General features: G+C 39.9%; 1 protein-coding gene across 1 annotated transcript; it reads right to left on the minus strand.

Moving 5' to 3' along the window:
* Positions 1–22,648: 22,648 nt before the first annotated feature.
* LOC126203212 (protein downstream neighbor of son homolog) lies at positions 22,649–117,729 on the minus strand. Its single transcript, XM_049937456.1, has 10 exons — positions 117,649–117,729; positions 93,831–94,044; positions 90,662–90,848; positions 71,317–71,462; positions 53,208–53,457; positions 47,800–47,950; positions 43,411–43,664; positions 33,412–33,615; positions 29,220–29,430; positions 22,649–26,817 (listed from the first exon to the last, which is right to left on the minus strand). The coding sequence occupies exons 2-10, from the start codon at positions 94,037–94,039 to the stop codon at positions 26,600–26,602; spliced, it is 1,830 nt and encodes a 609-aa protein (XP_049793413.1). The 5' UTR covers positions 94,040–94,044; positions 117,649–117,729; the 3' UTR covers positions 22,649–26,599.
* Positions 117,730–144,179: the final 26,450 nt, after the last annotated feature.

Consider the following 144,179-nt stretch of genomic DNA (forward strand, 5'->3'; position numbering starts at 1 on the left):
TTATCTTTATTTTCACCTTCATCTTGATCTTGGCCAAGAATTAGTTCTACGACAACTTCTCCATAGTTACGTAGCTTTCCCCTGTTTAACCCTCGCACTTTTAATAGTGGCAGTTTCAATTTATCTCGTTTATCTATGCCACATCAGATTAATGAGGTCTGTGCTCCTGTGTCAGTAAGTAGTTTGATGTTTCTCCCACAATATACAGCACCTATCACGAAGTCATTTTCGGTCTGATTTTCACTGGAACTAACAGGAATCACTGCCTCTGGCAAGGGGCAGACGGAGTGGTGGCCCGTACATCCCCGTACTCGTTTAAAGATCTGGCAGATTGTCTGTTATTCGCATTACCTTTCTTCTTGTTGCGACAATCTCTTGAAACATGAGCCTGCATCCCGCATTGATAGCAAATTTGGTTCTCTTTACAGTCCTTACGCTTGTGACCCAGCTTATTGCATCTGTAACATTGTACTGTTGTGTTGAAAACTCTGCGTTCTTGTTTCTGAATCTCATTCAATCGTCTTAGTGCTTCAACGAAACCAACAGCTGATTCTACTGCTTCCTGCAATGTTTTACATCGTGCCAATCTCTGTGCAACCCACGAATGAATGTGTCCGAGGCTCTCTGGTAGGCTTCGAACAACTGAAGGTGATTTTCATTTTCATCTTCTACTAAATCGTATGTTTGAGTGTTGATCTTTCGAATTCTGTCAGCAAACTGCTCAACAGATTTGTCTCATCGAATTCGCTAACTGTAAAGCTGCTCTCTGTAAAATCTGATTGCGGTTTTACTTTTAAATCTCTGAACGACAATCGTTCTAAACTCCTTGTAATCTTCTGTTCACGCAAGCAGGCTCTGCGCTAATGAAATCTTGTGCTGCTCCCTGAATTCTTAATTTGGCAACCACCAGCTTATCGGAATCTGTCCAGGATCCTAACAGGGCGGCACCTTCAAGTTTATGAAGAAACGCTTTCACATCATCTTCAGGTTTCCCGCTAAACACTGGTAGTGATGGCAGTAATGAAAAATTCTTTATTGTAGTTGTACCTGTACCGCATGAACTATCATCTGACAAGTCTTTCGGAATGATACGCTCACTTCTTTCTGCTTTTAACTGTCGAATCCCTATTGCAGATCATTAATAACAGTTTGTAGATCGACAACGTTACTCTGACTGGATTGCGACATTTCGTCTAATTTAATGCCAATGAGTCACTCAAATGCAAAATAAAAATCCATCACCGCCTTTCGTGTTCTAACCAAACTGAAGTAGACCAACCTGATTTCCAGTGTTGGATGTCCCCACGTAGTCGGAAGATGTTCATGCTGCTGCTGCTGCTGCTGCTGCTCAAAGTTAACATTGTGCTGCACATCTTCTGTAGATTTTCCATAATTACCCCATGCTGAGACCACTTCTTTAAGGGGGTTGTTTGTGTTGTTACCCCCGGATGATAATTACATGAAATATTTGTCAGGATTTGTAAGTGGTGGGTCCTTGAGGTACAGCAATACGCGCACACTGAGAAGTAAGTTTAAACAGTTTTACTAAGAAAAGGCTTGTTATGAAACACACAGGCTACGTGCACCCATCATCACTGTGCCTGACATCCTAACAGCGGCTAATTACGGTTGTATCGAAAGGCTCCATGGTGAGCTAAGAAAAAGACATATTCGCGCCCGAGGCCGTGCTAGTTAAAATGGCGCGATGCGGACGGTGGCCAGTCCCTTACTCCCTGCGTCTCACTGCGGCCGGACGAACATGTACTGACCAAGCAAATTGTCAGCATTCCAGATAGGTCGGCTGACAATCGCGTATTATGTGCCGTATAGCTGCGTCAACCCGTAGACCCTTACAATTACAACATTTGTAGCTAGTGATTATGTTTTTGTTTTAAAATTTTGTGGATTAACATGTCTTGATCAAGTGATTCAAATGAGACCAAAATGTAAAGACAGTAAATTAAATAAACAGGAACATTTAAAGGGAGGTGAAAAAGATGGTTCAAATGGCTCTGAGCACTATGGGACTTAACTTCTGAGGTCATCAGTCCCCTAGAACTTAGAAGTACTTAAACCTAACTAACCTAAGGACATCACACACATTCCTGCACGGGGCAGGATTCAAACCTGCAACCGTAGCAGTCACGCGGTTCCAGACTGTAGCGCCTAGAACCACTCGGCCACTCTGGCCAGCAAAGGGAGGTGAAAAAAGTGTTAGATATGGACGTTAGAAATGTATTTCCGCAAAAGATCTACTTCATTATGAAATACAACAGAACCAGACAATAAATATAAGGAAAAATGTGAGGCGGCATGAGGAAAGCAATACATTTTAATAAGTATATATGTTGGAAAACTTGAAACTACAAACATACCTATTACACTGCAGCTATTAGAAGATTTGATGTGTTGTCTTCAGTCCAAACACTGGTTCGATGCAGCTCTCCATGCTACTCTATCCTGTGCAAGCCTCACCATCTCCAAGTAACTACTGCAAACTACATCCTCCTGTATCTGCTTACTGTACTCGTTTCTCCGTCTGCCTCTATGATTTTTACGCTCCACGCTTCCCTCCAGTACTAAGTTGGTGATCCCTTGGTGACTGAGAATGTGTCCTACCAACCAATCCCTACTTCCAGTCAGGTTGTGCCACAAATTTCTCTTCTTCCTAATTCTATTCAGTACATCCTTATTACTTATGTGCTCTACCCATCTAATCTTCAGCATTCTTCTGCAGCACCACATTTCAAAAGCTTCTATTCTCTTCTTGTCCAAACTGTTTATCGTCCATGTTTCACTACCATTAAAATACTTTCAAAGGACATGCTGACACTTAAATCTATCCTCTATGTTAATAAATTTCCCTTCCTCAGAAACGATTTTATTGCATTACCAGTCTACATTTTATATTCTCCCTACTTCGACTATCATCGGTTATTTTGCTTAACAAATAGCAAAACTCATTTGCTACTTTAAGTGACTCATTTCCTAATCTAATTCCCTAAGAATCACCTGATTTAGTTCAACTAACTTTGCTTTTGTTGATGTTCATCTTATATCCTTCTTTCAAGACACTGTCCACTTTCTTCAACTGCTCTTCCAAGTCCTTTGCTGTCTCTGACGGAATTACAATATCAGCAACAAATCTCAAATTTTTATTTCTTCTCCCTGGATTTTAATTCCTACTCCAAATTTTTCTTTTGTTTTCTTTACTGCTTGCTCAATATGCAAATTGAACGACAGTGGGGATAGGTTACAACCTTGTCTCGCTCCTTTCTCAACCATTGCTTCCTTTCGTGCCCCTCAACTGTTATAACCACTGTCTAGTTTCTATACAAACTGTTAATAGCCTTTTGTTCCCTGTATTTTACCCCTGCCACCTTTAGAATTTCAAAGAGAGTGTTCTAATCAACATTGCCAAAAACTTTTTCTAAGTCTACAAATGCTATAAACGTAGGTTTGTCTTTCCTTAACCTATCTTCTATGTGAAGTCATAGGGTTAGTGTTGCCTTGATTGTTCCTATATTTCTCCAGAATTCAAATTGATCTTCCCCGAGTTCAGCTTCTAGCAGTTTTTTCAGTCTTCTGTAAAGGATTCGTGTTAGCATTTTGCAGCTGTGACTTATTAAACTGGTAGTTCAGTAATTTACACACCTGTCAGCACCTGCTTTCTTTGGAATCAGGATTATTACATTCTTCTTGAAGTCTGAGGGTAACTCGCCCATCTCATACGTCTTGTTCACCAGATGGAACAGTTTTGTCATGGCCGACTCTCCCAAAGCTATCAGTGGCTCTTACGGAATGTTGTCTACTCCCGGGACCTTGTTTCGGCTTACGTCTTTCAGTGCTTTGTCACATTATTCATGCAGTATCACATCTCCCTTCTCATCTTCCTCTACATCCTCTTCCATTTCCATAACATTGCCTTCAAGTACATCTTCCTTGTTTAGACTCTCCATATACTCCTTCCACCTTTCCACTTTTCCTTCTTTGCTTAGGACCGGTTTTCCATCTGAGCTCTTGATATTCGTACAGGTGGTTCTCTTTTCTCCAAATGTCTCTTTAATTTTCCTGTAGGCAATATCTATCTTACCCCTAGTCATATATGCTTCTACATCCTCACATTTCTCCTCCAGCCATTCCTGCTTGGCCATTTACACTTTGCTGTCAATCTCAGTTTTTAGACATTTTTATTCCCTTCATTTATTGCATTTTTATATTTTATCCTTTAATCCATTAAATTCAATATCTGTTTTGTTATCCAAGGATTTCTACAAGCCCTCATCTTTTTACCTACATGATCCTCTGCTGCCTTCACTATTTCACCTCTTAAAGCTATCCATTCTTCTTCTATTGAATTCCTTTCACCTGTTCTTCTCAACCGTTCCCTAATGTTCCCTCTGAGACCCCCCACAATTCTGGTCCTTTCTTTGGTGACGGCTCCCAAACCCAAGGTCCTCGGGGGTACTTTTGGGGCAGCCACCACAAATCGTATAAACATGGGTAGTGACCAGGATGTAGCTATGTCTGTTGGCCGAAAAACAGTTAATGACAAGAATTGCGCCAGCTAGAATGAAGAGATAACTTATCTTTATTTCTGACGAAACGTGCACCAGCAATACAAGTCCAAGTAATATCCAAGAGTAATCCATATACTGGGCCTAGTCGAATACAAGAGCAAATATCACACTGCAATGGCTCCACTGTAAACTCCACGAAAGGCTAGCAATAGACAATCGACAATAGACTGTCCATCTCGGGGCCAGTGCTCCTCCTCATATGCAAAAGGCAGAGGGCATTGCGGATCCGAGCTCAGCCATGGCGCGACCTCTTCCGTCGGCGGTAATGCCCTGAGACGCCGACGTCCACGACAGGAACTGTGCCCAGTGATGTCACGGTCAGGGCGCGCGTGCGTGAGTTGGTTGGTTGGTTGGGTCCGTGGATACAACACATTCAGTTGATCCAGGTTACGTCTCCTTAAATTCCTGCCTATTTGCAATTTCTTCAGTTTTAATCTGCAGTTCATAATCAATAAATTGTGGTCAGAGTCCACATCTTCTCCTGGAAATCTCTTAAAATTTAAAACCTGGTTCCTAAATCTCTGTCTATTATTATTATTATTATTATTATTATTATTATACAAATTTGGCCGTTAAAGACCGTGAAAACAGTTATTTCTTACGCTTCTGGGAAGTCTTCTTTCTCTCAGTCCACACTTCTTTCATTCTTGCGCTGAGGGCGGCTTTTCTCTCTTCAGACCATTTAGTTCCACAAGTCTTCTTAATTTTCACACCGAAACCCGTGAATGAATTCAGTTTTTTTCTAAAAAGGTTCCTGTTAAATATTGTTTCCTGATCTATGTCCATTTCTTTTAGATCTCTTTCTGTGTTGATAAACCATAAATTTTTATTTTTTAGATTTGCGATGTACGAAAATATTTGTTTTGTAAGCCTATTCGGGTTCATCCTCATGATGTGAGCATAAAAGGAGCATCTTCTTTTTCTAATTTCGTCTGTAATTTTGCTGCACTTCGTATACACTTCTTTGTTGCTTTTTAGTCTGTATACAGACTTGCCTTGATCATCTGTTATTTTCCTGTGTCCAAGAATTGTCCTCACAATTCTTCTTTCACGATTTTCTATGTTCTGCGTATGTAAAATTTACCAGTGTTTCTGATGCATATAGTATCTGCGGTCTAATGACAGTCTGGTAGTGTCTGAGTTTAATGTTTTTGGATATACATTTTTTTGAATACATTTGTCTGCAGTAGTGAGTTGCTGTCTCTAGTTTTTGTATTCTAGCCCTGCAGGCGGGATGACCTTTTGCCTCAGGCTGAATTAGTTCACCAATATGTTTAAAATGTTTAGATACCTGTATTTTCCCGTATTTCGTAGTTATTTTCTTTGGTGGATTTTTGATATTTGTAATGATTTCTGTCTTTTCAAATGAAATTTGCAAGCCTGCTTTTTCAGCAGTTTCTTTAAGTAATTCTATTTGTTTTATTGTGTCTTTTTGTGTGTAAGCTAAACAGGCGAGATCGTCAGCGAAGGCAAAACAGTTGGTTTCAATGGCTTTGTAGCTCTTCCCTCCAATTTGGACTTTCTCAACTCCATGTTTTTGCGTGAGTTTTCTCCAGTCTGCTATGACTTTATCCATGACACAGTTGAAGAGTACCGGGGATAGCGCATCTCCTTGTCTGACGCCGGTTTTGACCTCGAAATGCCGTGAAATTTCTCCTTGGAATTTTACTTTTGATGTTGTATTTGTTAATGTTTCTTTGATTATGGTGATTGTTGTTTCATCTATTTCATATTCTCGAAGTGTTTTGATGAGTGTGTCCCTATCGATTGAGTCGTAAGCTTTTTTGAAATCAATGAATGTTATGAAATATTTCTTGCTCCTTGTAGATAAATAGTTCATTGTTGTTTTGAGGTTAAAAATTTGTTCGGCGCAGGATCGTCCTGGTCTGAAGCCAGCTTGATATTCTCCAAGTTTTCCCTCTATAATTGGTGATACACGATTGAGCAGGGCCTTTGATAGAATTTTGTATGGGACTGGGAGAAGCGATATTCCACGATAGTTGTTAACATCCCTTTTGTCACCTTTTTTAAACAAAGGGTGAATTAGGGCATTTTTCCAGTGACTTGGGATTTTCTTGGTTTCCCATACTTGTTCAAGTTCTTTGTGTAGTGCTTCTACTGATGTTTCTCCCCCAAGCTTGAGCATTTCTGCTGTAATTGTGTCTTCTCCACATGCTTTCCTGTTTTTGAGATTTTTGATTATGTTTGTGATTTCCTCTCGTGTCGGAGGTGTTGAATGTGTTGGTAATGTTTCTGGTTGCGTAAAACTGAGAGTCTGGATGGGTGTTTGGCAGTTTAGGAGTGTCTCAAAATATTCAGCCAGGATTTCACAGTTTTCAGTATTGTTGGTGGCGAGAGTCTTATTATTTCTCATAAGGTTTAGGCAAGGGGACTGGTATCCTCGGAGTTTCTGGTTGAATGTTTTGTACCAAGCTGCCGTATTGCATTTCTTGAAATTCTCTTCGATTGAGTCCAGTTGTTGTTTTTCATATTGTCTCTTGGTGTTGCGAATAGTTTTCGAGGCATTCTTTCTGGCTTGCTTAAATTCATCAAAGTTGTTTTCAGTTTTATGTGAGTTCCACTTTTTCCAGGCTTTAAGTCTTTCATGCAGAACTTCATTACAGTTGCTGTCCCACCACGGGTGTCTCGGTTTGCTCTTTTTTGGAAAGGTTGTTTCTGTTGCCTTAATCAAGTTGTTCTGAAATTCTTGGAGGTTTTGTGAAGGGGAGAATGTCTTTAGTTTTTTCTGAAAATCCTTGAGGTTAGAGTTGGACTTAAGGTTGTAATTTCTCAGGGTTGTAAGATCAAAATTTATTTTATTTCTGTTTTTATATTCACCGTTTCTGCTTTTCTGTTTGTTTTGTGGGATCAGTTTAGTTTTTATTTTCGTGAGATAGTGATCGGAGTCGAGGTTTAGAGATTTTCGGACACGTGTGTTCAATATTTCTTTTTCACATTTGGAGGAGATGGCAACGTGATCTATTTTAAATTCTCCGATACTCTTTATCGGAGATACCCAGGTTTTTTGTTTTCTGGGAAGATGTTTAAAACGTGTTGACATTAGCTTTAGTTTAAACTGCTTACAGAGCATAATTAACCTTTCTCCATTTTTGTTGGTTCGTTTGTGTGCGGGAAAGTTGCCGACAATATCGCGGAATTTCTTTTCTTTTCCAATCTGAGCGTTAAAATCTCCTAGAAGTATTTTTGCATTGTTTTCTGGGATTTCTGATATACGAGGGCAGTTCAATAAGTAATGCAACATATTTTTTTTCTCGGCCAATTTTGGTTGAAAAAACCGGAAATTTCTTGTGGAATATTTTCAAACATTCCCACTTCGTCTCGTATAGTTTCATTGACTTCCGACACGTGGCAGCCCTGTACGGAGCTGTTAAAATGGCATCTGTAACGGATGTGCGTTGCAAACAACGGGCAGTGATCGAGTTTCTTTTGGCGGAAAGCCAGGGCATCTCAGATATTCATAGGCGCTTGCAGAATGTCTACGGTGATCTGGCAGTGGAAAAAAGCACGGTGAGTCGTTGGGCAAAGCGTGTGTCATCATCGCCGCAAAGTCAAGCAAGGCTGTCTGATCTCCCGCGTGCGGGCCGGCCGTGCACAGCTGTGACTCCTGCAATGGCGGAGAGTGCGAACACACTCGTTCGAGATGATCGACGGATCACCATCAAACAACTCAGTGCTCAACTTGACATCTCTGTTGGTAGTGCTGTCACAATTGTTCACCAGTTGGGATATTCAAAGGTTTGTTCCCGCTGGGTCCCTCGTTGTCTAACCAAACACCATAAAGACCAAAGGAGAACCATCTGTGCGGAATTGCTTGCTCGTCATGTGGCTGAGGGTGACAATTTCTTGTCAAAGATTGTTACAGGTGATGAAACATGGGTTCATCACTTCGAACCTGAAACAAAACGGCAATCAATGGAGTGGCGCCACACCCACTCCCCTACCAAGAAAAAGTTTAAAGCCATACCCTCAGCCGGTAAAGTCATGGTTACAGTCTTCTGGGACGCTGAAGGGGTTATTCTGTTCGATGTCCTTCCCCATGGTCAAACGATCAACTCTGAAGTGTATTGTGCTCCTTTTCAGAAATTGAAGAAACGACTTCAGCGTGTTCGTAGGCACAAAAATCAGAACGAACTTCTCCTTCTTCATGACAACGCAAGACCTCACACAAGTCTTCACACCCGAGAGGAGCTCACAAAACTTCAGTGGACTGTTCTTCCTCATGCACCCTACAGCCCCGATCTCGCACCGTCGGATTTCCATATGTTTGGCCCAATGAAGGACGCAATCCGTGGGACGCACTACGCGGATGATGAAGAAGTTATTGATGCAGTACGACGTTGGCTCCGACATCGACCAGTGGAATGGTACCGTGCAGGCATACAGGCCCTCATTTCAAGGTGGCGTAAGGCCGTAGCATTGAATGGAGATTACGTTGAAAAATAGTGTTGTGTAGCTAAAAGATTGGGGAATAACCTGGTGTATTTCAATGCTGAATAAAACAACCCCTGTTTCAGAAAAAAAATGTGTTGCATTACTTATTGAACTGCCCTCGTATGAACCTTGAGGTTTTCCCAGAATTCATCTGTTTCTTCCCTATTTTTAGCATTATTTTTGTCATTTGTGGGAGCGTGAACATTGATTAATGTGTATTTTTTATTTGCACATCGAAAAGTGAGGAAAGATGTTCTCGATGATGTTGACCAAAAATGTTCGACAGAGTTCAGAATTTTTGTGTTTACAGCAAAAGCTGTGCCAAGCTGAGGGCATTTTTTCATTACAAGTTTTCCAGGTTTTCCTTTAAATATTCTGAATTTGTTTGATTCAAATGTGTTTTCATCAGTGAAGCGAGTTTCTTGTAGCACCACAATTTGTATGTCTTCCGTGTGTAACTGGTCTGTAAGGTGCTTAAGTTTTCCCACTTTGAGAAGGGAGTTTATGTTGAGAGTTGCTATGTTGAAGATTTTTCTGGGTTTAATCTTGTTGGATTTGCATGGTGTTGCAAACTCCCCAGAATCCATGGGTCTGCTTGCGTCGTTGCCGACGGTGGATTGGCCACCTGGGGTAGTTTCGTTATTGAAAGACATTTCCATCTCTGTCTATTATATAATCAATCCAAAACCTTTCGGTATCTCAAGGTCTCTTCCACATATACAATCTTCCCTCATGATTCTTAAGTCAAGTGTTAACTCTGTCTGAACAGGCCTTGGAAGGCCAAACAGCACCAACAGGCTGCCTTGTCATTCTCAGCCCAGAGGTGTCATTGGATGTGGGTATGGAGGGCACGTGGTCAGCACACCGCTCTCCCAAGCCAAGCCTTAGCTATGATTAAATTATGCTTCGTACAAAATTCTACCAAGCGGCTTCCTCTTTCATTTCTATCCCCCAGTCCATATTCGCCTACTGCTATTATTCCTTCTACCCCCCCCCCCCCCCACACACACACTATCTAATTCGTCCCCTATAACTATTAAATTTTTGGCTCCCTTAACTATCTGAATAATTTCTTTTATCTCATAATACATTTCCTCTCATCTGCAGAGCTAGTTGACTTACAGACTTGTACTACTGTGGTGGGTGTTGGCTTCATTTCTATCATGGCTACAATAATGTGTTGATTATGCTGTTCATAGTAGCTTAACTGCGTTCGGATTTTTCTTTTTTTAACAATGTTAAAATCCATCCTGGATTTTACTATTCTTTACTCATTATTAAACCTACTCCTGCATTACTCCTATTTGATGTTGTATTTATAGTCTTGTATTCTCCTGACCATAAGTCCTGTTTCTCCTGCCACCGAAATTCATAATTCCCACTATATCTAACTTTAACCTATTCATTTCCAGTTTTATATTTTCTAGCCTACTTTCCCAATAAAAGGATCTGACATTCCACGCTGCAATCCGTAGAATGGGTTCACATAATGAGGTAGTATTAAGTAAACAAAAATTTTAATTAATGCCAAGTCACCAATGATACTGGACGAAAACATCAAAATTGTGGAAATAGGAGTGATGTCACCACAGTAACTGAAGTCACTCATGATGCTCAGAAGACACTGAAAAACAACATGCTGCTTCAGGACTTCACTTCTTTTATAAAACTGGTAGCCAGCACCATGGCCAACTATTCATGAAATGTGCTAACGAGAAACTACATTCACTATCACTTTACTGCACTGTCATTTCATCACCTACATGTTCCAAACATTGCAGTCCCACTGACTGTATGTTGGTTTTGAAAGCCACGTTCATCAGGATGTTCACAGAGCAAGTGCAAGGGCAAGGGAAGATCACTCCTTCAGGAGTGGATCAGACTGCGCAGCTGCAGTCTCCATTGCAATCACACCTTAACAACATTTTTCTTCAATAACCTGCATTGCAGCACAGCTGATTCCATTTCTACATGTTGTTAACTATTCACTGTAGAAAAAATGATATACAGATGTGAGTGAATAATTCCTATCCACCACCTTTTACACATTACAATACCAGAAATTCTTCTACAGAATAGAAGGAGTTGTCAATGAGAAAATTTTTGGTGTGGGTGGTTCATGGTGTGGGTTCCTGTAGTCATGTCCTAGTTCATGAACCACGGGCAATGTATGAGTGGCCAAGTAAGTGGTCCCAACAGTCGGGATACCAGTTACTTTGGAATAAGGCTGGGCATCTCGGACATATTCTGAGTCGTGGTCACCTTTGTGCTCATACGGCAAAGACTACCAAATCCACCGGTTAGTCCCTCAACCGTTAGGGGTAAAACCCAATGGGACTCGGGGCAAGTAAGGCTAGCATCCTGCTTCCCTGGTACTTTAAATATGATGCTGGCAACAATCAGAGCAAAATGCCTCGGACCTTTGGAGGTGACGGAGTCCCACCTCTAACTGACAAACCAGGGACTCCTAAGATACGACTTGGCAAACAGATCAGGAAGGCTGTGAGGGACACACGTGTATTCAGGGGATTCTTTGATGACATTGATCATTACTTAATCTGCAGTGAAATTGGGATTGTGAGGCCGAAAGTGCAGGAGGTCAGGTCCATACGTAGGAGGATAAGAGTGGAGAAACTTCAGGATAAGGAAATCAGGCACAAGTACATAACAGCGATCTCAGAAAGGTACCAGTTAGTTGAATGTAGTCAATTACAGTCATTGGAAAAGGAATGGACAAGGTACAGGGACACAGTACTAGAAGTGGCTAAAGAATGTCTTTGAACAGTAGTGTGTAAAAGTAGGATGAAGCAGACAGCTTGGTGGAATGACACAGTCAAGGCAGCCTGTAAAAGGAAAAAGAAGGCCTATCAAAAATGGCTACATACTAGAACTCAGGTAGACAGAGAAAGTTATGTTGAAGAAAGAAACAAAGCCAAACAGATAATTGCAGCATCCAAGAAGAAATCTTGGGAAGACTTTGGAAACAGGTTGGAGACTATGGGTCAAGCTGCTGGAAAACCATTCTGGAGGGTAATTAGCAGTCTTCGAAAGGGAGGTAAGAAGGAAATGACAAGTATTTTGGACGGGTCAGGAAAACTGTTTGTGAATCCTGTGGATTCCTTGGGCAGATGGAGGAAATATTTTGAAGAGTTGCTCAATGTAGGTGAAAATACGATCAGTAATGTTTCAGATTTCAAGGTTGAATGGGATAGGAATGATGATGGAAGTAGGATCACATTTGAGGAAGTGGAGAAAATGGTCAATAGATTGCAGCGCAATAAAGCAGCTGGGGTGGATGAAATTAAGCCGGAACTCATCAAATACAGTGGAATGTCAGGTCTTAAATGGCTACACAGGATAATTGAAATGGCCTGGGAGTCGGGACAGGTTCCATCAGACTGGACAAAAGCAGTAATCACACCAATCTTTAAATATGGAAACAGAAAAGATTGTAACAACTACAGAGGTATCTCTTTAATCAGCGTTGTGGGTAAAATCTTCTCAGGTATTGTTGAAAGGAAAGTGCGAGTATTAGTTGAGGACCAATTGGATGAAAATCAGTGTGGGTTTAGGCCTCTTAGAGGTTGTCAGGACCAGATCTTTAGCTTACGGCAAATAATGGAGAAGTGTTATGAGTGGAACAGGGAATTGTATCTATGCTTTATAGATCTAGAAAAGGCATATGACCGGGTTCCTAGGAGGAAGTTATTGTCTGTTCTACGAGATTATGGAATAGGAGGCAAACTTTTGCAAGCAATTAAAGGTCTTTACATGGATAGTCAGGCAGCAGTTAGAGTTGACGGTAAATTGAGTTCATGGTTCAGAGTAGTTTCAGGAGTAAGACAAGGCTGCAACCTGTCTCCACTGTTGTTCATATTATTTATGGATCATATGTTGAAAACAATAGACCGGCTGGGTGATATTAAGATATGTGAACACAAAATAAGCAGTCTTGCATATGTGGATGACTTAGTTGTGATGGCAGATTCGATTGAAAGTTTGCAAAGTAATATTTCAGAGCTAGATCAGAAATGTAAGGACTATGGTATGAAGGTTAGCATCTCCAAAACGAAAGTAATGTCAGTGGGAAAGAAATATAAACAGATTGAGAGCCAAATAGGAGGAACAAAGTTAGAACAGGTGGACGGTTTCAAGTACTTAGGATGCATATTCTCACAGGATGGCAAGATAGTGAAAGAACTGGAAGCGAGGTGTAGCAAAGCTAATGCAGTGAGCACTCAGCTATGATCTACTCTCTTCTGCAAGAAGGAAGTCAGTACCAAGACTAAGTTGTCTGTGCACCATTCAATCTTTCGACCAACTATGCTGTATGGGAGCGAAAGCTGGGTGGATTCAGGTTACCTTATCAACAAGGTTGAGGTTACGGATATGAAAGTAGCTAGGATTATTGCAGGTACTAGTAGATGGGAACAATGGCAGGAGGGTGTCCACAATGAGGAAATCAAAGAAAAACTGGGAATGAACTCTATAGATGTAGCAGTCAGGGCGAACAGGCTTAGATGGTGGGGTCATGTTACATGCATGGGAGAAGCAAGGTTACCCAAGAGACTCATGGGTTCAGCAGTAGAGGGTAGGAGGAGTCGGGGCAGACCAAGGAGAAGGTACCTGGATACGGTTAAGAATGATTTTGAAGTAATAGGTTTTAACATCAGAAGAGGCACCAATGTTAGCACTGAATAGGGGATCATGGAGGAATTTTATAAGTGGGCTATGCTCCAGACTGAACGCTGAAAGGCATAATCAGTCTTAAATGATGATGATGATGATGTTACCAAATTTTACTTTGCTGTCTGTCAAACATTTATATCACTGAGTAAATGATAAAAACTTTTTGTTGCGGCACTGCGGAGCCCTTTTTGTGCTAAAGACAACCTTAATGTGGAGTAATAAATGTCACTTTTCCTTCCAGCACTGTAATTCTGTACCTCATGATTCCTCTTGAACTGCTGTGGATTATTTACAACAAAACTCATGATGGAATAAATACACTATGAAGCAGTAGTCAGAATGCCCAACTCCTTAAACAGATGTCTACAAGATGATCGCGCGTGTGTAACACACATTATTCTCACTGTACATTTTTGCAGAATTTAGACTTCATTCTTAAAGATTAGTTACACAGATTTGTGTCTCCCCAAGATCTGTAATGATTCTAAGCTCAAATGTGGCTGAACTAAGTTGTTTTAGGAGTTCCGAAATGTGTTTCCTCTCTCTTCCCCCCCCCCTCCCTCCCCCAGTTTGAATTCTCATCAATATCGACACCTAAGAAGTTTCCAGCCTCTTTATTATTTCCTCACCATGTGTTACACTTATCACTGGTGTTGTACTTCTACGTAGGCAGAACTGAATTTGTCGGGTCTTTTTAAAACTAACATTGAGACCATGTGCAGAAAACCAATCAATAATACTTTTAAGAACTTTGTTTGCCGTTTCTTCTGTGTCTGTAAGTATGCTTGGATTGATTGCAGTAATAGTGTCATCTGCAAAAAGAACTAATTCTGCTTGTTGTATACTAGATGGAAGATTGTTTACATATATGAGTAACACTAAGATTGAACCTCGGGGAACCCCATACGTGATTTCTCACGTCAGAAGTATGTCCCTGGACTATATTGCTCGAATTACTAAGTACAACTTTCCCCATTCTTTTGATTCACACAGTGATTCACAGCCTTATTTGAGTGGTCACAAAGAATACCAACAGGTGCTATTTTATTATTTAATGCTTGCAAAATCTGGTGAGTGGACATGTATATGGCACTCTCGGTACAGCAACCCTTCTGAAACCAAAATTGTTATTTGCTAAGAATACTGTTGTTGCTAATGTGAGATACTATTCTAGAATATATCATCATCTTCTCAAAAGTTCCGGAGAATGATTTCAGCAGTGAAGCGTGTCAGTAATCATCATTTTATAGTGTGCAACTACTGCAGGACCCCTACTTGTTCTTGCCAAAAGATACATTTCCCTTTTCCTTTCACAGGATACTTTAATCTACCTAATGACACATAGTTCTGACTAGCTTATCTCTCTTGTCACCATTCTTAGAAGGATTTAATAACAGTATATTTCAGCCTCTCTGGAAAAATGCCTTGAGTTAGTGATGCATTATGTATATTAGATAAGACTGAGCTTATTACATGGGAACAAATTTTTAGTTCTCTATTGGAAACACCATCAAAACCACATGAGCTTTTATTTTTGAGAGAAAATATAATTTTCTTAATTTCAGAAAGAGAAGTTGGTGATACATTCATATGAACGAATTTTATGAGAGTTACATTTTAACATACTGCTGTGATTTTGCTCTTGAACTGTTTGTCCCTATGCTTTCTACTGTATTTAAGAAATGATCATTAAATGCATTTGCTACCTGTGACTCATCATTTATAGCCCTTCCACTCAGTTCCGTAGTGCTGTTGTGTTGTTCTGTTGTTCTGTGGCTGATTGTCCTGTCTCTCACTTCACTATAGTCCATATTGCCTTAAGTTTGTTGTTGAAAGAACTGATTTCTCATACTATGTACATGTTTTGATTTTTTTAGTAACCTGTCTTAGTAATTCTGAGTATTTTTGTAGTGTGCAACTACTGCAGGACCCCTACTTGTTCTTGCCAAAAGATACATTTCCCTTTTCCTTTCACAAGATACTTTAATCCTCCTAATGATCCATGGTTTTTTACCTGGCTGTTTAGTGCCCTTTCTGACTAGCTTATGCAGAAAGTTATTTTCAAATAATGATATGAACTTATTATGGAATAGATTAAATTTTCGTTAGCATTTGGTTCATTATAAATTATAATCCATGTCATCTCCTGTAAACTACTCTTAAAAACATTTGTCCTGGATCCATGAATTATTCTAATTGATTTCCACTGAGGAGTTTCCTTACTGTATGGTGCTATGCTATTTATCCTAACCAACTGTGCATCATGATCAGAGAGAGCATTTGTTATTGGGCAGTTATTTTCTTACTTTGAACTTCATCAAAGAAAACATTATCAATTAAGGCCCTACAGTCTTTATTCACTCATGTTGAAAAGTTAAATACTGATGCCAAATTGTAGGATCCAAATAAGGTTTCCAGATCATTTTTCCATCAGAATCCTTCAGAACTACACTGAAGTCTCCAAAGACTGCTTGCTGCTGTCTGACAGATTGCACAGTAAGGAATCCAGATTCCTCATAAATAGTTCAAAATTTGCCAGTGGGGATCTATATACAGTTACAATTAAAAGTGATTATTTTCGATCATTAATTCACCTGCACACACTTCTAAGTGCTCATCACTACAAAATCTACTTGTCTCAGTGTTTTTGAACTTGTGTTCTGCCTTAATCTACGTAACAACTCTGCTTTATACTATGTTATTTCTACATGAGTAATAGTGTAATCTTTTATATGTAACTTATCTAACCCTATGGATATGTGTATTCAGACAGGCACAGGATGTCTATCTTTTCAGAGCTCTCCAAATTTTCCAAACAGACAAGAAGCTCATCTACCTTACTAATCAAACCACAACTATTTTGATGAAATAAGCTAACCTTACTTTTCTGTGCATTACTACGCATTTTGTGGGGCTCTTCTGTTATTTTCACTTCCTTCAAAACAGGGTGCATGAATCCAGATTCTAACCTAAAAAAAAAAAGCCCCTCTGATATCCGTAACCACAGGGATCTTGCTATGTGTAATGGTGACCCCCACATATTATCTGCAAGAAGCTCAGTCAACCTATCTTCCTCTCTCCTATTCACGTGTAGGCCACGTCTAGTATAGAAGTGGGTTACGTATTATTACGTATTGTTGAGTATATATCGGCGGGATAAAATTGTATAGTGGATTTACCGTAATCCACGTCTAGTATATACGCATCTCCCAATTGTAATAACAAGCTCTGCATTCACATGAGATTTCATTTCAGCCAGCAGCAGCCTGTTTAACTCAGTGTTCACACAGCTCACAGGGTATTTACCCAGGGCTGCTCATGGTGCTGCATGACCTCCACAAAACTCACATTTGTGTGTGTAGTTGCTACTATTTCATCCAGGTCACCCCTAATGGGAAAAAAAGAAAGAAATTAATTTAGAAATCTTTAGAATGTAAACATATTTGCAAATTAATTTGTGATGTGAATGTATAATGACTCTTTCCGCAAAATGATCCATAGAACATGTTACTACTTAATTGACTGACTGCTTTGTAACCTTATGATAATAAAACACCAAAAATCCAAGTCATTTTGTTACAGCATACACACACAGATATTTCACAGCTTTTGAAATATTTTTTTTCTTTTATACATTCAGGAAATCAAGTAGCACCAATATTATACCTATACTATACACTTACATAGACTAAAGGTGTTTGTCACTGGTTAATCATTGAGCATATGTTTGCATTCACCATAGTCTTCTCCCTCACCCCAACCCCCTCTGCTTGATAATGTTCTCATAGCTTTCAATTCAAATTTTCTTCCTTTTTCGCAATTCCCACTTTAGTCTGTAATTAGCCTTTCATATTAGTTCAAATAAAGATGCTGCACAAGCAAAACACGAGTCCTTCCAATTACCACCAAATTACAATATTTACACAAAATTTAGATCTAATTCGATAATGTGAGTCATGCAAACAAGTATGGCAGGGATTCCAGACAGCCTCTGTTCTGACAGTAGCCTTGTCCTCTCATACAGAACTTCCGTGAGAATTATTTTCTCATTTTTTTCATATTTTAAGTTTTTTTTTTTTTTTTTAACATAGTTCTATATTAGCCATCTTTTTCTTACAGTCATCTTTCTCATTTCTCAGGCCCTCTGAATGTGTCTTGCTTTTTCTTCCATCTCTTGAACGATCTTTTTAACTGTAAAAGCTTCAAATTGGCTGTCTTCCTTGAGTATCTCATTATTCTATGGGATATGCACCCTATGAACCCAAACCCACCTACGGACAAGAAAAATATTTTATGTCGAAGGCAGCATACAATCCTAGATTTTCTTGTATGGTTTTTCAGTTATACATGGATCACAAGGTGATAAATGAAAACTCCCCCCTATAAAATTCATATGACATTTCTTGTTCTGAACAGCTGCACATATGTACAAGGAGTCTTGAATCATGGACAAAAACAATGAGAAAAAAATGTCCAGCATTATTTTTCATTGTGGCTGTCCACAGCTCAACGACTCAACATAATGAGTACTAATCTACCCTAAGTTGTTATTCCATCCTGAATTCTGAATTTCTTATTGTTGTTGTTGTGGTTTTCAGTCCTGAGACTGGTTTGATGCAGCTCTCCATGCTACCCTATCCTGTGCAAGTTTCTTCATCTCCCAGTACCTACTGCAACCTACATCCTTCTGAATCTGCTTAGTGTATTCATCTCTTGGTCTCCCTCTACAATTTTTACCCTCCAATGCTAAATGTGTGATCCCTTGATGCCTCAGAACATTTCCTACTAACCGGTCCCTTCTTCTCGTCAAGTTGTGCCACAAACTCCTCTTCTCCCCAATTCTATTCAATACCTCCTCATTAGTTATGTGGTCAACCCATCTAATCTTCAGCATTCTTCTGTAGCATCACATTTCGAAAGCTTCTATTCTGTTCCTGTCCAAACTATTTATCGTCCATTTTTTCTTCCATACATGGCTACACTCCATACAAACACTTTCAGAAACGACTTCCTGACATTTAAATTTATACTCGATGTTAACAAATTTCTCTTTTTCAGAAACGGTTTCCTTGCCATTGCCAGTCTACATTTTATATCCTCTCTACTTCAACCATCATGAGTTATTTTGCTCCCCAAATAACAAAACTTATTTACTACTTTAAGTGTTTCATTTCCTAATCTAATTCCCACAGTATCACCTGATTTAATTCGACTACATTCCATTATCCTCGTTTTGCTTTTGTTGATGTTCATCTTATATCCTCCTTTCAAGACAATGTCCATTTCGTTCAACTGCTCTTCCAAATCCTTTGCTGTCTCTGACAGAATTACAATGTCATCGGCGAACCTCAAAGTTTTTATTTCTTCTCCATGGATTTTAATACCTACTCCGAATTTTTCTTTTGTTTCCTTTACTGCTTGCTCAATATACAGATTGAATAACATTGGGGAGAGGCTACATCCCTGTCTCACTCCCTTCCCAACCACTGCTTCCCTTACATGTCCCTCGACTATTATAACTGCCATCTGGTTTCTGTACAAATTGTAAACAGCCTTTCGCTCCCTGTATTTTACTCCTGCCACCTTCAGAATTTGAAAGAGAGTATTCCAGTCAACATTGTCAAAAGCTTTCTCTAAGTCTACAAATGCTAGAAACGTACGTTTGCCTTTCCTTAATCTTTCTTCTAAGATAAGTCGTAAGGTCAGTATTGCCTCACTTGTTCCAATATTTCTACGAAATCCAAACTGATCTTCCCCGATGTCAGCTTCTACCAGTTTTTCCACTCGTCTGTAAAGAATTCATGTTAATATTTTGCAGCTGTGACTTATTAAACTGATAGTTCGGTAATTTTCACATCTGTCAACACCTGTTTTCTTTGGGATTGGAATTATTATATTCTTCTTGAAGTCTGAGGGTACTTCGCCTGTCTCATACATCTTGCTCACCAGATGGTAGAGTTTTGTCAGGACTGGCTCTCCCAAGGCCGTCAGTAGTTCTAATGGAATGTTGTCTACTCCCGGGGCCTTGTTTCGGCTCAGGTCTTTCAGTGCTCTGTCAAACTCTTCACGCAGTATCGTATCTCCCATTTCATCTTCATCTACATTCTCTTCCATTTCTACAATTTTGCCCTCAAGTACATCGCCCTTGTATAGACCCTCTATATACTCCTTCCATCTTTCTGCTTTCCCTTCTTTGCTTAGAACTGGGTTTCCATCTGAGCTCTTGATATTCATACAAGTGGTTCTCTTTTCTCCAAAGGTCTCTTTAATTTTCCTGTAGGGAGTACCTATCTTACCCCTAGCGAGATAAGCCTCTACATCCTTACATTTGTCCTCTAGCCATCCCTGCTTAGCCATTTTGCACTTCCTGTCGATCTCATTTTTGAGACGTTTGTATTCCTTTTTGCTTGCTTCATTTACTGCATTTTTATATTTTCTCCTTTCATCAATTAAATTCAATATTTCTTCTGTTGCCCAAGGATTTCTACTAGCCCTCGTCTTTTTACCTACTTGATCCTCTGCTGCTTTCACTACTTCATCCCTCAGAGCTACCCATTCTTCTTCTACTGTACTTCTTTCCCCCACTGCTGCCAATTGTTCCCTTATGCTCTCCCTGAAACTCTGTACAACCTCTGGTTTAGTCAGTTTATCCAGGTCCCATCTCCTTAAATTCCCACCGTTTTGCAGTGTCTTCAATTTTAATCTGCAGTTCATAACCAACAGATTGTGGTCAGATTCCACATCTGCCCCTGGAAATGTCTTACAATTTAAAACCTGGTTCCGAAATCTCTGTCTTACCATTATATAATCTATCCGATACCTTTTAGTATCTCCAGGATTCTTCCATGTATACAACCTTCTTTTATGATTCTTGAACCAAGTGTTAGCTATGATTAAGTTATACTCTGTGCAAAATTCTACCAGACGGCTTCCTCTTTCATTTCTTAGCCCCAATCCATATTCACCTACTATGTTTTCTTCTCTCCCTTTTCCTACACTCGAATTCCAGTCACTCATGACTATTAAATTATCGTCTCCCTTCACTACCTGAATAATTTCTTTTATCTCATCATACATTTCATCAATTTCTTCATCATCTGCAGAGCTAGTTGGCATATAAACTTGTACTACTGTCGTAGGCGTGGGCTTAGTGCCTATCTTGGCCACAATAATGCGTTCACTATGCTGTTTGTAGTAGCTTACCCGCACGCCTATTTTTTTATTCATTATTAAACCTACTCCTGCATTACCTCTATTTGATTTTGTATTTATAACCCTGTATTCACCTGACCAAAAGTCTTGTTCCTCCTGCCACCGAACTTCACTAATTCCCACTATATCTAACTTTAACCTATCCATTTAACTAACTAACTAACTAACTCCGTCTACAGGCCGCAAGCGACCCATCGGGACCATCCGACCGCCGTATCATCCTCAGGTGAGGATGCGGAGAGGAGGGGCATGGGGTCAGCACACCGCTCTCCCGGTCGTTATGACGGTTTTCTTTGACCGGAGCCGCTACTATTCGGTCGAGTAGCTCCTCAATTGGCATCACGAGGCTGAGTGCACCCCGAAAAATGGCAACAGCACGTGGCGGCGGGATGGTGACCCATCCAAGCGCCGGCCACGCCCGACAGCGCTTAACTTCGGTGATCTCACGGGAACCGGTGTATCCACTGAGGCAAGGCCGTTGCCCTTAACCTATCCATTTCCATTTTTAAATTTTCTAACCTACCTGCCCGATTAAGGGATCTGACATTCCACACTCTGATGCGTAGAACGCCTGTTTTCTTTCTCCTAATAACAACGTCCTCTTGAGTAGTCCCTGCCCGGAGATCCGAATGGGGGACTATTTTACCGCCGGAATATTTTACCCAAGAGGACGCCATCATCATTTAACCATACAGTAAAGCTGCATGCCCTCGGGAAAAATTACGGCTGTAGTTTCCCCTTGCTTTCAGCCATTCACAGTACCAGAACAGCAAGGCCGTTTTGGTTATTGTTACAAGACCAGATCAGTCAATCATCCAGACTGTTGCCCCTGCAACTACTGAAAAGGCTGCTGCCCCTCTTCAGGAACCACACATTTGTCTGGCCTCTCAACAGATACTCCTCCGTTGTGGTTGCACCTACGGTACGGCCATCTGTATCGCTGAGGCATGCAAGCCTCCCCACCAATGGGGGGGATTTCTTATATGTAACATGAAAACATGCACCCAAATTCATCAACACCTTGCCTTTATTTTGGTAATTTACTCATTGTATAACTGCCATCTGCATTTAATTACTTGGGAGTCTGTATGTACTAAACTTTCATATTTCTCAATACAGGCGTTTTGACTGCAAACATTTAGTAGTAGAGAATAAAGTATTGTGAAGCATCAAGACTCTGATGAGCTGTGCACTAGATGTTCATTTTGAAACACTCTGCATAATGCCTTAAACAATGGGAACGTCATCACAATAACTTTTCGTAATTTGTTGCACACCAGCATCATCAAATTCAGGTTTACTTCGCATTCATTGGGATCTCAGATATTCCAATTCTTGCGAAGAATGCTGTGAGATGTCATTGCCCCAGTTAGGCTAATAGCAATCTGGCTGAAAAAAAAACCACGAGTCCTACAATAATACTGTCCTCTTCAGCTGCGTCAAGTAAAAGTGAATCCCAAGTCTGTACAATATGGTCATTTATATAAAAATGTGAGAAGTAACAGAAACACATCAACATTTCCACTTCACATAGTACAACAGATAACGGACACACTATATACACATGGCAATTAAGTTCTTTTCCTCTCAAATAACTAACACGTATATTGTACGACAGACCACTGCTTTGCGCTATTCAAAGGAAGGGAAAGAAAGGTAAACATCAGCATAAATGTTTTGTATGATTGAAAATGAACAAATATAACCCCGAAAAATCACTGCTCATCCTTGTTTATTCCAATTTAAAGTAAAAACATGAAAATACATATTATAACAATTAATACAAACTGTTGGTTCACTGAGATCCATTAGCATGTAGTTTATTAATGAATATTAAGTGGTACCACTAAAACATGGTAATTATTCAGGAGCAAAGCTGAAATTAAGCTTTTGAAGCTTACATTGGTTGGATAAAAATTGTTAGATATATTTCTGTCGCATCTTTGTAAAAATGAAGTACACAACTATAATTGTTATGTAAACTAAGTGCTCTGAAAGAATGTTACAACCCCTTAGCAGATGAATAGTTGATATCAAATAACGCATAATGAGGACACCAAATTACACAACAAAGACGTGTTTGAAAATGTCCAAGGACAGAAAGTGTATGAAGTGACCTCATATGTAGTTGCTGCTTCCTTCATTTGCTTCTGCTGGGGCAATACTAAAACCCTTTCAGAAACAGCCATCCTGTTTTAGTGATTTATTAAGTCTGAAGTGATTTATTAAAACATAAATCAAAATGCCTGTCTTGTAGTTAAATTTCTTCCAATTAGAAGCTTAGGATTAATGATGTGCTGCAGGGTGTTCAACCAAGAGTCCATTCCTTTTCATGCACAATATTACAATGACCAACCCAGCTGTGTTCTTCAGATATTGTGTGTCCAAGAGTCATGAAAGTTTCTTTAGTATTGTTAAACTATGAAATGCACTAACTGTAATAAGAAACATATTGTGGTGAATATCCAACCAATAAGGTACGAATCCTTCCAATGTCATAGTTATTCTCATTATATGGCAAATAAATCACTCAGCACTAGAATGTTTTCCTGGCCTGAGCTTCGTGTAATCATGCTCTTGATTTTCAGCATGCTATTAAAGGAAGTATATCAAACTGAATAATAATTTTACAGTTTTTTTCGATAAACAAACCACACTAGCATCCCGGAATATTATTTAAAGTAGAGATGCTACCAACACAACCAACTGTAAGCCCCATAATCAGAACTTTTGCAGCTCCGGTTGTTTCCAGTGTACTGCAATATCTGTTGCAAGGGACATCATCAACGACAACACTGCAAAGAAAATAAGAGAGGAAGTCCTACATGCTGATTCACAAAGTTAATAAGAGGAAGGTTTATCATCTCCTCTACAATCTCAGGTACAGAGGAAAGATCAGCTTTACTGTACAGCTCCTATTTCACCTTCTACAGGCACGTGGCTGTCCTGAAAAAGATATATAGAGGGGATTTTGCTACTTGCAGTGCCTAAAGAAGACAGCTGAGTCAGCCATCAAACTACTGTGCATAAAATGGAATTAACAGCTCAGCTGAATACCCAGAAGAACATCACTAATCAATGACACCATGAAACCCCGAGACAATCACAAAATCCTAGAACCTTCAACTCTGTGCTACCTTGGTAGTTTGGAGCTGTGTACTGATAGATAATGCACAAGAGATACATGCAAAATAAATATGGCCATATTACAAATGGAGACGTAAACAGCTCGTCTGTGAAATGGAATACCACTTTGTTGACAGTGTGTGGCTGCAACCCAGCTTCAAACTTAATCAGTTACCCCTGCACTTTCTCAAAATACACAAAGATTATGAAACAGAAAGTGATTGTACATACTGCCTATGCCTGATGTTCTGATTAACATAAATCTTAATCCTGGATGAGAGACAAGGAGCAAAATGATGTAATATTATATTTTACTGTTCTTTGAATAGAGGCACAAAGAGTATCACATGCTCAATGAAATCTTTCATCTGAACATTTTGTCAGATATCAGGTGCGATTGGAAAGTTTTAAGAATGGATCTCCTACTGCTTACTGGTTTGGCGGGCAGGAACACAGAGGGTGGGAAGTGGGTCATTGCCTTGTCCTTGAATGCTCTCTGACACGAAACTTGTTTCCTTTACTCAGTTTGTTGTGGCAGCTGGTTGAATGTGGATCTGTTAGGGCTTGTTGCCGGATTCTGTCTGCATGAAAATGGATGTAAAAACGGAGCAACGAGTTTGTATGAAATTTAGTTTTAAAACCGGGAAATCAGCTTCTGAGACTTATGAACTATTAAAAACAACTTTTGGAGATAATTGTATGAGCCAATCAAATGTTTTTGCCTGGTTCAACAGATTTAAAATGGCCGCGAATCATTTGAAGATGAACCACAGTCCGGCCGTCCTTCCACCTCAAAAGCGAATGAAAATGTTGTGAAAGTTCGTGACTTAGTGTGCTCTGATCATAGATTACAATTAGGGAGATGGCTGATGAATTTAATTTAAATTTCTATACAGTTCAGTCAATTTTAACTAAAGATCTGACCATATGCCGAGTGTCCGCAAAATTCATTCCAAAAGTGTTGTCAAGTGACCAGAGACAATACCGACTTTAAGTGTTCCAAGAACTGATTAATCGGACTAAAAATGACCCAGATTCGTTAAATAGGGTAATCACAGGTGACGAATAGTGGGTATATGGATATGATCCTGAAACCAAAGTGCAGTCTTCGCAGTGGAAGACTCCAGGTGCACCACAACCGAAAAAAGCACGGAAAAGTCACTCGAAGGTGAAGACAATGTTGGTGATATTTTTTGATTCTACTGGTATTGTGCATCATGAATTTATTCCTGGTGAACAGACAATTAACAAGGAATACTACAAATGTGTTCTTGAGTGTTTGCGTAAAAAGGTGCGAAAGAAAAGGCCTGCATTGTGGAAAGACAGGAGTTGGGTGCTACGCCATGACAAGGTTCCTGCTCATCGTGACTTTTCCATCATGGAACTTTTGACCAAATTCAAAATTCCTGTTTTTCCACAATCGCCATATTCCCGATTTGGCCCCTGCCGACTTCTACCTGTTTCCTAAACTGAAATTTCCACTTAAAAGGAAAGCGATTTGACTCAATTGAAGGCATCCAGGCAAATACGGAGAGCATCCTTAACACACTTCAGGAAAAAAGGAGATGCATCACAATACCACCACTCTATAATTACACGGCCATTCTTAAAACTTTCCAATCTCACCTCATATTACCGAAATTGGATAGGAGGGTGCAGCAGGTTCTGCAAAGATCCAGTAGTCTCTTATTTCAGCTAGGTCACATTATATGGCTGATTGATACACTGAAACAATTTGATTACCTCAACATTTTCAATGGTAAATTTTGCTCTCTGTAGTAAATATTTCTAATGGACACTAAATGAATGTCCTCTCTTTGTAAGACACTATGTGTTTATACCTTGATGACCATTTAACAATTCACTCACTCCGGTCATTTCATAATTTTTCACATTATCCATATGGAGTTAATTGAAACACTAGCTCATGATGCGTAAATCATGATGAGTAAATCACAATGGAATGACACAGACATCAGTGTTGTTTTCACAATCTCTCTGAATTCTATGATACAGGATTTATGTCTGTTCGAAAACTAGACAAAGTGTGGCATGGTGTAAGTGTCTGCTAGGGACCAGTAAAATTTTGTATAATGAGCTTGTAATAGCTCTAGTCATACCACACATTCGGTTTCAGCTGTGCTTATGTCAATTCAGTAACATCACCATATGTTTTATAATCATGAATATCATACTAAAAATACAAACAATCACAATCTAACAGTCTTTCAAGAGGAATCCTCCTCATTATTAATGATCAGAATTCCTAAAATGTACCTCAGTACATTCTTACCAAATCTGAATTTCACACACCATGAAAAAAAGAAGACACTTAATTTACTTAGTAACAGCAACAGCAAAGTGCTGCATCATTTACTGTAAATTAAAATAATTGTTTGTTGTAAATTAAAATAAGGATTGAAAGCTTTATCCAAGAGCAGTACAGCTCCCTACTCTTTTAATATTTGTCTTCACTATGAGACAAGCTCTGTGACTGCTGCCTGATACAGGCAAAACAACCTTGGGTTAACTGTCATCACCTATGACCACGTATATGTTCCATCACTGCAGTACTTTAAGCCATCCAATAACTCGACACTTTCTGGATCAGCACAACAAAAGTTCTGCAGCACTGATGGTTGCAGACCACAGTCACTTAGGTTCTCCTGACCAAAAGCACTAGGTGCTTTCGTTGGTGTAACAGGGCAAGTCGATATCACACTCTTACTGGGTGAAACTTCCGATGAGGTATTTATTCCTGCAACAGTTACAACCGTGTTTAAGTGCAATACTCATATACTATTTCAAATTATTTGAGGCAAATGAAACTTATGAGCTCTGTGGATGAAGTAGTAACAAATACTGAAAATGTATTTACTATTTCTTCATCTTAACAAAGTAAAAGTGATTATCATTATTGCATATCAAGAAATAAACAATGTTTAAAAATCAAAGGGAGATTATTAATCACTCTCCAGACATTGAACCCCAAATGTTATATCACTGACTAAATGATTACCTACCCACACAGCTAATGAATTCGCAAACATTATGGCCAATGACACTTTTGACTTGAAAATTACGAATAGTTGCACTGTACATTGAGAATTTCTACTTCTATCTCAACATCAGTTTTACCTTGAGTAACATGGCTAATAGGTGACATAGCAAGCATTAATATTGTTGGTCATTCTGTGCACGTGACACCTAAGTAACAGTTTACGATTCCTCACACAGGTTAAACACCGCAACAGGTGAAGTCAGCTGCTGAGATGGTAGTTCTCATAACAATTTCAAAATTTCTGGCACTTTGGTTTTCTGGGAACTAGGCCATTGTCGTGACATATTTTTGTGCTTGCATTTCAGCTCCTACCGCAAGAGTGACCCTCTGAGGTACCACAATTGTAGGTAGCCTAGTCGATTTCCAATGTAAGCTGCTTCAGTAATTGAATTAATGTGCACTCTACTTGCTCAGCTACCTGAAACTGCCAAACTTTTTATTTGTAGATGCTAACAGTCAAACCATGACATTATCCGAATACTGCCAAAGATAAAAGAGGGGTGAGAATGCATGATTCACTGAAGCTTCTCTGGCAGAAAATTAGGTGGTGTGTGCTGCTTTTAGTACTAAGACCCCAACTTGTTTAATTTCTATCTGCCTCCTTTTCTGTTAATGTATCTATGAAAATAATCAATGTTTGATGATATAATTAGGTTTGCTAAAAAAATCTGCCCACCAAGTGGAAACACAAGAAAAGATGTTATTTCTCCTTATGTAACCCCTTGCCAGTCTTTAGTAACACCTATCTTATTCAAACTGTCATCAGTCTTCATCCTTTACTTTTTGGGTTTCTGAGTTTCTACAAGCAGTCAATACATTCTAGCGTATTAATGATTGGACTCTGATAAAACTTAAGTGCTAGAGAATTAAATCTGATGGTCCCTTGGTCCCAACATGTGATCTGCTAGTGCCAGTTTATCTGTGTTGCTTTTCTTAGTACTCCCTATGTACACTTGATTGCATGTGCAATAGGTTTTACATGCTCTTAATCTGACAAGTGGATACACATACACTTTGCTGCATTCAAACATTTACACCTCTCCCTTGTTGGTTTACAGTCTCTGTCAATAACACATCATATTACCTCAAGGAAAAGTTTTCCCTCTCATTCATAAAAAAAAATCACAGATCACATCAGCATAGTGCTAAGACGACACAATATTGACACTGTATTTAAACCAACAAGACAAGTGTGTGAATATCTAAATACTGCAAAGAACTTTGTGACATGCCATGGCAGTAATATACAAATTCCCTAGCACATGCGGTGAAGGGTACATAGGGAACTAGTAAAAGAAATGTTAATATTTGGCTCAAGGAACACCAGAATAGCTGACTGGACATTGCAAATAAACTGGCAGTGGTGCATCACACACAGGGACCAGAGACCAACAAATTCAGTTTTCTGATACTAAAAAAGTCCAATCACAAAAGTATGCCTTAGGCCATGGCCTAGTTCCCAGAAGAGCAATGTCACAATGTATCTAAACACCAACAGGGAAAGTCTACATTTGCATGATTTATGGCATTTTTGGAAATATGTTCTTACCCAGTATCTCATGCCATAAATACATCCACTTCATCAAGGCCAACTCAATAACTATGTGAACAAGGAGTCTGCTGATGACCATCTGTCATTTCTCCATGTGAAATGCATGAGGCTGTGATAAAAGACAGGGTCTTCAATCATTTCTCTGTCACAGCCATACCATTTTCACACACCAGCAACACTGACAACATCTCAATAATCCAAAATTTCCCTTGGACCAGCAAATGTATTCTACAACCAGGGGTAAAATACGAAGCTACTAGAATGACATGCAGTGGCAAGCCTGTATGGCAAGAAGCAGTGACATTATACACTGCTGTACCCATTAGTTTAGGTTTTAAATCACCTTCACTGATCACAAATTCGAGAACGAAATGTCTGCTCTATATCTGAGGGTGGTAACGTCAACAACCCTGCAATGTTAATATCAACACATTGCATCACAAATGGGGGAAGCGCGCGCACGCGCTCGCACGCACGCGCGCACACACACACACACACACACACACACACACACACACATACACACACCTGAGGAATACATTGTTACCTTGCTCCACTACACTTTCTCCAGGCTGCTCAGTTTTGGCTGCCATTGTAAATGCTCTCGTCTGTTCAATATGGGCAAATGTGACAGAAAATTCTTCATGCGTGTGCTGAAGAAGGCTACATAGGTCATGCAATACATGGGGAAGTATTGGACCCCTAAGTTCCACTGAATGATATGTGCTTCCTTCCAGTTTCACTACACTCTGACGAACCTGTAACATAGAAAACATTTGCCAACTTAATGATGGCAAATTTTGGATGCGGCCTCGCATGAAGCCACTCAAAAGTCCTTATTGTACAGTTTCATGGCAACCAGAAACAATGAATATTCTCATATTTGCAATAAATCTATGAATAAAACATAATAAATATGCAAAACACTGTAAATGAAAATCAAGTCCAATCTCACAAAAGATGTAAATAATTAACATGTTTCACCAGCATCATACGGTACTGTTAGTAGTACTTTGGGGCATCACATAGTTCACATTGATCTGTGTCCTGAATGAATATTTATTTGGTTCACTTACCCAATATGTTAATATTTTCTAATGTATTTTTACCTTATGACATTTTCCCCTCATTCATAAAGTCTTCACTTCTTAAATGATTTAATTTGATTATATGTCCCATTAACATATTCTTTGATTACAACTTATCACAAACAGCACATCTGACTTCCACAGGAATGCAAAAAATGCCAAATGCTCACTAGTGACTATAAAAAACAACTGTGAAGCCAACTTCAAAGGTTATAAATTACCTCCTCAATTTCAAGAGACATATTTAAAATATGCTGTGAGTGTAAAGAAGTGCTACTTCCAGTAATGATACAGCACTAATATTAAACATTACCTACTCAATGTACAAAAGTTTCTTCATCAGTAGAAACCACAGAAGGAGCAGTTGACCACCAGCTTAAAGACTTGAAGACTACCAGCCACCAGGCCGTCTACACCCTAACCTCGAAGTGTGCATTGGTAACACCCACCATGAATAGTCATGGGAAGTTATGATGGCAGAACAGCTGATTTGCATGGCAAATGGCATAGCAAGATTTTTGTTTTTATCAAGGGAGTTATAACGCAGTTAAAGTGAATTTTTGGAGAAAAACAATTTGTTTACAGGGGCGCACGCACGCGCGCGCGCGCGCCCACCCACACACACACACACACACACACACACACACACACACACACACACACACACACACACACGTGTAATGAATAGTTTAACAAGATGAATTTTCATCATCTGCTTTTTCCACGTAGTGAGGCATCTGTTATACATGAAGGAATCAAAACATTACGACCACTACTTAATGCAAGGGCACTTCAAAAAATAAGTTGCACATTATTATGGCAGGACAAGTAACTTTTACTGAATGCTGCACTACACTTCGAAGTGACACAGACACATTACACTACTTTTCAACAAAGTCATCAAGTATCTGTAAACAATGGATAATTCTACCAATCATTCAGTTCCTCAATAATAGGGATCTGCTCCTTGTTCATGGAGCCATTGGTGAACCACTGTGTGAATGTACTCATCATTAGGAAATCTTTTTATCGCCATATATTCTTTCAGCCTGCCAAAAATTTCACGGTGCAAGAACTGGGCTTCCCGATCAGCATTACCCACATCTGAGTGCCCTTGGCGAAACTGTTGGCACCATTTCACTATGGCTGGACATGAAATTGCAGTTGTTACATATACCGCCAAATTTCATGGTGAATCTGCAGGCAATTTAGAAATTTTACTCCAAAGAACTGTACTTCAACTTTTGAGTAGGTTCCCAGTTGCTGTGTCACATCAATTGCACATAGTGACACACCTGCTATCCACACCGCAGACCTGGCTGCAGGAAACCTGAAACGTACTCTCTTCTGGCAATGTGCCACTCTCATTGTTCAATGTATGTGGCCCCCAAATGTCTGCGCACTGGTCATGTAATTCTTGTAAATTAAGAGCCAGTAGTCCGTGGGTGCACAGCTGGCATATGCAAACATCCCAGGTGTGTTCCACGAGGTTCATGTCAGACAAATTGGGTAACCACAAATTCATTATCATGCTCCTCAAACCACTATAGCACCGTCCTGATCTTGTGACTTCCTGCTGGAATATGCCATCACTATTAGAGAAAATATTAAGCATGGGATCAAATAAGTCCACAATAATGTTCACATAATCTACAAATGTCATGTCTTTATCACCACAAATCCCATGGAAGCCTACATGAAAGACCTCGGTAAAACAATCCGGGCCCTCAATGGTCAGCATCCAATTATGATGGATGTTTCGAGCAGCCGTCAGCCTGGATGATGATGTTTCCAGACACAGTAACAAGAAACGTGATACATCCAACAACTGACACATTTCCACTGATATACAGTCATAATAATAGTCTCATGTCCAATACAATTGTAACTGACAGTGTTGCTGGGTCAACATGAGAACCCACAGAGGTTGTCTATCGCAGGGACCCATGTTCAACAATATTTGCCGAATATTGTGCTCTGAAACACCACCACTGTAGTCTAAGATCAAATCTGCCACTGATCCCCATCTATCATTATTTACATAGCGGGCAAGTCTCCGAATTCCACATTCTGTGATATCTGGACATCCCACATCCTGTCATCTACTCTTTGTTTTGCTGTCCTTCAACCACATTCCATAAATGCTTATGACAACAGCACACAAACAGCTGACCAGATTCACTGTTTCCTAGATGCTCTTCCCCAGATACTTGGCCATAACAATCTGCCCTTTGTCAAAGATGGTTATGTCAGGGGATTCCCCATTTGTTTCTGCTTCTCTTGTATACTTTCCTTACTGAGGTATGTGCTCTCAAAGCCACCAGGCAGCATTCACTCTTACTGTGTTTATGTTTTGGTTTAGTGTATATAAACAGAAAACAATTGAAAATGAAATTATCAGCTTCCAAACACATAAATTTTTAGCTACACTACAGTGCCACATGTCACCTCAACCAGCATTTAACCTATGCATTAGTTGGCTTCACCCATGAACAACCAAATCATCACCTACCAACCCAACCCAGACCTCAGGCTACACTACAGATCTACCTGACACCACAATGTAGATTTTACCTTTGAGAAGAAATCATTAACAATATTTCCACACAGATGGTGCAGATGTGCAGTATATAACAAAAGAAAAGGCTGTAAGCAGCAAAAGCTGAGGATCGAAGGTAGGGCCAGACAGCAAGAGTAATTCCTATCACTTTGTTACCACAATCAAGATTTGTATTTCAGAAGACATTGTGGCAAAACAGGACTTTGAAGGATAACCCATCCACAAAATGTGATAGCGGCATAAAGATGTATCTACAGTGCAGTCGCTATAATAAGATCCCCAACAGCTACCAGTGCTGTTGCCCGCTAACAATCTCAGCACTCAGCACAGTTGACACTGAGTCCGTGCCATCCCTGCACCCTTATGCCCTTTTTGTTTTCATAACATTCAGTCTTGACTGCATATCCTTGTTGTCTGCCACTAGCGAAGTGAGCTTTTTTACTGACGTCAGTTCCGATAACTTCTGTGCAAAATGATGGCATCTCATATGGGATGCCACAGGGGAGTATTTTCTGAGAATGTGTACAGTAGATATTGTTGTCTGCTGGGTTACTGAGTGGTCACAAACAGTCTGAAAAGCTTGTAGGGTTGGTTGTGCTGAGAAGTAATTGTTAACAAATTTGAGACAGAGTGCCATTTCTGAGTTAATAAGATTGAAGTTAGCCAATCAGGCCATTGCATCATCTCTTTCGTTTCTATTTTTTTCACTAATTCTGAAAGTTTTGGTATTTGAATATTCTGTTCTGACTTTATATTGTTTTCCTTCAACCAGACCAAAATTTCATCCTCCTTTGTGGGTGCAGTCGATGCCTTACTTAACTGAACAGAACAGCATTATCTATTACAACACCACAACCTGATATTTGGCAGTAAGAAAGTAACATTCAGCAGTCATTTCTTCTTGCTGATCTACAGATTTTTCTTTTTTTCTTTTTTACTAAAAAAGTAACACAGCAGCAGGAATAAAAGAGTTCATTGCACCAGCAGGAAGAAGAGTTGCCTCTCCTCTGTAAGCACACCCATTGTGGGGCGAGGGGGGACTGGTAGCAACAAAATAAATGCAAACAGTGGTTGTATTACCACAGACTGACCTTAATTGGCCGAAGAGTTCCTCCTTGAAACGCAACAGGTGCAATAAGTGTGGGAGGAACACCAGCTAATGGTCCAGATGCTGCTACTGTAGACTTGCAGTTCATAAGGAAATTGAAGAATGCCTGAGCCTCCACACCTTCCACATAAATAAGAGACTCAGGTGTACGATCCACTTCACGCTCCTTGTTATGAACAGTCTTAGCCTGGAAAAACAATAATTACTAAACAAAACACTCTTTGGAAAGAATTAAAAATTTGGGCAGTATATAAGAATAAAAAATTTCATTTTTACATGTCAAACTTGCAGGCAGCAGTAGCAGAAAATAATGTTGGGAACACGTTATTCAGGGTAGAAACACACTGAAAAATTGTTAATCAGTGAAACAAAGCAATAAGATAAATTGTTAAGCACAAAGCAACAAGAATCATTCATTGCACTTTATTGGCTCTCCCTCCAATGTGTTATCTACCTCCAGCTAGTCCATCTGCAACTAAGTAAAAGTTATTTTCTTAATTAATATTTAGATCTTTTCAGACATTACACTGCTTACTGCCATATGACAGCAAAATATGAGATGAAAATAAAATATTAAAATGATGAATACAGATCTTTATCTGAATGTGATTTTCCTTTTACTGATATCTGTCACTGGCAGTACCAGGAATCAAACAACACAGGTCCTATGCATGGCAGTCACTCAGTCATGGAGGCAGACACTGATATCGGAACAAGAAACAAACTGCAGTGCCTTCAAAGTAATGAAAAGCAGATCTTGCAGTATTATTTCTACCCCAATCTTTGGAATCAGTGATACAATAATACTTATGATGACCATAATAAAAAAATATAATTGCAATGCTTCTTATACACAACTCTATTTGAAGTTACCCTGGTTTACTAAAAATATAGACCACGCCTCTTGTCACTGCAGGGTGTTCCAGGAGTGATGGACAACATTCAAGGATGTGACAGAATGATTATTTGAAGCAAGAAAGTCTAGTAAAAAAGGGCTCTAAAATGCATACCTTAAGAGCTATGAGCACTACATCTTTAATATCATGAAACAAATCCCTTCTACTGCAAGCTCTTTGCTTTTTGTGTTTTGAGGGGTGGTTGTACGGAGAAAAACAAGAAACAATGTTCAGTAAATATGGAGTCTAAATTGCATGTCTTAAGAGCTTCAAGCACTTTTTCATCTTCATTGCTATGAAACACATCTTTTCTACTGAGCAAGTATTCATAGCTCTTAAGGTACACATTTTAGAGCCCATGTGTAACATTTTTTTTCATATTTACGTCCTTACTACCTCCTCCCAAAACATGAAAGCAAAGGGCTTGCAATAGAAGAGAATTTTTTCGCAGTATTGAAGTGATGAAGTACTCACAGCTCTAGGTATGCATATTAGATCCACTGTTTACTACACTTTCTTGCTTCAAATGATCATTCCTATCATATACTGACCATTCCTCCTGAGACACACTGTGTTTACGGAACTTCCTCACAATATTATTAATTATTTATCTTCTTTATTTATAGTTTTAAAGAACCACTGTAATTTTGGCACACAATTATGCAACATGCCACTACATCCAATGAACACTAAAGACAGTGAATAATAACAGTAAAATAATGTGATTCTGTAAGATGTTAATTTCAAATTAATAATGATGAACAGGTGATGTCAAATATGAAAAACTTGGCCCACTGTTAGAAATCATCAAAGTATTTGTCCAAAATGGCAACGGAAAACCTATAACTGAATGGTTGTAAATGCTAACAAACACAAGTCCTTATTGAAATAACTATATTTTCCAAATGATATTTCAGCAAGTTACAATAACAACAGTCATACTAAATAATGTTATACATTTAGCCAAAGCCTTCTTCAGAAAAGAAAAAAACACACACACATTCACACAAGCAAGCACACATTACCACCATTCTGGCAAATCATGACTGGAATTCCAAAAAGGAAAGGCTGATTGTTGGGGACTGCATCACACGAGATTTTAAAATCTGAGAGCTTGAAGATGGAAGACTGGGTAATAAACAAGACACGAGATTACCAATAAAACATCGTGCAACAGTTAACAAGAGGGAAAGCTGAGTGCATTGTATGAGGTAGAGGTGAGGCCAGGGAAAAATAGACAGGTCAGAAAATAAAGAGAGATCGGCAGTACCAGTATTAGATGTGATGGAATGGGAAATCTGTTAGGTTACGTGGTAATTAGGCCCAGTGAAGGTTGAGGTAAGAATGGTGGTGTATTGCTGTGAAGAATCTGCCTCAAATGCCAAGGCCATATGGGAGGTAATGTTTGACATGGTAAGGATGGCAACTGTCAACATATAATTACTGGCAGAAGTAAAGCTGTGAGGACAGGGCGTGAGTCGTGCTTGGGTAGCTCAGTTGGTAGAGCACTTGCCCGCGAAAGGCAAAGGTCCCGAGTTCGAGTCTCGGCCTGGCACACAGTTTTAATCTGCCAGGAAGTTTCATATCAGCGCACACTCCGCTGCAGAGTGAAAATCTCATTCTATAATTACTGTTGTTTGTTGGTAGGTTTAATGTGGATAAAAATGTGCAGCTGACACTTGGTGAGGATGAGGTCAGCATCAAGGGAAGTGGCACAGGATTCAAAATAGGACCATGTGAAATTTAACTGAGATACTGTACCTAGAGTTTACAAAAATTTTAACAGCTCAGCCTCGCAATGAGTCCCTATGGCAAATATGTCACATTCTTAACCACACCATGGGGCTGAAGGCTTACAGATACTCCACACTATCAGCTGGTTGGCTGACAACTCCATGTACAGCATCTGCTATTAAGATCTCATCCCTATGATACAAACTGACCACCAGTCCTTCCTTAAAACATCAGGCTAATCACAAGGACTAATGTCTCAATCCACAGAACTTCTTACCCCACACAAAACATGCAATCCCACCTTTTGTCTTCTTTCTATGATCCAAAAATCAAATTACCCTGGCCGTCCCATAGTTGCTGGCTTCGAAGCACCCAGCAAATGTATATCTGCCTTAGTTGATCAAAATTTGCAACTTATAGTACAAAGATTCCCTCTTATATTAAAGATACCAATCATTTCCTAGATCATCTGAAATCTGTGCCTGTCACACTCCCATCACAACCTTCGCTTGTCACCGCTGATGCCACCTCTCTCTATATCAACATCCCCCATGTCCATGGTCTGTCTCTGCTGAACCTTACCTCGACCAGTGCATACCTGATTCCAAACCTACATTGTCCTTCCTCTTTGCCTTAATGAACTTGATACTTACCAAAAACTACTTTAACTTTAAGGGGTAGACATACTTACAGATCAGGGGCACAGCCATGGGAACCAGGATGGCTCCTTCCTATGGTAACCTTTTCATGGGTCACCTGGAGGTGGCTTTCCTGGAATTCATACGTCTTCAGCTCCAGGTTTGATTTAGATACATTGATGACATCTTGTATGGACTCACAGTACAGCTGGCATGTTAAAATTTTTGCAAACTGTAAATACATTCTTCAACTTAAATTTCACATTGTCCTTCATTGAATCCTTTCCTTTATATTGACCTTATCCTCATCAAGTGTCAGCAACATGTCTGTTCACATTAAACCTACCAACAAACAACAGTACTTACATTTTGATAGTTGCCATCCATTTCATTCAAACGTTCCCTCCCATACAGCCTTGTCATTCTAGGCAAATGTTTTAGTTCGGATGCCAACTATTTAAAGTAATACACCAACATTCTCTCCTCAGCCTTCACGGGACATAAGTACCCCACCAGCCTAAGTTCAAAAGCAGATTTTCGGGGGCATCACACTCAGTCTTGGTAATGTTGATCCCTCAAAAAAACACCACTTAGGAGTACACCTCTTGTCACTCAGTATTATCCTGTTCTTGAGTATATCAGTCAGCTATTTTGACTATGACTTCCTAAAATCATGTCCTGAAATGAGGTCCATTTCCATTCTGCCCACCACACCTAGAATAGCTTTCTGGCACCCCCACTCCTCCCCCCAAATCTCTGCAATATCCTGGTCAGACCTAGACTGTTTCTGCATCAATTTCCCTACCATATGGCTCCTACCTCTGTGAGTGTCCCACTGTGCCCTATGCATACTCCTACCACCACCTATACCAGTCCTGTAACTCTGTAACTGGCAAAACATATACTATCACTAATATAGCCATCTATGAAATGACAGTATGTATACTAGTTGTTATGTAAACATTGTTTTGGCTTTTCACTGGTACTTATCAATTAGGGTGAATGGACATAGACAGAGGTTGTTTACTGTCAATACACAACATCCTGTTCCAGCTTGTACTCCACAACATGACAGACATGACCTCAGTGACTGTTTCACCACACATGTCATCTGAATTCTTCCCCCAAGACACCAGTGTCTCTTAACACCATAGGTGGGAACTGCCATTACAGCATGTCCTCACTTCTCACCAACCACCTGGCCTTAATTTCTTCAGTCTCAGCATTTCTTCTCTGTAACTATTCCTTTCAGTTTTATGAATCTTTTATGTCCTGGCTTATCTATTTTTCGCTGCCCCTCACCTCTACCACATAAAACGCACTCAGCTTTCTGCTCTTATTAACTCTCGCACAATGTTATGCCAGTGAGCTCTGACTTGTTTATTTCCCTATCTTCCACCTTCAAGCTCTGAGGTTTTCAAATCACATCTAGTGCAGTCCCCAACAACCAACTGTCCTCATCCCGTCTGGTAAGTTTCCCGTGACCTGGGGTTCTGGGTACAACTTTTCCAAACTCTCCCACTGCCAGAAGAATGAAGCATTCATTCCAAGAGCTTGCATATTTCCTTATCCTTCACATATGTTTTCACCTGCCCCTGCCTAGTTGGTAGATTTTTTATCAATCCATTTACATGAAGTTTCTATCAGGGAATTTGAGTTATAACAGAAGTGTTTAGTGAATCCTCTTTGAAATAAATATAAATCCTGATCAGTAATTAAAACATACTCCCATCATTTATTCAATTACTTTATTGTTGTAACAATGTTATGAAAAGGAAAGTTGCCACTCACCATATAGTGGAGATGCTTAGTGTTCCAAATAAAGCTTTCGGCCCATAAGGCCTTCATCAAAAAAACAAAAATAGACCCCCCCCCCCCCACACACACACACACATTACTGCAGTCTAAGGCTACTGTAGCCATATTGCGAGCAGCAGCACCAGTGCATGATGGGAGTGGAGGACTGGGTGGGGGTACGGGGGAGGCTGTGGCGGGCAGTGGAGGGATAGTAGGGTATGGTTAGCGGACAGTGCAGTACAGCTAGTGAGCATACAGGAACAAGGTGGAGGAGGTAGTGCAGCTTGTGCAGTCGGGAGGTTAGACAGGGGGCAGGGGAGAGAGGGCAGCGGAAAAGGACAGAAGTAAAAAGACTGGGTGCAACGGTGGAATCAAACTACCCATCTCCGGATGCCACCCCTACTTCCACAATGACTTCCACCAGTTCAGATTCCATCAATCCTTAGCCCTCACCAACATAGTCCTGCAAAACCATATCAACCTAGCCCAAACCTCCTTGCAGTACCTACACTTCATCCACAAAATTCTCCTGCTATGCAATCTGAAATTTCTGGAACCCACAACAGACACTGAAACTCTTGCCATCCAGAAACTAGAGCAACATGGACAACGCCACCTCAAAAAGCTCTCCACCCTGCTCACTTCCTATTCCCGCCTTGTAGTACCACAACCTCCATACCTCCTCCACGCTGCCTCAGCTGACAAACCCTGTCTCGCAGACCTACTACATTTACCCCACCCTCCAAACTCACTCCCACCACCACACAGAATTCTGGATCCAAACGGACCTGAAACAGTGTCATGAATCCTTCCTCCAGAAGCCTTAGCCCCACAGAAATATTAGTCCTTTCCGAAGGCCTCGCCTTTTGCCCCACTCCCAAATTCAATCATGCAGGACTTGTTAAAGATCATCTCACCTCACCTTCTCTCCTCCTGGTCATTACAGTAGAAATACTTTTTCGCCACCAACCCTACCAATCAGACTCAACCAAAGACCAATGCTGAACTCTGCCTAACTCAGTTCACTCCTCCATCAAACTGTGATCCCCCCCACTGTCCCCAAACCACCCCGTTAACTTTCCAGAATTTCTTAACCTCAAACGTTGCTTCACCATCATTCCCAAAGTCCCTCAACATGCAAACTAACCTTACATCCGCAGAAAGAATTGCAGTCCACCATCTAAAAACTGATCCCGACCTTAAAATTTTACCTGCAGACAATGACCCCACCACTGTTGTTTTGAACCGCAAGCATTACCTGGCAGAAGGATTCTGCCAGCTGTAAGATACATCCATCTACAAACCTTGCCACAGTGATCCCATTTCAGAAATCCACAAGGATCTCCAGTCACTCCTCTATTTATTACACCCATCCCAGAACCTCACACTGGAGTCCATCTCTCTGCTCACCCCTACCACTCCCCACACTCCTACCTTCTACATGCTTCCTAAAATCCATAAACCCAACCACCCAGTATGCCCCATTGTGGCCAGTTACTGTGCCCCCACTAAGAGAATTTCTCCTCTCGTTCCTCCACTGACTCTCCACAGTTCCTGTCCCTTTACCACCTGGTGCCCTGCTTGTCACTATTGATGACACCTCCATTTCTCTAATGTCCATGGCCTTTTCACTATTGAACACTACCTTTCCCAACGCTCGACGGATTCCAAACCAACAACCTCCTTCCTAGTCGCCATGACCAACTATGTCCAAATTCACAATTACTTCTCCTTTGAAGGCATTACCTACAAACAAATCCAAGGTACAGCTATGGGCACCCACATGGCAACATCCTATGTCAACCTATTCATGGGCCATCTAGAGGAATCCTTCATATACACCCAGAATCCTAAACCCCTCACCTGGTTCAAATTCACTGATGATATCATTGCGATCTGGAACACGGGTGAGGACACACTATCCACATTCCTCCAGAACCTCAACAACTTTTCCCCCATTTGCTTCACCTGGTCCTACTCAACCCAACAAGCCACCTTCCTGGATGTTGACCGCCGCCTCAAAGATGGCTACATCAGTACCTCTGCCCATATCAAACCTACTAACCACCAGGAATACCTCCGCTTCGACAGCTGCAACCCATTCCATACCAAGAAATCCCTTCCGTACAGATTAGCCACCCACGGTTGCCGCATCTGCAGTGACGAGTGGTCTCTCTCACAATATACCGAGGGTCTCACTGAAGCCTTCACAGATCATAATTATCCTCCCAACCTACAAAAACAAATCTCCTGTGCCTTACCTTTCCAGTCTCCCACCACCTTCCAAAGTCCCACCGTCCGGTCACAGAGCAGTATTCCCCAAGTAAATCAGTACCACTCAGGACTGGAGCAACTGAATTACATTCTCTGCCAGGTTTTCAACTACCTCTCACTGTGCCCTGGAATGAGAAATGTCCTGCCCACTATCCTTCCCACCCCTCCAACAGTTGTATTCCACCATCCATCGAACCTACACAATATACTCGTCCATCCATACACAACCCCTGCTTCCAGCCCCTTACCTCATGGTTCACACCCCTGTAATAGACCTAGATGCAAGACCTGTCCTATACACCCTCCCACCACCACCACCACCACCACCACCACCACCACCACCACCACCTACTCCAGTCCGATCACAAACATCACCCAACCCATCAAAGGAAGAGCTACCTGTGACACCAGTCATGTGATCTACAAGTTAAGCTGCAACCACTGTGCTGCATTCTTTGTTGGCATGACAACTAACAAGCTGTATGTCCCCATGAATGGCCACCGACAAACTGTGGCCAAGAAACAAGTGGACCACCCAATTGTTGAGCACACTGCCAAACATGAAATCCTTCATTTCGATAACTGCTTCACAAACTGTGCCACCAACACCAGCTTTTCAGAATTGCATAGGTGGGAACTTTCCCTGCAATATATCCTATGTTCCTATAACTCTCCTGGCCTCAACCTTCATTAGTCATTGTCCTCACCCATCCAGCATCCCTGTTTCCATTCCAGCACTATATAGCCCTCATGCCACTATCACACCCAGTCTTTTTACTTCTCTCCTTTACCGCTACCCCCTCTCCCCACCTGTCTCCGTCTAACCTCCCGACTGCACATAGCTGCCCTACCCTCTCCACCTTGCCCCTACGTGCTCCCTAGCAGCACTGCACTGTCCACCACCCCTACCCTAGTATCCCTCCCCCTGCCTGCTCCAGCCTCCTCCTTAACCCCCAACCAGTAGCCACACCCATCATGCGCTGGTGCCACTGCTCGCAGTGTGGCTACAGTTAACTTACGACAGGAATCGTGTGTGCAAATTGCGAACGTGCGTGTGTGTCTGTCGTCTATTTTTGATGAAGGCCTTACGGGCCAAAACTTTATTTGGAACTGTCTTTTTGTTGTGCCTATCTGCGAATCAGCATCTCCACTATATGGTGAGTAGCAATTTTCATTTTTATAATATTGTTACATTCCACCGTGGATTTTCCATTGTTTAATTATGTTGCTGTAATATGTCCATACTGGCATTGTCAAAGCTACATCAGGGAAATTTTACTTGATACTTTATTCTTTATTCAATACATGTGAGGAGGGTAATCGTGTCATTTTGTGGGTGCTAGATGAGTAGCAAAGAGTACTTGGAAAGAAACTTACTACTGCAGATGCAGACATTCATTCTAACAAAGATACATCATTTTAAAATCACCAGATGATTTCAAAACTATTGGTCTATTTGGAACTGAAAAGAGCAGGTTTGTATTGCATCATAGTCATTGGAACTGTGCTACACAAGAATTAGAACATTTTCTCATGTTATTAAAAAAAAAAAAGAAAGTGGTGTGTGGCTTTCCCTTTGCTATGTTGCTTAATGAAGCACCTGCTCAAAAGGATGAGTTCCATAGCCAAAAAACAGGGATACACAACACTGCGAGAACAGTCTTGTATGTTGCAACATTTCCCATACAACCGATTGCCATACTTAGTGCATGAGTTCTCAAAGGTGAGAGAAATTTGCCATAACTTTGTGTGTCACCTTTTGTAAATGACTCTGTGGAACCAGCAGAACATTGCTGCAATTGTAGGCAGCCTATGAAATTCTAGGGAGCCAAGTTGTTTGTGAGGCAGCTGTGAATGAACACACAAAGAAAGACAACTTTAAGAGTTAAATCATTTATTTAACAGCATCAAAAGGGAAGACTGTTTACAGAGCGCCACCAGCTCAACAGCCAGCAATTCTGGTACAATGGGCAGAGAGTGCTCACCTGGGAGAAGAATCAATGGATGCCGCCACACTGTCTAACCAAACTGAATAGGGAAAACTGACCTGTAATAATTCAGATGTACTGGAAGAAAAAACAGCAACCAGAATTTTGCCATCAATTTTCAGTGAGCTACAAATTATTAGCAAGTTTTGAAATTTGCCATAATCTCCCATATTCCCTCCCTCTATTCTACAACATACTATGTAGTGATATTATAGGGAGAATAGAAATTTACGTCAGCAGTCTTGAGACACCAGTAGAGAGATAACATATTGAAGTATCCACTTTCAATAGACATAGTGTATATCCTGATAAAAACTACTGTAACTTGATTGAAGCACGAGTTATTTTAATAGTTTTAAGTATTTTGTATGGTGGCAAATTAGTACAATCTAAAAGATTCTAATGTATACTGAATGAGCCACCATTTGTCAAAACTGGGCTGAAAACTATGGGTTACATAAAATGAGACTGAAAGTGGTAGGTGGAGCCTCCTGTGTACATACCCAAGATCACACAAAAATAAACCACACTGTGGATACACTTGTAGACACAACACCTACCTTGGACCCTTTTAGATCCATAGAAACCAACAACTTTCATTTCATTGTGTTTCATAAAATAATAATAACTGATAAGTAAATGTTCAGATTTCTACCTGTTTACTGTTCAGTTTCCGAATTTCTTCTTTCCCCATGCCCATACTGTGCAACCAGTCTTCTCCATCTTCATCATCAAAATCATCTAAATCCTCTTCTTCTTGTTCCTCGGCATTTTTTGTTTGTTCTCCCTGATTATCTTCTCCTGCTGAATCCTGGGTCTCGTAACCCATATCTGAATTTGTACCCTCTGAAGAAGAACGTTTGCTTCCACTTGGATTGCTTTTCTTCAGTGGCATTGTAAATACCACATCTGTGCAAAATTTCAAAGTATGGTATGAAAATGCTGAAATGTCAGCAATGAAGAACAACACAAGATTACAATTTCAATAAATTATGGACAATTGCTGGTCAATAATTACCTTCCAGAGGCTAAAGTTTTAGTACTGCTGACAAACAAATTCAAAAGCAAAAGTGACCTGAAGTGAGAAAGCGGGTAATTCTGAAATTAAAATTACTTTTAACTAAACATTTCCCAAAGGCCAACAATTCCGTTTGATAATTTACTAGTTTCCTTAATTAAATGTTTTTGACATGAATACAATTTTAAGCTCAAAATGAGAAAGGGTGTTGAAGACAACTAATGATGCCATATTCGAGAAGTACTTCATATATACAAATGTGTATGACCTCTTCTTACTACTGAACTAAAACTTCTGAAGATTAATGAAATGCTCACAGATGCTGGCTCGACTCGAAAGGATAAAACTTATTTCAGACAAGATCCTCACCTGTTGAAGGTAATGAACTACCAAATGAAATAATGGAAACACCTAGTAGGTATATCAATGTAAATGTCTTAATTGTGCCTGTCTTCTTTACAGGCACAAGCAAATGAGCCATATGAGAATCTTGCGCCTTTGGTTAACGATTGTAATACAGTTATTGTCATTCGGGTGAATGTATCTAACACAATGGACTGGAAAAAACTCTTCAAAAGAATCCTTCCATTACAAGTTTTAGCAAAATTTTGTACCAAAAACCTGATTAATGGAATACAAATGTGCTGCTTGTCTTTTAGTTTCAACAGTTTAATAAATGTGAAGCTGTTAATTCTAACAATACCAAGCACAGCATCATAGAATTTTTCCACTATAATGTCTCCACTGTAACACGACCATGCGGTTTCACTGTTGTATGTCTGTTAGTTATTGTTCAGTGCTGTATTGAGTAGTAAGTTGTGTCGCACTGTTTGCAAATTTCGAGATAGCAGAGCTCCAGGAGCAATATGTCTGCATTAAATTTTGTGTGAAACTTAAGAAAACCTATACAGAAAAACACCAAATGATGCAGGAAGCCTATGGTGATTAGTTCATAAGCCATAGTTGGTGTTACAAATGGTTCACATAGCTTAAAAATGCCCAGATGGAACTTAAAGATGACTCTCGTTCAAGACGCTCTTCGACATCTGCCGACAATGCTCATCTCAGGAATGTAAACGAAGTTGTGCATGCCATTAGAAGACTGACTGTCAAGAAGTTGCAGAAGAATGTAACACTTCAGTTGGGTCATTCATGAAATCCTGACAAAGCATCTTGGAATGCATCGTGTTGTCACCAAGTTTGTCCCATGGCTCATGAGTCAAGACCAGAGAGACCTTCGCCTTGCAATCTGTGAAGAGCTTTTGGATTGTGCAAATGAGAACATGTTCCTTAAGAGAATCATAAGAAGAGACGTAGGCCTACACTCAAGATATTGAGACCAAGGTTGAGTCTTCACAATAGGTCAGGAAAGATTTTCGAAGACCAAGAAAAGCTCGTCAGGTCAAATGTCTAAGCCATGCTGAGAGAGTTCTTTGATTTTGAAGGATTAGTTCAGCATGACTTCGTGACACAGGGACAAACTATTAATTGACAGTACTGTTGGGACGTGTTGCGACATCTTTGAGAAAATCTGAAAAGAAAACAACATGAAAAGTGGTGAGTCAATTTATGGCTCTTGCATCACAATAATGCACCCGTACATTCACTCCTGTTGGTGTGCGACTATTGCATATAAAATGAAATCACTGTGCTGCCTTGTACTCCGTACTCTCCACACCTGGTCCTTACGGATTTTTTTGATTTCCACAGCTGAACACCCCACTGAAAGGATGAAGATTTGCAATGATACATGAGATGAAAGAAAACTCGCAGGTGATCCAGCAAGAGGAGTACCAAGACTGCTTCTGGAAGTGGAAACACCATTGGGAGCAGTGTATCGATTGTGGAGAAGAGTATTTCAAAGGAGACCATGCACAATAAGTAAATGGTAAGAAAAATGTTGTGCACAAAGTTCTGGAATTTGTTGAACAGACCTCTTATTTGTTACCTTGTGTGAAGGATTGTATTCTACTTGGTAAACTAAAATATTGTGACCCTAATGGCATAGCTCTTGCATGAATGAAGACTACATGAGAGAAAGGAGGGGTCTCAGGTTGTGTCACAGGCACTATCTCTGAATGAGGAACATAACAAGTGACGTTGCACAAGGATTAGTACTGAGACCTCTCTCAAGCTTAAACTACATGAATAATCTTCTGATCATTTTCAAGGGCAATTCAAGAAGTGTAATGTATGCAGGTGACACAGGCATATTAATGAAGTGTCAAACATAACCTTAGGTGACACAGCTAATAGTTATGTGTAAATCTCATCAAAATTCACATTATGTGATTCCTTTTGACACCAGAATAGACATTAATGGTTATACCTAAACGAAACACACTGCATAAAATTTCTTGGAATACAGCTGGACACCAAGACAAAATACAGTCAACACATACGTAAACTAATCAAGAAACTCAGTTCAGCAAGTTTTGCCCTTAGATGCATCTTTCACTGTGTTGGGGCAGAGACAAAAGTGTTGACTCATTCTGCATATTGTAACCTTCTGTTGTCTTATGGAATTATCATCTAGGGCAGTGCATTTAAATTCCCAGCTCATCACTCCAAATGAATATTAAAGCGCTTAAACATTCGTTAATAGTGGAAGGCTGTTAAAAGTTCTGCAGAAGGCAGAGGCAATTGCAGCAGCAATTAGGGTAAAAAGTTAATGAAATAAAAACAATTGTGTCAGTTACATAACTCACCAAAATTATTTCATTCTCCATGTACAAAAATAGTGTGTTTTCTTTCTTTTTCATGCCCATGCAGTAACACAGTCAGAAAAGATGTGAATTGTTTACTATTTTTCTTTTTTTTTTTTTTCCAACTGAAAGAAATTTTATGCTGGCTTACAGGAATCTACTGCAAAGATAAAAGTTAAGAGAGCTACTAAATCAATTGAAACAGCAAAAAAGAGGAGGCTTTACTGATCTGAAACTAGGCAAATTGCCAGACTCCCTGTTCCTGTCCTGGGGATGTGATACTGCAAACCAATAGCAAAAATGTTGTGCAAAATAGGTAACTATAGGTCTTGCAGGAAGCTTTTTAAGGAACTTAGAGTTCTTACACTGATTTCCAAATGCTTTTATTACCATGTGGTTTTGTCGCTGACAACAATAACCAGTTTAGTTGAAATGCTAATCACACGAACGTAATACAAGATACAAAAATAGCTTTCATGTAGATTTTGCCTACTTGTGTACGGTTCAGCATGGAGTTGTGTACTCTGATGCGAAGATTCAACAAGATGTTATCTAATGTAAAACAAGAAATTCAAGATCTTTAGCAACTTGAAAGAAAATTAGAATCATACCTACCTCACCTGCCACTCTGTCTGCAAATTATCTGAATCTAGACTCAAAGATTGAAAAGTTCTATCAGCAACATGGCAAATAGTTTGAGACTGCAGGGCAAGTAGTAGTGGACTGTAAGGAGTTTACAACCCATGATTTTTTATCACCATACTGCGGATTTTTTTTTTTTTTTTTTTTTCATTTGTGTATGATATAGGTCTATGTTTAGTTTTGGTAAAATAAAAAAGACATCAAGATAGATTGTTAGACATGTATATTCTTTTTTATCTTGCAGAATGTTTAAGATGAGTTTTATGACACCAGGCCATCAGAAAGAAACAACATAGTGCTTGCACTGAAGAGAAATGACATTTCTTCGGTTAAAGTGCACTTCTGGAAGGAATAGTACCACAAAATGAGAATCAATGCCACTAAAAATATAATGAAGTTTGCTGTGTAGGAACCAGTGAAATCACAATCTTGGTAAAGAAGTAACTTAGAGAAATCTTTCAATGTAAGCATAAGAAAGGTTTTCTTTTTTCCAATGAACAGCCAACATCAGGTGCATTAGTTCATCACCTGAGGTATGAGGTATCAAACAATAATGTCATTTACTCTAAAAGAAAAACAAGCTCATTTACATGACAACCATACATTAATCTTTGTTAACTCTTATGAAAAGCCTCTGAACTGTCAAATAAAGCTTTTACAACAGAATATAGGTACCTACCTTCTTCTTTTAGCAACTGCCTAAAACCTCTTGTTGTTGGTGTAACAAAAGCATGTGTATTGCTGAAACCACCTATTCCAGCTGCACGAAAAAGGCACGTGAAGGTGTTTGTACAAACGTAAAAATATGGACACTGGCATGCCCGAACAAGCTGGAAGCAGAAAAGAGCTATGTTAATGTTTATCAATAAAATTCTTAATACATTATGATGTTACTTTTGAATACATTACGAGAAAGGCAGTGATCAATGTCTTACAAATATTTACTATTAAAACAGTCTTGATCACGATTTATTTATCAAGGTGACCGATTTCGACCACTACTGTGGTCATCTTCAGACCTACAAGTTGTATACAAAGCTTTAATTAGAGGGCTACATACATTAAAGAAAATACATAAAGTTATAAAGCTATAAAACGAAGAATTACCATTGAGTAGGAACCTCTTTCTGTTGGAGAATCACTACTGGAGAAACCATTGCACGTCTTACTATATATAATGGAGGCTCCACCCACTTCTGACTGCATGATGTCATTACTAACCAATGAGTTATAAGTCGAATTACAATTTAAAATTTCTTAGTTAAAAGAACATTGTGTCAAGAATTAAAAATAAATACACACTAAACTTAGCTTATTAAACAGCTATTGTCAATTAAGAAGTGTTAGAAAATATTTAAATATGTAGGAAAAAGGAACTTCGATTTAGCAGTACATGGGATGCCCTCTTAAGGCCTGTTAGTGAACCATTTGGGACCACTGGTTGCCATGGTGAAGTTGGACGCCGTTGCAAAGATGAGGCAGCAGGCTTCTTTCCACTGAAGTTGTTGTAAAGTCGATAGTCGAACTAGTGGTTGCCATGGTGAGGGCAAACGACAGTGCAAAGATGTGGCAGCAGGCTTCTTTCCACCGAAGTTGTTGCGAAAGTGGAATGGCGAAGACTGTCACGTCAGACGATGTATTATTGAGCAGCAACATGTCTTTATTGAAACGATTTTCAATGAGCAAGCTGCAATAATCTGTAGCTGACATGTATACTACATGCTGCACAAATACGATGCGAAGTAGTTGTCCGTATATATGAAATATTGTCTATGAAGTTGGTATGTAAATTACATGTGACAATTTTTAAAGGCATTGCTATTCCTCAAGTTATATGCCGGTCTTATAAGCAAATAAAAATAATAAAAAAGGAAGGAATTTAAAATTATAAAATTATGAGCCATAGTGTCAAAAATAAAAGGATGTGAATTAGAAATATGCAGTCTAAAAGCATATAAGCAAAATTCTAAAACAGATAGTCAGTCATAAAATAATGTTTGGTGAAATAAAATTACAATGTAAAGATAAAATATTTCCTAAAAGTCTTAATACTTTAAAACTAGCAAGCACCTGACAGCTCATAATGGACAAGACATTCCAGTTCTCAGAAAATGTATTTTACCTGCCACGTATTGCTCGTATATGCTAACTGTGACTTTCACTGTGCTACAATCACGCGATTGTGAGAACATATTTGGTCTTGATTCATTTGATTCTTTTGGCTTTAAACTTCAAGATAATGTGTTGTCAGTGACTGCATTCAATGCTAAAGACAGTGTACCTAGATTGCTGAAAGATTCCCTGAACTCTTTTCTGAAGGTTTAGGCAAGACTAACCATTATGTTGCACATATAACTATGAAAAACAATGCAAAGTCGAAATTTTGCCAGGTCAGAACTGTTCCCATTGCATTACAGGACAAAGTTGCTGCTGAACTTAAAGAATTGCAAGATAGCGGAGCTGTTGTGCCCGTCCAAGCTAGCCAATGGGCAAATCTCCTGGTTTTGCTTCCCAAACCTTTAGGTTGCATTCGCCTCTGTGTTAGCTTTAAGTCTACAGTCAACCCACAAACTGTGATTGATACTTATCCATTGCCATGCACAGAGGATCTCATGGACAAAATAAGGCATTGGTCACTACTTTTCAAAAATTGATTTGCACGACACATATCTTTAAATACCACTAGAAGGCGGCTCTCAAAATGAGTGTGTTGCGAACACTCATTTGGGCTTGTTTAAATATTTGTGCTTGCCTTTTGGCAGTGCTTCCGCACCCGCCATTTTCCAATGGTATGTGGAACAGCTGACTGCTCAAGTGCTAATGTGTTCAAACTGTTTGGACAATACTGTCATAGCAGGTTGTGCACCTGAATAACATATTGAAAATCTGCATGCTTCGTTTCAAGTGTTATCTGATGCAGGACTAAAGTGTAGACTTGGTCAGGTCATAAACAGTCAAGGTGTACATCCTCTTCAGTCACATCTGTTAGCCATAGGAGACCTGCCAGTTCCTCACGATGTCACAGAAATGCAGCCAATCTTAGGGAAAATGAACTATTATATTTGGTTCATACCGAATGCAGCACAAATCGCAGCTCCATTACATTGCTTTCATCACAAGAATGTTCCCTTTGTTTGGACAGATGAGTGCCAAGAAGCTTTTCAAAAACTTAAAGGTGCATTGCTCAGTGATCAATGCTTGGTTCACATCGATCCTCACAAACCGGTTGTGTTTCAGGTTGACACTTCCTCTTATGGAATTGGTGCAGTGCTTTTACACAGGTTTGGTGATAAAGACAGCCCTATTGCTTTCGCATCAAAAGTGTTGTCCAAACCTCAGTGTAAATATTTACAAATAGAGGAACAGGCATTGGCTATTTTGTTTGGTGTCATCAAATTCCACCACTACTTGTATCACAGAAAATCCTACATAGTAATGGATGACAAGCCATCACAGTCCTTGTTTCATCTGATGAAGCCAGTTCCTGTACAAACTGCCCAAAAATTGCAAAGATGGGCTTTGTTGTTGTCTCAATACCGGCATGAGATTGTGTATCGTCCGACAGCTAAACATGGCAATGTGGGCACACTTTCACATCTTCCGATTGGCCCTGATACAGACTTTGACGCTTTTGCTGCATCTTGTTATCACATTGATGTTCACAATTCTGAAATTCTTCAATCCTTTCCTCAGAACTACAGGAAAATTGCACAGGCCACGGAAGCTGATTCAGATTTGAACATTTTGCTAAAATACATCCACACATTTTGGCCTCACTTATTGCGTAGTATAAAGAACACTATAGTACGCTGATACTTTGCACATTGGCATAGAATCCATATACAGCAAGATGTGATTCTTGTTAAAAATGACAAGACAGTCACGTATGTTGATCCCCAAAGCTTTGCAAAAAGAAGTTTTGCAATTGCTTCACCAAGGGCACTGAGGGATTGTTCACATGAAACAGTTAGCACATCGACACTGTACTTGGTAGGGTATGGACACCCAAATAGAACAGATGATGTTACAGTGCCACGCATGTGTAGAAAATCAGTCTGCTCTGCCACAAAAATTCTCTGCTTGGCAAGTCACAATCACCATGGCAACTTGTGCACATAGACTTCGCGGGACCTTTTTGAAACACTCGTTGGTTGGATGTGGTACACTCGCACAGTAAGTTTCCTTTTGCTCTGCCAATGAATTCGACATCACATAGCACAAGTCAGGTGTTGCCTATTTTTTGCCTCGAAGGTTTGCCTGAAGTCATAGTGTCAGACAACTGCCCTCAGTTCACATCACATGAAACTGAATCATTCTGTGAATGCAATGGCATACAGCATCTACCTAACGCACTGCTCCATCCACAGTCAAACAGCAAAGCAGAACCGTTTTGTTAGAACCTTCAAGCAGCAGTTGGCCAAACTTTGCACCAAACACACCAGGGATCAAGCAACTGTTTCTCCCCTCCTATCATTTGAATCCATTAGATGGACCATCACTGGCGAAATTGCTTCACAGCCGCCGCTATCAGACACTGCTTCAGCTGCTCCAACCTACTCAGCATCCGGCACTGAAGGAAGGCCGCAAGTATCGCTTTGCGCCGCATGATATCGTGTCTTTCCGGGTTTTTAGCGGCAGCAGACAGTGGGCGCGAGGCAAGATCCTTCGTCGACTTGGCGCACGCATTTATCTCATTTCAGGCCTCAACAACTGGCAGCACCGACATCACAATCAAATTAGCCACTGACGTGTACGGTGATCCTTCTGTATCTCTTTCCCCAGATTCACGGATCCCGAGGACAGTGCGCCACAGCAGCCACCAGAGGGTGGCAGCACACCACCCCGGGATGACCCCATGGAGACGGAGCCTTCACCTCCTCTCATCCTACTGATGGAGCTGGACCCACCCACACTGTAGCAGCCGATGCCTTCTACATCTTATTATGGGTCAGAGGAGGTGGACGTGTGCCCTTCTGGGCATATTCTGGGGGACATTTCCACCAGAGTGAAGGCCGGATGGCGGGGTACAACTGGAACTCTGATGTCCCCTGCAGCCACAGCTTCAAGTCCCTCAGAGCATCCATGTTCCTGCCTTCCCCCACTGTTGTCAAGCTCCCTATATGACGACGGTCCACCGCTCTGCGGCGGAACAATGTTATGGCGTAAAGTCAAGCATCAGAAAGGCAGTCGGGAACGATACAGAAGAGATGGCTGTGAGAAGACATCAGTCAATCGCACGCTCGTCGACCCCTGTCCAGGAAGACAATGAAACAGCAGCGGCGCCTATGTGAAGAGGACATAAGCGCCGCTCCTGACTGGCCGCGGCCCAGAACAATAGTAGCTTCAAGACCAGTGACTTGTATAGCAGTGACTTAGGATTGTCCATACTGAAGATTATTGCTTATTTTGTATGTCGCCTTTGATGGCAACACTTCTGTGTAACAGTCAAAGTTAAGTATTGTCTCTTTTCATTTTGTAATAAAACTCATTAACACAATTTGTTTGAATTGTTTATCTAGCGAACCAAGTAAGTAGGATTCCTAGACTCCACATATTTGACAATGAGCATAGAGACATAATATTTGATGACTAGGCTGTATTTAACAGAATGCATCAAGCAAATGAATACAATTAACAGCAGTGATGTTGAATGTCTTCACTCATTAGTTCCCTGACTGTTATTTAATACGATTCCACAACTATTCTACGTGGGAAGACTTCCATATGTTGATAAATTACTCCACGACAGTCAAAGACACAAATAAAAATTACCTTACTTCAGACTAAATACTGTTAAAATCCTTTACTTAAGTACTGTATGACGTTTTGATACAAAAACATAAACAAGATAATGCCCAAGATTAGAATGTGTACGGACATGATCAAAGTAATGTATTGCACAATAGGATCACAGTACTAATTTAACAGGCGTTCCTCTTCGCAATTCATTCACTGAAATGGAAATAGAAGTAAATGGACAGGCATAAACATCATGCTGCTAGAACCCGAATCTTATTTCCTAGACAAACCTCTCACAAAAATCTTCAACCACAATTTAAGAAGAGAAAAAAAGATAGATTAATATACCTGAAAAAGGGAGCGCAGACTCTCACCCCACTCATAATGCAGAGAATCCCGAAGCTTAGTGTCAGAAGCAAAGGGACTGTTAGCAGTATCGCTGACTCGCCCTGTCGAGCGAGGGAACAACTGTAACCATGGCAGATATGGATGCATCCACACTAGACAGCATTGGTGAAATCTAGCGCTTGGACTAGTGTCGAGCCGCTGATAAGCATCTGTTGACTTATTTGGGCTGACACTCATACATCTCACAAACCTGAAAGCAACATTTATACCAGTTTCAGTGCTATCAGACACACTTAAATGCAAAATACGGCCCTGTGCAAAAACTGCGATTACACATACTTAAACATGAATTATACACATTTCGTACAATACTGATTTACAACAAAGCAATGTCTGCAAACCAGTCCAATACAACAAGGCACCCGTTACCAGATTAACACAAAAAAGGCTGAAGAAAAGACTTCTACAATACCATGGTTAACGTATGACAATTAAGGCCGTGCACAATGACAATGCATCTCATCTCAGGGCAAAATGAGATTAAGCTTTAACTCAATGTGCATATTCCAGTGACTTCACATTTGTTCCCACACGAAACCTTCATAGGTGTTGATCATAACAGACACCTTCAACTCACAAGGAGGGGGAAAGAAACACAAAAAGTAGCATGAGACTCGGTTTTTAAGAATGTTTGAGTTATAATTGTTTCAGCCAATTTTACTAGGCTGATAGCAAGCATCGAGCTTTTGTAAACTGATCAATCACCGTGTGCAGGCATTACCTATTTATTAATTGATCAGTAGTTGACATAAACATGGACACTGAATACTTGCAAGTGTTTGTGCTCTGCTTATAAAATGAAGGCAGAAGAAACAGTGAATAAAATACTGAATACCACCAGTTACAAGTGCAAGACAAGTAAAATGTCAATTCAGTAGGTTATATAATTGCAAGAAATGTAAAAGGTCAAATCAGTAAGTCCTTCAGAAATTTGGGAGTACACCACTGTGTCCATCAACAATTTTGATATCTTACTTGCAATTATTTCACCTCAGATTATGTACATTGGAATGTCATTCATGATAGTATTTCAAGTACTGACAGACATATTTGCCATGAGGTAATTTAATTTAAGAGAAAATATTCAGTGTGTTTTACAAAATTAGACTTTATTCATTAGAAATTAGAGACAAAAGTTCATAAAGTCAATCCCTCATTCCCATCTTTTGATGTTCCTACCACATGCAACACAATAGTATTAACCTTCTGAAACAGCAACTGATGAATGAGATCCAAGAAAGTGATTAATTTGTCTGGCTCAGCATCAGAAATTTCATTTTCAATTTTAATTTATGTAGTACTGAGTCTTTGCAGTGAAGGCACGAAAGACAGCATAAAATGTCTCTCTTCATCGAAAGCTTCTTTACTTTTACTTTCCATTGCAGGAGAGACTCTCCATAAGAACCTTTTGCCTCTGTCTTATAGCTGGACATTGACAGCTGTGCACAAGTAGTTGGACTGGATGCGGTTCCTGAAACTGTGCTCCACATTTATGAATCAATATATGCCCAACCTTAAGATTCCTCTCTGTCTGAAGATTCTGCCATAATTGACTGTTCCACCAGCTTTATCAGGTCTTCAAAAATGTTACTGGTAGTATGTCTTTCATTTAAGGCAGGCAAATTGAAAATCTGTTGATTGAAGTACATATACTTTGTGTGTTTCTTTGCAGGTTGCCCAGATTTTACATCTCTCTGGTCATTATATTGCTTTCTGAAGCTTTTCACAAATTCTGGAAGCAATTTTGTGGTTTAGTTATTGAAAGAAACAAAATACATATTATGTCTTGAATTGCACACAATTTCGACATATGTAAAAATTAGTAATTTGATATTTTAATTCATTTACAGATATTTGGCTGCAAGGAACAGCTTCCAGGCACTTCAAATATTTTCCTAGATCTAAGTATGTTAGAGAAATAATAAGAGATACATGCAATACGTTATGGAAATTCCTCCAATGTATTTATATGTCAAAAAAGATTACCAAACATTGGATAACTGCAGCAAAGGGATTTTATGAATGAACTCATTTCCTAAATTCCTTGGAGCTATAAATGGAAAGCAAATACGCATAAAGAAACCAAACAACATGGGATCACTGTACTACAATTACAATCAATATTGTTCAATGGTACTAACGATCATTGTGGATAGTAACTATTGTTTTTCAATGGTTGGTATAAGAGTGTATGATAGTTGCAGTTATTCAGAAATATTTAAAAACATGAATTTTAGGAAACAACTTTCGCACAACAATTTAAAGATTCCTGATTGAAATTGTTTACCAGTAGACGCAAGTGGAACAGCAATGCTTTTGTTTTTGTTGGTGAAGAAAGAAATTTGACACATCTGCAATGAATCTTCAATTATAGACTATGGGCAGCTCACAGGATGTGAAAGTGTGCTTTTGGCATTAAATATTTTATGGACTATAAGATGCAACAGACTATTACGACATACCTTAATTTTTAAGCAACCTTTAAAAAAATAACCTTTTTACCAGTTTTGTTATTAGTCTGCAAAGCCAGACTAAAAAAATTCTTGGTTTATAAAACCGAACTGACCTATAAAATCCCTGAAAACTGCCATCTGAAATTTCTTCTTCTTCTTCTTCTTCACCATCATTGTCCTCTTCTCACATAAGACAGTCTTTGCTGACATCAAGAGCGTTACTTATGATGCACTTCTCAAAAAATTTAACAATAATGTCTTCTCTGACTCTAGACCATTACTATTTTATCCACTGTCACACTTGTTTGACTGTAGATCGTTTCAGAGCTCCCTTCACCAGGAACTCATGTCGGGTTTCATCCATCATCCATTTTTTCCATTCCTTTCTCGTATACACTGTAAACGGTTTATTTTTCATGACATCAGGAGGTTGCAATTGTGAAGTAAGTCCTCCTAGAAGAACAGCAAGCTCTGTATGTCCCTGTCTCAATTTTTCTTTCACAGAATTTTTCAAATGACTACTAAACTGATCTAGCACAAAAAGAGAACTCTTCTTCAATAAAACACCTCTCCTCCTCTCCCATTCTCTTTTAAGCCATAATTTCATACTAGTCTCATCCATCCAACCTTTGTCATGCGGGTGAACAGCAACACCTGGCAGTATTTAGATGGTTTTTGAATTCTTTTGCACTTGAAAATGATCATTGGATTAAGCTTAGTATCATAAGCACAACTTGAAAGGTCAACAATGTAGTGCACTTTTACACATCAACTTGTTTTTATAGTTAATGACAATATTATGAAAACGATAGCTGCTAATCGCCATACAGTGGAGATGCCGAGTCACAGATAGGCACACCAAAAAGACTGTCAGAAAGTGAGCTTTTGCCAAAAATGCCTTCATTGGAATTAGACAAAAGCGCACACACACACACACACACACACACACACACACACACACACACACACACACACACAAGGCCACAGTGTCTGGCTGCTGAGTCTTGCTTCAGCAGACTGTTGTCCATTTCCAATGGAGGCCTTGTTGGCCGAAAGCACGTTTTCTGACAGTCTTTTTGTTGTGCCTATCTGCAACTCAGCATCTCTGCAATATGGTGAGCAACAACTACCCTTTTCATAACACTGAAATTCTGTCCTAGATTTTCCTTGTTTGTTTTCCTAGTTGCAGTTTTAGCACCTTTCATGGCAACATTTCTGTTACTCGGCACATCAAATGACATTGGAGTTTCGTCCAAATTTGCAATCTGGCTTAGTTCCACACCGGTTTTCTTTCAATGTTGAATAATAAGGCGATTGAAAGATAATCTTGTAGCATTTTTTGAGATATTTTGGTTTTGGTTTGCATGCTAAGTCCATGACACTTCATAAACCTGTAGTACCAACCAACTCCATCCTTACAGTCTGTTAAGTTCCACTGTACCATTAGCTAATGAGCACATATTTGAATCAATTTTTTATTAATTCCGATGTCATTTTGACGGTGTCCTTGAATCTATTTCAATATGTCATCTGGTTTTGGCCATTTTGCTTTCAGTTCTCTGTTTACACATTTAGTCTACCTCATTTTTTTCACTTCTTCTTTATCAGCCCGCCAAAATGCGAATGGTTTTTCTGTTGGTGGAGGGCTGATACTGTTCAGCTTGTCTGTTCCCATGTTGTTCTGCATTTGCTATTACTTTCAATTTATAACCCGCATCATATGAATACCTTTATTCTTTTTTCCATTACGAAACTAGCTACTAACAGAAATATTGTACTGTTACTGATAACACAAATCACTTTCAGTTCACTTTCACTGGCAGTGTATACTGTAATGGTGCATCATAGGCTAGACAGTCTTATGGGTTTGTGATGGTGGGACGAGAGGGAGACTGCATTAGCAAGCTTGCGGACGCTCAAAACTTATGTTCAACGCATCGTTGTACTGCTGCTGTCGGTTGAATCCAATACTGCCAGATAGAGAGAGGTTTCCCGTGACACTGAATATATGGACACCTTTAAAAGGCAGGAATTTTAAATCAGGCACTGGACATTTTTATATTAAATTTGAGTATAAAACGCATCTGAATTTTGGAGGAAATTTTTTGAAGGAGAAAGTGTCTTGTAGTCTGTAAAATACGATATTACAAGTCACTGGAAATATCGTACTGATCTCTTGACAGAAATCCTGATTTTTTTTGAAAGCATTATAAAAGCCCATTGCATGCTAACTTACTTTGCAACACAACATGACGGTTAGCAAATAAAAGACAAAGACAACATTTCTGCAAAAACACTATTTCTTGGATATTGCTGCAACAAATGAACGTGGTTCACAAGTGGCTCTCAGTAATCATAAATATTTTAGTAAGTCCTTTACTATGCTAGAAGTATCTGTTTCTTGGCAATATGGCCAGATTAATCACTTTCATTAGCAACAGTTTATAATCTATGTTTAAATGTGCAATTACTGTATTTCAACATCCCGTGAGTACATATAAAATAAATTGGTTTGTCAAAAAATTCTGTGTATATACGCAATTCATATACACTGTTGTTATGGTTAGAAAAAAATGTACTTACCTGTTTGGATTTTTCCACCAGAAGTTACATCTGTCTGTATGGCATCAAAGCTTCAGAGATTTCCAGTCATAATCTCTCTTTTACTTGACAATCACTACAACATTTGAAATTTTTGCCATACAGCACTGATCGATATTCTAGCACATAAATTAATCCTTCAGAACTCACATTTCCCATTTTTAGAAAGTGTCACATTGTACACTAAACAGCCAAGGAAAAACAGCAAACGTTCATCACAGCATGCACCAGCCAACAGCTGACATTTTTTTGTCTTGCTACTGTTTTCTTAATTAAACAGCTAATTTTTCAATTGGCTATGTGCGTATCTCCACAGAACATCACTGTTGTCAAAACAATTCTGGTATCAGCTGATCAAAAAAACGTTCATGTGTGTCTAGTCTAAATCTGAGCACCAATATGATTTTCATGTTTTGTTTACCCACTGTTTTGCCTGGGGTAAGAGAGTCCCGAAAATTTCTGTACAGCTGAAAAATGTCTAGCGGTCACGAAGCATGGAGTCACTTTAAACTGTAAATTGTCCTACAACTGACTTTCTGATGAGAGGAGCACATCAGAAGAATTCGTGGATGGGTACAGAGTCATTAATAAGAGATACAATGACGATTAATCTCACCAGAAGAATGACTTCTGACTGAAACACTGCATACCTCTCTCATGCATATCAGGTTTTCTAGAATTATACTTTTTACATCTAGCAGTTTCTGAGAGTTACGTGTTTTATGAAGCATATCATACTCCTCAACCTGACATCAAATACAAAGCCATTAAATGTCAATATCATTATTATTATTATTATTATTATTATTATTATCATCATCATCATCATCATCATCATCATCATCCATATTAAAATTGTTACTTCTTAGGTAACTAAGAAGTAAAATGGTATTATATGTATGAAACTCTGGTCTGATATAAGAAAGGGCCTGATGACACTAATCACATCAGGTTAAATAAATAAATAAACAAATAACTCACTAAGAAACCACAGCAGAATTACAATTTTAAAAAAGGAAGCACATCCTCTCAGTTGGGTACAAATTATTATTATTATTTCTTTCCTTTCTCAGACGTTATGTCTGGTTAAAAATGGAAAGTGACGCGGACCTTGATCAAGCGTGACTTCCTTTTAACTGTACAGTATATGTTGCATTGCATTTAGGAACTTTCGGGTAACTGAACATGTATCAATAATTACAGATTTCTGTAGTTGTATATATACGTTTGGATGTAGCTGTATTGCGTTGATGTACTGGTGGATAGTGTGTGGTATGACTCATGTAGATGATAGTATAATTGGTATAATGTCAACTTTATCCTGATGCCACATGTCCTTGACTTCCTCAGCCAGTTGGATGTATTTTTCAATTTTTTCTCCTGTTTTCTTCTGTATATTTGTTGTATTGGGTATGGATATTTCAATTAGTTGTGTTAATTTCTTCTTTTTATTGGTGAGTATGATGTCAGTTCTGTTATATGGTGTTGATTTATCTGTTATAATGGTTCTGTTCCAGTATAATTTGTATTTATCATTCTCCAGTACATTTTGTGGTGCATACTTGTATGTGGGAACGTGTTGTTTTATAAGTTTATGTTGTATGGCAAGTTGTTGATGTATTATTTTTGCTACATTGTCATGTCTTCTGGTGTATTCTGTATTTGCTAGTATTGTACATCCGCTTGTGATGTGATCTACTGTTTCTATTTGTTGTTTGCAAAGTCTGCATTTATCTGTTGTGGTATTGGGATCTTTAATAATATGCTTGCTGTAATATTTGGAGTTTATTGTTTGATCCTGTATTGCAATCATGAATCCTTCCATCTCACTGTATATATTGCCTTTTCTTAGCCATGTGTTGGATGCGTCTTGATCGATGTGTGGCTGCGTTCGATGATACGGGTGCTTGCCATGTAGTGTTTTCTTTTTCCAATTTACTTTCTTCGTATCTGTTGACGTTATGTGATCTAAAGGGTTGTAGAAGTGGTTATGAAATTGCAATGGTGTAGCCGATGTATTTATATGAGTGATTGCTTTGTGTATTTTGCTAGTTTCTGCTCGTTCTATAAAGAATTTTCTTAAATTGTCTACCTGTCCATAATGTAGGTTTTTTATATCGATAAATCCCCTTCCTCCTTCCTTTCTGCTTAATGTGAATCTTTTTGTTGCTGAATGTATGTGGTGTATTCTGTATCTGTGGCATTGTGATTGTGTAAGTGTATTGAGTGCTTCTAGGTCTGTGTTACTCCATTTCACTACTCCAAATGAGTAGGTCAATATTGATGTAGCATAAGTATTTATAGCTTTTGTCTTGTTTCTTGCTGTCAATTCTGTTTTCAGTATTTTTGTTAGTCTTTGTCTATATTTTTCTTTTAGTTCTTCTTTAATATTTGTATTATCTATTCCTATTTTTTGTCTGTATCCTAGATATTTATAGGCATCTGTTTTTTCCATCGCTTCTATGCAGTCGCTGTGGTTATCCAATATGTAATCTTCTTGTTTAGTGTGTTTTCCCTTGACTATGCTATTTTTCTAACATTTGTCTGTTCCAAAAGCCATATTTATATCATTGTTGAATACTTCTGTTATCTTTAGTAATTGGTTGAGTTGTTGATTTGTTGCTGCCAGTAGTTTTAGATCATCCATTTGTGTTGGTATGTTCCAGTAATATTGTATCCCTAATAAGGATGTAGGTTGCGGTAGGTAATGGGAGATGAAGAGGCTTGTACAGGATAGAGTAGCATGGAGAGCTGCATCAAACCAGTCTCAGGACTGAAGACCACAACAACAACAACAACAATTTGTATTATTTAGCATGTTGGATAGTGGGTTCAGAGCAAGGCAGAACCAGAAAGGACTTAATGAGTCTCCTTGGTATATTCCACACTTAATCTGTATTGGCTGTGATGTGATATTATTTGAATTTGTTTGGATATTAAGTGTGGTTTTCCAATTTTTCATTACTGTATTTAGGAACTGTATCAATTTAGGATCTACTTTGTATATTTCCAATATTTGTAGTAACCATGAGTGGGGTACACTATCAAAAGCTTTTTGGTAATCAATGCATGCGTAGTTTAGCAACCTTTGTTTAGTTTTAGCTTGATATGTCACCTCTGTAGCTATTATCAGTTGCTCTTTACATCTTCGTACTCCTTTGCAACAGTCTTTTTGTTCTTCATTTATAATTTTGTTCTGTGTTGTATGTGTCATTAATTTCTGTGTAATGACTGAAGTTAATATTTTGTATATTGTTGGTAGGCATGTTATGGGGCAATATTTAGCTGGGTTTGCTGTGTCTGCTTGATCTTTAGGTTTCAGATAAGTTATTCCATGTGTAAGTGTATCAGGGAATGTGTATGGGTCTGCAATGTAACTGTTAAATAATTTATGATATGAATATAATAGAGGGAAACATTCCACATGGGAAAAATATATCTAAAAACACAGATGTTGTGACTTGCCAAACAAAAGTGCTGGCAGGTCGACAGACACACAAACAAACACAAACATACACACAAAATTCAAACTTTCACAAGCAACGGTTGCTTCGTCAGGAAAGAAGGAAGGAGAGGGGAAGATGAAAGGATGTGGGTTTTAAGGGAGAGGGTAAGGAGTCATTCCAATCCCGGGAGCGGAAAGACTTACCTTAGGGGGAAAAAAGGACATCCGCCAGGCCTCAATCTCCGCTAATTTCAATTTGCCGCCGCTCATACCTCACCTGTCTTTCAACAACATCTTTGCCTCTGTACTTCCGCCTCGACTGACATCTCTGCCCAAACTCTTTGCCTTTACAAATGTCTGCTTGTGTCTGTGTATGTGCGGATGAATATGTGTGTGTGTGTGTGTGTGTGTGTGTGTGTGTGTGTGTGAGAGAGAGAGAGAGAGAGAGAGAGAGAGAGAGAGAGAGAGAGAGTGTGTGTATACCTGTCCTTTTTCCCCCCCTAAGGTAAGTCTTTCCGCTCCCGGGATTGGAATGACTCCTTACCCTCTCCCTTAAAACCCACATCCTTTCATCTTCCCCTCTCCTTCCCTCTTTCCTGACGAAGCAACCGTTGGTTGCGAAAGCTTGAATTTTGTGTGTATGTTTGTGTTGGTTTGTGTGTCTATCGACCTGCCAGCACTTTCGTTTGGTAAGTCACAACATCTGTGTTTTTAGATATGTTAAATAATTTAGTTAGATGTGAATGTGTTGAGGTGAACTTCTTTAGCCAGAAATTTGCTATTTTATCTTTTCCAGGGGCTTTCCAATTGTGAGCAGAATTAATTGCTCGGGTGACTTCATGTTGCAAAGTTATCACTTCAGGCATTTGTGGTATCATCTTGTATGTGTCTGTTTCTGCTTGTATCCACCGTGCATGCCTGTTATGTTGTACCGGGTTTGACCATATGTTGCTCCAAAAGTGTTCCATGTCTGTTATGTTTGGTGGATTGTCTATTTTAATGTGTGTGTTCTCTATTGTCTGGTAAAATTTATTTTGGTTTGTGTTGAATGTTTGGTTTTGTTTCCTTCTATTTTCACTTTTTTTGTATCTTCTACGTCGTTTGGCCAATGCTTGTAATTTCTCTATCTTTTCATCCAATTGCTCTATCGCTTCTAGTTGTGAGATTTTACCTAACCTTTTTCGTTTTTTGTCTGATATTTCATTTCTTATAAATTGTGTTAGCTGCCAATGTCTTTTCTCATTTTCTCAGTTTTTCTATTCTGATCTGTAGCCTGCGTTGCCATGCTGGTTTTGTGGGTTTCATCAGTGTGTTGGTTGGTTCTGATCTCTGCCTAGTGTGTATATTTAGTGTAGCGAGTGCCCCTATAAACCAGTAGTTGTAACTCTTCCATAGTTGTATTTTCGTTTATTTTGTTGTGTATGATTGTGTTGATAGTTGTTGTTGTTGTTGTTGTTTCGACTTGTGGATTATTTGGTGGTCTATGCAAGAATGGTCTAATGTATGTATTCGTATTCTATACAGGTCAGCTGAAATTTTTTTTCTATATCTAACATGTGTGTCACTTCGTGTTCTATTTGTGCTTGTTCTGGTGGCTGTCTTAAGATTTCGTTTTCCTCTGATTGTTTAATTGATGCGTGTTGTTCTTCATTTGTTTGCAGTGGGATGTTTGAGTCCATTACTGTATTTTCTTCTTCTTCTGACTGCACATTATTTTGTTCCAGTATTTGTTGTACTTGTTGTTTGCTGTTTTCTAATTCTCACTGGGGTATCCTGTTATTTTTGATTATTACACGGATCTGATCAGCTAGTCGTTGTTCTGTTAAAAATTTTAATTCTGGATATCTGGTAATAAATGTTGTGTATACTTGTGATCTGTATCCAGTTGTGTTGGTTCCTAAGTTTGTTGCTTGGTAATAACAGAACATGAGGTACAAAACTGTTGAAGCTTTCGTGGCCACTTGTTGACAAATTGCCTATTGGCTTCTGTCTCGGGTTCTTCGGCCGACGTTCATCTAATGATTTTTCTGACGTTTCGCCAGCACGAGTGGCTGGCATTGTGAAAGGGCAGAGGAAATACGCACGGAAACAGCCAGGATACTGCGCCGAGCAAAACCGCCAGCTTGCAACCTGAAGAAAGAAGAGGTACAAGCCATTAAGAATCTCAACGCCGACAAGAGTATATTGGTACTGCCTGCCGATAAGGGGAATGCGACCGTCGTAATGAAGACCGAAGATTATGAGCAAAAGATCCGAGACCTATTAGATCCGACGACGTACCGAAAACTAAGCGCAGATCCGACGCAACGTATCACACGGAATACGAATCGATTGATCAAGGCGTCTTCTCTGCCGGCGGACATACAGAGAAACCTGCGCAACACAGAAGCCCTACCACCTCGGCTGTATGGATTACCCAAGATCCATAAGAACAACGTTCCACTGAGACCGATCGTTAGCGCTCCTGGATCACCGACATATAAGCTGGCAAAACACTTGGCCTCTCTGCTCCAACCACACGTGGGGAAGACCGACACATACATTAAGGACTCAGGACATTTCATTGAGAAGCTGAAGAAACTGAAGCTTGCACCAAACGACATCCTGGTCAGCTTTGATGTTGTTTCGTTATTTACGAAAGTGCCACTCAGTGACGCTCTGGAGCACATCGGTTCCATTTTCCCGCTAGACATCAGAAAGCTCTTCCATGCATGTCTCACCACGAGCTATTTCACGTGGAATGGCGACTTCTACGAACAGCTGGAAGGCGTCGCCATGGGTAGTCCTCTCAGTCCAGTGGTGGCCAACTTCTTCATGGAACAATTCGAAGCACAGGCACTGGACTCGGCCACTTGCAAACCTAAGGTGTGGTACAGGTACGTCGATGATACTTTCGTGGTGTGGAGCCATGGTGAAGAACAGCTCGGTGACTTCCTAAGACACTTGAACAGCCTCCATGCCAACATAACATTTACCATGGAAGTAGAAAAGGACAAGAAACTGCCATTTCTAGATGTGCTGGTCACAAGGGACGGCGAAAACCTGGGACACAGCGTGTATCGAAAACCGACTCACACGGACCGATACCTGCACAAACTGTCAAACCACCACCCGAGCCAGAAAAGGGGCATGATTAGTACGCTCGTAACGAGAGCAGGACGAATATGTGAGCCGCAACACCTCAAACGAGAAATGCAACACCTGGAAACAGTCCTGAGGAGCAATGGGTACTCCACAAATTATATTAGAAGTGTAACTGAGCCAAACACTCGGCGAAGTAAGGAACCAGAAAAAGAAATGTCGGGTACGGCCTTTCTGCCATACATTCCCAGAGTGATGGACAGAATCGGCCGTATATTGCGCAAACATGGCGTAAAGACGATCTTCAAACCGACAAGGAAGATCAAAGAGTGTCTTAGATCGGCGAAGGAGAAAAGAGACCCACTTTCAATGTCACCCACTTTCAATGTCGGGAATATACCGCATACCATGCACATGCGGAAAAGTTTATGTCGGGATGACTGGACGATCCATTAACACCAGGATCAAGGAGCATTAGCGACATTGCAGGTTGGGGCAGGTGGAGAAATCGGCCGTGGCAGAACACGCACTGAATGAGACGGACCACGTAATAAAATTCGCCGACACGGAAGTTCTGGCTGTAGAGAACCACTATCACACGCGCTTGTTCAGAGAAGCTGTAGAAATACAAAAACACGCGAACAGTTTGAACAAGAAAGAGGAAAGCCTTAAGGTCAACGGATCCTGGCTTCCCGTACTGCAGCGAACGACCGTCGCAGGTAGCAAGAGGAGAACCGCACCGGAAATGACCGCGGAGAAGCCCTCGGACGTTGGCGCGCCAGGTACATATAGTCTGCGCCCGCGAGCTCGGCTCCAGTTCACCACCGGCAATGGAGGGTGAAGCTTTGACAATGCCAGCCACTCGTGCTGGCGAAACGTCAGAAAAATCATTAGATGAACGTCGGCCGAAGAACCCGAGACAGAAGCCAATAGGCAATTTGAGAACATGAGGTGTCAGTTAACTTCATCTGACCATCTCATCCTCTGTCCTTGTTTTCCTTCTAGAGTGGTTGCAGGAAGCACATCCTGCAAAACACCTCTATTTGGATTTAAATCATTTTCCGTGTGGCTAGCAGTGTCGTTACCATTGTGGACAGGCATAGGGTTCAAGCGTCGTCCCGATCATGACAGCACTTGTCCGAGGCTTCATTAGATCTGTCCTGAACCAACTAATCACACTAAAAGGGGGGTTAGCCCTATTAGTGGTTTGTTCTTTTCGTCACCTTTTACGACTGGCAGAACATACCGGAGGCCTATTCTTTTCCCGGGCCTCCACGGGGTTTATTATTATTATTATTATTATTATTATTATTATTATTTTAAAAGTTAGTAGTAACATTTTAGTGTCTCAAGAACACATGAAATTGAGAATCAAATACCAATCACATTCTAAAAGGAAAATGCTGCAGACAAGCCCAAGGAGAAAGACTCAGAAAACATTACTTTTGTCATGATGACAGCTGAAGGAATACATTATGGAGAACTACCAGTATTTATTTAATCTTTAAACATTAATCAAAAATTAAAACTTCCCCTAAATAAAATTGTCCCAGGCACTTGAGGAAGCAAGATTAGCTTTGATGCTTGAAAAAATTACTGATTAATTACATGATTAATTCTTGACGAATGCTTAACTTGTCTCAGTCATACAACAAGGCATTGTCCACTCAATGTGATTCAAGAAATGGTGTGCGAAGCAGGACCACATGTAAGATAGGAATACATACCTCGAAGGGAACGCTAATGCTTCACAGGAGTGTCACAGAGCTTCTGAATGGAATACTTAAAATATTATACCAGGTCAGCATTCCCCAGACAAATAATTCTCACACTGAGGTGACAAAATTCATGAGATAGCGATATGCACATGTGCAGATGGTGGTAGTATTGCGTGCACAAGGTATAAAAGGGCAGTGCATTGGCAGAAGTGTCATTTGTACTGAGGTGATTCATGTGAAAAGTTTCTGACTTGATTATGACCACAGAACAGGAATTAACAGATTTTGAATGTGGAATGGTAGTTGGAGCCCGATCCATGGGACATTCCATTTCAGAAATCATTAGGGAATTCAATATTCTGAGATGCACAGTGTCATGAGAGTGCTGAAAATACAGAGTTTTGAAAACTAATGAGTCATTACTTTTCACCATGGATAATGCAGTGACCAATGGCCTTCACTTGAACAACTGAGAACAGTGGTGTTTGTCTAAAATTGTCAGTGCTAACAGACAAGCAACAGTGTGTGAAATAACCACAAAAAACAATGTCGGACCTATGATGAATGTATCCTGTAGGACAGTGTGGTGAGGTGTGGCATTAATCACGTATGGTAGGAGATGAGCGATGCGAGTGCCTTTGCCAACAGCACAACATCGCGTGCAGCGTGTCTCCTGGGCTTGTAGCCCTGTCGGCAGGACCCTAGACGACTGGAAAACTGTGGGCTGGTGAGATGAACCCTGATTTCAGTTGGTAAGAGCTGATGGTAGGGTTCAAGTGTGGAGCAGATCCCACAATGCCATGGACCCAAGTTGTCAATAAGACACTGAAAGTTGGAGGTGGTTCCATAATGGTGTAGGCTGTGTTTACATGGAACGTATCAATCACTGATTGAAAATGATTATGTTCAGCTATTTGCAGACCATTCAAGTTCCCAAGCAACAATGGAATTTTTATGGATGGCAATGCGCTGTTTGAAGAACATTCTGGACATGAATCCCTTTGGACATTTATGACACATAATCAAGAGTTCAGTTCGTGCACAAAATCCTGCGCCAGGACCACTATTGCAATTACAGATAGTTATAAGGCAGGGGGCTTCCAATGACTTGTTGAGTCCATGCCACACTGAGTTGCTGCTCTACACTGGGCAAAAGGTGGTCTGGCACGATATTAGGAGGTATCCCAAGGCTTTTGGCACATCAGCATAAATATCCATTTTTTTGTATGGAGACTCTGTTGTTAAGCAGAGTAGTTAGGAGGCCCATTCCACATTTCAAAAATCATTGTGACAGTCTCACATACATGTTACCACACCTGAAGTACAGTATAATATCCTATTACATTCCCAAATTAACATTTTCCAATGTTTTTATTGGTACTTTCAACTGATCAAATTCAGACTCACTTTTGTGTAAATATAATTATAAATTTCCTGCCATTTACACTTAATTAAACTATGTTCATGGAGAAAAATTGTAATTGACATAAAATAACTCTGAAATCGCATGGGTCTTTCGAGTAGTTTTTACAAATATTATGTGCTTAACTTAGTCAAGCAATGAGTTCCCTAGTTCTGGATCAGTAGAAGTAGTTACAAGTTGCATCACTACTGCTTTACTTCTAGTTTCACTGACCTAACAAGAACTATTTCAGGGCTACTATAAATGACTCATTAGTTTTCAATGCCCTATATTTTCCAAAGTATGACATGTACAAATGTGACTGATGCTTGAATAGAACTGTGAAGCACCAAGTTTTTTGCACTCTACAAATATTCTATGAGTGCTCCTCTGCTCAAATACAACATACGTCATTACGGTAGTCAAGTTTGTTCCATACCTCAGGCAGTAACACCGTGTCAATCACCACAGCAGCACTGATGTATGTAAAATGGAAATGAGAGATGCTCTGTCGACAGCTGATTTTAAGTGACCAATGACTGAACTGCAGCAGACAGCGCATTTATAGCCCCACATTTAAACTTCTGTCCTAACCTAATCACAAACTTGTGATGTGCAATGTATCCAAGCTAATGGCAATGATCAATCTACGGCAGAACTAAAACCATGATTGGTTAAATCTGCAATCAAACTTGAGACAGAAAATTTTCATAATATGTTTGTTTTCATGGCCATCTTATGCAGCAAAACTTCAGTTTCAGCAGTAACAGCAAACTGTTATTTCTCCCTGTCATTGATTACCTGAAACTATCCTCACACTGGATACATGGGGCCGGCCGCTGTGGTCTAGCGGTTCTGGCGCTGCAGTCCGGAACCGCGGGACTGCTACGGTCGCAGGTTCGAATCCTGCCTCGGGCATGGGTGTGTGTGCTGTCCTTAGGTTAGTTAGGTTTAAGTAGTTCTAAGTTCTAGGGGACTTATGACCTAAGCTGTTGAGTCCCATAGTGCTCAGAGCCATTTTTTTTGGATACATGGGATGCCGCATTACAAACCAATGGGCAGTCCTGGTTGGCACTTGATTGCAGATAATAGGCTACACAAGCACATTCCAAACATAACACAAAATAAAACAAAAAAAAAAAAAAGAACTATCCTCACACTGGCTACATGGGATGCCACATAACAGACTAATGGGCAGTCCTGGTTGGGACTTGGTTGCAGATTACAGGCTACACAAAAGCAGATTCCAAACAAAACAAAACAAAAACAAAAAAGGTAGGAAGAACAGTAAGAACAAATAAAACAGTCAATATGATAATGAAAACAAGGCAACAAAGTATTAGAAATAATAAACAGTACACTTAAACCAATTAAACCAAACCAATTAAAAATGATATGATGATCGAAGTCTTTTGATTAGATTTCGGAAAATAAAAAATTTTGCTGCCTTTGACAAGATTTGAACTGCAACCTGCCATACATGGTGTTTATATGCTAACCACCATGCTATGCCACTAAACTGTAGAAGTCTGTTGTATTTACGACTTTGGTTACACAGCTGCAACGATTAATTGCAACATTCAAGAATTCAGCTTCACATAATATCATGAGAAGTTTATCTAATGTAAGCCAATCTCTGTGACTATAATAACTGTATATATTATGCTGAATCGTTTTGTGCAGAAGGATAGAGTAGTGTTTGGTTAGTGCAGTGTATGAAATGTGTGTATTTCGTTGGCACTGTGTGTGTGTGTGTGTGTGTGTGTGTGTGTGTTTGGTGCGGTTATCACGTGTGATGAAATACAAAATGTAAGGCTAAGGACCAGACCAGGATTCAGGATCCAAATCAAGAAAGAAAAGCTGGACAGTAATTAGAAGTGAACTGACTAATTATTTTGGCAGTTTGGCAACAGCAACCAGTTTGGGCATGGCACTGAGCATTGTGGTTGGAGGAAACCAGCTACAACATATGGGGTGTCAACTATCATGTAATTTTAACTAGACTATGGTTTCAAACTGTCACAGATATGGCACTTCTCACAGAAAATAAATAAACTATATAGGATTTGTTTGAATGTTATTTTGTATAAAAATGCACTAACTTATTTTCACAGAAACATTAATAAGTGGTGTATTTGCAACCTCCTCTTTTTTCTTTCCCCCTGAAAGGATCGGAGAGTGTGTACTTTTTGTACAGAGTGCAACAATGTAATTGAACTATCAGATACAGGACATTTTCATGGAAACAGGAACATAACCCATACCAGGAGATGCCAACAAATGTAACAGGTTTCTTTTTAGTTAAAACAGTTTCTTAAGAAGCCTACAATATACACCAGTTTTGTTAACACTGAGTTCAACTCTATCTTGTGTCTATAGCTTTGATCAAATCACAGTATTATGAAAAGGATAGATTACTACTCGCCATATAGCAGGGATGTTGAGTCGCAAATAGGCATGACAAAAAGACTGTCAAACAAGTAAGCTTGTTGCCAAAAAAGGCCTTCATCGGAATTACATGAAAAAAAAAAAAAAAAACACACACACACACACACACACACTCAAAATGCAAATTACACATACATGACCACAGTCTCTGGCTGCCAAGGCCTTGATTAAAATCAAATTCATATCTGGTTAAAATTCACATTTGGTGATTATAGGGAGCAAACGGCAAGAATGAACACATGAGTATTTGATTCTTGATATGGGAACAATCCTGGCTCATACTATGCAATGCATACTCCCGACAAGCTAAAATGATATACGATCTGCTGGTTTAAATTCAGTTGGTTTTGGTCATCTGAAAATGCTTATCCAATGCTACCATTGTTAAAAGAATTTGGAAAAATTTCTCAGAGACCTCAGGAACATTGAAATGTAATTAAAAATGGAGGGGAGGGGTTATACTAAACTGTATGAACATTTTTACTCTTTATTGACAAATAAAACCATCTGCTTTGTTCTTTTATAGGTCTGGTTATTTATAGATTTATTACAAACAGGGCTCACTCAACTTTCTGTTTCATGTGAATTCTGATTTGGATACATTATAATTCTGTACCACCAGCAATATTCTGAAGTTTAATTAACTTTTCAGCCTCCCAAACACAAACTACATCACTTGGGGCAACAAGGCAATGAAAACTATAAAAGTACTAATGATGACATGTAAATCACTTATGGCTGTTGTTTATGCTCTATTTCCTGGATTTGCAACCCACACACATTACCTTTCATTCTCTCCTGAAATCATCAGAAGTCACCCTGCGCTCTGTGGCAGTAGTACAAATTTCTCGTCACTTTAAAATCAACATCCGTATACAACTAAATTAATTTAAATACTAACCCTGTGGTTCCTGATGCCTCTTCACATGTGCGAAGTTGCTGTGTCCATGGAAAAGGTTTCTCTGACATAAACCTCATTTTTGTTTTAAGGGACCAATCCACTGGAATGTACTTCTTTCCTGCTGCCTTCAGTTCTGGAATGTCATCCTGCAAATTGAATTTTTAATGTTATTTTAAAATTACCTTTCATGCCGTATAATGACTGTTGCATTTCCAGTTCAAAGCAGATTGCACAAATGACAACAAGCAAAATTAGTAGAAATTCATGTGTCTGCAAAAAGATCGATATGCAAAGCATAGAACTATCACTATCAAACCTTAGTACCTCTAAGCAGATAAAAGGCTTCTATTTAACCAACCACTGACCAGTCCAGCATGGCAACAGAAGAAAGCAAAAGGAAATCTGAAATTACATATTTCCCACAGGAGGATCTCACAAACATACCATTGCTCAGACTCCCGTATGGAAGACATGGTAATAAGCACCCCTGTCACAGAAAAACAACTGCAAGAGTTGAAAGCAATTAAGTTGCCAGATCTGGGTGGAATCCCAATTTGGTTTTACAGAGATTACTTTATGGCATTGGGACCTTACTTAACTTTACCTCTCACCCAATGCGAAGTCGTCCCCCCCCCCCCCCCAAAAAAAACTGCGGATGATTCATATTCTTAAGAAGTGTAAAGAACAGACCCACAAAATTATTACAGACCAATATCCTTAACATAGTTTCCTGCAGAATTCTTGAACATATTCTGAGTTCGAATCTAACACATGGTCCAGTCACATTTATGTGACCACCATCTATGTTCAAAGTCCCATCTATGTTCGAAGTCAATGTGCAATAACCACTCACAGGTTGCAGGTGGCAGCACTAGCCGAGGAGGGTATATAAAAATACAAATATTCGAATTACCTTTCAAACTAATAACAACCTTTCAACAAAATGATGTTCTGCCACCAGTAGAACATCAAAATATAACTCAGGCATATATAAAAAATCACGTGCAGCAGCTGAAACAAGATTTAACATAGCGCAAACAGGAAGAAATTTTAACACCAGATATAAGGAATACATTAGAAACAGTGAAAATAATCACTCAAGCTTCGTTTCACATCTGAAAATTCAAAACCACGCTGCTAGTACAATCGAAAATACACTCCAGATTCTGCACAGGCTACCAAAATGTTTTTCAATGAACATTCTTGAAGAAATGGAAACGTACATACACACAGAAGAAAATAGCCACAAGAAATATTAAACAAGCTTACAGAATTTTGACACAAGTACTATCTAAAAAACTTTATTGAACTTTTAGAACATGAAAATGGATAAATCTGAAATAACATATGCAACAACCAGAGACAACCATGACAAATTTTAGTTAATAATACCACTGTACATCTGGACAATATTTGTAAACACATAGTGCCGTAAGAGTTGAATTGTAAAACTCCCCTCAAACCATAATTAAAATATTATTTCAATATACTTACATCATTTACCATTTTATCAAAACAGTGAGTTACACGACAGTTCACTAACGACGTAATACAGACATCACTTCAATCTAGACACGAGTATAACATAGTCACTTTAATATAAATGACACTCATATTTACACACATTCTTACTAAAACTGTATTCACAGGCAATAAATGCCAAAACAGCCTGTCGTGAACACAGGTTAGGTATTATAAGCAGCAATTCTGGTGAATCTTCCTGACAGCTGACTTATAATATGCTGTTGGCCCTAAAGAAGAAAAACAGGTCGAGTTGGGTGGAGGGGTTGGGGGCTGGGGGAGGGGGGGGGGAGATGTGGAAAACAGTGCAGTAATGTGGAAACAGAGTGGCTTATTTGGTGTTCAAAAGGGCACGATCACTGGCTTTCACGCCAAGGGTGGAAGCATTTCCGAAACATCTAAGTTCATAAACTGTTCGCGTGCCATCATGTTTAAAGTATACTGCACGTGGCAAAATGGTACTATCCAAAACCGGTGCCAAGGTAACTGTGGTGCATCATGGACCGTAGATGACAAGGGCGAATGATGGCTGTGGAGATGTGTACAAGGGAACAGACATGCAACTTAAGCACGTGATCAGCCAGATGAACCAAGGGCCTAGTAACAGGTCTCCTCCGTTCAGCGAATGTTGCTGCGTAGGGGCTCCCGCAGCAGGTGACTGGTTCATGTTCCTATGCAGACTGCAATTTATCAGCACCAAAGACTGGAATTTGCATGCAAATACTGCAAATGGACATCCAATGAGTGGTGGTAGGTGGACTTCTGAGAAGAATCAAGTTTTATGTGCCATTGGACAGATGGCTGTTAGTGTTTACAGCATGAAAAATCTGTTGAAAGCAAATATCCTGCTATAATCGTTGGAAGGATCCAGGCCAGATGGAATTCCCTGGATGATCTTGTCATTCTGGAGGGCACAATGGATCAACACAAGAATGCATATATCCTTGGGGACCATGTCAACCCCTGTATGCAGTTTGTTTTTCCCTGACACGATGGTATCTACCAGCAGAACAATGCAATGTGTCACACAGCTCTTAGTGTATGTGCATGGTTTGAATAGCACCAGGATGAGTTTACCATACTTCCCCGGCTACCAAACTCCCCAGATTTAAACCCAATCAAGAATCTGTGGGACCACCTCGATTGGGCTATTCATACCATGCATCATCAAACAAGAAACCGAGAGCAGATGACCAAGGCACTGGAGGCAACTTGGCTCCACATCCCTGCCAGTAGCTTTCAGAACCTCACTGACACTCTTCCTGCAAAAGGTGGTTAATCAAGGTTTTGATAGGTGGTCACATTAATCTGACTGGACAGTGCACATTTCCTTCAGATAGAAAAGCTTCTGTCCACAAATCAGACCAGATTTAAAAAGTATCACTCATGTGAAACTCAGCTTGGCCTATCCTTACATAGTAACTTGTGAACCACAGATAAAGAGCAATTGGCAGATTACATATTCCTAGATTTCTGGATGTATCTGACACGGTGTCCAACAGTAGCTTATTAATGAAGGTACAATATTATGAAATTGGTTCCCAGATATGTGAGTGACTCGAAGACTTCTTAGGTAACAAAACCCAATATGTTGTCATCGATGAAAAGTGTTCATCAGAAACAAGGGTGTCATACGGATTGATCCATGGTAGTGTGACAGGACTGCTCTTATTCTCTATACACGTAAATAATCTGACTGACAGGGTGGGCAGCAACCTGCAGGTTTGCTGATGATGCTGTGGTGTACGAGAAAGTACTGTCGTTTAGTGACTGTAGGGGGATACAAGATGACTTATACAAAATTTCTAGTTGATGTGATGAAAGATAGCTTTCTCAAAATGTAGAAAAATGTAAGTTAATGTAAAAGAGTAGGAAAAACAATCTTGTAATGTTTGAATACAGCGTAAGTAATATGCTGCTTGACACAGTCATATCAATTAAATAGGAGGGTATAAGGTTGCAAAGTGATATTAAATGAAATGAGAACACAAGTACAGTAATAGGAAAGGCGAACGGTTACTCCAATTTCCTGGGAGAATTTTAAGAGAAGTGTGGTTCAACTGCAAAGGGGACCACATATAGAATACTTGTGCAACCTATTCTTGAGCACTGCTTGCGTTTTTAGGATCCCCACTGGATTGGATTAAAAGAAAACTCTGAAGCACTTCAGAGGGGGACTGCTAGATTGGTTGTCAGTAGGTTCAATCAACATGCGAGTAAAATGGAATGCTTTGTGAACTCAAAATGGAAACCTGTAGAGGGAATACCATATTCTTTCCATGAAACACTGTTGAGAAAGTTTACAGAGCCAGTATTTGAAGCTGATCAAAGAATTATTCTACTGCCACCAACATGTATTTTGCGTAAGAACCACAACAATAAGAGAAATTAGGGCTTGTACAGAGACATATACACAGTCATTTTTCTCTCACTCTATCTGCAAATGGAACAGGAAAGGGAATGACTGGTAGTGGTACAAGGTATATTCCGTCAGGCAGCATACCGTATTTACTCGAATCTAAGCCGCACTTTTTTTCCGGTTTTTGTAATCCAAAAAACCGCCTGCGGCTTAGAATCGAGTGCAAAGTAAGCGGAAGTTCTGAAATATGTTGGTAGGTGCCGCCACAACTAACTTCTGCCGTCGAATATATGTAGCGCTACACAGGCATGCTTTACAGGCACAAAGATAAATCCTGGCGCCAAAACCTCTGCGTCAATAAATAAATTAAAAAAAAAGGTGGAAGACGAGCTTTTTTCTCCGTCCCGAATTTCGACCACTGCATTTTCATACATTATCCAACGAAGTAAATACAAATTCCGTATTGTTCATCTTCGAATGTAGCAGCTTTTCAATGTACTACGAAAATCCAACTGGCAAGACCGTTTGCGATGTTTGTCAGTATGGCCAATTCTACGTTCTGATTTTTTCTACCTGTGAGAAGAGATGGTTGCTAATGGGAACTTTTGTGAATTCTGAATCACATGAAGTATTCTCTTCACCATAAGAATAATACAAATATAAACATTTTGCCATGTATTCTTTCGTGTTTGCTGCTATCTCATTTAAATCCTGTCTGCCTAATAAACTACGAAACTAGAGTGAGACAACACAAACGCGGAAGTATACACATATGTCATGTTCATATTTGTATTATTCTTATGCCTAATAGTGATACAGTCAGAAATGAAGCACGGCAATTGACTAGATTTTTAAATCTAAGATGACTCTAATTTCTGTGCAGAAAATAATGTACTAAAGAGGCGTCTGCAAAGATTTTCAAACGGAGAAAAATTTTCGCTAAACTCTCGTTCAGAACATCATCTATCATACGCAGTTTATTATTTGGTTCTTGTTGATCATTATCCAAGAAAGCAGCAGTGTAAATAACAACAAATAGCAGTCTCTTGCCATTGTTTCGCTACTGAGACAATTACTCTCTCTTTTTTTTTTATTGTAAGCGGCGGTAGCACGCACAAAAGCAAACCATGCCGCGAGCGGCAACAGGTCGTGAACATTCATTATCGGAATGCGACAAACCATGCATGACACAGTACAGTAATGCATTTTCAGCTTAGAGTGACGAAAACACCTATAACAAAGAGAACGGCAATTATCAGATCTGGGAAAAATAAGCAATCAATTCAAACCAGACGAAGCACGTGAAAAACGAAGGGTACCCGCATAAATAAGGATGGAGCGCCTGACGCATAGCAATGGCTACCTGGTAAAGCTTAACTGCTAAGCTTACGGCTCGAACCAAACTACTGTAGCTGTATCGTCATTCATTCGACCTGAATTCTGTCTCATATTACAATGGACCAACTTTGTTTCGATTTGGAGGTGCGGCCTAAACCTTTTCTCTCCCCTTGAATTTCGAGTCTCAAATTTCAGCTGCGGCTTAGATTCGGGAAATTATTTTTTCCTTTATTTCGAGTCTCATTTTTCAGGTGCGGCTTAGATTCGAGTGCGGCTTAGATTCGAGTAAATACGGTACAGTGGTTTGTGAGGTATGTACGTAGATGTAGATTAGTTAAACTATAATTAGTTAAAATACTGAACATACAGATTATATAGTTTCATAAGTTACACGCAAACAACATACATTACACTCACAATTGAACTTCCTGTACCCAATATTTATTTCCAGAAGATAAGAAACCATCTCCAGCTGAAAATACACCTGTCCTGTTGTTCAACAATCCCAAAAGAAACCCTGAGTTTAAAAGATAAGGAAGTATGTGTAATTTTTGTAGTCTATATTTATCTATCACCTGTCTTACAATTCTAGTACTCCATTTTCAACTTACACTCTTATTTACCCTTGTGATAAATTAAATTTCTGTGGGATATGTTCAACTGCACCATAGCCGGTCCCAAGCCCAGTTGAGAGAGGAGGAGGAGTAACACCGCGTTAAAAAACCTTGGTTCACTTGGCCCAGGTGATAGTACCTCTTGAGGGCCCCTTGCCAGGAATACAGTGAAGACTTCAACAGCAGCGAAGGCGGAGAAGATGGACTTCGGTACGGCAGAGCTGGCGGAAGAGGCACCTTTTCTCTTTGGGTACAAAAAGAGTACAAGTAGCGACTGAACCCCAGAGGGGCGGCTACAGACAGCGTCTGACTCATGATGAGCGGCTGACTTTAGGCTGGGCATCCTACTGCCTATGTGGAAAGTAACGGGAAATTACCACATTACATTCCCAAGCAGTACATGGCATGTCTCTCCATGTGAAAGATTCCGGAGTTAAAACTTCCCCTCATTCAGATCTCTGGGAAGGGAACACACAGAGTAGACGTATTTGAAAGGAAGAAAGGGACAGCGAAGGGAGGAAAGATAAGGAATGGAACATGGAATGTGAGGACACTACTGCAAGCAGGAAAGCTAGAAAATGCAAAACAGTAACAGATTAGATGCCCTCGGTTTGTGTGAAATGAGATGGGGAGAGAATGGGGAGATAGAAAGTAGAGATTATAAGCTCTTTCACTCAGGGGAAATCAAGAGTGGTGAAAACAGAGTAGGAATATTGACAGGGCAAAAGTTGAAAAATAAGATAATGAAGGTACAATATATTGATGGAAGATTGATGATGATATGACTGAAGGGTAGTTCACAAAATTTGGTATTAATACAGGTATATATGCTAACCAGCCAGCATAGAGATGAGGAAGTGGAAGAATATTATGAGAAAATACAAGAACTCGTCAAGAAAGAAAATAGAAATGCCTGCATTATCATGGGGGACCGGAATGCAGTGATGGGTGAAGGAAGAGATGAAGATGCAGTAGGAAAATTTGGATTAGGAATAAGAAATGAGAGAGGTGAACGACTAATTAGTTTCTGTAAAGAAAATTCATTAGCAGTGGGTAACACATTATTTGAACACCACAAAAGGAGACGTTACACATGGATATCAAATTTGAATAGGGAAAGATATCAGTTGGATTACATCCTGATACAAAAAAGGTTTAGGAATAGTTTGAAAAATGTTAAAGCTTATCCAGGAGCGGATATAAATTCAGGCCACAACCTAGTAATGGGAGAAATACAAGTGAAGTTGAAAAAAGTCTGGAGAGGTAAAGCAAAGGAAAGCCTAAACACAGAAAGATTCAAAGAGGTAGGAAAGGCATCAGATTTGGAGAACAGATTTATGGAAAAATGGCAAAGCGGTAGTGTTGATGAAAGTGTTAATGAGAAATCGATGAAAATGAGAGAAGGACTCTGCCAAAGAAGTACTAGGAATTTGAGTATCCCAAAGCACCAGGCAGGAATGGATAACAGAAAACATGTTGAAAAAGATGGAAGAGCAGAGAAAGTGGAAAAGTGTAGAAACTGAAGAAGGCAAAAAGAGGTACAGGAAACTGAATAATGAATTAAGAAGAGAAACTGAAGAAGCAAGAGAAAAATGGGTGTAACAGAAATGCGACGGAATAGAGAAAATGGAGAAAGACGGAAAGTATGAAATGATGTATAGACTGGCTAGTGAGACGTAAAAGAAAGAGGAATAACATGGAAAGAGAAGGAGCAGATGGTACTCTAGCAGAAGAACCACAGGAGGTTTTGAACAGATGGCAAGAATATATTGAATGTCTGTATAAGGGGGATGAAATGCAAAGCAAAATTAAGGTTGAAGAGGAGCAATATGTGCCAGAAGATGGAAAGGGATTTACCATCTTGGAAGCAAAAGTAGAAAAGGCACTGAAGGAGATGAAGAATAGGAAGGCATGTGGAATTGATGATTTGCCAGCAGAACTGTTGAAGAGTCTGGGAAACAAGGCAGGAAAAGAAATAGTCTACCTCTGTAACGAGATATATGACAAACGGGAATGGCCTGAGGACTTCCTTGCAACAGTTATGATACCAATACAGAAAAAGAGAAACACTAAAAATTTGAAGAGCACCGAACCATCAGTCTAATTTCTCATACAGCTAAAGTCTTGCTGAGAGTGTTGAATAGAAGGTTATATGGCAAGCTGGATAGAGGGATTGCAGAGGAGCAGTTCAGATTTAGAAGAGGAAAAGGAACAAGAGATGCTATTGGCCTGTTAAGAACTACAGGTGAAAGATACATGGAAAAAGGTAGAGAAATCTTTGCTGTTTTTATAGATTTAGAAAAGGCTTTTGACAGAGTTCAGTGGAACAAGCTGATGGATATTTTGACGAGGAAAGGAGTAGATTGGAAAGAGAGACGACTGATACAGAGTCTATACTTACACCAGAAAGTAAGGATAAGGATTGGGAATGAAATAGCAGGAGGAAGCAGCATTGGACTAGGTGTTAGACAATGTTGTTGCCTTTCCCCACTGTTGTTTAACGTATACCTTGAAGAGATTATTGCGAAAAGCTTAGATGGGAAAAGAGGAATATGCATTGGTGGAAAGAGAATAGAATGTATAAGATTTGCTGATGACATGTTATTAGTGGCAGAAAGTGAGCGGACAGTGAATAACATGCTGAAAGATCTGAATGAAACACAGCAAAAACAAAGAGTATGGTCATCAGTACAAGACGCAGACTGTCCAATATTAAAATAGGACAATCTACCACTAGCCAAGTAAGTGAATTTAAATATCTTGGAAGCACAACAACTGAAGACTTGAGATGTCACCAGGAGGTGAAAACTCTAACTGCCATAGCGAAGGAGAAATTCGACAGAAAGAGGAGACACTTATGTGGCAAATTAGATAAAGGACTAAGTAAAAGGCTTGGCAAATGTTTTGTCTGGAGCGTGGCACTATATGGGGCAGAAACATGGACGCTGAGACAAGAGGATGAAAAAAGATTAGAAGCATTTGAGATGTGGATGTGGAGGAGAATGGAGAGAATAAGCTGGATGGAAAGAGTGAGTAATGAAAGAGTATTGGAAAGGGTTGATGAGAGAAGATGTCTACTGAAGGTTGTAGGAGAAAGGAAAAAGAACTGGTTGGGACATTCATTGAGAAGGGAGTGCTTGCTAGCAGATGCTTTGGAAGGATTGGTTTGTGGGAGAAGACTGAGAGGAAGAAGGAGATACAAGATGATAGATGACATAAAGGGAAGAGGAAATTATGCAGACTTGAAGAGAATGGCAGAAAACCAGACAGCCTGGAGAACTGCCATGTGAAAACCTGCCTTTTGGCAGAACACTGATGATGAATGATGTGGTATGTTCCACTCTAACAATGCCTTGTTTTCATTCATGTCCTGGCATGCAACAACATGGTCCAATCAGAAGGTGCAAGAAAGGGACCAAGTGTGACCAATCTTGAAAGCATAAGAGCACACAACTCAAGAGCAAACATCAATTCAGGGTGTATACACGAACAAGAAAAAAAAATTCCTGGATTTTTCCCATATCTCCCGGTTAAAAACGCACTTTTTCCCACGTGAAAATACAGAGGGGTCCAAAAAAATGTATCCACTGTTTAAAAGTCCATAACATGCTAACTAATTGACGGAGTTGTCTCATTTTTGGTGTAAGTGTAGCTTGAAGCCCAACTTAACGATATCACTGTAGGTGTTTGAAATGGTCACCATTAACATCCACACACAAACAATGCCGCCGAACTGCACCACGAACTACTGGCTGCAACGTGTTCAGTTGGATATTTTCACATAAATGTACGATGAATTCTCAAAGTTCATCCAATGTGCATGGCTTTTGTCGATAAACAACGTCCCTTAGTGTTCCCCACAGGTAAAAGTCCAGAGGAGTTAGATCTGGGGAACGTGGTGGATACTCCACAGCACCTCTACGGCTTATCCATCTTCCTGGTAGATTTTCGTCGAGATACGCCCCAACACGTTTTTTGTAGTGGGCTGGGGCATCATCTTGTTGAAAGTAAACTCTTCCATCTCCATACAAGTCTCGGATGGCAGGTAAAATGGATTTCTGAAGGTACACCTCACCGGAAACTGTGCCATCAAAGAAGAATGGCCCAATCAAGCCCTGGTAAGACAACCCACACCACACATTTACTCCTGGCAAATTCACGGCTTTGTCTACATGGACATTCATATTTTCGGCGGCCCAGTAGACGCAATTGTGGCAATTTACTGTACCATTGAGTTTGAACTGTGCCTCATCAGACCACACAATCATCTCTGCAAACTCTTCATCGTTGCGCACAATGTTAGTAAACCACTCACGGTACTCCATTCTACGATCTGGGTCATCTTCGTTCGTTGCATGTAGCAATTGTGGGATATAGCACTTCCACTTTGCTGTCTTCAAAATTCGCCGAACACTTGAGCGGCTCACTCCAGTTTCACGGGCACACTGTCTCACAGACTTCTGTGGTGAGCGAGTGAATTGTTGTAACACACAACGGGAGTTAGCTGGACTTGTTACTGTTATAGGTCATCCAGATCGTCGTTTGCGTGCATCTTTAACACAGCCTTCAGCTTCAAATTTGTCTCGAATGCAACGAATCGTTAAACATCTTGGTGGCTCTGTTTGATACTCATTTCGCCATTGCCACTGAACCTCATTAATGTTTTTGTACTTAAAATACCACTTCAAAACTGACTTCCTTTCATCAAATGTAAGCCTTGTACCAGCCATGTTTACTCGAGTAACTAGGTGCAACTAAGAACAAAACACTGACTACCTGGCAACTGTCATCTGACAAAACAAAACAACGCACACAACACTTGTGTGGCGACTGTCGGAACTACAAACTATTACACTACCAAAGATGAGACAACTCCGTCAATTAGTTTGCCAGTTATGGACTTTTAAACAGTGGACACATTTTTTTGGACACCTCTGTATACTTCTTCCAAGATAAATATACACTTTTTCCATGATAAGCGACAGTGTAGTTTCCCTCGGAACAGTAAAAACATCATTCCTTTGAATGGTAAAGATTTTATACACCAGCGTAGAACTTCTCAGTACTTTAGAAAAGTAAACTCGGCAAGGAAAAAAAAATAAAATAAACGCATTTTGGAAAGATCTTTGATGTGCAGCAACATGTATGCTGCATATTTTCATATTACAATATGTTTCATATTTTTGTATTACAAAAGTATAAATTCAAATTCCACGAAACACAGCACATCAATTTCCGAAGCATTGAAAGAGAGATTGCAATGCGCTTTTGTAACCCAATCATAGCTCATGTTATGTGATCTCGCCAGCCAATGACAGCAGATATTCAGAGCATACGACACATGATGTAGTCAGGCAAATGTGTGAACACACAGATAGGAGAAGTTAATGGTTTAAAGAAAAGCTAAGCTTTCACAAGTAATATTGATCTTGAAGACTAATAATCTACAAGAAAAGGTAAGCTTTCACATATAATACTGGTCTTTTTTAGCGTATGTTACACTTCAAGATACATATTACAAATGGGCCAGTAAAATGTTAAACAATGACATTAATGTCTGGTCATCTGGGCTCGAAATTATTCCAAGTGGTTGGTACTCAAAGCGTTAAGTTTTAAATGAGAGTCAAATGCTCTGTGATCTAAGAAATTCATCGCACTCTCTCACACGTAACACAAATCATCTTGCACAAAAGGAAATTTCCTCCCTGCGACCTCTTTGACATGGGTTTGTTTCAGCAGGTGCCAGAGAGCGCCAGAAAACAGGCGTTACTGCACATGGGCAACTACGATGATGCAGTAACCCAGTATGTTCATACACATAGAGCACTAAGAGTTCTTACATGATGTCATAAAAGAAATAAGGCACCATACAATACTACAAGACTATAGGAATTTCGTAAACTGTACTAAAATGCATAATTCGGCTTAAAGGACACATTCAATATGTTCAGATTTACAATGAAGTAGGCCCCAACCTGATATTAGGTTTTTCAGTGCACTTTTCGTGATGCAAATTTTCTTGGAGTACCAGTACTGTATTGTCTCATGTGTGGTTTGTTATTATGGCATAATGCCATACACGCCAGGGATTGGTCTCAGGTAGCACCTGAAGAAGACAGCGAGGCATGCTGTTGAAATATCATGCAAGAACGATGCGAACATCCGGCTGGATTCCTGAATATCCAAGATGTCAAAGTATTTGTGTCAGTGACAACACTAAAATTGAACAAAACTCCAAGCACCAACAGTAACCCTGTCAAATTCTACACTGAATTTGCAGCTGACAAGGAGACCACATTGCAATTGGATTTTTCTAATTTTTTATATTTATGGTACTTGAAGTTTGGAGTTCTAATATTTATCTGACAAGGCAGTTCGACGCAACTGTCAATAATTCTCAAGAAAACCAACTTTGAAGTTTTTCAAGTTAAATCAGGATTGATATTTCAAAGGGCCACATGGATATGTGGCCCAATACTTGCTTGTGATTTGGGTGACCAGAGTTCGATTCCCGGACAGTGTAAATTTTTAATCAGAGATGCATGTCTTATGAGCATTTCTGTGAAGGGTGAGATACATAAAGAAGAAAAAAATATTGGCAACATGCAAGATTGGTAATCGTCGTTCTTCCAGGAATCGAACCCAGCCTGTCCACATGGTAGACGAGCATACTATCATAGAGCCTCGTGGCCCACTGAAAAATCTGCTTTGATTAATGGAACAAAAGGGTCTCAGACAACTTCAAAGTCAATTTTCTTGAGAATTTGAGAATTTCATCGAACTGCTTCGTAGATTGACATCCTAATTCTGAACTTCATGTACTATAAATACAGAATGGTACAAAAATCCAATTGCTATAGGGTCTCATCGTGAGTTAGCTCCTATGTTAACAATAACACAGTACAGATCAGCTGAGCAAAATCTGTGCCCAGTGATTGAACAAACCACAGATCACGCCCCTATATGACAAGATAGCAGAAGTGATCCATAGAACTACCATCCTATCTCAATGATGTCTTTCTTTTGTAGAATCCTACATCATATTCTGAGCTCAAGCATAATGCATTAACTCGAACAGAATGACCTCCTGCATTCCATCCAGCATGGATTCTGAAAACATGACACCCCATTTGTTTTTTCTCACGCATGACATCCTAAAAGCCATGGATCAAGGCAGTTAGGTGGATACAGTATTCCTGGACTTTCAACAAGCATCTGACTCTGCACAACATCAACGATTACAAAGGAAAAAGTGATAACATTTATGACTGGACTGAGGATTTTTTTGGTAAGAATGATGCAGATGTTATCGACAGAAATATTGGGTGGTTATAATCGAAGTGTAGCTACCTTCAAAGTTCCAGTACAGGCTGCAATTTTCGTATTGCAGAAAAAATTGGTAGATACAATAACGCAGAACTGATTTACACTGGAAAAACATTAGTTCCAATTTTGGCCACCAGGTGTTGATCTGGTACTGTGAAAGCAAAAAAAGACATGTAGAAATGTTTCCATGTGTAATGGATCAGGAACTCGGTGTGGGCAGAAAAGATCACCCAAGTGAGAAACGCATAATGTTGATTTTATCTTTAACCAGACCTTACACAATTTATTCAATACGAGCACCAGAGACATCAACGAGATACTACACGCAAAACAATTTGATCAATAGTTGCTCACAGAAATTCTGGCTGAATCTGAGCAACGTGTTCCAGTATACTGGAATATATCAGGTAGAGACTGAACATGTCCATGGTAAATGTGTTCTTTGAGACATCCCCAGAACCTAAAGTCACTTGGTTCAGATCAGGTGATCATGCAAGCCATGCATCTGGAAAACCTCTGGTGATAACATATCCGTGGAAGGTTGCATTAAGTAGATCTTTCACTGGGTAACTGAAATGAAGTGTTGCTCCGTCTTGCATAAAAACTCTGAATTTAGCACATTTGCACTCTTCCACAGTAGGAATCATGCTGTACAAGGAGGACTCGATAATATGCAATAGACACGGTACACCTAAGAAGCCCTCTGGGCACATTCTCTTCAAAGAAGAACAGACCTAGGTGCTTGTGAATCCTTACCACATAGTCATATCGGCACATGCAATGGCACTTCATGCACAACACATGGGTGTGTTCACTGCACCCTGTAGAGTAAAATGTGCACCAACACTCCATAGACTAGTGCCTGACCACATGTCATCTACTTCGATCTGTGCCAGAAACCGCAGAGCAAATACAGCAAATGTCACTGCGAATCATGAGGTTTCAGTACTTGCACCGCCCGCATATTGTGTGGGTACCATTGTAAAATAGACCGTACTGCTGACAAAGGAATGGCCAATTCTCATGACACTGTACGAGCACTAGCACTAGCTGGGGCATGTGCTGAATTGCCAATTACAGCAACATTGTCCATAACTTTCACCACAACAGGACACCTTTCTCTGCTAGGTGCCACACCAAGCTCAACTGTGTTTTCAAACTTTATCATCATCTTCTTTAAACCATTTAATGACATCAGCCATCTCCTCAGACCTTTCAGTTGGCACTACTCACTCAATGCAGTACTGTAATTGCTGCCATTCACATAAAACAGTTTCACTAACAGTACATCGTTCTGTCCTCTCGACAGCCATTACTGCTCTCTCACATTATGACTTGTCAAATGACAGTGTGGATGCCATACTGCCACACAAACAAGTGTAAGAACCAAACTTGCATCCGGTAGCCACAATTCAAACTAATTGTTTTTCCAGAATAAATTGGTTTCACATTAATGCATTAGCATGAATACCAAGTTTTGCTGCCATACAATCATTACAGCTTACATTAGACCTTTGTTAGTAGCTGCACTTTTATTATAACCACACGGTGCTATCTGAAATGAAATGAGCATATGGCATCATTGGCCGGGAGGCCCCTATTCGGGGAAGTTCGGCTGCCAAATGCAAGTCTTATTTCATTCGACGCCACATTGGGTGACTTGCGCGCTGGAGATGTGGCTGAATGATGATGAGGACAACACAACACCCAGTCCCCGAGCGGAGAAAATCTGCAACCCGGCCAGGAATTGACCCCGGGACCACTTGCACGAGATGCAAGCACGTTACCAGCCAGCTAAGCAGGCGGATGGTACCATCTGAAAAATCTGCAGAAATATTCATTTAGATCTGATTAAGATTTCAATGGCACAGATGCAACTGAGATAGTTGGCAATGAAGTTGTCAATCCTGGCAACATGACATATGTCAGTAACAAATTTGGAAACGAATGAGAACTGCTGGACATGGGGTGGGGAAACTGGCCACAGTCCTCTGTGAGGGCAAACATCATAGGTTTGGGGTCAGTGAAGACCATAATGGGACTCCACTGATGGCCAAAAAGTATTTGATTGTGTTGTAGATAGCGATGAGCTCTCTGCTGTATGTACTCCAGCACTGCTGAACTGCAGAGAGATTGCTGGAGGAGAAAGCTAGCAGCTGCCTGGTGTCTGTCGCTGGTGTGTCACATCCATCACGGGGTAGGCACAGAGCAGGCGAAGGCTAAGAGTCAGGCTAGGTTGATAGATTTCTCACTTGGGACTGAGCTAATGTTCTCTACCAATAGCCAGCGACCATAGCATGCAAAAGTATCCACTTGCACGGCAGGATTGACAATTTGGAATGGAAGTAAAAGCATAAAGGAAGAAACTCATTGCCTTAGCAGACAGCCAAAATGATTTAGTGACACATGGAAGCACTAAGACTGATGCGCAGTGAAAGGCTGCCACAGCAGGATTGCAGTTCAGCTTGTAAACTGGGTTGAGGGGTTGCGTCAGGTGGCTGGCACATCTGTAATGAGGAGAATTTCCTTAAACAGTATGCTGAGAGGCACATTAAGGCCTTCACAGACAGGCATATCCTTGCGTATCTTCCATATCTTCAATATTCCCATTACTCCCAAACCTCAGCTATGAAGGACTCTCTCTCATCAACAAATATCATCCCACACTGGAACAACTGTACTACATCCTTCACCAGGCATTTAACTATCTATCATTATGTTCAGAAACATGGGATACCCCACAATCATTCCCACACCTAATAGTATTCTGATGCCCAACCCACCTACACAGTATCCTGGTCCATCCCCATGCTATATCCACTTCCCAACCCCTGCCATGTGGGTCATCTCTGGGGAAAACTGAGGTGCAAGAACTGCCCGATACATTTATCCAGCACACCCTGCTCCAGTCCCATCACAGGCTTATCCTATCCCACCAAAGGCAAGGTCATCTGCAAAAGCAGTTGTGTCATGTAGCAGCTCTATTGCAATTTCTGTACTGAATTTGATATGGCCATCAACTGTCCGTCCAAGTTAATGGCCACTGCCAAACTGGCCAAGAATGGTGCTGACCTTCCACAGGCAAAACATGCTGCCAAACACAACATACTTGGTTTGAATAGCTGCTACACAAACACATCTACCATTCCTTCTCTGCATGATAGCAATGGAAATACTATCGACGATAGTGCTGCCAAAGCAGAGTTACTAACACAGCTTTCTGAAATTCCTTCATCAAATAATATGAAGTAAATATTTGAGAATTCAAATCCGGAAGAGGTGCCAACATGAATAACTTAGAAACATATGTCCTTAGAGCAGTGAAGCAACTTAAATCACTTAATAAAAGCAAGTCTTCTGGTCCAGACTGTATGCTAACTAGGTTCCTTCAGGAGTATGCTGATGCAATAGCTCCATACTTAACCAGACTGTATGCTAATTAGGTTCCTTCAGGAGTATGCTGATGCAATAGCTCCATACTTAACCATCTTATACAAGTGCTCGGTTGAAGAAAGATCTGTACCCAAAGATTGGAAAGTTGCACAAGGTCACACCAATATTCAAGGAAGGTAGTAGGAGTAAGCCATTAAATTACAGGCCCACATAATTAACATCGAAATACAGCAAGATTTTGGAACATATATTGTGTTCGAACATTATGAATTACCTTGAAGAAAATGGTATATTGACACACAGTCAACACGGATTTAGAAAACATCATTCCTGTAAATCACAACTAGCTCTTTACTCAAACGAAGTGCTGAGTGCTATTGACACGGGATTTAAAACTGATTCTATATTTCTAGATTTCCAGAAGACCTCTGACAGTGTACCACACAAGTGGCTTGTAGTGAAATTGGGTGCTTATGGGATATCATCTCAGTTATATGATTAGATTCGTGATTTCCTGTGAGAGAGGTCACAGTTCATAGTAACTGATGGAAAGTCATTGAGTAAAACAGAAGTGATTTCTGGCATTCTCTAAAATAGTGTTATAGGCCGTCTACTGTTCTTTATCTACATAAATGATTTAGGAGACAATCTGAGCAGCCATCTTAGTTCGTTTGCAGATGATGATGATGATGTGTATTGTCTAGTAAAGTCATCAGAAAATAAAAACAAATTGCAAAACAATTTAGAAATGATACCTGTATGGTGCGATAATCGACAGTTGACCCTAAAAAATGAAATGTGTGAGGCAATCCACATGAGCGCTAAAAGGAATCCACAATAAATCGGTCAAATATAAACGCTGTAAATTCAACTAAATACCTAGGAATTACAATTATAAACAACTTAAACTGGAAGAACACATACAAAACATTGTGGGCAAGGCGAAACAAAGACTGCATTTTATTGGCAGAGCACATAGAAAATGTAACAGATATACAAGAGAGACTGCCAACACTGTGCTTGTCCAGCCTCTTTTGTAGTACTGCTGTGCAGTCTGGGATCCTTACCAGACAGGATTAACGAATTGCATCAAGAAAGTTCAAAGACAAGTAGCATGTTTTGTATTATCGTGAAATAGGGGAGAGAGTGTCTCTGACATGATACAGGATTAGGGATGGACATCATTAAAACAAAGGCGTTTTTCAGTGCAGTGGAATCTTCTCACAAAATTCAATCACCAACTTTCTCCTACAAATGCAAAAATATTTTGTTGACACTGATCTACAAAGGGAGGCATGATCGTCATAATAAAATAAGGGAAATCAAAGCTAGCACACAAGCATGTAGGTGTGCTGTTCGTGATTGGAATAATAGAGAATTATTGTGAAGGCGGTTCAAAAAACCCTCTGCCAGGGTGTGATTTGAAGAGTATCAATGTAGATGTAGATCTCTCCCCAGCACCAGCTTTTCTGAACTAAACAGATGGGCCATCACATCCTATGTTCCCATAATCGTCCAGGTCTCATCCTCTGGTAAGGCCTGCATCCACACCCTCTTTCACAAGGTCTCCCATTCCTCCACCTGCCAACCTCACCCACGTCATTGTCATTATGTGCTGTAGGATCTCACCAGTTCCAGTGCCCTTTTGTTACATTCCTATCCTGTGCACTTGCTATCTTATACACCTTGTGCCTCCCTCCGAGCCATGATCCATGCTTCATCCAAAAATTAATCTGCATTAAGTCCCTACATGAAACAACACCACTAAAATTCCAGGCATTATGAGATTCATATTTTGTGATCGTGTGATTATATGAGTAGTTGACAATTCTACTGGTACTGACACATTTCTGAAGTGTTTCTTTGACTTTAAGGTTTCTACAAGGCCTTAAAAACTTTGAGCACGTAAAGTGCAGAGCATCTCAAAACAAATCATCACGAAAATGCTCTGTAAGAAGGATTAAATGCTCCTATACAATTATGGCACATGTATGAGAAATTGTTCATGCTGAATATTTAAAACATTTCTTTGTAGGGAAGGTGTTCTGCTAACCAACTGATCACTCAAAATGGCAGGAGTGTTTTTATAAGGGATCTTCGCTGAGGTTTCATACAGTGCTCAGAAAAAGTATGTCTATTAAATGGAGGTTTACAGATACAGATAAGTCTAATTACAACTGGAGGACACCGAGTGCCCTACAGATGTTACCCAATTGTCACACAGCACATCCTGAGGTTAACGAATGTTAAGAGAGATTTCTACATTCTTACAATTTAGGCAGTAAAAACAAAATTCCCAATCTCTCAGCAATCCAAAAATTTTACCAGCAGATCCCAATAGTGTTCACAAAATCATGTCCCGAGTTTACGGTAACACAGGACTGGTAGCATTTGGTGGTCCTTAGGAACCCTGAGTTCAGCAAGCTTAAACAAGCCATTTAGATTTTCTGCTGTTTCACTAAATCAGTATCAACCTAAATAAGAGTCTGGAGTTTTAACCAGATATACTTCTCACTCTGTAGTGCTTTTTCCATTATGTTAAACACATTGTCAACTTCAGTCCCTACCTCTTTCTCCATTTTTCATCAGATTCTTTCAAGCCAGCTGGACATCATAATATGAGCAATAACCAGATCAAATAAAATATTTCTGCACAAATGTAACTTATAACATTTTGATATGCACTTTTCAAAGAACTACTGCTTCATGACTACAAGAATAGTCTTGATAGCTATTTCTTATACACAACTTTTGTAAGAAAATAATGACATATCAGAATTACTGCTGCTGTTACCTTTATGACAGTTGTTTGAAGTCTGCTGAGTATGCTGGAGAACGAAGTTTCATTAAATGACATGGAAGACGATGACTGTGGTGCCGTTAACAATTGAAAAAGAGAGTTATCACACGAAGTCTCAAAATCAGCAGGAAACACAGCTGTTGCATTATCTCGAGATCTCTTTGTAGGTACGTCCCCACACCTGTTGGACAGTTATTTTTCAAATTTGTAATCATAATGCCAAAGCAAAAAAGATACAAAACACATTTTTAAGTATTAATTTCTAATAATATGTAAGTAATAGCATATTACTTCACACCCTCATTTGCATAATGTAAATAGGTAATAAACTATTGTGAAGATTTGAGTACTGAGGCCAAACAAACTGGCTGGGATGGAGTTAAGCTACAATCATAAAATTATAAATATACACCAAACTGGTGGATAATAGATACATTCAGTAGGTGAATTGCAGAACAGCCAATATACACATTTTTAAGTTGACAGAACTATTTCTAGCTTTGGAACTGGGTTCGGGAAGGTTTAAAATTAAGAGATGGTCACTCAGACTCCATGATGAGAGGAGCCCACCTGTTGAGAAGACGAGGGGAGATAATGATATCTCTGTTTCTCCTCATACTTACATTATATGCACTTCCTATAAACTAAACTAAGCACAGACTGTGTGTTAGGAGCTAACCTCAGAAGAGCAATGGACTTATAAAATAGTTCTCAATTTATTTCTTCATGATAGTCACTTGTTTCCTTTGACTTATAAATGAGAACAGAATTTGATGCAAAAGAGGAGGAAGCAACAGTGTACAGGACAATAAATCCTATGACTCTTCACACAGGATCAGGAAAACTTCCACATACCCTGCCATCTGTCCAGTCTTTTCTGACAGAATGATAGGCATTAATTAACATTATACATACATACATAATATTATGACAAACTGTGTCTCGCTGAAATGTGGTAAATTTCATTATTCCTTGTTCTGTCTTCCTCCTAATTTCCAGTGCCCAAAATTAAGGTGAGCCTGCCTCTCCCTGTTACTCAAAATATTTTTCTCTGTAAACCAACATTCCAACATTAATGTTTATGTGTATCTTCACGCCATCTGCAGTCATTTCCACTACCCTTTCTATAGGCAGTACAACTGTTTCGTTTTGTTTCCCTCTCTTTCAAACCATTCCTGCACTGAACACACAAATTCATATGTGTTATCAGACAAAACATGAACAGCAGCTTACTGAACTAACCATTTCACAAGTAATTCTTTCTCCCCCCCCCCCCCCCCCCACTTCCACTCTTTCGCTGTCAGCTTCAGACTTTCTGTCATATAAAATTAACACACCACACACAGAGACACGAAAAATCCAACGACAACAAATCACAACAGTTAGGTTATTGGCAGTGAGCAATGTTCACAACTGACTTAACAGGCACCCGAGGTGGCTAGGCAGAGCAATATGGCACCAATGAACAGAAGACAAGACCACACATTTTCTGACTGGCTGTTGTTAAGCAGCTGCCTTGTATACAACTTGCCATTAATCACTATTATTTTGATCAAGGTGTCGTTCATCAGCAAAGCTTTTAATCTCATAGTGTACACAGAAAAGTTCACCAGTACATGTAATATGCAAGAATTTATTCAATCTACATAAAAGGCAAACCAAAGATGGCAAATCAAAGACTGTTTTCATTGTTTGAATACTTTAAAGATGCAACACACTATCCTCTGCAAAAGTACTGCTGTGTGGTGTGTGATCCTTACCAGATAGGGTTGATGGAAGACATTGAAAAAGTCTAAACAAATGCAGCTCATTTTGAATTACCACAAAATATGGAAGAGAATGTCATGGACATGAGTCAACTGAGGTGAAATTCATTAAAACAAAATTATTTCTCATTGCGGCTAGAGCTTTTCATGAAACTTCAATGACCAACTTTCTCCTCTGAATGCACAAACACTTTATTTTGCCAACCTACGTAAGGAGAAATGATGATCAAAATAAAATACATACAGAGCTCATACAGAAAGATTTAAGAGTTCATTTTTCTCCATGCACTGTCAGAGTGGACTGGCAGAGAAATGCTCTGAAGGTGGTTCCGATGCATCTTCTGCCAGACACTGAATTGCAGAGAAGTCACGTACAAGTTTAAAATCAAGTGGTTGATTATTTTCAATCTGTAATTAATGCACATAAAATCAAAGTTGTGTAACACCGCAGATGATTCGCAGTGAGCGTCTTTCAAACAACAAAAGCTGAAACATATCTACGGTTACCAAAATCAACATTGCAACATGAAAAACTGGGGTTAGATACAAATCTTTGTATTGCTGCTATAGTCAATGACCACACCAACACACTTCTGAAAGACAGCAAGCAAATCTGGTATATATGAGTGTGATTGACACAATGGTGACAGATGTCACTGGCACTGCACAAAACAACATTTTTTGTTGTGACAATGGTGACATATCACTGGCACTGCGCAAAACATTTTTTGTTGTGCTTTGTTTCCAAGTATTTTGTGTAAAATGAAAGGACGTAGCACCTTGTTGAACAGGATAAATACACCTTATTACTCCATGAAATAGTATCACTTTAAACTAAACTAAATATTTAAACTTTCCATTTTCTCTATTAGTCAATTTTTGCTCAGCAGGTACCTGATACAATCTATACAATACACATCATAATTTTCTTGATGATAATGATGATATTTGTTTTGTGAGACGCTCAACTGTGTGGTTATCAGAGCTTGCACAAATTCCCAATATTTGCACAGTCCAGCCTCACCACTTCCATAAATGATGATGAAATGATGAGGACAACACAAACACCCAATTCCCAGTCAGAGAAAAACTCCGACCTGGCCGGGAATTGAGCCTGGGACTCCGTGATTCAGAGGCAGCAATAATTTTCTTGGTCATATTACATGAGAAATTGGAACTATCCAATTCTATAACATGCAACTTGACCATGTGGCGTGTAGCTTCCTCCATTCACTCCTCTGGATGTGGTTAAGCAAAAAAATGTGTGGACATTAAGTCACCATTCATGATACAGAGCCAAGGTGAGGTAAAATCACAGTTAAATCATAAATGAACAGCATACAGTGAAGAGAGACATCCTTAACATAAGTATTTTTTTCTTACTCTCATATGTTCACCTGAAAGGATTCTTCCTTTTTGCAGTACCAGTAGAGGCATTATCTTTGCTTGAAACACCAGAGTCCTGTGACAGAGTAAGGGATAGATCTTTCCCTCTTAGTCTTGCCTGTAGTGCTCTTTTCTTCATCTTTAAACGATGTATCCGCATAACATCCCCTGGCAGCTTCCATGATGGAGATGTTGGGAAATGGTCTTGAGAAGTGTTCATTGTTCCTGTGAAGAAGAAAAAAGGAAAACAAAATTCAATAAAATTACGACAAAAAGTACTGTGTCTGTTTACATATTTAATAAAGAATGTCCTGCAATTTGTACAAACTGTGAATGGGGGAAACATTTACAAATGTCCATTATAATGCTAAATACTGGTCATTTCATAACAGCCAATCAGATTTTTAAGGTCTTTTCCACTTCAGGCAGCTCAGGTTATGATTACATTTGGCCTAACAATTTCTCTGAAGCCCAAACAAAGCTACAAATAATTTTTTGCTCAGCACATCACTGCCCTCTCACCCTATGGACAGCTCAATAACCTATTGATACAACTGGGAACTTTCCCCCACGTCACACCAACCCAGCACATACATCTACAACAGACAACTTTCTTAAAATAAAATCAAACAATGGAAAATCTAGGGTGGAATAACAATATGAATTAAGAAAGATTGCAACTCACAACACAGAAGAGGCACACAGCAGTGGACAGGCAACAGGCACATTTAAAAGTAGATTTCTGGATGAGCTGTTTTACTACATCTTTCGTCAGGTGTTCACAGCATCGGGCCTTAATGCCTGGAGACAATAGTGATCTAATACACGTGTGCACGCGCACGAATGAGAGAGAGAGAGAGAGAGAGAGAGAGAGAGAGAGAGAGAATGTCTGACTAGTCATTCTACATTAATTTGGTATTTGCATTTAGCATTGTGTGAGAGTATTCTTAAAATTGCAGTGAAGGGCACAGCCATCAAGACACCAGTCAAATAAATATAACATTTCTACTTGTTTTGTAAATAAAACTGCTTTTCCCGCTGCCACTTAATTTATTTATCCCAGACGTGTTTCACCTTTTTTTTTTGTTCTAAGGCATCATCAGTGGGAAGATTTGCTGATCTGCGTTTCCTCACATCTGATCTGGAGGTCGCACTACCACTTTATTACTGGCATATAAACACAAGATTGCGTTCTGCCCTTCTTTACACTGTTCACCATGTTTCTCCTTGTTTTTTGTGGTGTACTATTGTTCTTTTGAGACTCAATATAACTATTTCGTCAGACATTGCTTTTCAAAATGTAAATATTGCAACTCCATTACGTGTTAAATGTTAATACAACATTTCATTGCTGCTTCTTCAATAAAAGTTTTAAAGAACATCAGTTTCTGACTTTGAAGGGTCTCTCTGAATCGGTTACTGCAATAGCAAAATCAGAGAAGTGTCAAATTTTTCCCCCATTAAGAATTACACGTTTATTGGTGGTTTTCTTCAAGATTTTAGATGGTTACAACAAAAGTGGCAAGTTGCTTCCCTATCCTTTTCAATTGTTCACCATTTCTTCCACACGGCTAACCCGTTTTACATATACTGCATAACTAACAGAATAAATGTATTAATAACTACATGGACAACAGCTGTACCACTTTTGATAGGTTATTATATGACCAATGGAGTACAAATTATACATTTTTGTGTTGCACTAAGAGCTTACTTTGTTTTTAGAGAATTTTAATGCTGTAAGTGTTTTGTTATATACAGGTTGAAGAATATAAACAGGCCATTTGTGATTTCACCCTATTACATTCACATAATTGGAAAAATGGTGCTGGTTGATGTTGTAGGTAGTGATTCAGATCCCAAAAACAACAGGTTCATCCACGATATTAAATGTGTAAAATGTAATAGAAACATGAGAAATGGTATTTTGTGTGATTCGTGCGATTGTTGGAATCATTTTGTGTGTGCAAACATTACCAAAAATGTCCTTACTGAAGAAAGTGCTGAATGGATCTGTCCAAGGCGTGCTAATGGCCATTTCAGTCTAACAGGTAACATTTTAAAACCTCACACGGTATCTGATGATGATAAAAATTCTTTATTGTTAATTATTGCTGAGCTACAAGAGGATTTAAAAATTCTGAGTGATGAAAATAGAAGACTCAAGCTTTACTTGGAAGACAGTGATCAGCAGTTATGTGTTAATATGTCTAAACATGTGGAAGGACTGCCAGAAAGTGAGGTTAGGACTATAATGGTCGCAATAACAGGTCAGACAGTAGATTGAGTAACTGTAAAATTACCAATTAATACCAAATATGATTCAATTCAAAACACAGATGATACAGAAACTGTATCAGCATGCTCATCTGATAAGGTGGTGCAAGAGTCTCGGAACCTAGTAAATAACAAACTAACATGTAAGAAAGAATTTAAAATCAAGATTTACACAGACAGTTATGCACGAGGATTGTCAGCTATGATGATGGAAAGTAGGCCTTCTGTGACTAATGAGTTTGAAATTGAAGGAATTGTTAAACCAGGGGCTGGTTTACAAGAGATTTCAACATCAATCAAGAAAGGCAGAACAGCCCTCATGGACAAAGACTTTGTAGTGTTAATGGCCGGAGCAAACGACGTCAGTAGAAACAAGAGGAAGATAGGAAACATCGACACTGAAGAAGACTCTCGAAGTGTAAACCCACACTAATGTGATTATCGTTAATGTGCCTCATTGACATGATTTGCCTCAGTGGTCATGTGTGAATAAGGAAGTGGAACAAACCAACAAGGAGTACAAAAGCTATTGATACACACTTTAAAAATGTTATCATAATTAACACCAGTAGTTGTAGCAGAGATTGGCCACACTTGGCAGGCACTTCAAAAACTAGGTAAACGTTTAAGTGATACAGTTCTCAAAGTAATATCAGACAAGCTTGCGAAGGACGAAAGACCAGTGCTCTGTTTAGATTATGTCTCCAACTGAAATGACAAAAAACTTATAGACATTGACCAGGGTGGATGTTCCAGTAGTACAGTGACACTACCTGGTCAACTTTTATATGGTAACATTATGCAGCATTAATTCAGTAAAGATGCAAATAAAGCAATGCCAAAGGTAGAGTTTAAAATAGGCTTCCTCAACATTCAGGGTATGGCAGGTAAAAATTTAATATTTAATGAATTTTCCAATGAAAACATAGTGCCTATTGTGTACTTAAGTGAACATTGGGGTAAAAAGGATGAGCTTGAGTAAAAAGTATTGGATGATTACACATTATTTACTTGCTACAGTAGAGAACATCACTTACACGGAGGTGTAGCAATACATGCAAAAACACCTCTTGCACCAAACTGTGGCACGGTAGATCTCAACACCCTTTGTGCTGAACTACATTTTGAAATATCATGACTAGTAATTGAGAGTATTAAGCTAGTGGTGGTTGTAGTGGTGGTGGTGGTGGTGGTGGTGGTGGTGGTAGGCCACCTACTGGTGACCCACACATCTTTCTTGAGAAATTTGAGGACCTCTTAATGTACTTCGGTATACCAAAATGGGAGAAATATAACATTGTCATTGGAGGGGATGTCAATTCAAGCTTTGATGTTCTGCAGGACAGAAAAACTGTGACAGAGCTCATAAATTTGCTTCGACAATTTAACCTATACTATGTTAACTGTAAACCTACAAGGGGCTCTGCCTGTCTAGACAATATATTTATAAATATTAAGAGAACTTGTATGTACACTGATTTAATTAGTTTCCCTTTCTCAGATCATAATGCAGTATTAATTAATGTTAGTAATGTAACTTCAGATTGCACCAACCCAAAAGCCAAAACTGTGACTACTAGAGAGGGGATGGATAGGTTTAGACATGCCCCCCTTGTTTCAGCTGGGACTCCCTTTTTAGTAGGCTTCAACATTGTTCCTCTGATATTGTTATCACTGATTTTGTTTCTGTGTTTTTAAATATATTCAAAAATAACATCCCTCTGAAAAATGTACATTAAATATTAGCAGTGATTACAAAAAAAGGAAAAACAAGGAATGGTATGCTCCATAGTAACGGCAACCAAAAAATAGTGTTATGCTATGTTCTGGCATGTACAAAAATGGTAAATCAGAAGTGTACAAAGAATTGTATGCTAGAGCTAAGCATAAGTACAGGCAGGCAATCAGTGAAGCAAAGAAAGTACATCATATAGTAAACATTGAAAAGTCTAAAAACAAATGCGAAAAAGCGAGTGTAATTAATTCTATTGTCCATACTAAGCAAAAATATGATTTTGCCAAAACCCCAGAAGAATTCAATAAATTTTGTATCCAATTCGTTGCAGAAATTAGCAGTCCAATAAACAAACCTAGTGAAACTACACTTAGTATCATGAACAAATGTTTAGAAAAGCCTTTCCCGAGCACTTTCACTTTCACAGAAGTGTGTCCATATACTATCCTGAAAATGGTGAAAAATTTCAACCCTTCAGCTAGTGTTGATTACTATGATTTGTTATGTAATTTGTTGAAAGATGTTATTGACTGTATAATTTATTCTTTAACTTATTGTGAAAATAAACGTCTTGTTGAAAGTAAGTTCCCTGATAAACTAATATATATAAAAAAGGTGAAAAGAACTGATTCACTAGCTATAGGCCCGTATCCATCACACTTGTTTTCTTCCAAAATGTTTGAAACAATAATGTACAATCAAGTTAGTTTTTGCTTGGGCAAATAAAATGTAATCAGTGATAAGCAGTTTGGATTTAGGAAAGGTAAATTCACAACTGACACAATGGATTCCTTAGTAACATTTGTCCTAGATGTATTTGTGGCTGGGGGCTACGCTCAGGCTACGTTTTGTGACCTGAGCAGAGCTTTTGATCATGTGAAGCATAATACTTTGTTAAATAAGCTACTTTATTATGGTTTTGATGGCAACAGTGTAAATACGTTTAAATCTTTCCTAGAGAACCACCAACAAGTTGTGTGCATTGGTAGAGAGAAATCAAATTTGGTTTATGTTAGGTCTGGAGTGCCACAAGGATTGGTGCTTGGGCCTTTTTTGTTTCTATTAATGACTGATGATCTGCCTTTATTCATAAATTCAAATGCATTATTGTATGCCGATGACAGAAAATACACTTGCTCAATATTCATTATGGTTCAGAACAAATGGTTTCTTGCTAAACGAAAGTAAAATCCAGGAACTTTATTTATGCTTGAAGGAGATCCCTAACCACCATGAATTAGAAACCATTAAATTTTTAAGTGTTACTATTGACAACAAATTGACCTGGGAACCACACATCAAAAATATATTGGTTAGACTTTCAAGAGTTATTTATCTATTTAGAAATTTAAAAAGACATGTTCCAGATAACTATGTAAGATCAGCAAATTTTGCTTACTTCGAAAGCATTATGTCGTATGGAATTTTATTGTGGGGTAGTAGTAGCCACATAAATGACATTCTACTTTTGCAGAAGAACGTATTATGAATAATTACTGATTCTGGTAAATCAGAACACTGAAAACGTCTGTTCATTAAATTGCAAAGTCTGACAGTAGTAAACCTATTCATTTATAATGTTCTAATGTACATTAGAAACAATGATTCAAAATTTGTATTGAGAAGTGATATTCATAGCTATAATAGTAAAAACAGAATACTAGAAATAGAACATGTGTAGTCATGAAACATCGTAAACTACATAAATCACAGAACTCCTACCTAGTTCTTGGACTAAGAATGCTTAACAGACTAAGCAAAAATTTTAAAGAAATGACTGTAAATATTTTTAAAACTAAATTGTATAAGAAACTAGTAAACAATCCTTTGTACACTGTTGATGTATTTTTTGAAGATCAAAGTACTGCTTTGTAATGTGTGGTTCCTACTTTTACCCTTTTCATGCAAATGAAAGTACATTGAGAAATGTATGCTCGACTTTGTCTATTGCTGTAACAAGCTGAATGACAATAAAATTTTATTATTATTTTTATTATTATCATTCATTGTGATTTACAGACATGACGTTTTTTCATCAGTGATGTTGAATTAGAAGTGGGTCAATACAAATGAAGTGGTCCAATAAAAACTAAGTTGGTTGCTTGACCATTTTTAAATATTTTAATTTTTTTATATATGATTACCCTATAATTGAGAAGTTCAAAACAGTTTTTAAAAACATTTTACCTTTCACCTTTACTGAATGGCGGCTATTTTCGTTTGTAAGCGTGTGACTATGTTTAGAGACATTAGAGACATTAGCAAAAATGTTAATATCTATGCGCTGGGTTAAGTTACAACATTACAATTGACATGATTTTATTTAGAAAAGTATCCTCTACAACATTGTCTATTACACAAAATACCCTAAAATCAAAAATAACCAGTCAAAATGACCTCCAAACTTTGGTATCCAAATTTTCAAAAATCCACTTTTTAAGCCCAAAAATAACAAACAAGGAGTGATTTATGAGAGTCTATTCTTTTCCTGTACTTACAAGGGAACATCCCCATCGTACCCCCCTCAGATTTAGTTATAAGTTGGCACAGTGGATAGGCCTTGAAAAACTGAACACAGATCAATCGAGAAAACAGGAAGAAGTTGTGTGGAACTATGAAAAAATAAGCAAAATATACAAACTGGGTCGTCCATGCGTAAGATAGGCAATATTAAGGGCAATGTGAGGCGAGGAGCGCCGTGGTCCCATGGTTAGCGTGAACAGCTGCGGAACAAGAGGTCCTTGGTTCAAATCTGCCCTCGACTGAAAATTTTGCTTTCTTTATTTTCGCAAAGTTATGATCTGTACGTTCGTTCATTGACGTCTCTGTTCACTGTAATAAGTTTAGTGTCTGTGTTTTGCGACCGCACCGCAAAACCGTGTGATTAGTTACGAAAGGACGTGCCTCTCCAATGGGAACCAAAAACATTTGATCGCAAGGTCATAGGTCAACCGATTCCTCCACAGGAAAACACGTCTGATATTTTGTATACGACACTGGTGACAGCATGTGCGTCACATGACAGGAATATGTTGTCGACCCACCTAACTAGTACACTTGGCAAATGGGTGAAAAGATTCTTCTACCTCGCCCGATTTAGGTTTTCTTGTGGATGTAATAATCACTCCAAAAAAAGTGATGAAAGCATAAGAGTTTTTCACATAAACTGAAAATAAAAAGTTAAAATTTTCGGTCGAGGGAAGATTTGAACTGAAGACCTCTCGTTCTGCAGCTGTTCACACTAACCACGGGACCACAGCGCTCCTCGTCTCATACTGCCCTTAATATTGCCTATATTACACATGGACGACCCAGTTTGTATATTTTGCTTATTTTTTCATAGGTCCACACAACTTCTTCCTGCTTTCTCGATCGATCTGTGTTCAGTTTTTCAAGGCCTATCCACTGTGCCAACTTATAACTAAATCTGCATGGGGTGCGATGGGGATGTTCCCTTGTTAGATGTCATATACTACTAGCCTCATATAGAGCAAGAAATGTTACGAATGTTTCCTTAATTTTTTATATATTTTTGAAATTTGAAAATTTCCATTTTTTGTTAAGTTTAGGGTTAGTTAACACAGGTGGGACTTAATATAAAAATATGATTTTTGCACAGTTTGTACACCTATATGATAGCAACGTACTGTAAAAATTTCAACATTGATATCTGACTGTGAACAAAGATATGGTTTTTGAAAATGAGGAGATAATTCACATTACTCTACAACCGATCTTATGGCTGTTGCCCATTCATGTGTGATATTGACGGGATATAATCAATTATTATTGATGTAAGGTACTGAGTTATATACAAAAAAGTGGAAACATCACTAAAATTAACATTTATATTATCCTGACATATTTAAAATAAATATTTTCAATTAACATCCTTCGAGACGCGACTGTTCCAAAACCTGGTGGTGAATGTTAAGAACACTTCAGACAGCTTCTGTGATATAGAATAAGACCTCTCAGTTGCTGTGTAAGTTCATGCACTGAAAGTTTCCTTAACCCTAGGATGCATGGTGCTGAAAACACACATTAATGCATATGCAGGGCCTCCAAGGCGCTGGCCTAATTAAAAATTTTCCTCTTTTCATATAATCATTCTTTGGAGTTACATTTATTTCTGTCAAATTTATTGTCATATTGAAAGATTCCTAAGATACAAGTACAGGATCTGGTGGGCCTGATTAACATTTTATTAACTTTTTTAAAAAACGCTAAGAGTGAATTTTTATTAATTACATCCATTTACATACAACATATACAAATAATTTTATTAATTCACTTATAAGCTGTAGTTTACCTTTTATAACATTTATTACAACCAATTTCTTCAATTAAAACAAATTCATTATTCACAATATTATGTATATAGGCAATATTTTGACAAAAAGGTATTATTCATTGTTCACATAAAATGGAATTTTTCTTAGTTTTCAAGATGTGACAAACAAGAAGCAGAAAGAATGCCACTATGTTCCTCACAAATTATGGTTTTACACTTAATGCATGTCATAGCACTTTTCCTGTGTTTATTATATGGACAATCACTGCATCTTCTTCTTTTTCCTGAAACAGGTAGTAGGTTCGGCGATATGACATCTTTTTCAACACCACATCTTTGCATGGAATCAACGATTTTCTTTGTAAGTTTAGGCATCTGAATACGAAGTTCCATTAGTCTTCTTACCATCTCCTCTGCGAAATCTCTTAGGAACAAACACCTTTTACCACTTCTTCCACTATGGTATGTCAGATGTTGGGCAGAAAATAAACTTTCACTGTTCATTGCTGTGACGTCCATCATATTCATCCATAATGCAAATGGCCATCTTGTTTGTCTCTTGCAAGTGTAATAATGAATTTTCTGGCCATTTGATCTACTCCACCCTTCGTAGAGTTATAGAACTTTATTATATCTGGTTTCTTTTTTGCATGAGTTTCATCAATGTTTCTGTCGTGATGCATTGTGCTAATGAGAACGACAGACTTTTTCTTTTTGGGAACATAGCTCACCATTGTAATGTCACCTCTAAATGCAAACAAAGAGGAACGAATCGCTCTTGAGGCAGATGGTTTCATCTCATTAGGAATTTCTGGTTTATTTTGTTTGATTGTTCCCACCACTGTAATTTGCTTCAGAAGCATCTCTTCTGCCAGCTGCACATTAGTAAAGAAGTTGTCAACAGTAATATTTTTTGATGATCCTTCAATGCTTTTAGCACGATCTTTCACCACATTCAATCCAAGATTTTTCTGAATAGGTTCATGGGGCTTCCTTCCTATGTAAACAATTCCGTCTAAAGCATATGGAGATGTTGCATCACATAATCAAAATATTTTTATGCCATACTTGGCTGGTTTAGAGGGCATATCCTGGGTGAAGCTGCATCTTCCACGGAATGGGACTAGCTGTTCGTCAACTGTGAGCGAATCATTGGGAATCATTATATTTCTACATTTGTCAAGAAATAGTTACCATACATAGCGAACAGCTGCAATTTTGTCATCTGCAGATAGAGCTTCACGGGTACGCCTATCATCAAATCTAATCATTCCCCTTATATCCTCGAATCTATTTACGGACATGGTGGCCTTTTATGTAGGACATGCCTTTTCATCCAAGAATAATTCTCTAATAGGGACATCCCAACTCTTCTCAACACCAGAAAGCAGTAAAACACCAAGAAAACCCTCCATTTCAGCAAGCAAAACGTTTTTCCACGTTTTACCACATAAAGCAGCCACTCTTCTGCCTTCAATATTTGTGTAGTTTATGATTTCCTCTAGTATTTCCTTGGAGATAAAATAGGCCACGGCATCCTTAGGTTTATAGGTTTTCAAACCACGGGCTGGACCAGGTGCCTTCTTTACGATATTATGGACAGGCGTACGAAAAGTTGCAGGAGGATCTAATTTCCAAATCGTTCCATTCCGACTAATGTATGTGTGGTCTTCTATACCTTTTTGTGGCGGTTCTTTATTTTCAGACTCTGATGAAGTAATATTATCAGAAGGACTGTCATCTGCCTCAATATTCACATCTGCAGGTTCGTTGGCTAATTTTTCACTACTTGCATCTTCAAAAATATTTCCTTCCTCGCAAGAATCATCTTCTTCAAACCACTGAGCCACAACACTTTCAAAATTAGCTGCATTTGCACCTACTGACTCTCTTGCTTTGCGTGTTGAAGCCATAGCAAAATGCGTGTCTCTCAAACAGCAGCTTGTGCAGCACTAAACGAGTCATACTCGTAACGATATGGGCTTTGCAGCAACAAACTACAGTAACAATGAGGCTGACAAGAGCAGCACAGGATAACAATACTATGCAATAATAAAACATTTCATAGCAAAAAGATCAATAATACACTGATATCGCCAATATGTGAAAGTAGTGTGTATTATTTTTTAGTTAATACTATTACTACTACAGCTACTGCTGCTGTTGGCACTCCTGTTGCTGGAAATACCACTACAGTTATTGTTGAATTAATAACTGTTCCCAAACAAATGTTGAAGACAATATAGGCTAAAGAACATTTATAAATGTGTGAGGGCTTCTGAAGCCCTGCTTATGCATTCACAGTGTATGGGTAAATGTGTTGAATTATACAAAAAACTTAAAAAGGTATCTCATTCAGACTTTATAGGAGGAATGTCACAGTGTTAGTGAAATAGTACTGAAAAGCAGTTTGAAATCAAACAAAATATTACAGACCTTTTTTAAAAATCAAGACATACAAGGGCCTCGGAGGCCCTGTATATGCATCCTAGGGTTAAAACATTTTTCATTGGTATCCAAACTTTGTCACTAGTAGATTTCTTGAATGATGTTCTTGGGCCAGCAGGAGGGTAAAAATGAACAAAAACATCATTGTTTTCCAAACTTATTCTTCCAACCTCTGCAAGCCACCACTGTTCATCATACACTCATGCCACTCTGTCATTCAATGTTAAAGACAGAGATGTAATTTTACTAACAACATGATCCTCATAAATTTTGGTTTCTGATGTTAGATAGCATCAAACTAAGTTTTCTGCAGTGCCACGGAATTTGTTCCTTTTATTGCTATATAGTTTTCAAATCTTATTTGAACTGTTATTTTCACATGCAGAACCACTTCTTTCTTGATCAGAAAATAGGCAATGCCTTTAATATTATCCTTACAAAAGGACATGTATGTATGTCCTGTACTGTGAGAATTTGGTCTGTGGTTGGTCTTTGTAGGCTGGCTTTACTTACTTCACGTTTTGTTGTACCTCCTACTCCATCACATGCATTTTTACCATGGCAAGATGCAAAAAAGTGCCGTTCAGCCTCCAACCCAAAATCTACTTTGTGGTTGCACAGATTTAAAAAATTCTTTTTGTCCTTATACTGACTACCACTTCCATCTGAAAAGCATATCACCTTCTCAACCTTGGGAAAATTCTGTTTTATGTAATTTATTAAATACTTTTGAAATGCATGTACAGCCAAAGTGTTGTGCTCCAAGTAGTCGCTTAGAATGCAAATTGAAGAACTGAAAACTTCATCCTTCTCATTTTTAAAGTAGAGGATAAATGGATGCACTGTTGCCTGGTCATTGACCCATGGTACCCTTGTATTGCATCCTGAATCACAAATGTAAAATTTTCTGCAAAATTAGCTAGCACTATGCATTCAGTTTCATGAAGTTGTGCTCTTTTGTCCTCCAAAAACATACTTTGGACTTGAGAAACACAGTGGTGACTTGAGTTTTTTTTTAAGTTATCAATTAAAGAATCCAAGTACTCCTCCTGAGATTGAACCACTGTTATCATTTCTGCCCTGTCAATTGTGACCCACTGTTCGAAGGTAATACTGTCTGGCATTTCCTCATCATATTTGTGAAACAATTCAATACCAGTTTCCTTACCAGGGCATTTATTACAGAAACTCATCATGCAGTCATAACTGTTAGCGTCACAGACCATTAAATGTAGTAACTCTTTTTAATTAAGATCATTGAGTTTTGCACCCGCAATCATCAGTTTGACATTTTGATGATAGAAACAAACACATACGCAGAGTGTTCCTGAGGATCCAGCCAAAATGCACCACTTAGGGCGGAGGTCACAAAATTTTGACCTTCCAATTTTGCATTCAGGATGAGAATTTTTGAACGTTACATAAAGTTCATTTAAATTTGGCAGCACTAAACGTTTCTGCTTTGTTACTTTAACTCCATTTATAATAACTCTTTTGCTATCTTTGCAAACTGGGCACATTCTACTGTTTTCAACATATTCAAACAACTGCTGTATCTTTTTAATTGTTTCTTCACTTATACCTACTCCTTTCTTCTTTCCTAAAACTGAAAGAATGCCTTGCTCTTTCACTAATTTTCAGGTTAGTTTAAGCAAACGATGAGAAACGTTGAATTCATGAACTATATTTTCTCTTGACCATGAGTCAGGAAGCAAACTTAAAATTTTAACTTTTTCCTCTTTAGATGTCACTGAACATTTAATTTTTAATTTATCTATTAAGCTCAAATATTCAGTGTCAGATGATGCTGGTGGTAAGTTTTCTTCTTCATTAGAAATAATGTTGGTACCTGTATTACTAAAGCATGATTCCAAGTCTTTTCTAATTTCGTCTGAAATTTGTTGTACCTTATTTTCAATAGCTGCTTTTCTTTTTCTGCTCCTTAATTTTATTATTTTCAAAGCAGGAGATACGTCTAACTTAGAACAAGCAAAATCCAATATGCTAACAGCTTCCTCATTAGGACTATAAATGTCATTAACAAGGTTACACAATTCTGGTTCTGGATTCACAACAAATATTTTTGAGTAACAATTTAGGCACAGGGAATTTCCGGGAATAACATTACATTTCACTTGGGAAGCTGTTTCACTCTCACATAACAAGGACAAATGTTCAAGTTTTATGTCCCTCAAACCCTTAGTAATAGGCTTTTTATGATCTTTAAGTGGATCACAGCACTTTCTTCCAATAATGTGGTTGCACTTCAGAATATATTTCTTCTCATGATACTCACACACTGATGTTACAGAAGAACTTACTCTAAATTTAAACATAGTTGGTCTAACTTCATCAAAATCACTGCCATTTTTCAAGTTTTTTTAAACCTGAACCATAAACTGTTTTGTGACACACTTCAGTTGCTATCTGTTCAACAGAGCATTGTTCATCCATGTTATTGCATACCAATTAATCTCTCAAAATTAATTACAAATTACACACAGAATGATGAGACGCTTTACAACATGAGGCACCCTGAATACAACCCTCTCCTGTAGCAAGGAATTAGAGTGTTACAATGAGTGTGTCTTTCACAGATATAGCAGTTCTTAAGTGAGTATTATGCTTTGTGATAAGAGGATACACTTCACTGAGCACATACAGATGTATGCTCATCCATTCTTAAATAATTGATGTACGACTTGACGTCCTCCACTGTAAGCTCACGTAACAAGTTTTGTTGAATGCTTTTATTGTGTCATCGTAAAACCCATGGCTTCACCCAGGTATGTTTCCTTTTTTTCCTCCGCTTCTCTTCCGCATGTGCACACAGTGCAATTCTGGTACATGCAACTGCTGCAGTTAATAAGAAGTAGTTGTTGTCAGCCATCTTGAACTTTGACGAAAAATATGATGACAGTGTAATATCCCTTTTTAGCGCCACGTCAAAGATCTTTGTCAAATATATTTGACAAATATTTGGTCACATCTTTGATCAATTCTTTGACAAAGAAATTTGATAGTGTAATACCGGCCTAGCAGAGGTTTCAGAACAGACTGACTACAACAATGCCACACCCAGCAATAATGTACTTCTTTACTGACAATAAACCTAAACGTAAATGGGCATTTTTATTACCATAAAACAAAAGCAAAAGCTCCTATTGTTTAATATTGCATTATTAAAAATAAATAAACTAGATGAATACGGGGTGATAGTGTTAACTAAGTAATTGTCACAATTAAATTTTATTACAGTGAAACAATAAATCATTTAAATAGGCAACAGTCACAAGATCAGTTGTATAGAAACGTGAATTATTTCCTCATTTTCAAAAATTCATAACTTTGTTCACAGTCAAATATCAATGTTGAAAATTTTACAGTACATTGCTATCATATAGGTATACAAACTGTGCAAAAATCGTATTTTTATATTCAGTACCACCTGAGATATCTAACCCCAAACTCTACAAAAAATTAAAATTTTCAAATTTCAAAAATTCACAAAAAATTCAAATTTTCGCTAATGTCTCCAGACTGAAAAATTGTCACACGCTTACAAACAAAAATGGCCGCCATTCAGTAAAGATGCAAAATAAATTATTTTAAAAACACTGTTTCGAACTTCTCAAATATAGGGTAATCACAAATAAAAAAAATAAAATATTTAAAAATGGTCAAGCAACTGTCAATGGACCACTTCAAATGGATTGACCCAAGTGTTTGATAGCTTCATGTATGATTTATTCTTCAGACTGTAGCACAGTGACTATGTTAGTCACATTAGTGCACACTTATTACTAATAGTGCAAACACACAATGTAAACAGTGAGACAAGGGCACAGCTTTTGTCATCCTGTTTAGTGGCTTTCCAAACGGCTGTCAGTTTTTGGAAGAACAATAAGTTCTAAAGCGTGTGAATACTTTTTGTTAAAGATTACAATTACTATTCTACTTTTATGTAATAAGTCATGAAACAGGGCACAGCATGTACTGGTAAGCTGAATGTTTTTTATTAATATCTGGAGTCTTGACACCATTTTCGAATGGTGTGAACCATGTATCTACCATTAGCACACCACTTTTAAAAGTTTTATCATGTTTGCTTCCATAGGGACACTGTTGTGCCCAATGATTGAACCCCACTGCTTGCATTGCAAAAGTGTTTCCCTGGGGAAAAAAAATTAGAAGACATATCCCCATAAATAGCTGAGGATTCTTTTCCTACATCACCTTACCACTGTTCTAGTACATAAATTCCTACAAGTTCTCTTATGAGAGAGAGAGAGAGAGAGAGAGAGAGAGAGAGAGAGAGAGAGAGAGAGAGAGAGAGAGTAAACTCTATTATTTTTCCTTGTAATTACCCACAGAAGAGTATGAAAAATAACAACACATTGGTTCAGAATGTGAAGAATGAACTTTCTGCACCATTTTACAGTCCCGTTGATTCATTGAGCTTAGCAGTATGTCATGACTGTAAACCTTCTTGTACTCGAGTTTTAATCACAAATTGCAGAACTTTGACAGAAAAAAAGTCTTCAGCATGTCTATGACACTGCAGTCATATCTCACTTCTGTCACACAGATATCCCATCACACAAGGACCATCTTAATATAAGAATAAACCACCATAATATCCATGCTCAAGCAAAACCACTGTCACACATGTGACATTTTATATTGGTGTGGGAAAGTCTGAAAACTGGAGATGATGTACACTGTCAAAACCTGGCTTCAGGATGAAAGATATTTACAACATTCTGTATGAATGTCTTCATTATCATTGTCACTGATGTTGCTGCTACTGATTTGACGGATAGTATAATCAAGATTTCCCGGCTGATCAAACATGAGACAGACCACATAATACTCCTGATGCTGGGCCAGCATTTGGGTCTTCCACTACCTCACTATTCAGTGTACCTATCCATCCAGTGTTGGTACTCCTGTGACAGAAGTTCATAAAACAGGAACAAAAGGTCCACATTTTATGCTGTGATAGCCTAAGTCCTAACAGGTAAGACAACTGCCCAGAAAAAGCAAGAAATCTTTGAGTCTTCATTCTAGTGTGTCACATTATATGTATATGAATGCAGTTGCTGTGACTGAAATTCCTATGTTTGTGTAAACAGATTATACATAATAGAAGTGCACCACTCTGAGTGGAGCACATCCTCCCTCCCCAAACACAAAATAGAAAAGTAGTTGACTGAAAGAAAAAGATTAGTTCACGATTGTCTCTTTTTAGCTAGGCCTAAATGATTTTTGAGCTTTCAATTATTCCTACAACCTTCATTAAATATACATATGGAATTACCGGCAAATTCCTGCCAACGTGGTCACCAGGGATGGAGCACAAATTCTGTGGATCAAGTGTAACCTGTCCAGTTGACTGACTGTAGTTTTTCTTGCAGTGTCCTAATAGCAATGGCTATTCTCTATTTGTACAAAACAATATTAAGGGCCATTCCGTGCCAAGTGGTCTAATATCGAGAAATGTTCCCACATGACAATCATGGATTTTGATGAAATTTTGTATGAACATTCACACATGTTCTTAATGAACACTGGTAAAGCTTCAGTTTCAGATATTCAATACTTGCAGAGATATAGTCACTTGTTTGAAACCATAGCACAGCTTCTGAGAGTGCCTCCTTGAATTTTCAGCAACTTTGAGATGAGATATCTCTAAGTATTTGCATGAAAGAAACAAAACTTGGCCATCTTATACAACTTTTAGAGCTCTTTAAAGTAAAATATTAAGAAAAGGATTTCTGAGCAATTTTCATATAGATAATTTGAAGCAAAGTTGGGCGAAAAATAGCCGTTTAAAAAAAATGCGAACTTTAGTTTTTTATATCTACAAAAGTAATTGTGAGATGTAAATGAAACTTTGCACACCACAACTCACCAACACAAGGTCTTAGAATATAAAATTTCATTCTCCTATTGCTTTCCATTATCTCACAAATCTAGGGTAAAGTTGACGATTTTTCAAAAAGTGCTAAAAATGGGTATTATTAGTCAAATTTTTCAAAAAAGTGTTTTCTCCAAACTCTTCTAAACTATGGTCATTAGAAAGAGCATATTCTAAACAATCTAGAAAAGTGGATTTGGTTTTGCAATGCAAGCATATAAGGTCCTAAAAAGTAGCATCATCAAAGAGGCGCACTGGAAGTTTGAACACATTTTTCTGGCACTCAAATTATACCTGAAACCTTTTATTATGCCTAATAAATGTTTATTAGTGCCTTGAATAATTGAAATTAAAAGATCTGGTAAATAGGCAATGAGACTGTCAGAAAAACTTGAAAACTATGAGAAGTAGCCCTTATGCTTTTATCGTAAGTGTTCATCATTGTAAATATTTACAAGTGGAAAATGAAGACCTAATTTTTGGATTCAGTTGTATAAAACATTTTTCCAAAAAAGAATCAGTTTGCTTGAATCATGCATCAAGTGATGTAAATTTTCCAATCAATATTGCAGAGATTTTAATACCTAGGTGTTGTAACCTGTGAATTTTTGTGTTAAAGTTATTAGGGAAACGTGTGAAATTGGTTGGTTAAACACCTAAGAGTTTTAATTTTGTATTTAATCACACTTAAATGTAGCCTACTACCTTGGTAAATATGTAACCACTAGTTTCACAGAGAAAATTCACAAGATTCACAGTTCATAGAAAATATAATGGCAACAATTACTTTAACAATCAGATTGTTTCATTATTGTGAGCCTTGTTTGAACAATTAGTATTTCAGTGGTGTGTATGCAGCATAGTGAGTGGGTTCACTCGACGGAGTGTGGCTTGTTAAGTGATTCATACGACCATCAAAGTTTGTAATCTAATTTACAAAAAATTGTTTTGATTGTCTTTTATAGCATATATCTCTTATAAGATTTTTTCATTGGTATTATACATTGTGTATAATTTCATTCAGTAGCAATTTGTCTGAAATTTAACCAAATTATAATTTGTATTTAGAGGCCAAATACATTATTTAGTTACTGATTAGAGATGGATGCAGAAGGGAACAGCATATCTTCCTGCTCAATTGGGCAAGGAGATAGTGGAACAAAGTGTCATGTCACTTTCTTTACCAAAAAAGCTGCTTTATAATGGTTTGCGGATTTTAGTAATGAGGAAAAAGTGTTGTTGGTCTGACGTTCTGAAGCAAAGCTGGACAATACCTCTCAAGTTTGCCTACACCATGAAGCCCTGTTATTGACACAATATGAGAGGTTACAAAAAAAAAAATGCTTCAATCCCTTTGGGAAGGTGAATCATAATGTTAAGGCAGGAATTCGCACTCTTGATACTGAAACAGCTAATAATGCTTCTGATATGTTGAAGAAGCAGCTTCTTAATTACATAAAGCCAGGTCAGAAAATTTGTCCGGCTTGCGTGACTACCTTAAATAAACACTTGGACGAAGCTTTATCAGCCTCATCATCACATTCTGATGAGGACTTTACACCAAAAGAAGAAATAAATAGTAGCTTATTGTCTATTGGCATTTCACCCCTGAAGAGGATGGTAAGCTACAGAGATAAGCCCCAATATGTGAAGAAGAAAATTCAAAAGGCTGAATATGTGATTAAAAACAGAATTGTAAATGCAATGGGAGTAAACCGACAAATTGAAGATGCTAGTGAAATTAAGGAATGTGGAAACTGTGTCGACTATGCACATTTGCTGACTGAACTGAAAGCCAAGATGCAGAATGCAATTCATAAAGAACAGATGCAAATTTTAACCTTGGCACCTGTAGGTTGGACAGTCAGACAAACAGCAACTCAGTTCCGCGTGTCCGAAAGAATGGTGAAGAATGCTCGGAAGCTTAAGGCAGAGAAGGGCATTCTGGCACTTCCCGAAAATAGGCAAAGCAGGAAATTACCAGCAGAAGTTGCTAGTAGAGTGCGAAATTTTTTTGAAGATGAGTATAGTAGGGTGTGCCCTGGAAAAAAAGATAGTATTTCAGTTAGACTTTTAGATAGAAAGACATACATGCAGAAAAGATTGTTACTTTGCAATTTACGGGAAATGTATGTTATCTATAAGAATATAAATGGTCCCGAAATAGGGTTCTCAAAGTTTTGTGAACTTAGACCCAAATGTTGTGTAACAGTAGGATCAGCTGGAATGCATGCAGTTTGCATCTGTGAAATTCACCAAAATGTTAAGTTTATGCTTAGCGGAGCTAGTATACGTGAAAATTATAAGGAGATTCTCAGCAAGGCAGTTTGCAGTTTGAACTCTAATAAACAGTGCATGCTACATCGCTGTGAAAGGTATCCTGGGCCCGAAGCTACAGCATCTGAAATTGCCAGCTATTTCCTAGATCATGAGCCACAGGAAGTTGTTGTGTTTAAGCAATGGATACATACCGATCGGGCCACACTGGACACGAAGCAAATGGTAGTGAATGAATTTATTGAAGATGTAAAAAATAAAATATGACTTTGTCATGCCATCATTACATTGCCAAGCATCAAAGCTTGCATCTTAAAGGCCTTAAATGTCATCTGAAAGACGAATCTTTAATTTTTTGCATTATCAGTGATTGTTTGCGGCATGACACTATTACAGTTCACGTTTTTATCAAGGAGCTCATCAAATATATAAAAGCACGGTTTGCACAGATATCCCACATTCATTATTTCGGTGATGGCTCCAGCGCTCAGTATAAAAATTTCAAGAATTTCCTAAATTTGTGCTATCATAAGAGTGATTTTGTATATGACAGCCGAACGGAATTTTTTTTGCTACTAGTCACGGGAAATTACCTTGTGATGGGATTGGAGGTACAACAAAGCGGTTAGCAGTAAGAGCAAGCTTGCAATGGCCACTTAATGAACAAATTCTTACTCCCCTATATCTGTTTCACTTCTGCTCTGAAAACATTAATGGAATTAAATTTGTTTTTGTCAGTAAAGATGAAATTGAAAAAAAATATTGTGTCACAGAAAGAGAGGTTTAAACTTGGACAAACTGTAGCAGATACTAGAGAAAATCATCACTTTTTACCTATTGATGAAACAACAATTCAGGTCAGCAGAATTTCAAATGATTGTTCATCTTTTCTAGCTAAAATGGGTCACAGTAATGAAGGAATTAATGTCTGCTCTCCAACCAGGACAATATGTTGCATGCATCTATGAAAAATTGTGGTGGATTGGGAATATCTGTGAGACCTCCACAGAGCAAAGGGATGCATTAATAAACCTTATGCACCCACATAGTCCAGCAAATTCATTTTATTGGCCATCAAGAAGTGACAAGTGCTGGGTTCCGGAACACCACATTGTTGCAGTTATTCCAGCTCCATCAGTAAATTCGTCTGGCTGGCAATATACCATTCCTCTTGATAGTCATCAGAAAATTAATGTAGCATATCAAAAATTGAAAAAGGTTAGAGGAAACAATCTGAGGAACCCAAGAGTGCCTTCTAATTTTACACAGGGCACTTAAATAATTTTACTATCAGGCTTGGGAACCTGTGTAAAGAAACCCTTATCAGGCTTGGGATCCTGTGGTAAAGAAACCCACCCGTGGCTGTTGTTGCTAAGCTATCAGGCATGGCCCCTATGGCAAAGGGAAATGCTGGTTTTCTCAGGTGAAATGAAACTAGTGGTGGTTAAGCCACCATGGACCATAGCAACTCATTTATACACTACTTTTCCATCAATAAGCTGGTGTTGTTCATTAAACAGGCAACTAATAATTAGATGATTATGCAAATAAATTTTACGATTTACATTCATTTTTAATAATAATTTCGTGTGTGTGTGTGTGTGTGTGTGTGTGTGTGTGTGTGTGTGTGTGTGTGTGTGTGTGTGTGTGTGTGTGAGAGAGAGAGAGAGAGAGAGAGAGAGAGAGAGAGAGAGAGAGAGAGAGAGAGAGAGTGAGTGGGGGGGGGGGGGGGGAGGTGACAATTAAGAAATAACATTGTTTCTATTTTTATTCTTTTGCTATTCGGACTTAAGCTAGGTCCTATTCATCATGACTTCTTATTTCACTTATCCCAGACATTAATAAACATGTATAAGGCAAAATAAAAGATTTCAGGTATAATTTGAGTGCCAGAAAAATGTGTTCAAACTTCCAGTGCACCTCTTTGATGATGCTACTTTTTAGGGCCTTATATGCTTGCATTGCAAAACCAAATCCACTTTTCTAGATTGTTTAGAATATGCTCTTTCTAATGACCATAGTTTAGAAGAGTTTGGAGAAAACCATTTTTTGAATAATTTGACTAATAATACCCATTTTTAGCACTTTTTGAAAAATTGTCAACTTTACCCTAGATTTGTGAAATAATGGAAAGCAATAGGAGAATGAAATTTTATATTCTAAGACCTTGTGTTGGTGAGTTATGGTGTGCAAAGTTTCATGTACATCCCACAATTACTTTTGGAGAGATAAAAAACTAAAGCTCGCATTTTTTTTAAACAGCTATTTTTTCGCCCAACTTTGCTTCAAATTATCTATATGAAAATCCTTTTCTTAATATTTTACTTTAAAGAGCTCTAAAAGTTGTATAAGATGGCCCAGTTTTGTTTCTTTCATGCAAATACTTACAGAGATATCTCATCTCAAAGTTGCTGAAAATTCGAGGACGCACTATAGAAAGCTGTGCTATGGTCTTAAACAAGTGACTGTATCTCCGAAAGTATTGAATTTCTGAAACTGAAACTTTACCAGTGTTCATTGAGAACATGTGTGAATGTTCATACAAGATTTCATCAAAATCCATGAGGGTCATGTGGGAGCCTCTAGACCACTTGGCATGGAATGACCCTTAACTGAAATTTGCTGACATGGATTATGACTATTAAAGGTTCCTACTTGAATAGTAAACAATTTTTGTTAGCCAGTTTATTGAAAGACAAACTTCAACAAATTTAACAGTATAATTCAGAAGACTGTTCGCCAAACTACAGTTTAGTACCTTCCTTGACAGATGTACAAATCGAATTCATTAATTAGTTTAACATCAAAATGCCTTCCACAAACACAGGAGCAATTCCAACCATATCCAAGTTATGTGTCAACCTGTCTCCTCTTTGATTTGTGCTAGATGCACTCTACACAGCTAGCACTTATTAGTATAAAAATAGCTTGTAGTGTTAGCAGCAGTTACTTCTTCCACTGTTCTGGAGTATTCTGCCCACACGGCATCCACAATCAAAATGAGTAAATACACAAAAAAACAAGTTTTAACATGAGTATTGTGTGCTTATACAAGGATGGAGCCCATAGGAATTTGGTCTTGATCCTTTTAAAGGAGCCACTCTGACATACACTTGAAATAATCTATGAAAACCAGAAATGTAAAAGCTATTAATAGCTTCGGCTTTCTCACCAAGGCTGACCATGATCCCAACTTGTGAAAAACAATAAGGTAGAGAAGGCATATCATCTTTAAATATGTATTACCTGCATAGGATATTGTGTTGTCTTAAGACCTTCATGTCAAAACTCTGAAAACAACTGCATTTAAGAGACCTATCTTTTCAATCAGAGACAGCAGTACATTTAAAAAGTATATGTAATAGTATGAACAAAAGTCACTGGAATGTGATCATTATAGTTAATACCATCAGCGTAAAGTCCAAAGAAACTTTATCTACACCACATGTCTGGCATTACAAGCACCGATTCTAGTTATTTCAGTGCAGAGTAATGCCCCTTATGACCAATTAAATCGGCATACATAAGATCACAATACAACAAAGTACAATGCCCAATACATCAGATGATCAACCAGAGAGCAGAGGTTAAATTTTCATAGCAGAAACAAATTCTAGCAACTATTAGCATGTGATAGCTCAAATGCCAACAGATGCATTCAATTGTAACTATAATGGATGAACCATGGATCTTGTGTGCTTCAATGGTACAGACAAGTCATATATGTGCAATCATATAAAAGGGGTATCTATGGCGAGGCTTGACTAACGTATGGTTCCTGAAGAGGGAAAGGCCTTTTCAGTAGTCGAAGGGGCAACAGTCTTGGTAGTTGAGTGATCTAGCTTTGTAACGTCAGCCAACACACCGTTACAATGTTGGTACTGTGGAGAGCTGAAATTTCCATATATTTCCACAGGATATGGAGCTCGACAAAAGTTACATATTGGACCCCCCCTTGCATTTTTCAATATGACACAGACATTAACATTAGACTTCTCTACCGATCAGTTTGTTACCACAACCAAATTTTCTGATTTCAAATTTGTTGACTTCACCAACTCACAACCAGATTGCCACCTTCTAATCTAACTTAGACCGTGGGCTGTACTAAAGCTCAGTCTGTCACCACAAGCAAGATTTCAGTGGGGAATCCAATATGTAACCTTAGCCTACACCACCAAGGCCTAACTTTGTAGTATTTACCTTTTTATATTATAGCATCGTTAGAATAAATAATTGATCAATGTAACTAACGGTTTTTTAATGTTGATATAATCCTTACCAGTGCCCGTTGCAACTATCATTTCGTAAGTTTCTGTAGCCCATAAGGTACGTTTGCCTCTCTAGACTGAATCGGTCAAAACGAGAGAGGCTGATGTTTCTATGCATATCTGTATAAACCATCCTGAACGAGCAAAATATAACTTTTTTCCTTTCCTTTTCTGTCTTAAAATTCATATGTCCTCTAATTTAAAACTTACATGATGCCACTTTATATATGCTACATCAGAATAGACTGCAAGCAATGGAATATTTTAAAATATGTTTTTACAACACGGAAGATCTATATTTACATGTGTCATGGTAAAATCGGAAATCTCTCGAAACGTGACGTCCTGATAAACATGCTATCAAATTTACGTGTCTAAAGGCTTTGAAGGGCCAAGTCTGATGAATTTGGGTTTCAACAACACCTCTGTGAGATTTGAAGAACATCATACCAAGCGATGGAAATTTTTTGTGGCACCAAGTGCTTTAATGACAACCACTCTGCAATTCGTATTAAACGCCGAGCAACATATCGCTGCTTAAATGAGTGTGAAACACTAGTTTGATTTCCACGATAATACGACAGCTAAACTACTCAACAAAACTTACCTTATCTCACTTCAATAGTGTGTTTTTAAACAAACTGCATCTCCCCAACGGATCTTCCGCCTGAATATGATGTTTGATTCTCACAGATGTTTCAGTACTACCAAATACGTCATGACTCATGACTCATGAGAGTTGCAGCTGCACACGGAATTCTGCAGTGCAAACTGCATTCTTAAAAAACCTGCTACGCTACGAATTCAAGCATCAGCAAAAAGAAAAAAAACAAATATTGTATTTTGTCAATAAATGCCATTATGGCCGCCTCCCCCTTTATCTTAAATATGCTTGACTACAACATCAGCAGTTAAATGTCTTTGTCGTTATGTGATCATATGATCCACCTCATGATTCGCATCAGTTCTCTGTTGTTGGTTGAGGGTGGAAGTGTGTTTGTCGCTCTTGTGAGTGAAGTTACCAAAACTTGGGTACCTGCCCAGTGTTGTTGAAGCTTTATTCAAAAACAATCTGCTGATTATGGAGAGAAATTTGGAAAGAGTGTTGGAAGAAGTGATGGAAGTTCCAGAAGTTACGGGATGTGTTCTAACAAACAGCCAAGGTTTGTGTCTTGGTGTTAAAGGAAAGGCTTCACACGAAAGCGCTGGCATAATTAAAGCTATAGCGAGTCAGGTATCCCGATTAGAGCCCGACTCGAAAACTCCAGTAATCCTCTTCGAAAATGATACAAGACAGTGTCTCATCCAGAGTCATGGAAATGTGACAGCTGCTATATATAAAGCCCATACTGCCACGGCCTGAGAATTAGTGGGGTAAGATCGAAGCAGGTAAGATATTAATTAATTTACGAGTAGTTTTATAAATATATACGTACCTTTTAGATTATAAAGTGAATAGTTAGTTGTATGGATATTCACAAATGAAATAGTTAATGCATTGTGTAGATGTACTGCAGCATAGAGCATACCGTTCCAGAAAGTGATAATCTTTTATTGCAATGACTCGATAAATACGAACTGCGGTTAGTTAATTAGCTTCATGTTTTATGGATCTTTTCCACTATAAATTGTAATGATGTGGACAGTCATTTTACATTCACATCACAAATTGATTTGTAAAATATTGCCTCAAGGTGAACATAAAAAAAAACACGGAAGTGGATTAGCAATTCCAACCCACCACCTTTTACACACTACAGCAATAGAAATTCTACGGAATAGGAGTTGTAAAGGAGACAAGATCTACTCTTGCATCTGCTTTGATTTTCTGAACATTCCTTTTATTCTTTTACCTGTAAGGCTTGTAAAATCTCTACCCAAATGACAGGAGTGCTTCTGCGTCAGCAAACAGCACAAATCTTCACTGGTAATATAATAATGTTTTTACCTTTGATGCCTGTTTTAACGTAAGGGGGGGATGGAACATAACACGTAGGTTCCCATAAGAATTGATTCTGGATCCTCTCTTGGTTCTTACCATCAATGAGTAATCTTCCAATGATTTTAAAGTTCAAAAACTATAATATTTGCCAATGACACAGGCATACTGATCAAGGGTTGAACTCGCCATTAAAAGATGGCACAGCACAGCTGACAGTTCATGTCTTAATGTCGCAAAGACTTATAGTGAGATTTCAAATAGGCTAAGCAGTAATTAACTGTCGGCACCAGAAATAAACATGGTTAAGTATTTTAAATGGAATACACTGTGTAAAATACTATGGGGTCTAGTTAAGTTGAAACGGAATCAAAACACGTATAAACTAATGAATCACCTAAGTTTGATGTGGTATTGCACTTAGAATAATCTTTCATTTGGCTGACTTAGATAAATTTGTTGGCTTATTTTGCATATTGTAGCTTCTTATAGAGTTATCTTCTGGGGCAGTGCACATAAAGCAAATAGTTTTTATTCAGTGGAAGCAGGCAATAAGATTATTGTGTAAATTAGATAACTATGTTTTTTTTAGAATCTTGGCGTTCTTACTTACTTCCCAATACATTTACTCCTTAATGGTTTTTGTGGCTGACAATAAAAGAAACAGTTCTGTCTGAACTGCCTTTTGCACGATGTCAGTACAAGACCCAAAAATTATTTTCATGTAGACTTTTGCTATCTTGCCTAGGGTTCAGACTGAAGCTGTGTGTACTTTGGTAGGAATATATTCAAAAAGCTCTAGCCTACATAAAACAATAAATTGGGAATCCATACCATTTGAAAAGGAAATTAGTAACATCTCATTAGTCACTCCTTCTACAAATTGTCTAATGTGAAGAATAGAAAAGTTCTATTAACTAAATGGCAAGTAGCAGTCTTTGCTTTAAAGTGGAGGGACAAGTAGTAATGCACTGTAAACTAGATGCAGTAGCATGTGGACACTATATCGTGGCAGCTGCCGTTACGTACAAAAATGAGAACTTGCACCCCCTGATGGAAGAGGAAAGGAAAGGAATGGAGTGGGGGAACAAGGCCTGCCCCTCTCTCACAGGGCTGACAGCCTGCATTAGGTTCTGTGCTCCAGCAAAAGCAGAACTGACACAATGGTCATAGAGATCACCGATACGTTTTGGTGTTGTGAGGATCGTACTCTAACCCCATTATGGACCATAATTAGTCTCTTCAGTCATCACAAAATAAGAAAACAATGAGCAATCCACAACACAAAGTGTAGAACATAAAGCATACACTAACGGCTGCAGGACAATTGTTTACCCATGTTGGCAGTGTCATAAACATGGTAGTTCTGACCTGATCTCTACCAGTATCTTAAGCAACCGTAAATTAAACACCCTCCACATAAAAGTGTCACAATAACGTGTTTGCATAATATTTACAGATGTAGGCCTTGTAAATGTTCTGACTGAATAATACAACTGGAATCAAGTGAATATTAAGCTCCCAATAGTAGATAAACAGCAGCGGAAATACGGAAGCGTCCGATCCCGCCCGTCTGCTTTGACCCATGACATCACAAATATGGCGGAGACGACCATAAACCACGATTTCAATATGGCGCATATAAAGTCGGTACGTACACGTTATGAGGACGAAAATACATCGAAAAACACACACACACACACACACTTTCCACAAAATGCCTAATGACACTAACGGGACAAGTGCGGGAAATTGGGTGTTTTGGATGGGGGTAAACTAAATATAACAAATTTAGACACCCATCCCCATACAAAACCACACATAACGACCAAAAAAACCGACATCACAAAACTCCCCAAATCACACTAAACACAATATCATCTGGAATCGGACACTTCTCTTGACCTATATAGCTCAACAGCAGCTCCCGATCCCATAAATTAGGAACAAACACCAACATTCGCAACCACACATTGGGATCCAACACTTCCCTTGACCTGTTATCCTTACGACATGTCCCTGGCCCGAGACGCCGGAACTTTAAGTACGCGTCATTTCTTCACGACATACTGAACACTTCACGACTTCATCCAAAAATCCGAATAGTTGAAGAAGTTTTATTAGAGACAACGCACTGTCCCCCATCATCGCCGACAACCGAAAACTGTTGGCCCTGTCAGTCATATCCATACCTACCAAAGACATAAAAAAAGCAACTTATCAAAATTTGTTTTTGGCTTAGTTTTGGCAAACTAAGCCAAAAACATCACCTAACACACCACCAGAGAGCACCACCGATCGCATCAAAACGACACCTACAAACACGCCACTCTCACAAACTAAGTTCCACGCCGTCGTGACGTTACACACAACAACAGCCTTATGTCACGGGTCAAAGCCGACGGGTGGGATCGGACGCTTCGGTCGACCCTTATTTAGTATAATCAAAGAGGCAGCAGGTTTTTTGAAGTAGCAGCTTTCTTTTTAATTTACTAGATTGAATTCAGTTAGCATAAGAATAAATAGCCTTAAGTAGTATAGTGATTATTTTAATATAGTATACAGAATGGCAACAGACAAGGAAATTCATGAAACTTAATGTATATTTTGGTACCTTGACTCATTCCTCATCCCTGAAGGTTCTCCCCCATGATGGGAGCCATGGGACTTTATGCATGAAAAAAAAATGTTCTAACAAGACGTAAGACCTGGGAGTGCAAAATGTAGGACCTTGCTAGAGCTGTAGTCTCAGAGCAGAGTTCAGCAGCAGCAGCTGTTTATTGTTAGTACACAGATTATATAGGCTACACTGTTTAGTTTTTGTGGTGTTCTTGCATGCTTCAGAGCAGAAGAGAACAGTAGTTGTTTATTTATCTGTTTGAGTGGAGCTAATTTTTATGTCATAAGAGTTTGCATATTTTTCTGTCATTTGTGTTGAGTGAATTCAACTTCTTGGGCTAGTGTTGCATTACATATGGTACAGACTGTAATTGATTGAAGATGGATAGGAACTGCACCTGTTGTGTACAGATGCAGTGGGAATTGGCCACTGTCTGTAAACAGTTAGCTGTGTTGGCCATGCTCAGCAGGCTTCAGGCTGCCACCCTGGGCGGTGGTGCTTAGACATCTCTGGAGCCTGTAGCATCATGTGAGGTCACTGATGCTGCTGTGCCTTCCAATTCGTATGTCCCAGCTGGTTCACACATGCCTGAGAGTGATTGGTGAAGGGATGTGAATCTCTGGGTGGAAGACAAAAGGGGGTACCAGTTGCTGTCCCATTATGTCTTGAAAACTTGTTTGAGTTGTTGCCTACAGCAAGCCCAGCCCCTGGGTTGCAAGCAGAGCTGTTGTTTTTGCAGCATCACTCCTAGGACCAACCATGGTCCTCTGCTTTGGAGTCAAGTGGAAGGATTAGACCAGAGGCTCTTGACGGTTCTACAATATTCCTAGTTGTGGATTTCTTAACCTTGAAGAATTATAGGGCCCCCTTAAAAAGTCAGGCATGCACTTCTTGCGCGAAGCATCTGCTATAGTAATGGAATACATATGGTGTGAATATGTGGGTTTTTTAGGTCCGATACAACGCGCAAGTCGCCGAAGTGGCATCAAATCAAAAGACTTGCACCAGGCGAACGGTCTACCCGACGGGAGGCCGTCGTCACACAACAACATCATCAGATTCATTATGCCCCCCAGGGGGTCCACAACTCTTTTGTGGATACGTGTGTAGCGAGCATGGGACCCCGAGCTAATGTGGCCCTCCTTTTCCGGGCTGCATACCTTCCTTTTCCGCATCCTTCCCTAACCCCCATCTTCGCCCCCCTCCCCTCACCTCTGGCTCTTTCCTTCCCTTTCTCCCCCTCTGGGAGTATGGTTTGTGCCTACGTCCGGAGACGGACGCTCGTAAATGAACACATTCTTCGCCTTCTCTGCTTGTATGTCTTCATCCTTCCTTTGTCCTTCTCTTTTCCTTACCTCTTCTCTCTACCCTTTTCTCCGCTGCGGCGTTTGAGACCTCTCTTCTTTCCTTTCCCTTTCTTTGTTTTTCCCTTTCTCTTTCTTCCTCCCTGTGCGTGTCTGAGGGCCGACCCATGCATTTTCGTGTGTAGCCGGTGACGGGGTAACGCGTAATTCCCCGCCCCGGGTAGACAGGTAGGACACGAACGTACCCCCTGGTAACGGCCAGGCCCAGGGAGGGGTGATTACCCGAGCTGATACCTTCCGAAAGTGCCGATTGGTCCCTCCGTCCGTTTGTCAGGAGGTGTGACCTGAGGTGTGAACAATCACCTAAGGCGGGAGTGCTCTCAGAGAGGGCCCCCACAAGGAGCGCGCCATCAGAGACGCCGATAATCATGGGGGATTCTTCCGCAATGGTTTCCTCATCTTTCACTATGTCTGCTCACAAGTGTAAGTTCACTGAGTCTCAGCCACAGACAGTTCTTCCATCATTGCCACAGTTCCTTGTTGTTTCTCGGTCTGACGAAGGTCACGACTTCTCCATGGTCAACCTTTTCATTATTCAGAAAGGTGTCGAAGCAATTGCAGGTCCTGTAAAGTCTTGTTCTAGATTACGGAATGGCACCTTGTTGTTAGAAACAGTCAGTGCCCTCCAGGCACAAAAATTGCTGCGTACTTCACTGCTCCACACCTTCCCTGTCCGGGTTGAAGCGCACCGCACTTTAAATTCCTCACGTGGAGTCGTTTATACAGGCTCCCTCGACGGATTGTCTGACGAAGAAATTCAGCACTACCTGTCTGACCAGGGCGTAACGGCTGTTCATAGAGTTATGAAAAGGGTTGACACGAACATCATTCCAACTCACACTGTCTTCTTGACATTTGACAAAGTTCAGCTCCCATCGAAAATCAAAGCAGGCTATGAGATAATTTCCGTTCGCCCCTACGTCCCAAACCCTACACATTGCTATCGGTGTCAGCGGTTCACTCACACCAGCCAGTCCTGTTCCAATCTGGCCAAATGTGTTACATGTGGCAAGGATGCCCATGAGGGTGCTTGTCCACCTCCATCCCCTCGTTGCATCAACTGTATGGGTGACCACACTGCTTCCTCACGAGATTGCCCCATTTTTAAAGACGAAAAGCTCATTCAGGAAATCAGAGTGAAGGAAAAGGTGTCGACCTTTGCTGCTCGAAAATTATTCGCCAGTCGACAGCCCACCATGCCTCAGACAGGAAAATACAGCACTGTCCTTGCTTCTCCTCGGCCAACAAAGGAGGCGGCCACGCAGACTTGCGACCTCACCTTTAGTGCCACGGTCATCAGATCGGCCAGCGCAAAGATCGCGCGTTCAACCTCATCACTCCCCCTGCGGGTCCGGGATAAGAATAGGCCCGAGGTATTCCTGCCTGTCGTAAGAGGCGACTAAAAGGAGTTTCAACCGTTTCGGCCTTCCATGTGATGGTCCCCCTTGGGGTTTGACCTCCATTTTTCAAAATTCTACAGAAGTATGAGCCTTTTGGGGAAGGACGCCTTACATGATGTATCACTGGTCCTCAGTGCACTAAGACCTTGGCACTCAGCATTGTAACGGCGTTGTAACCACACCCACTATTCCTCAAATTGGGCCTAAACGCCTGATGGGTTGCACAAGTTACGCCCATAGTGCGTCCCCATATGCACCTACGATCATGATGGACTTTCCATGGCACCCGAAATCCAGCACGGTAGCCAGCCCGTTGTGGTGGGGTCGTCATGTACCCTCTAGGTTGTAGCCCCCTGACAACACAGGGATTGTACTGCCGATACCTGAGCTGCACCCTCCCCACGTCGGCCAAGGAGTAGATGCCCGTCTCCTTGGGGCATCAGGACTCCCGGCAACGGTCATCCTGCCAGGTGGCCCTTGCTGAGGCTGGGTGGCACCCGTGGGGAGAGCCCCTGGTCGGAGTGGGTGGTATCGGGGCGGACGTTTCGCAGATGAAACGTCAACATGTATCAGGCCGATCTGCGGCAGAGTCTTTTAAAAAGAAAGGTACTGTCTCTGGTTCTGGTTCTCCTGCCCTTTCCCCCTTGGCCACTCCCTGGGAGGAAGGACAGGCCCACCGGCTTGGGGCGAAGTACTTCCCCCGCTATTTAGTCTGTTCTCGGACCGATGGAGAGACGTTTGCCACCTCCAAGCCCATGTTCTTTGTCCAGCACATCGAGGACATCTTCGGGGAAATCGAGGCTCTCAGTAAAATGCGTTCGGGGACCGTTCTTATAAAGACCACCTCCGCCACACAGTCGGCGGCGCTCCAGGCGTGCGACTGACTAGGGGACATCCCAGTGTCCATTGTCCCGCATCTGGCACTGAATAGGACACAGGGTTATTTTTCATCGGGACCTCCTGCTGCAATCTGATGAGGAGCTCCGGGCCAACCTGGAGCGCCGAGGCATGCATTTCGTCCAGCGAGTCCAGCGCGACCCCAAAGACCGTCACATCGTCACCGGGGCCTTTATCCTCGCCTTCGAGGGGGACGTTCTCCCGGAGAAGGTAAAGGTGATGTGCTACCGGTGCGACGTGCGACCTTACGTGCCGCCTCCTATGCACTGGTTTTGGTGTTTGCGCTTTGGGCACATGTCGTCACGGTGTGAGGCTGAGCCCCTTTGTGGCAATTGTGGACGTCCTCTTCGTGAGGACCATACATGCACCCCACCACCTCGGTGCGTCAATTGTCCTGGTATCCACTCACCTAGATCTTTAGACTGCCCCGCGTATCAGATGGAAAAGAAAATTCAAGAATTAAAAACTTTGGATAGTCTCTCTTATTCTGAGGCCAGGAAAAAGTATGACCTCCTCCATCCCATGATGTTGACAACTTCGTTTGCCTCAGTCGTGTCCACTCCTTCCACAGTATCCTCACCCCTATCCTGTCCCCCCTCCACCTCCTCACCCCATCCGAGGTCTATGCCTCCGCCTCCCAAATCCCTCCCTTCCAAATCCTCCTCCCTCGCGGCCCCTGCCCCCTCTGCCCCGGGGGGCCACCCTTCCTCCTCCTCCCCCTCCGCCGCCTGAGAAGCGATCGTCTTCTCAGGCATCCATCGGGGAAACGTTCCGGACCCCGGCTTCCGAGGTCCGGCGTTCCAACACGGACCCCGCGCGTGAGGACCTCCTTCGGGTCCAGCCCATCATCCCCGTGCCTCATCAGACTTCCAAGAAGAAATCTTTATCCCCCTCTCCACCCCGGCGCATTTCGTCTGACGCTCCATCCGTGAGTCGCTGCTCCCGGCCGTCCTAAGTTTCACCGGGACGCTCTGCTGCCAGGCGCTCAGCTGGCCTCTCGTCGGCGAATGATGCTGCCCCTCCTACGCAACCCGGCAAAGCGGCTGCAGCTGGTGACGACTCGATGGAACAGGATCCGCCTCCCGCCGGTTGTAGCGTTGTTCCCTCGAAACCTGGCCCTCCGCGGCCGTCGAGGTGACCAGCTCTTCACCCGTTTCGTTCCCCCTTTTTACTGACTAGCGATGGCTTTGTTACATTGGACCATAAGAGGTATACGATCTAATCGGGAGGAATTACAACTGCTCCTCCGCCTGCACTGTCCGCTCGTCCTTGGTCTCCAGGAAACCAAGTTGCGCCCAACTGACCGTATACCTCGGAGCGGTCTGACCTCACCCCTGCGGACGGTATTTCAGCTCATGGTGGGGTCATGTTGCTCGTTCGGGACGATGTCTATTACCATCCCATCCCATTGTCCACCCCACTCCAAGCAATAGCTGTCCATATTACTCTTTCTGCCTTTACTTTTTCTGTTTGTACCATCTACACTCCATCGTCATACGCAGTTAGTCAGGCTGACATGATTCACCTGATTGTTCAGCTTCCTCCGCCGTTTTTATTGTTTGGTGACTTCAATGCCCATCATCCCCTTTGGGGCTCTCCTGCATCCTGTCAGAGGGGCTCCCTCTTGGCGGATGTCTTCAACCATCTCAATCTTGTCTGCCTCAATACTGGCGCCCCGACTTTCCTCTCGGACTCTACTCATACCTACTCCCACTTGGACCTCTCGATCTGTTCTACCACTCTTGCCCGTCGGTTCGAGTGGTATGTCCTTTCTGACACCTATTCGAGCGACCACTTCCCCTGTGTTGTTCGTCTCCTGCACCACACCCCATCCCCCCGTCCTTCGAGCTGGAACATACCGAAAGCTGACTGGGGACTTTACTCCTCCCTGGCGACCTTTCCGGACTACGATTTTCTCAGTTGTGACAGTCAGGTCGAATACCTCACGGCTGTTATCATGAATGCTGCCGAACGTTCCATTCCTCGTACTACCTCTTCTTCACGTCGCGTTTCCGTCCCTTGGTGGAATGAGGCTTGTAGAGACGCTATCCGTGCTCGACGATGTGCTTTACGCACCTTTCGCCGCCATCCTACGTTGGCGAATTGTATTGGATACAAACGACTCCGAGCGCAATGCCGTAGAGTCATCAAAGACAGCAAAAAAACTTGTTGGGCCTCTTTCACCAGCTCCTTTAACAGTTTTACTCCCTCTTCTGTCGTCTGGGGTGGCCTGCGCCGGCTGTCGGGCATTAAGGCCCACTCCTCGTTACCTGGCCTGACTTCAGGTAATGAGTTCCTTGTTGATCCTGTGGATGTCTCCAACGCCTTTGGCCGCTTTTTCGCGGAGGTTTCAAGCTCCGCCCATTACCACCCTGCCTTCCTTCCCAGGAAAGAGGCAGAAGAGGCTCGGCGACCTTCCTTCCACTCGCTGAATCTGGAAAATTATAATGCCCCCTTTACTATGCGGGAACTCGAACGTGCACTTGCACTGTCCCGGTCCTCTGCTCCGGGGCCAGATGCCATTCATGTTCAGATGCTGGCACACCTTTCTCCGGCAGGCAAAAGCTTCCTTCTTCGTACCTACAATCGCGTCTGGACCGAAGGTCAAGTCCCCATGTGTTGGCGTGACGCCGTCGTTGTTCCTATACCCAAACCCGGGAAGGATAAACACCTTCCTTCTAGTTACCGCCCCATTTCTCTTACAAGCTGTGTCTGTAAGGTGATGGAGCGCATGGTTAACACTCGGTTAGTTTGGATTCTTGAATCTCGACGGCTACTTACCAATGTTCAATGCAACTTTCGTCGCCGCCGCTCCACTGTTGACCACCTTGTGACCTTGTCGACATTCATCATGACCAACTTTTTGCGAAAGCGCCAAACGGTAGCCGTGTTCTTCGATTTGGAGAAGGCTTATGATACCTGTTGGAGAGGAGGTATCCTCCGCACTATGCACAGGTGGGGGTCTACGCGGTCGCCTGCCCCTTTTTATTGATTCCTTTTTAACAGATCGAAAGTTTAGGGTACGTGTGGGTTCCGTCTTGTCCGACGTCTTCCTCCAGGAGAACAGAGTGCCTCAGGGCTCCGTCTTGAGCGTAGCCCTTTTTGCCATAGCGATCAATCCAATTATGGATTGTATTCCACCTAATGTCTCAGGCTCTCTTTTTGTCGATGACTTTGCGATCTACTGCAGCGCCCAGAGAACATGCCTCCAGGAGCGCTGCCTTCAGCGTTGTCTAGACAGCCTATACTCATGGAGTGTGGCAAATGGCTTCCGGTTCTCTGACGAGAAGACGGTTTGCATCAACTTTTGGTGATATAAAGCGTTCCTTCCGCCATCCTTACATCTCGGTCCCGTTGTTCTCCCATTCGTGGAAACAACTAAGTTTCTAGGGCTCACACTGGACAGGAAACTGTCTTGGTCTCCGCATGTCTCTTATTTGGCTGCCCGTTGTACACGTTCCCTTAATGTCCTCAGAGTTCTTAGTGGTTCATCTTGGGGAGCGGATCGCACTGTCCTGCTTCGCTTGTATCGGTCCATAGTCCAATCAAAGCTGGATTATGGGAGCCTCGTCTGCTCGGCCATCCCTCTTATGCCGTCTCAACTCCATCCACCATAGGGGGTTACGTCTTGCGACCGGAGCATTCTACACTAGTCCCGTCGAGAGTCTTTATGCTGAAGCTGCCGAATTACCATTGACCTACCGGTGCGACGTACTGCTTTGTCGGTATGCCTGCTGGCTGTTGTCAATGCCCGACCACCCCTCTTATCAGTCCTTCTTCGCCGATTCTCTCGACTGTCAGTATGGGTTGTATGTCTCTGCCCTGCTGCCCCCTGGAGTCCGCTTCTGTCGCCTGCTTTGACAATTGGATTTTGCCCTCCCTACCACCTTCAGAGAGGGTGAGAGCCCAACACCACCTTGGCTACAGGCTCCGGTTCATATTTATCTCAACCTCAGCTCGCTCCCGAAGGAGGGTACTCCGGCTGCAGTGTATTGCTCGCGGTTTGTCGAACTTCGTGCGCGACTTGCCAGTCACACCCTTATTTACACTAATGGCTCCAAAACTGACGATGGTGTCGGCTGTGCCTTTGTCGTCGGGGCCGTCACATTTAAATACCGGCTCCTCGACCAGTGTTCCAGCTTTACGGCCGAGCATTTAGCTCTCCATCAGGCCGTTCAGTATGCCCGCCGCCACCGCCATTCATTGTATGTACTCTGCTCTGATTCACTCAGTGCTCTTCAGAGCCTTGGAGCTCCATATCCGGTCCATCCCTTGGTGCAACAGATCCAGCAGTCCCTCCATTCTTTTGCTGATGGTGGCTCTCCTGTCAGCTTTCTGTGGGTTCCCGGCCATGTAGGAGTGCCTGGGAATGAGGCTGCTGATGCTGCAGCCAAGGCTGCAGTCCTCCTGCCTCGGCCAGCCTCCCATTGTGTCCCGTCATCTGACGTTAGTGGGGTTGTTTGTAAGAGGCTTGTGTCGTTGTGGTGGGATACTTGGTCATCACTTCAAGGAAACAAGCTCCGGGCAGTAAAACCGTTCCCAACTGCTTGGACAACCTCCTCCCGACCATCTCAGCGAGAAGAGGTCCTTCTGACCAGGTTGCGGATTGGGCATTGCCGGTTTAGCCACCGCTACCTGCTCTCCGGTGACCCAGCCCCGCAGTGCCCTTGTGGTCATGCATTAACAGTGCACCATGTTTTATTGTCGTGTCCCCGTTTTAGTCAATCTCGTGTTGTCCTGGCTCTGCCAGCTACTTTACAGGATATTTTAGCTGATGACGCTCGAGCAGCTGCTCGTGTTCTTTGTTTCATTACTTTGACTGGCTTGTCCAAAGACATCTAACTCTTTCACTTATTTTATCTGCATCTTTGTAAGAACTTTCTGGTGTCCCCCCCCCCCCTCCCCCTTGAGATTTACTAGATTCTGTGTGCTCTAACAATTGTGACTGGGCGCTAATGACCTCAGTAGTTGAGTGCCCTTAAACCCCCCCAAAAAAAAAGAAAAAGAAAAAAACCCTCACCACTTTCGCCTGCCCACTCTATGGCTCACCCTTCATCGGGTTCTGCTAAATCTAGAGCCCAAAAGTCAGACACCAAGACTTCGAAAAAAGAGCATGCTCGTGAAGATTTTTTACGTACCCCAACTTCACAACCATTGGTTCCTCCTTCATCTAAACATCATGTTTCCAAGAAGGCTAATAAGAAACCCAGTTATGCCGGCCGAAGTGGCCGTGCGGTTAAAGGCGCTGCAGTCTGGAACCGCAAGACCGCTACGGTCGCAGGTTCGAATCCTGCCTCGGGCATGGATGTTTGTGATGTCCTTAGGTTAGTTAGGTTTAACTAGTTCTAAGTTCTAGGGGACTAATGACCTCAGCAGTTGAGTCCCATAGTGCTCAGAGCCATTTGAACCATTTTTTGAAACCCAGTTCATCTCCTTCTCTGCCAAGGTGTGTCTCATCTACAGCACCACCTGGCGGAAATCGCCCTCGGCCGTCTTCTGTGTCGCCGAGGCGCACTGCTGGCGGCCGATCATCCGGCCGATCGCTGGTGGCAGGAGCTGCTCCTGAACAACCTATGGATCAGGATCTTCTGCCTTCGGCTGAATGCCATTCCATGCTATCGGTCGCAAGCTCTGAGCAGTCGTTGAGTTGACGGCAACCTTGGTCACATTCCTCCATTTTCTGTTCATCCTATGTCCATTATCCACTGGAATATCCGCGGCATTCGAGCCAATCGGGATGAATTGTCGATCCTCTTATGATCCTACTCGCCGGTCATCTTCTGTCTTCAGGAAACAAAGCTGCGTCCTCATGACCGCTTTGTTCTCCCCCATTTTCAGTCCATCCGATTTGATCTCCCCTCTGTTGAAGGCACTCCAGCCCATGGAGGACTCATGATTCTTCTCCATGATACTCTCCATTATCACCCAGTCTCCTTAAACACTTCCTTCCAAGCTGTCACTGTCCGTCTTTCCCTTTCTGGATATACCTTTTCTCTTTGTACTGTATACATTCCATCGTCCACACCAATGGCACGAGCTGATCTCCTTCATCTTCTTGGGCAGCTTCCACCCCCCTATTTGCTGGTTGGGGACTTCAATGCCCACTACCCGCTTTGGGGATCTCGACATCCTTGTCCACGTGGCTCACTATTGCTAGACGTCTTCCACCAAGCGGATCTAGTTTGCCTCAACACTGGGTTCCCTACATTTTTGTCTGCCTCCACGACAAATTTCTCTCATTTGGACCTTTTGGTCGGTACTGTTCCTCTAGCTCGGCGCTTCGAATGGTTCGCCCTTGATGATACTCGAGTGACCACTTTCCATGTGTCCTTAGACTGTAGCCTCAACTGCCACATATGCGCCCGCAACGCTGGAAGTTTGCCCAAGCCGATTGGACACTTTTTTCGTCTCTAGCGACATTCGATGACCGTCACTTTCCTAGCATCGACGATGAGGTCACACATATTACAGACGTTATTCTTACGGCTGCGGAACGTTCAATACCACGCACCTCTGAATTGCCCCGGCGCCCCCCAGTTCCTTGGTGGAACGAGGCATGCCGTGACGCAATACATGAGCGGCGATGTGCTCTTCGCGTTTTCTGCCACCATCCTACTTTGGCCAACTGTATCCACTATAAGCAGTTCCGTGCGCGATGCCGTCGCGTCATCCGCGATAGCAAGAAGGCAAGCTGGAAATTCTTTATTAGCTCATTTAACACCTTCACTCCCTCCTCGGATGTTTGGAGTCGGATTCGACAGTTATCAGGTGCACCTAGTTTCTCCCCGGTCTCTGGGCTCACTGTCGCACGCGATACGTTAGTGGGGCCCGTCACAATTTCTAACTCATTGAGTCAACACTTTGCTGGGATTTCGAGCTCTTCAAATTACCCGCCAGCGTTTCTCCCGAAGAAACGTGCAGCGGAAGTGCAACCTCTTGCTTTCTTCTCTCAAAATCGCGAAAGCTATAATACTGTTTTCTCCATGCGGGAACTCCAACATGCACTCTCTTCTTCTCGCTCCTCCGCCCCAGGACCGGATGGTATCCACATCCAAATGTTGCTGCATTTATCAACCCATAGTCTGCGTTACCTCCTTCGCCTTTATAATCGAATTTGGACCGACAGTACTTTTCCCAGACGATGGCGGGAAGCTATCGTCGTTCCTGTTCCGAAACCTGGAAAGGACAAACATCTCCCCTCTAGCTATCGCCCCATTTCTCTCACAAGTAGTGTATGTAAGGTTTTGGAGCATATGGTGAATTGCCATTTAGCTTGGTGGCTGGAGTCCCGCAGTCTTTTAACACCTGCCCAATGCGGTTTCCGAAAGCTTCGTTCTGCAGTTGACCATCTTGTTGCTCTCTCCACTTATTTCATGAACAATTTTCTCCGGAAACGCCAAACAGTAGCAATATTTTTTGATCTGGAGAGAGCATACGATACCTGTTGGAGGACAGGCATCCTCCGCACACTGTTCTCTTGGGGCTTTCGAGGTCGGCTGCCCCTTTTTCTTCACAAATTTATGGCAGAGCGCACATTTAGAGTGCGGGTGAACACTACTCTCTCCCGTACTTTCTCCCAAGAAAACGGGGTACCCCAGGGCTCCGTGCTAAGTGTTGTACTGTTTGCCATTGCCATAAATCCAATTATGGATTGTCTCCTTCCTGATGTCTCGGGCTCCCACTTTGTGGACGATTTTGCGATCTACTACAGCTCTCAACGGACCAGCCTTCTTGAACGACGTCTTCAATGATGTCTCGATCGCCTCCACTCTTGGAGCATCGAAACCGGCTTCCGTTTTCCTCCCAGTAAGACCGTTTGTGCTAATTTTTGGCGACGTAAGGAGTTTCTTTCATCCTCTTTACATCTAGGACCTGTCAACCTTCCGTTTTTGGATGTCGCTAAATTCTTGGGTCTTATGTTTGACAGAAAACTGTGCTGGTCCTCCCACGTTTCCTATCTTTCGGCTCGCTGTCTGTGATCCCTCAACACCCTACGTGTCCTGAATGGTACCTCCTGGGGAGCGGACCGAGTGGTCCTTCTCCGCCTCTATCGCGCCTTAGTGCGCTCGAAATTGGACTATGGAAGCATAGTCTACTCCTCTGCTCAGCCGTCTATTCTTCAGCGTCTCGACTCTATCCACCACCGTGGATTACGTTTAGTGTCTGGAGCTTTTTACACCAGCCCTGTGGAAAGCCTTTATGCTGAGACTGCTGAACCTCCGCTGTCCAATTGGCGAGAAGTCCTTCTGAGTCGTTATGCTAGCCATCTGTCTTCCATGCCTGCTAATCCAGCCCATGACATTTTCTCGACGCCTCCTTTGATGTAGGGTATGCAGACATGTCTGCTTGTGTCTGTATATGTGTGGATGGATATGTGCGTGTGTGCGAGTGTATACCTGTCCTTTTTTCCCCCTAAGGTAAGTCTTTCCGCTCCCGGGATTGGAATGACTCCTTACCCTCTCCCTTAAAACCCACATCCTTTCGTCTTTCCCTCTCCTTCCCCTCTTTCATGATGAGGCAACAGTTTGTTGCGAAAGCTTGAATTTTGTGTGTGTGTTTGTGTTTGTTTGTGTGTCTATCGACCTGCCAGCGCTTTCGTTCGGTAAGTCACATCATCTTTGTTTTTACATATATTTTTCCCACGTGGAATGTTTCCCAAAACTTTGTCCTTATGTCATTGCTTTGTATTGTAACACACTTTATAATGATTATTAACAACAAAATTATTACAGAAAGTAGTAAACAGCTGCCATGTGCCTCTTAAATGTTAAACAGTTGTCAATGAAAAAACAAAAACAAAATGCTGTATTGTCATATGTAGTGATGTTTGAGGCAAACAATAGTTTTCTATTCTACTCCTTTCTTTTTGTACTTTTGTATGACTGCTCCGTTGTGAAGATAAAATGAGAACACTAACATAAAAAAGATTTAATAACAAAGAATCGATGACAAAGATGCTGAAACTGTTCGATTCTGATACTAGCTGATTTCTAGAGAATTGGTGAGTCTTGGAATTGTAGAATCGGAACATGACATATCCCTAATTAAATTAATTTTGGATCGACTTTTTAGTGTATTAAAACAAAGATGATGTAACTTACGAAATGAAAGCATTGGTATGTTGATAGAGACACTAACAAACACACAAAATTGAAGCCTTTTTTTTATCCTTTTTCTGAGGGTTATTCTTGGTTTGGTGTGGTACAGGATGAAGGGACTGATGACCTTGCAGTTTGGTCACTTTAACTCCAAACACCAACCAGTCAACCAAGATATACAAATAAGGAAATGAACTGGTTGAATTAAGTGAGAGTATAGGTTTGGCTTTTGTTTTTATTTGTGTTCAACAATCGTATCACTGCAATGTCAGTTTGCTACTCACAAGAATTCTCAGTAAATTCTGTTAAAGAGGAATTTTTATGTTGGGAAAGTCCATTAAGAAGGCATGAATTAAATTTACTTCAGAAGCTTTTTGTTGATCCATAAAGGAGCAGATTTTCAAAAGAAATAAGGCTGTTTTCTAGATGACATTTGGTAAGTTTAAATTCAATTTTCAAATGTCCATAGAACTGCAGTGAAATAAAACTTGGAGATAAAGATAGAACCACCTCCAACACAGGGAAAGTAGGGATATGGGGCTGTATTAAACCAATATTATGTCTACATGAGCAATTTCCTAAAATTTAAACAATGTTTCTTTCAACTTAAGTCAGCAACAATTTAGTTTGAGCTATGAAGCTCCCAGGATTTATGCCAAGAGGTTTTTGTGAATGAAACTTTTCACCACTGTTGTCAGTGGTTGTTCCAGGAATCTGATAAACTGTGGACTGCTAACAGAAACATAAACAACATATTGCCACCTATAATAATGTGATAATTTAAAAATCTGTCCTTTGAAACATTCCCTTCCTTTGTTTGCTGGAGTTAGTGAAATGTTTCATTATTAGCTCAGGCCTTGAAACGTTGTTAGTACATTAAGATTGTGCACCAGGGAGAGATTGGAACCTAGGAATCTCTTTTGAACAGTGCTCCTTTTATTTAAAGTAACCATACCTCAGTCTTATTCAGTGCTTAAACCTGACACTTATCTCCTTTGCCCATCAACACCAAGGTCTCAAATGGAATACCACTGGTGTCAAGAAGTTCAACACTAAGTTTCAACTGAAGAAATGCAACACTAAGGGATGTGGAATTTAATTCATATTGTGTGGCTGACTAAGTGCCACATAGAAAATTCTTCTTTGGACAATATAATAAATAACAGGCATAGACAACAAATTCAGTTTACAAAACAATAGTAATTTTTGGAGGTTGGGTTCTCCCCCCCCCCCACCTCGCCCCCCCTCCCCCGCCCCCTCCGCCACACACACACACACACACACACACACACACACACACACACACACACACACACACACACGACAACAAATATTGTAGACCTGTTCTGTGAAGATACTGTATTTTAGCATGTGGCTCCCATGAAAAATAAATTAACTTGAGATTCAATAAAATGAACCATAGTTTTCTAACAGTGCTCAGTGCCCTTTGAATCCTGTTTTTGTATTTGAAGAAACCACTGAAAATTGATGTTAAAATTTAGGTGTGGCCAATATTATGGTACTTCATTGATGTAAGGAATATTTCGCATAGTACTGAAACACTCTAGAACTTCATCAAAATATTTATACCTGTATTTTTTGTTCAAAGTATTTAACTTTGACTCAGTGTGCCTAGAGATAAAATTACTACTGATCTAATATTTTTATGTATTTGTAAATGTTGCCTTTACTCCATGACTATATGCTAGGAATTCCGACATTGAGAAATACAGAGTAGATAAATGTAACCTTCCTAAGTTTCTGTCTGTACAAGTAAACCACATTTATTTTAAACTGTTAATTAGACAAGTTTCTAGTTAATAAGCTATACTGTTCTCTTATTCCAGGCATCCTTTCCAGACATGGTGAAGGATCCTGCTTCAATCTTACCTCATTTGTCATTGACCACTGATCTCACTGAAGAACGATAACCCAAAAGTAGCCACAACATGGAGGAAATCAACGAGATTTGGGCAATGCTTGTCTGTGCTATGTAAATATGTTCTCTTCTGTGCTGGAGATGTTTGTAATAAATGTTTTTTTAATCAGTCAAAGAAAATAAGTTTGGTCATTTGAGAATCCTTCCTACATAGTACAATGTTATGGGAGAACAAATTTGAAGTAATTAATCCACTATCATTACAGTACAGATGTTGTGGTGTAACAAGTTGTTTGATGTCTTCCTCACAATCAGTGAAAGATATTTTCATAAAAACATTGTTTAGATAGTTACCAAGTAAAGGATATCCACTGTGCGCACTTCACTACTGGTTTGTGCGGAGTCGATGCAAGAAGCGTGAGCACAGGATGTCGACAAGGTGCGATGTTGTCAGTGTCTCTCTACCTGCTCTGGAGCTGGCATTTATACATTGGTGTTGCAGCTAAGTCATGTTTTGGAAAGCACAGAGAAAGCACCTCTGCTGACAATATAAACACTCAGAAACCGTTAATACATGCTGCGGAAGAAATTCGTTCTTTTATGTGCTGTTCTGAGATAAACTTCAGACATGTTGAGTTATAAGAGATTTGTCACTACACATTGTAATTATGGAACAAGAGAATAATTAATTTTTAAATACAGCTGGAAACAAAGTGGCACTGCATAGTAGATCTGCTAGGAAGGTAACTGTAAAACTTCAGTAAAGGTAAAAGTACTGTTGAGCAACATAGAAGTGACAGATCAATCGAGAGGTGACAACTTAGAGACAACCCGTAACTAGGAACCTTTTTAAAATACTTAAATGTAAAATTAATTTGTTGCTGAATGATGATCATATACCAAGTGATTATAATTAAACTTTCCCTATTTAACACATTATGACATGGAAACTAATTACCGTAAGAGTACCAAACTTGATAGCATTAATATCCAGAGCAAGGGACGCATGATTTCCATGAATCACAGTGCCACTGTCCAGTTCCAACTATGGCCACCAGGTGCCGTGATCAGTCATCATGATTCATAGTCTCTCACACCTGACCAGTCGCAGTGCACTTGTTACCACATCAGTATGAGCTTGGACAAAAGGAGCAGGGCATTATTGGTGAAGCTCTCTTATCAAAATAACAGTAATGCTGCAGCTGCACTTCAAGAATATCACCGGCTGAAAGGATTTCAGAAGGGTCCTCTTTCTCCACCTGCAGTGCGGAACATGGTGAACTAGTTCAACTCAACTGTAGAACTGGCCGTCGCTCTAGTAAGAGGCCGATGACCAGCTGCACCACAGGTGGTTGATGAAATCACTGTTGTGTTGACTTCACTCTCCACTTTCTCGCAGCAATTGAAGTATGGACAGATGCAGCTTATTTTTCTCTAATGGGTGAGGTGAACACACAGAGTTGCCGATTGTGGGGATCTTCACTTCCAGTCACTATGCATGAAGTTCCTTTGTATGGTGAACGTGTCACTTTATGGTGTGGCTTAACAGCTACATTCATCACCACCCCATCCTTTCTTGAACAGGTTGGCACTCAAGGATCAAAGACATGAAGTGTGACTGGCCAGTGTTACTGTGATATGCTATGCCAGCATGTCATACCTGCCCTACAGGAAAGAGATGCATTGAACTCAACAGTTTTCTTGCAAGATGGAGTCCCACTGCACATCGCTCGTGAAGTTCACTCGCTTCTCCGAAACACATTTGGAAATGATCGAATTATAAGCCGATCGTTTCCAAATGCTTGGCCAGCACAATCACATGATCGCACTACCTGTGATTCCTGGTTGTGGGGCTAACTGAAGGACTGGGTTTACTAGGGAAACATTTTCACATGTGCTGTTCTGAAGTGGAGCATATTAAGGGAGGTAGCATTCCACGGACATGCTTTGTTTTGTTGTGCATAATGCAGTCCTGCACTTGCAGACTATTCTAGACACTGATAGATGCCATATTGAGCTCCTTTTGTAGCAGTAATGGTACCAGTATGATGTACCGTGGCAGCACATTAAAAGTGTTTCAGTTGAATTGATTCTGCATTCTCTCTCTTCCCCAAGTTTGATCCTCATACGCTTTTCATGTTGTAATGTGTTAAATAGGGAAAGTTTAATTATAACCATCCAGTACATTCAAAACCTCAACTCATAATCTTGGACGAAAGAAAGATAAATGTTTACTGCCCATCGATAAGGGGTTCATTACAGGCAGAGTACTTGCCAATGCCAAAAATTGGACAAGGATAGAGAAAAAAAAATTAGCTGTGTTGTGTTCAAAGGAACCATCTTAGCGTTCAACTTAAAGTAATTTAGGGTAATCCTGGAAAACTTGGGCACGGGTTTGTAGCCCTCTCTCTTCATAGGAGTGTGTGTCCAGTGCAATAACCATTGTGGTACCATACTGACACTTTTGGTGCCCTGATTAATAACTGAAGAATATTTTTCACCAACCGTTCCAAACAAAGACCACAACATACTGAGTATCCCCACCAGTGGGGGTGGAGGGAGAAGAATGGGTGTTTAAAGATCACATTTTTATGCAAGGTGGAAATTATTAGTCATATAGAAAAAATGAATAGGACCTTTTTTTTGTAGAAAATTTAATAGAATTTAATTTTGCACCAGGAAAAATTTTGGTGGCAGCTGCAGTTTTAGTGTTATTAAAGAATAACATTAAAAACTGACCTTTGCCCGCATCTCGTGGTCGTGTGGTAGCGTTCTCGCTTCCCACGCCCGGGTTCGATTCCCGGCGGGGTCAGGGATTTTCTCTGCCTCGTGATGGCTGGGTGTTGTGTGCTGTCCTTAGGTTAGTTAGGTTTAAGTAGTTCTAAGTTCTAGGGGACTGATGACCATAGATGTTAAGTCCCATAGTGCTCAGAGCCATTCATTCAAAAACTGACCTTTAAATGCCCACCCTACTCGTGGGGATATTTAGTATATTGTTCATTGTATTTCCTCATACCAATGTACAGAAATATGCAACTACAAGATTTTTACCTAATTTTTGTTCGTTGTCTGGGCTGATGTATCAAATACAAAGGTAGCTTTAACAGACATACTGATAAATTTTTTGTCACATATTTGATTATACTAACATTCCATGTGAACAGGCAGACACTATAAAATAAGGCTTAACCAGACATGACAGTGTGTCTGTATGCAGCCTGTCTCCTTGGAGACTGCTATTTTTACAACGATATAGAATTGCAAAGAGGCTCACAACCGTTTCCTATCAATTCCGATATGTTTAGGAAGGAAAATTTTTGAAACAAATTCCTTTGTAGCTACTATAAAACATTCTAATTAAGGGGATTGCAAAAATTTACAGATCCAGTCATTCCACTTAAGTGTAAGATTGTCTATGGGTTGCGTCTGCTCAATGAGCCTGTTTGAGTTTTCTGGAAAATTTTAAGACACAAATAGCACAGGAAGGCAACACATACAGAATCTTGAAAAAACAAGAACACCATAGAATCAAGTGCTGTTTGACAAGAATTATTTTTAAACTTGTATGTAACAGGCTGTCGTTACCTGCTGTTTTACTAAAGCATCCCTGAATTTTCTAAACTGTCAGTATAGGTTATTATTATGATGTATAGATATACTGCTATAATGAATCTCATTGACTTGAAGTTCGGCAAATATTAAGTTCAAGTCTGACAGGATGCAGTCCTATGCTTATCAAGAGTTATTGTTTCTAATTCAGTGGTCACATACACAGTATATGGGAAAGCTTGATATGCTACAACTAATGATAAAGAGGCAATAGGGCCTTAAAGAAAATAATTACCTCAAAAAAAAACACTGCATCAGCTATTGAACTCTATTTGCATGATCGACGTGTTACATCATCTACATACATACTCTGCAAACCACTTAAGTGCATGGCAAAGGATACTCAGCATGGTACCTGTTAGGGTGTCTTCCCATTCCCACAACGGTTGGATTGCGGGACAAATGATGGCTTAAATGACTCTCTGTGTGATGTAATTAGTGTGATCTTGTCTTTGTCATGTCTATAGAAGTGGTATGTAGGTGGATCTATTTTTCACTTAATACTGGTTCTTGTAATTTTGTAAGTAGGCTTTTGCGGAAAAATCTGTGTCTAACTTAATCTTCTGTTACTCGCGGCGCAGATGACACTCGTCATCCACATGCTTCTCCTGCTGTGTTTCTTCTTATTGTGCTGGACTGTGTTCCGGCCATTAACCCTCCCTCCATCAGCTCCAGACATCAATGGCTTTCAGTCGTAAATGGTTGCAGTGTTTATGGATCATTATTACAGGTTGGAGGACACTGGTCATCTGAATGAGCTCTACTGCTACAATCTGAAACAAAGTAAATGTATGGTACCTTATTGCTTTCCTAGATTCGATCCTACTTTCATGTGTGTGACATGTGGAAACTAATTATTGTTAATTTGCTTTTTACCTAGAATATATACCTACAAAAAGTAAATATTCTCTATGCTTTGTTTTTGGTATGTATGTCAAAGGTGAAAAGAAAAAAAAACCTAGGGCAAAGTTTAGCAGACCTTCCTGATGTATGGCTAGAATAGTTCCTTGAGTTAGCAATGAAGATCCTGACAGTGAATTGCTGACTCACAGAATAAGGATTATATACAGAACAGTAGTCATGATTCAAGAACACAACAAAAGAGCCAAAAAATGATGAATATGAATCACAATAAGTAATTCAAGAGTATGTATTTCTAGTAGGAAAAGTAAATATCCCATCCATATTGGAACAGGATTTCATAATATTATTATGCATTTACCTGGACCCAAAAATGAAGCTCATATAACAAAGACAGAAACAGATATTACAAAGTAATTTTTGGATGAAAATATAATACCCTTCATTGCAACATGTACTAATATTTACATCAATGAGTTTCAGGGTAACTTCCATCAGTTAAGATTTTTCAGCATTTTCATGAGACACTCTCATGAGTCAAACAAACTTGTGACCATTAATGCTGGCCTATTTTGTATACGTTCTGTATGTCCTGTTTGTTCTATTTGGTATAGCTCCCACACATGAGCATCTGCAGAAATTTATCCAAGAGTGAGCAGGATTCCAAAAGTTCCTTTTTCATACAACTGATTAGTTGAGCCTGAGAACATATTGTGCACCTGTAAATAAATTTGACAGGAAGCGTACAAAGCTTACTGCATCTTAAGCATTTGATAGTTATCCAGCCAATATTTTTTGAAGATAGATTATCTTAATGAGAAGCATATTTAATTCAGGTGTCCAAAGTACATCATTAAATTATTAGTATGAATATAGATGTAGGGAACATTCAAAAAATTATCAAATTGGTTAGTAAAAGCAACTTTTAATAGCATTGGACTCAAACAAAATGGTCATCACATCTCAGCTTGGCTCATTATTGTGTACACATGGCAACTGGACTACAGAACTCATAACTCTGACTGGATGTTGCACAGCGTCAAATCCATTTAGTTGAAAAACTGTGTAATGTAAGGAGGTCCAGATACCCTTTTGACCTTGATATTTTTTTCCTGTTATTGGACACGAAAATATCTGGGTTTGCAGATAAAGTATAGATGAATGCATCTATAGTATAGTTTGATCATGACCTCCATACTCTACTAGAATCACTCTACCATCTGAAACTGAATGTCTCAGCAAGTCAAATGCAGATTTATTGTAGAGATTAAGACGTGCGGAAGTTGGGTTTTTCTTGTGGGAAATGGGTTGGCCCTTTCAGTAACTCATTAAGGGCTGGACAAGGAAGCAACAGAGGAAAGATCAGGTACTGTATTTTAGCAATGTTCTGTAAAGGTTCACATTTCCCAAAATTGCAAAACAACACTGAAAATTCTGCTACAACAAGAAAATGATAAATTTTCCATGAACAACTAAAGCCAGTCTGTCACCCTCACATGCTGTTAAGTAGAATATGACAGTAATTTCAAGAAATGTGAGAATTTTGAAATTAATAAAAAGTCTACCATAGATTCCAAGAGGGAGTAGTCCAAGATGCGACATGCAAATGGTTGCCTCCTTTGTAGATTGACTGCATTTCCTCTGCCTTCCCTCTACATCATCCTCCATTTGGGCTCAAATTTTTGACTGAGTAGATTGTTCTGACCCACTTACTAACTTCACAGAAGACCAAAACTCTTTAGGATTTTTAATCAGATTAGTTGGCAAAATTTTACTTTCAAATTCACTAATGCTTCTCGAATTGCTATCTTTACGTTCATTTTGGCCAGCTTTTGTTTATCAACTGGACTGACTCAGCTTAATTCTGAGATGAAGCAACTTTCTAACACAGCCAATGAATCACAGTGACCGTTGCCCATCCTTCGAAACCTTGCTTGGCACATATTTGTCTAAGGTGTTTTATGCTATGCCTTTAAATTTTATCCATTTCCCTCCACATCTTCACTCTGAGCTGATTAATTGTTGTTGACTACTCAATTACTCTGCAGTTTGTTTCCTGTCGTTCTTGCTAAACAAAAATGTTTCCTTGTCTTTCTTAATGTGCATTCTAGCACTTGTAGTCGCTGTTGCTGTAAGTCCCAAGTAATCACTGATGCTCTTCTCTATGTTCACTTGATCAAAATCTGTCTGTCAGTTGCTAGGAGGTCTACGAAATTGTCATCGCAAGTCAGTTCTCTTAACTGTTTGAAATAATTTCCAGACGAAACATTCAGAACAATTTCGCACAAACCACTGTCTGATCTAGCTTTAGTTGCATTACTCTCCCAGTCTAAATCTGACAAATTGAAGTTTTCCCACCTGTTACAGTAGCATGATGAGGAAACTTACTCTCTCTAAAGTGTTCTCTCACAACTACTTCTGAGGCAGGTAGCCTATAAAAGCTGCTGATTAACATATTTGACCTACCTTTAGTGGTTTATTCCAGTTACTTCCTATTCGGATTCTGTGTATAACTGTGTTATAAAGTATAGAGCACTGTATGGCAATAAGTACACTGCCACCATTGGCTTCTAGTATACCTTTGCAATATATATTCCAATCTAAATTTAGTATGGCTGCTATTCACTTCTGGTTTCAGCTGGCTTCCTGTTCCTTGTATGAAGAGAGCATTATTATCTTTAATAAGAGAGACCAATTGTGGGGCATTTCCAAGGATGCTGCTGCAGTTTAGTAACATTACATTAATTGTTTCCTCTCTCTGATCTGATTCTCTAAAAGAATAACGCAGATGATCTCTATCCAGTTACAATATGCAATTCAACATTGTCTTAGACTTAAAAAAAGTGAGAAAAGAAAAACGTGTGCACACCATTGCTACCTGAGAAGTAACTTCTTTTGTACAGTGCACACTTGACCTATTGATGAGGAAGGGGAAGGGGAGCAATTTGGGCCTATAATTCTCCATCCGATAGCAGAGGTCCAGAGAGCTGCATCCATGATTGACACACAATTGTCTAAGCTTCTGGTTTACGCCTTCTACAAAATTCCAAACCTAATGACAATTATCAGTTCTGGGTCTGAAGTTGCAAATTTGAGATGTGCGTCTACCACATGTGCGAGGCTGGCATTCTTCACCAGTTCAGCCAGTCATCTAAAGGAAACAAGGCTGGCCTCAGAAGCCAGGTGGCAAGTGTTGTTCTTGCCAATATGACCTGTTCTTTGTAGCCTGTCAGACCCAGTGTGTTCAGTAGCTGCCAACTGAGCCTCCTGCACATCACATATGACATCTCCCAGCAAGCATATCAAGTGCTTCCTGGGATTCTTCCCTGACCTGCCAGCTGTCTATCTCAAGAGCTTCACAAATTGCCTCGTGCTGGAGCTCCCAATGGGCAACAAACCCTCCCTCTATATTCTTCCAGACTTGGCGGGACACACTGCCACTGACCCAACAGACGAGGCATCTCGTGGTGG

Source organism: Schistocerca nitens, chromosome 9 (genome assembly GCF_023898315.1).
Source record: "Schistocerca nitens isolate TAMUIC-IGC-003100 chromosome 9, iqSchNite1.1, whole genome shotgun sequence".
NCBI classification, from domain to species: domain Eukaryota; kingdom Metazoa; phylum Arthropoda; class Insecta; order Orthoptera; family Acrididae; genus Schistocerca; species Schistocerca nitens.

Bases quoted from the DNA above. Each gene is read 5' to 3' on its own strand.
- LOC126203212 (XM_049937456.1), bottom strand. From the start codon at position 94,039: ATGAACACTTCTCAAGACCATTTCCCAACATCTCCATCATGGAAGCTG. The intron at 47,951-53,207 runs GTATATTAATCT...TTCTGCTTCCAG, and splicing joins GTCTGCGCTCCCTTTTTCAG to CTTGTTCGGGCATGCCAGTG. The intron at 29,431-33,411 runs GTCAGTCTGTGG...TCTATGTTACAG, and splicing joins GAACTCTTCGGCCAATTAAG to GTTCGTCAGAGTGTAGTGAA.